This window comes from Phoenix dactylifera, chromosome 4 (genome assembly GCF_009389715.1).
Source record: "Phoenix dactylifera cultivar Barhee BC4 chromosome 4, palm_55x_up_171113_PBpolish2nd_filt_p, whole genome shotgun sequence".
NCBI lineage: Eukaryota > Viridiplantae > Streptophyta > Magnoliopsida > Arecales > Arecaceae > Phoenix > Phoenix dactylifera.
Genome location: NC_052395.1, coordinates 5,373,904 through 5,487,135, shown reverse-complemented (window position 1 = coordinate 5,487,135; position 113,232 = coordinate 5,373,904). Strand labels below are relative to the sequence as shown.

The 113,232-nt window shown below is 41.6% G+C and overlaps 5 protein-coding genes and 1 pseudogene across 9 annotated transcripts; 2 read left to right on the top strand and 4 right to left on the bottom strand.

Annotated features, from left to right (window-relative positions):
* Nucleotides 1-7,021: 7,021 nt before the first annotated feature.
* Nucleotides 7,022-19,028, bottom strand: LOC103721889 (lysM domain receptor-like kinase 3). Its single transcript, XM_008812265.4, has 11 exons — nucleotides 17,914-19,028; nucleotides 16,828-16,905; nucleotides 15,976-16,275; nucleotides 13,740-13,885; nucleotides 13,572-13,661; nucleotides 13,369-13,474; nucleotides 11,254-11,405; nucleotides 11,076-11,173; nucleotides 10,842-10,989; nucleotides 9,491-9,598; nucleotides 7,022-7,470 (listed from the first exon to the last, which is right to left on the bottom strand). Exons 1-11 carry the CDS (start codon nucleotides 18,503-18,505, stop codon nucleotides 7,306-7,308), a joined length of 1,983 nt encoding a protein of 660 aa, XP_008810487.1. The 5' UTR covers nucleotides 18,506-19,028; the 3' UTR covers nucleotides 7,022-7,305.
* A 19,032-nt stretch (nucleotides 19,029-38,060) lies between these two features.
* LOC103721888 (auxin-responsive protein IAA6-like) lies at nucleotides 38,061-42,389 on the top strand. 2 transcript variants are annotated; one of them, XM_026810340.2, is made up of 7 exons: nucleotides 38,061-38,499; nucleotides 38,835-39,166; nucleotides 39,271-39,469; nucleotides 40,325-40,593; nucleotides 40,936-41,083; nucleotides 41,900-41,963; nucleotides 42,123-42,389. In XM_026810340.2, the coding sequence occupies exons 2-7, from the start codon at nucleotides 38,881-38,883 to the stop codon at nucleotides 42,162-42,164; spliced, it is 1,008 nt and encodes a 335-aa protein (XP_026666141.2). In that variant the 5' UTR covers nucleotides 38,061-38,499; nucleotides 38,835-38,880; the 3' UTR covers nucleotides 42,165-42,389. The 2 variants fall into 2 exon arrangements, with proteins under 2 accessions (XP_026666141.2, XP_038981311.1); XM_039125383.1 differs by having other exon boundaries at nucleotides 38,064-38,499; nucleotides 40,331-40,593.
* On the bottom strand, nucleotides 42,251-51,168 carry LOC103721887 (rRNA methyltransferase 1, mitochondrial-like). 4 transcript variants are annotated; one of them, XR_005511388.1, is made up of 3 exons: nucleotides 49,288-51,168; nucleotides 48,425-48,480; nucleotides 42,251-43,345 (listed from the first exon to the last, which is right to left on the bottom strand). XR_005511388.1 is itself a non-coding variant. In XM_026810339.2 (2 exons), the coding sequence occupies exons 1-2, from the start codon at nucleotides 51,011-51,013 to the stop codon at nucleotides 48,476-48,478; spliced, it is 1,731 nt and encodes a 576-aa protein (XP_026666140.2). In that variant the 5' UTR covers nucleotides 51,014-51,168; the 3' UTR covers nucleotides 48,175-48,475. The 4 variants fall into 4 exon arrangements, 1 of the variants encoding a protein (XP_026666140.2); XR_003388484.2 differs by having other exon boundaries at nucleotides 42,251-42,936; XR_003388485.2 differs by lacking the exon at nucleotides 42,251-43,345 and adding an exon at nucleotides 45,852-46,108.
* Nucleotides 51,169-54,869: 3,701 nt separating this feature from the next.
* LOC103721886 (probable 3-hydroxyisobutyrate dehydrogenase-like 1, mitochondrial) lies at nucleotides 54,870-56,196 on the bottom strand. The gene has a single exon (XM_008812260.3). It carries the CDS (start codon nucleotides 56,177-56,179, stop codon nucleotides 55,169-55,171), a length of 1,011 nt encoding a protein of 336 aa, XP_008810482.2. The 5' UTR covers nucleotides 56,180-56,196; the 3' UTR covers nucleotides 54,870-55,168.
* A 12,562-nt stretch (nucleotides 56,197-68,758) lies between these two features.
* On the bottom strand, nucleotides 68,759-68,856 carry LOC113463725 (annotated as a pseudogene).
* A 17,779-nt stretch (nucleotides 68,857-86,635) lies between these two features.
* On the top strand, nucleotides 86,636-93,884 carry LOC103721885 (elongation factor 2). Its single transcript, XM_017846363.3, has 3 exons — nucleotides 86,636-86,758; nucleotides 89,837-89,971; nucleotides 91,239-93,884. Exons 2-3 carry the CDS (start codon nucleotides 89,881-89,883, stop codon nucleotides 93,677-93,679), a joined length of 2,532 nt encoding a protein of 843 aa, XP_017701852.2. The 5' UTR covers nucleotides 86,636-86,758; nucleotides 89,837-89,880; the 3' UTR covers nucleotides 93,680-93,884.
* Nucleotides 93,885-113,232: the final 19,348 nt, after the last annotated feature.

Genomic DNA, 113,232 nt, shown 5'->3' with positions numbered 1-113,232 from the left:
TAATGACCTGAGAAGTTGCATTAAATTTATTTTGATATCTTTTGTGCCGTACATTCTCCTTTTCAAAAATTTGCATCTTTTAACTCATGAAACTCTGTGGCATATCATATCATGTAAGTCAATCCAACTGATTAAAGAAAGTTTTGCATTAATTATGTAACAAGCTAGGACCTCACCCAAAATGACTAGCATGAAGATATTATTTGGGTTCCTTGATCCTGTATAAGTATTCAAGATTTACTCAGCGAATAACTGATGTGGGACTAAACACACGCCCGCACGGGTCCTCACATGCTCCCTCCATTCGAATCCTGACGTTTTCGTCAGACTAAGGGTTCAAATCCATTCGAATCTAAAAACAAACACTACGATCAGCCCGTGGTTAGCTCCAATAGATCCATGCTGCAGTGTCTACTAGTCCACATAGATTATGGGCCGGATCTGCTCTGATACCATTTGTAACAACGCAGGATCTCACCCAAAATGGCTAGCCGGAAGGTATTATTTGAGTTCCTTGATCCTGTATAAGTACCCAAGATCTACCCAGCGAATAATTGATGTGGGACTAAACACACGCCCGTACATGTCCTCACAAATTATCTTTCTCTTTTTTTTTTCTTTGAGAAGCAAGATAGGAGGAAACTTGGTGATTGTTGAATATGGAGTTAAGGCAGAGCCCAAACCCAGACAATTGGTAACGACTGCCGATGACTTTATCGGTTTATACACAACACTAGTGGCAACCTCTCCTTTTTTTTTTTTTTTTTTTTTTGATGATAAGGGGGCAACCTCTCATTTAAAAGTTGAATTACTTCCACTTACACCAGCTGGTACGTATGGGATTATCAAGTCCTCTAAGTTCAGGATGCTTATATTCTTCATTGGTCCTGGACCACCCAGATGGATGCCAATAAACTACTTGCAGATGCATATGACATGTTTATACTGTATGGTATTAACTATGATCATCTTGACAGAGAGTAATTTAACTCTTATTTTTTATTTAAAAAAGGGTATTGGCATAGCCCCAGGCCCCCAGCATGCTATTGTTAGCTCATAGACTTAATGATTCGAATGGTGAAGCTGATCACAATAATTACAAAATATTATGTCACGGTATCAACAGTTTGGATTAGTGATTTATGTTGTCACAGATAAACCTGGAACAATGCTCTGTTACCGATGTCTCTTGATCTCATATCTCAGAGAGCTATCAATTGTACTACAAAGTTGACATATGCTCTTATTTTTATGTTTTTTCTTTACTAAGTATTCCATGACTGTTGAAAACAAACATTGGACTAAGTTCAAAAAAATCATTAATTTATGGAGTTGTAACTTCTCTTAATTATCATCTCTCATCAAGATACCACATGCACTCCAGAACCGAGTACACGACCACAGTTGGGCAGACGAGTGAAAGAAAAGAATTCCAATCGTGACTGGTGCAAGCATTCCTGAACTTAAATATCCCCTTCACAATCTCACCAGTCCCTGAAGCAATTGCCTTCGCCAACACCCCATTATAATCTTCAAACCTTGGTGCATAATATCCTTCCAATAAACCTCTTCAGAAGGTGGACGTTTCATCGTGGAAGAAGCTAGCATCCATATATAGGTGCAGGAAAGCATGTGTTTTTCCTTAGGAAGCGTATCGAGAGAAGCCAAGCCCTCTTGTCTTCCATGAGGTGGACTGAAGCTCCTGGGATAAGGAGAAGTACTTCTTTCGCAGCTGTATGGAGCACCCCATGCTTTGCTTGGTTCCCAGTTGCTTCAGTTTTGCAGGTTCTGAAGGAGAAGTGCCTGTGAGAAAAATATAGAATTGGCTTGACATACAATGTTTCCACTAGAGTAATGATGCACCATCTGATTCAAGCTTGCAGATTAAAATCTAAGAGAAACTACGTTGTTTGAGGGATGAATGGAGGTTCTGGATGACTCCCTTTGCCATATGTCATGCTTCCCCTTTCTTTTCATGGCCGCCGCCGCTTACTTTATTGCATGCTCGAATGATGACGACGTTTCCAAGAGTACAACATCAGGCGACATCTTTATTAATTGCACCATGCATGTAATCCTGACATAGAGTGCGATATCAAATAATCTGAGATGAGGCCTTGTAATTAAGCTTATATTGATTGACGGCCAGCCATCAGCTTTGTTAGGTGATGCGGAAATTATACCTCGAAAATTAAGGAGTGGGATAAAGCTTTTTCAGACCTGAGAGTTTCTGGGTTCTGATTCCCACTGGCAAGCACTTGAAATATATTGCGCTCATGCTGCTGCTCCTTCTTTTCTATTTAACTCATTGGCTTCCTTTCTGCCAGCTAAAGTCATAGAATTCCGGCCAGAGTATATATCTATTCGTATGGCGGGCGTAAACACACTACAAGAAAATACACTTTCTGCGACCAACATCGGGTGACCCTGACTAATCATTTGGGAGGCCTCCTCCCACAAAATCCTCCTCTTCCTAAAATCAGTGCTAGCATACACAGCTGCAAGGACCCATGGAGTGCTACTACCTTCCGAGATTATCATAATCACCTCTTGAGTACAAACATTGAAAGGATCAATTCTGTACTTGCTCTGAGCCCAGGTAACAATAACACCTTCCGACAAGCCTTGAGACTCCACTGCATAGAAACCCCACGACCTCGGCACTGCCCTCCTCGCCTTCTGTAGGCTTCTCTCCGATAACCGAGTCTCCAATAAAACACAAATATCTAGGTTGTGCTGTTGCACCAACCTACGGAAAGCCGGTGCAAAGGAAGGCTTCCCTGCTCCTCGGCAATTCCATATGAGCACTTTCATGATGCACTCAACGAGGCGGCACGACCCACTTTCCCGGAACTGCTACCACAAGATACCTCCACACTCCTCTCCCCTTCATTCACCAAAACATTGTGATTTGCCCCCTTTGCAGAAGCCATCATATGGAGCAACAGTTGAAGATGTCTCCCTTTACTGTTTACCTGTGCCAATTGGCACGCCAAGTCTACAGGCCCCTTACCACAGCCCTCTAATCACCCTTGCTGCCCTCCAACAGGTGCTCCTCTTCCATCACAACCGAGCACATGGTCCTTCTTTGCTAAATCCCCCTGCACTGTGCCCTGTGCCAAATGGCACGCTATAGGGTCCGGGGGGTGTGATATAGGTTGGTCGGTCACCGTGGCTGTTGAGGAGGAATGAAGAAAGAGCCGCCGGGTGGAGCCTTCAGCACCGGTGCCAGCATCCCCAGGTTCGCCAACAACGCCACTATTTGGACGTGCCACCCGACACACCTCACCCAATGAAATCCTCTCCAATTCACCTGTGTCGTCCCCCATGGACGGCATTAAAAGTGTCCATTAGTCATCAAAACTTCAAATTTGTTGCAATATGGCCCATCCATCTATCCTAACCCTAACAAAGAAAATGGAAAAAAATACTCTTGATTTAGAGAGGAACTCCTTTATCATCCATCTACCTATATAGATCTTAAAACACTCTATTCTCCTTCATCCATTCTTTTTTTTTTTTGGTACAACGGCGGCTCACACCCTACAGATGTGGATGCGATCAACAAAATTAGAAAACAACAAAGCAGATAAAGAACCCGACACTGTGTCATGCTCCCTCCAAACGAAGCCTCTAGAATGGTAAGCCACATAGATCGGCTGCACCATTTGCTTCTCTGTAGACGTATGTGGCCTGATGGGCGCCACACTCCTACAGCAGTCCGCGAATTTCGAGGATAGAGCTGATCAAAACCCGCATCGGGCCGAGCTCGGGCCGGGCTCTACAGCAGAAATTAGGCCTGATGGCTATGCCCAAGCCCGACCCAGCCCGACTGTCGGGCTTAAATTTTTGTCCAGGACCGACCCGATTTTATAAATCTGGTCCCAGGCCCGACCCGATAAGCCCAATTTTTTCTTTGTTTGGAATCTGAAAATGGGACAGAATGGCCCAACAGCTTAATGAGCTCTCTAAAACTGAATGTATATATAAAACACGGGCCGGGCCGAGCCATTTTTAAAAGTTCTCAAGCCCAGCCTAATTTTTTGGTTGGGCCGCTTTTCCTGCCCAAACCCGACCCATGGGCCTTTTTTTTAATGCCCAAGCCGACAAAATTTCGGGCCGGGCTGGGCGGGCAAGAAGGCCCGTGATCAGCTCTAGTCGAGGAACATCGGCCTACTCTCGCCTGCACAACCTTGACCCCGGATCCAGTTGATCATCGCGCCCGAGTCGCCCTCGAGGATGAGCTGGTCCGCACTCAGTGTCCGTCGGGCAAAGAAAATGCCCTCCCATGCGGTTCTGAGCTCAGCACATACCACCGAGGAGTCGAAGATCCGCTGACCCCCCGCCACCACTAGTCTGAAATCATGATCTCTGATGACGAAGCCTACGCCTCCACCTCTCCCATTGTCGGCTATACTACTATCGAAATTTACCTTCAAGAAGCCAAAAGATGGGGACACCCACGATACGAACACATATCTGGATACTACAAGAGCAGAAAGGGGCCCCGATATCTCTAGCCAACCTGGTAGGTAAAACCTCAGTGGTACTAATGAACTCCACTGCGTGCAGTAGTGCTCTAGCTGCCACCACCCTCGGGGTGAGCTGCTACCCTCAAGGACTCGGGCGTTTCTTTCCAACCAAGAGTGGTAGGCTAGGTAGGCAGCATGAGTCCCTCTCTCCTCCAACCCAGACCCAAACATGGAGGCCTCCGGGAAGCGTAGGAACTCCTCAGTGGACGACTACCTCTGCCACTGATCATAATGGACCCCCACACAGCTCAGATCTAGCTAGCCTGCGGGCACTCGAAGAGCACATGGTAGTTGGACTCCTCCACCTCCGGGCATGCTCCACAAGCTATAGCAATCCTCACTCCCCGTCGTGCCAGGATGCTTCTAGTGGGGAAGCAGCCCCAAGCTACCTTCCACAAGAACAGTGCGACGCAGGGATAGACACGGAACCTTCAGATCCAACTACTGTTAATCTGCCGAGACACCGATCCCCCGGTCATCCTCAGTATGTCACGGGAGCTCACTATCGTCCGTCTAGTCAGGCTCCATACCCTTTTGTCCGCTGCCACCCCCATCGGGATCGGCAAAGATAGCACCTGCTTAGGAAGCTGCTCACCAAACACGTGCCTGAGTGTCCCACCTCCGCTCCCTCTGGACAAACAAGTCGCTAACTGTACAACCCTCCACCCATCCATGGTCAACTAGTGTGGGCCAGCCCTGCAGTGTGTCCTCTGATAGCCACCTATCCTTCAAGATGCTGATGGCTCGACCATCTCCAATCTCTCATCTGATCGCGGAAAGCACCCTCGGGACACGGACACATATCTCTCTCCAAATAAATGAGAAACCTCATCCAGCTTGAAAGGAGGGTCATTCGCACAGATCTCAAAGCACTCTATTATCGGTCATTTATCCACATGCACAAATCCTAAAGCACTCAATCCTTTGTGATTCATTTGCTAGTACAGATCTTAAAGTGCTTCAACCTTAATCATCTATCAGCATACACAAACTTTAAATAGCTCTATTCTTTATAATTCATCTGTCTGCACATATCTCAAAGCCCCCTCCTCTGTAATCCATTTGCCAGCATAGATTTTAAAGTACTTCGTTTTTTGTCATTCATCCACCTATATAGATCTCAAAACACTCAAAACATTCCAATTTTTATAATTCATCCGTTGGCATATATCTTAAAGCGCAACTTTTTTCCTCCTTTTCTTCAATTCTCGCGAGAACCAAAACCTGTTGAGTTATTTGAAATTTTATAAAAGATTAGTTATCATATGATCGTTAAATGCTAAGTGACAATATTTTGTAATGAAGATAAAGGGCTATATCATATTGCAATGAATTTTGATTTTTTTGGCAGCTAATTAATATTTTTAAAATTTTTAAGGTCTAAGTATAAACAGTTCTCTCTCTCCTCCGTTTTCTTTTAAGAATAGGAAGCATGCCTTGTCACTGTCCAAGTTTTCCGTGATAGCTCCAGAAGCTTGCCTCCTGAGGTAGTCTGATTTTTTTTTTTTTCGGTTGCCCGGGGTGGGTTTTGGGGAGGTGTAAGACAAGATACTCCGATTTGCCATCAATGTTCGGTTTAGTTCTGCTATACCCTTTTTTTTTTTTTTTCTGGTTACCATACTGATGATTATAGCCTTCCACAGGGCTACAGTATATCAAATAAGATCACAATCTCTTAGATTTTGGTGAAGGCTATCAGAACAGCCAGAATGGCCCATCACCCTGCATACTTTAGCAGCAACTCTGGAATCCGAATCACTAGTTTCACATGAAGCCTCCCCCAGCAAGCCTACGAATCCCTTCTGCGATGTCTTTGTAAGACGGAAGCGTCAAAATGTATTCCATTCTTAGACACAGCCTCAAAGATTATTACCCTCATCTTATCTGCATGTTTGTGCGAACTTGTCTTCCATCTTTTGTGAGTAGATTAAGCGTCAAAGATCTACCCAGTGTTAGTGGAAACAATGATCATGTTAATGCAAGGGCTGCGAATCTCCACCATCATGCAGCTTCTCTGTATGGTTCAAAGGCTGAGAGACGAAGAAGGCTCTTTTATTAGTTACCCCGTTTGGCATTTATGACTTCGGTCAGCTCATTCTTAGGAAGAGAATGGAATACCACCAAGATAATATCCAAGTGACGCTCAGGAGTGACCTTGTTCTTGAGTCTGGAGTCACCCAGTGAGGAAGTTCCATTTTCCAACCAAAATCACAAAATATGATAGCATCAAACTCATACGGTGAAATAATGCTACTTACCATGGCCGCTGGTAATATATAAAAAAGCAGCCTCGACACAATTTAGTAATAATTTGATTTCATAATCATGAGGTCCAGATAAGCAGCTAATGTAGGGTACATCATTTCGATGATGCATGTTTTTTTTTTTTTTGGTTTTATGGGGTGGGGTCTGTGCCTGATTTATGATTACAGATACCGATCGACAAGCACCTTGGCATAACTATACTTGCAATGCGAACAGATCAACTCTTTTGAAAAACGAATGGAATGAAATTATAAGACTACAATCGGAAGAAGCAATACCTGTCTGCACAAGCGATACATATCGTATTGTAACTACAGCTGGGAAAATCTATCTCATGCAGAAATACAAACATCAAAAGAATAGAAAGATGAAAGAATATACTCTTCAATGCCAATGCACCCCATTGGCACACTAAAGGATAGAAAATATAATAAACACGAGGATGCAGGGATGGAGAAAAACCCAATGCATTTGTTGGAGAAGAACAGGATTGACAATCATCAATCAATCATCTTCCTTGCACAAGGCCACTGAAAACTTGACTATTTCCAGCCAAAGCCGCTTCCCACTCCACGGATGAAAGCAGAATATGGGACACAGAAATCACCACTTGCTTCATGTCCGGCCTTAAAATTGGATCTTCATCCACACATTGCTTTGCCAGCATAGCCATCTTAACGGCAAAAGCAAACACAAGAATCAGGTACAGCCACCCTTAATTTTAAGAGAGGAAAAGAAGTGCCACACAGAATGACAAACAAAGTGGCATTTAGTAAGTAATATTCTATGTTGATTTGTAGGAAAAACTAGAATAACAGAAGATGGAACCTAATCCGGTAGTAAATGCAGATCTAATCTGCAAAATTCAGACAATCAAGGGCCAAGAATTCCACTGATGACATCCAATCGGGTCAGGTTACTTAAAAAGTAGTTAATAGAATAACAGCTATGTTCCTAACCAAGGAAGTACATATGTGATAATGGAGATTGCTCGTAGGATGATATCTACTTTAAGCTGTTACAGGCCAATTCTATGATAAATTAGCATAACTAGACCAAGAACTCATGACACCAACACTGAACTGTCCTAGATGATGCAATCCACAAAGGGGGAGATAATTGCTAAGGAATTGATAGCTTCAACTCCATAAAGAAACTTGCTTACTATGAATTCCAACACATAACCTGCAAAAACTTGTTGGAAAAATTTAAATGCGCACACGGCCCGCGACTCGACCACGTGCGCGTTTGAATTTCGCGAAATGCCCGCTGGGACGTTCGCGAAATCACCGCGGGTGCGTCCACAGAAGGCGTGGATGCGTCCGCAAAAAGACCAAAAGACCCCCGCTCAAATACCCCTATAAATACCCCCTATTTCATCCTATTCTGAACACGAAAATTTAGAGAAAAATATCAGAAAAATTCTAGAGAAAAGTTCTTCCTCTTAGCCACTTCTGATTTTTATTTTTGCAATTAATTTAGTTTATTTTATTCTTTTTATTTCGTTCTTCGCTGGATCTGCAAGTCCAATTGGGTTTGATTTAGCTTCTTCCAAGACGTACCGAAGAAGAAGTTTAGGATCGTCATATCTCTGAGGAGAATTGCCGGGAGACCCATACGTGGGGACAAATACTTCTTTGGGACAACGTCTACGCGCTTCGACCTGCCTTCAATCAGGCTATTTCCTCTTATTTTTGTTTTAAATTTAATATTAGTAGATATGTCGGATTTGCAATTTTATGATTTAAATTTATTAAATGAATAGATTTATTTTGTGCTAGAATAGATTTCTTTTGTGATAAAATAGATTTATTTTGATACCGAATAAAAAATATATATATTATTTCTTTTAAGAATTTCTATTAATTGTAATTATAGATTTATTTGCTTAGTTAGGTGATATATTGCTAACAAAACCTACTAAAAGAAAATGAAATAAAACAATTTAACGTCATCAAAGATATCATATTGGGTAAGCACCCCACTCAGCCCATTTCGAGTCCACTGGCAACCAAACCATCTCAGCTATTTTACTATTCATGCTTGTAGCATACAAATATTTCTTCTAGTTTCACTTCATATCTATCTTTGCATTACTGCTGAACTCATCTTATCCTCACGGATCTTACTCATCTCTGAAATTTGAAATCATAAAAAAACATTCTTATAGCTAAATTATCAATATTAACTTCAAGACTCAACAGTATAGGAAGTTTGAATGTTGCAGCCATCTATCTTTATTGTATCCACTCACTTTAAATTTATCGGGGGCATCCTTCTCTCTCTCTCTCTCTCTCAGATGCGAGATTTCAGATCTTCATGCAGATCAGTTTGGCGTCAAAGCCCTTGCATGGCTATGAGATCTGAAGGTTTCAATCCTTAATGTCATAATATGTTTTTATTTGAAGCGGCAACCAAAGCTTCAGGGTTGAAGGCATAAATGTGAGAACAACCACTACAGCATACAGCTATATATAACATATATTCAGCAAAATTTGCTCAGCCACAAAAAGATACTGTGCAAATAGAAACATCAAGTATAATAGAGTACCATAAAATTTTAATTATTTTTTACCATTCATGTAATTTGTAATTGAGCATTAGCTGTTTCTCTAGTATAGATGGTGCATGAGCATGAATAACTATTTAACCTTTCAATGCTTACAAAACATGGAATCTGTAAAATTACTCACCTTGTAGATGCAATCATGAGGATATAAATTCATGAAATTGGGATCAATGTAGTCTTTCAGGCTAGCCATGCTCATTGAATTTGGGGAATTCTTCAGAGCTCCTAGCATCTGAAAAGTTGCAACGCAAAATAATTCAGAGGCTCGAGAATCAGATGTGTTGGCATAATTGTCTCATACTTCTGGTAATACATGAGGATGATAACATGGTATAAATACATCAGCAAATCTATAAGACTTGAACACAAGACTAGGCAAAAGATATTAAATTTCAGATATCTGAATCAAACATGAAAAAGGTGGCAAATCTCTTGATCTACAACAATATGGAAGGCTGTAATGAGAATAAGTCCTGATACCACTAGGTCAGCAATCAGTTCCTTGTCCTATCGATACAAGTAGGTTAAATTTTTATGGTATGTATTCAATTTCTATTCCAATATATAGTCAAAATGTAAAATGAATTGTATAAACAGAAAATATGACTTGATGGCTTTGCATAATGATGTTGCTTCCTTGTCTCACTAGAGCATAATAATAGCTTATAAATTCCAGTGTGGACAACTGAGTCAAGAATGATAGCATAGGCATGGTCATGGTGCAATGCTAATGAAGAGGTGGCAGAAAATGACCACAAACTGCAAGGCTGGAATCATGGGAGAGAGTTTAACTTTGGTAGGAATAATTGAATAATGATGCATAAAGCAACCCCAAATATTTGGGATAAAGCTTGATGGTTATAGTTATGCATCTCTAAGCTCCTAGTGAGAATCAGACTTGGCAAGTTAAGCGACCTATAATTCAGAGACATCAAACCACGTTAAACACCACCAACAAACAAGGCCTGCAGAAACAAATGAACGTAAGCTGGGTAATACCCATCACCAAAAAAACCCTCTTCTCTTTTTTTTTGCCGTTTTGTTTTTGTTGACTCAAATGCAGTCTTCGAAACATGTACCTGAGAAAGCAAAGAATCATATTTGCAAAAGTAACTTGCATTAGTAATCATAAGTTGTTATGGAAACCATATATTGTTTCTTTTTCCTAATTTATATTGATGCATTATTTTGCATCCTTGAGTTTAGCAGCGATATATCAGCGATCGATGGTGGTTTTTTTAAGAAAAAAGTGTTAAATCATTTGACTCCTACAAGTTATAGACGTATAACTAAGAACTAAGATTCCAGCAACAGAATAATTGTATCATTGTCCCAAGAAAATAGTACAGTCAGGAAAAACAACCTAAGAGGATAAATTTAAATGTACCAAAAGACAGAATAAATTTATATGTTTCTTTTAGAGGTATCAAGTTGTTGAATGTAGACAGTTACAAATTCTCAAGAACAAAACTTACAATTGATGCCAAAGATCGCCTCTCAGAATTGTTTAAAACCATTGCTTCTGTTCTTGTTATTGCTTCTTTGCCTGATATTAGCTCAAAAAGGACAACCCCAAATGCATAAACATCACTTTTTGTGGTTGCCAGACCATCACGCAAGTATCTGTGCAAAATCGAAAAAAAAAATTGTCAAGAAAAGTTTCTGACGGAAGAAGTTTTCGTGAACCTAACGCTTAAAGATTTACTTACTCTGGAGCCAAATAACCAAAAGTACCAACAACTTTCGTGGCAGATGCTTCTCCATCACCAGTTTTCACAACAAGTTTTGCAAGTCCAAAATCAGATATCTACATGAAGTAAGAGTTAATATGTGCACCTTACAGTCATAGGAATATGTAAGTGAAAATAAATTTAAATCACCAAAAACCTTTGCTCTGAAAGAACTATCAAGCAAGATGTTGCTTGTTTTGATGTCTCGATGAACATAATGATCTTTTGTATGCTCGTGAATGTATTCCAGACCTCTAGCTGCATCAAGTGCAATTTGAACCCTAGAGATCCAAGATAATGATGTATGACCTGAAGATAAAATTAAAGATGAATTGCGCTCAGCATTTATTTTATATTGATATAAATAAGTGCACTCACCTAAGCAGCAAATCTAGTAATTTGTTGTGCCAGATGATTGAACTTGTTATAGAAAAGAAACATGGCTCAGATTTACATATCTATCATGATGTGAATAACTTCTAAATCTAAAGACAATTAAAAACTGACAGTTATCGCAGTGCTGAATTTTGAGTTTAAAATTGTGTAAGCTTCTTGAGGAACACATAATAAGTATCCATAAGGGAATTTGCAGTGCAGTGAAGCTTCTCCAATATTGATGCTTCACCATGCTAAAATTATGTAGGAAAAACTTAAATAAAGCTGGCAATCCTCAAATTAGCTTCAATACATCATATATTTTGCTCTTCCCAGTTTACTGTTTTGTACAAACTTCAATCTATCACTTTTATAACTTCAACCATTTAAATGAAAGCAATTATGCTTTTGAAATAGCAGAAACCTTACATTTATGCATTTGCCTTCCTGGGTAGCTTTGTATTGTTATACATTACCATAATGAATGTGAATATGAAAAACCTGAGCAACTGCTGCTTTGCTCATATTCAATAATACAAAATAATGCAAATGAACAAATGACATATGCAGGAAATAGGAATCAGCAGATAAAGTCATTAGGTACCAAAGAAATCTATAAACATCTTGGTTGTTTAGAACCTTCTTTTGTGCACCCAGGCATATTGCAATGAAAACATCAACTCTGCAGACAGGATCTGCTCAAATTAAGAGCCATAGGTTTAAGAACAATGAATATCCACAAAAATCAGATGGGTGTAAAAGAGAAGTTCATTTCCCCTATCATGGACCTTGAAGGGTTGCTAAAATGGATTAATGGTTAAGTGGTAGAGAAAACTATAGTGATATTAGTAGTACTTCTAAAGTTCTATTAGATAGATGACCTAATTAGAGAGGTTAGAGAGACTGGAGAAAGACATAAACTATATGCAACAGCAACAATGCTTGATACATGACTTTGGTATATATGAATTCTTGATTATCTAAATCAAGTAAAAGGATATAATGAAAGGAAAGTAAAAGATCCTGGAGAACCTGTTAAATACTGCAGAGTTTCTTTTTTCAAAAAAAGATGCTCCTTATAACAGTATAAAGAGTGTCTATAACTATTTCAGTACGCCCATAGTATTGAAGGGAGCCTGTGCTTTGTGAAGTCAACACAAACTATGCTTCCAATATAATTAAGTAGAGGTTGCTTAAAATATATAATTAATCAATGAAACAGGATCTTGGATAAGGAAGAAAAGCTGGCAAAGCAGTTGGTCCAGTTGCTAGGGATATTACCCACAGGGTGCATATGTGCTGGTTGTGGACTTCAAGATGTTGGCCTTCTGTTCTCTTGTGGTGCCTCAAACCCTAAATCAACCTTTTTGAAAATATTTATCTGGGAAAGGGCTTGAAGGCTTGCCCTTTTAAAAATCTATATTCAAGTTCTAAATCTGGTGCATTTCGTCTTGAAGAGGATTTGGGCCTTAAAATCACCTCCATCTCTTGTACCACCTTCACAAATAGTGAAATCCCACCCATACACACACACACACAGAGAGAGAGAGAGAGAGCATGTCTCCACCCTTATTCCCAAAAGTATCATCATAGTAATTCAAGCGTGCCATATAAGTATCTAAATCACTTTGCCAATTGAAAAATAGGATACTCAACATAAGAAGTATTCGGTGAGTATCACTATCCGATACATATCAGATATGAATGCAGCATGCAATTGAAAGAATACATGCTTCCAAGCAAAACCTGCCTAGGGTAGTGAAGAAATAAGATCTTAAATATGTGCTTATTACAGGAAAATTTCCTGAGAACTATGTTCTATCATCAATTTGTTTGCAAGTAGCACAAAATGGACTTTTGGGAGTCATTACTGTTTTAGTAGTTTATATGATCTTACCTTTATTTTGTGGATCATGTAAATGATTCTTAAGCGAACCCTTTTGAGCATACTCATAAATGAGGAAGAGCTCGTCATTGCTTGCTGCATAACCAATCAACTCTACCTTGACAAAATTTAGGTAAGTGAAGAAGGTTAATAATACAGAAGTCACTGAGAATAGGTTGAAGTCGTAAGCATTTTTAGCATGCTAGGACTTATACCAGACTTGCATGATGAACCTTGCAGAGAACTTTCACCTCCGCTATAAATTCCTTAGTTTTGGTAGCAGTCATTCTTTTTATTGCAACCTCCTAAAGGTCATGGTTATCATAGATGAGTCGTTAGCAGTCAAGGTATTTAATAACACATGACATATAGACACTACAAACCTGATCCCGAAGCACTCCATAATACACAGAACCATATGTCCCATGACCAAGTAGATTGGAATCAGAGAAGGCATCAGTTGAAGAAAGAATCTCTTCATGTGTGAAAACGATAGGCTTCTCCATGTCAAATGCATCAGCCACCATACCTGTAGAAAGGACAAGATCAAAAAGTAGTAAAATTAGTAATACATGAAGAAGGGGTTTGGGGGGGGGGGGGGGGGGTGCGTTGTGGTAGAGGGAACCAAGATTGGAGAAACAAGTTGGTAATGTAATCCAATGGCTAAAGGTTTAGACGGGCTGGACTTTCAACAGGTCTCAAAACAAACAGAATTATGCGCATGTAAGAATATCATATAGCAATGTTCAATAAGTAGAACCAATAAATGGTGATGCACATTTGACTCCTCAGTATAACCACAAAACACGTATTAGCTGCCAACAGAAGGATAACATTAAAATGTATTATTTTGGCATTTTGGAGTGACATGATAGGGCTAATGGTCAAGTATCATCAAACAAATGTGATAATGGGACCATGGTGGATCTAGGTTATTGTCTTTTCACCAAGTCAGGCAGGCTGCAAGGAACGAAAGGTGAGTCCTACTTAAAAAGAATATAACTTACTTTCAAGATATGCCACACTTAGGTTATTGTTATTCCTAATATATTGTTCAAAGGCTTGCTATAGCTACCAATGATGATATTTATACAAGCTCATACATTATTGATATCAATATTAATTAAATATTAATGCTTCTAAAGATTCACATGATAATACTGTAATTAATCTAAACTAATTCTTTTATTGGAAACTTGTATTTGTAAATTATTAGTAGTGTCATAGGTACTTGATTCAATCCTACTATCAATAGTAATACAACTGTATAACAATACATGTGAATCTAGTTCAAAAATTTTGCCACAAAAATGAAAGCAACTCTGTATATCAAATTTCATCTTCTTCCCTATTAGTATAGACCTTAAGTCTAGGGTAACCTGAAAGGATTTTTCCTTTCTTGTTTCATGATCTAAAACTGCAGGATAGTTCCAATAAGACAAATTCTCCTTCATGCCAGCTAGTTTTCCTGGCTCCACAAGCAAGCACCTCTCTTGCCCAACGTTGCTTTGACTAAAGGCAAACACAGCTCATAGAGTACTAATATCTGGTTAGCAAGGAGGAATACTAAGTTCTCAAAATATGATATCACTTAAACTAATAGGCCACCGGCATGCTTACTCTAAGCTAATGGCAAGAGCTCTCCACACAACTACTGTGCTAGGGTTCAGTCTAGGCGGAAAAGAGCTCAACCAATTTGCGGGCACTGGATAATCAGCCCAAAGCCACTCTTCGTCCACTAAGTCAGAGAACTGAATTCGAGATAATTATCTATATGATGCTGTGAAGACTGCAAGCTGTAATCTAACTCTCGATTGGTAGCCTTTCCTAAAGATCAATTATCCACTAGTTGCAGCAAGCTGCCATCCTACAGTCCAAAATATGTTCATTCATCTTTGGAATCATGATTCTCCTCTCTTTCCAATAGTTTCTATCGCCCCTTGTTGCTGGAGCTAAGAAGATCGACATTGAGATCAGTCCAAATCAACTCAGTTTTTACAGCCTTGGATTTTTTACAGAAATTAGCATTAGTGAGCTGTTGCAGAGATAATTTACTGCAATCATTCTTTCTCCCCCCAATAACCAATCCTTGAGTCAAGTTTGGACATGTACTGGACTAGAGAGCCGAGTCTGGTGCTCAAAGCATGACCCCCAATTCAGAGTGGTGTTTCATGGTAATCAATTAAATGGCTCCTCCCTAAGTGTGTTTAAGAGAGAAAAGTAGTCAAGACAAATATTAACCAAGGCTGTGAATAAGCATAACTGTCAATATATTTTTTAGACCCTGTAGCAGAGAAAGTTACAACCAACACAAGGTCTCTTTCCTATTGCTAAAAGCAAGGATCAATCCTACAGGCTCAAGGTTGCAAATACCCTTCTCAGGTAATTAAGTTATAAGCCCTTCTTTTCATATGCAAAACCAGGTCAGAAAATTACACTTATGCATACAACAACCAGTCTAATTATGTCTGATAGATTCAGGAAGGTCTTTGAGAAAGTCAGCAGCCAAATGCGAGGGACTAAATTATGATATAAACAAACGGCATATGTCGACATGATGGGCAAGGAAAGAGCAATGCTTGCATACAAAAGAAGATATGGAATAGATAGCTTACTGACCTCTGGGAATACTGACATGTTGATTGCCTGTTTCCCCGTTTGATGGCTTCAGATTTGCGGATTTGCAGCAGAGATACCTTCCTGAGGCATTAACAAAACTAGTGCTCTTGAGGATGTGGAATTTATGAGAGAGAGGCTGATCAGGATCTTTTGTGTGCCTTCTTCGATCTTGGGAGCAACAATCAAGTGATCTGAATGATACGCATGAAAGTAGAGTCACTACAATCAGCAAAAGAGCAGCTCCCAGACTCCCAAGAACCCATCCATATGGAAATCTGGCAGAATGTTGCTTTTGATTTTCTGAAAAAATAAAAATTTAAGCCACCAATCATCTCTTAATATTCAAACAGGAAGGAATTTAATATTTAAAAAAAAAGGGATTGACATGAAGTGGTTCCTAAGACACTAGCATTGTTGACACCATTTTAAGTCCTAAATCATGCATTTTAAGTTTTGGCTGTGCAAAAACTCTTTCTTTTAACTATCTGAGAATGAGAAAATAAGGAATAGCAGGTTTCAAAAATGAATGATCATATATGCATCGTATCCAGATTTAAGCGACTCATCAAAAAAAAAAAAAAAAAAAACAGATATCAGTGATGAGAAACAAGGAATTGGAAAATAAGTATATAAGTCACAGATTATTCTACATATATAACCTTTGATTTAAAACTTGTGAAGTCATGGAGGAAAAAGAGAACCATAAGATGTGTGCTTCCAGTAAAGGGCATAAAATATTGAGAGAAACCTGAAGGGAGTCCATAAATATGATGTGAATCCTTTGATCAAAAATTTTGAAAGCATTGTTCGTAACTGTACTAACCCACAGACTGAACATTTAACAACTCATACCTGAGAATGTATCAATGATTGGCGCAGGAGCAGGAGCAGGCGCAGGAGCGACTTCTGTGCGCACAGGCAGCCCAGGAACTGAAAGAAGAGGGAGGAGAAAAGTGTGACGGTGCATTTAATAATCAAGGCTGGTGACTTTTGTTAAGTAATACTTTAATCTTCAATATGTAAGCCACAGAGAAAAAAAAAGAAGAAGTAAAGAATCAAAATATACTGCAATATTAAATCAGAACTCCCTTTTTCAGAAAGATACAGCTTAAGTTCTTCAAGGAAATTAATATGGTATGGACATCGGCCATAAATTATGAAATATTTTCCCCTAGGTACCCACAGTGGAAAGTGAAAACTTATCAGACATCAAGAACGAGAATTTCCTATCAGCTGAATGTAAGATTCTATATCGTCATTTGAAACTTTCAATAGTGCCCTTCAACGAAAAGAGCAAATTAAGGGCATCTCACTGTTTTGAAATCTCTTGGTTATATTTTATGACCCCTGCCCCAGGCAAAAGGGAATCATATAAACTGATAATGTCAATTGGAGACAACTTATAAGCTACCAATATAAACAGGAACATGAATCACCACAAGAGAAGGCATGTCAAATGAACTGTTGAGTTTAAGACTTTGTTCCCATGGATCCACCTACCCATTTAAAGCTAACTCCTTCCATAAATATATGACCTTAAATTTCTTGCAAGATGGTCCATATATTAAAGATTATCACACCTTTAATTGTTAAATCTCCCACATGTAACATCATTATCTAATCGATTACAGCTATCTCAAGATGCACCCACCTGTTTGAACACCAGTTACTCAACCGAAGATATGGGAAACGACGCTACGATACAATCTCCTAAAAATTGGGGGAAAAGGATTCCTACTTCATAGCCAAATCTTTTCCTTGAGCAAACTACAAAAGCCAACAAACTTACATGACCAAATTCTCTGATCGGCAGCACTATTTCCATTGCAAGAAACCGAATCTAAAACTATGGCAGCACAGCAAAGTTTACATTTTTTTTTCTTTTAATCTGCACAAACCAATCCATGGAGCGTAGAGTAAGAATAGACGAACGGTTACCTGAATTCAACGGAATGTAATAAACATTGCCGACAACTGCATCATTAGGACCGAGCATACCATTCACCGTCTCAATGCTATCCATGCTGACCCCAAACCTGCTCGACAGGGACTCGACTGAGTCCCCCTCCTCCATCACGTAGCTCATCAGATAATTCCACAGCCCACTGGAGCACCCGCAAAGAAGGTGCAGCGAAACCACGGCTCCTAATCTTGCCCTCCGGGTCGAGTTGGGCAAGAACGCAAGCCCACCATAGGCTTCGGTGACCATGGGGTACACGAGGCCCTCCGCCTCCCTCATGGTAAAGGTGGTGTTGGTGAGGTACTTCTTGATGGAGGACAAGCAAGAACAGTTCTTGCTGATGAAGAGGTAGCCGGGGCTGCTGGCCTCGTCGGCGGTAATGTCATTGGGGAATACATCAAACATGCTCTGGATTTGGGGGAGGGTGGTGTTCGGATTCGTCTTGAAGGCGATGAAGGAAGTGCAGAGGCGGGTGGTGTCAGTACAATTCAGCGGTGTCGAAGACGCCAGGCAAGACGGTGGATTTAGGAACAAGAAAGAGACGAAAAGAGCGATCTTGATGAGCTCCATTGGAATTTAGCAGAGGAAGTATGAATTTAAAGAAGAAAAAAAAAATCAAGAAATATCAAGAAAATCTAACGATATCTACAAGAAACTCCAGACTCCATCAAGGACATCAGGAATCGAAGCCGAAGGATAAAACCAAGTGCGCTTTGAAACAAGAAAATTAGGAAAGAAGCATCAAGAGAAGAGGGGAATCCAAGAAACCCAGTCCAGAAAATTGCAACGGTGATAAAATCAAGGATAACGTTTTTCTTTGGAGGAAAACGAAGCTGGAGAACAAAATTTTGACGCGAAAATTAGGAAAGAAAGGAGAAAGGGATCAAGAAAGAGAGATCAGGGGAAGCTGACAGAGGCTGGAGAGAGAGAGATGGAACTGGAGATGGAGACCTGGGGGAATGGAGAGAGATGAGGTGGGTTGGCTTTTGAGGGGGTTTGAAGGACACGAGAAAGCTGAGGGACTGTGAACTCAGCAGCATCCCAACTCGCACTCTCTCTCTCTTCTCTCACTGTAAAGACAGTTAAGTGAGAGAGAAGACGAGAGCGTCAAAAAAAAAATAAACGCAGCTGAGCCGAGGCTTTTAGGGCGGGGAGATTATTTGGACTCAGGACACCCGACACCTGAAAATAACTTTGTTTTTTAAGATATTATAGAAATATCGAGAACTCGAGGGTGATTTGAGAAAGATTAGTTTAGTGGTTGACTAAATTAACCCCGATCTACCAACTTGGTAACGTGTGATTCCTCTGCTGTTCATGATTCTACCATGGGCACGGCAAATGCTAAAGATAGTAAAATTGTAAAGTCTAATGTACAATCTGAACCTTGCTATCAGTTTCTATCCAATTTTATTTATAATGATCAAAATAGTTTATATCGAATCTAAAAATTCTCCTAAATTAATATATTTTATGATGCAAATTTGATCATATATCTTGCTAATGTTTTGCAATATTTGATACTTTGTTTTGTAGAAAGAAATTTTGTAATTTGGGAAAGGCCGGAAGATGATCCCCTGCAAATGTTTGTTCGAACTTGATTTTGAGTTGCTGGATGTATGCTTAACCTAGAATCACCTACCAGACATGGGTTCGTTGAGTAGATACCATTAGTGTAAGGACAATTTGGTCGTGTTGTAAGTAGATGAGGAATTAGTTAATAATCATACGTACAGGGTTGTTGTGGGAATTTTAATTTATCTCCGAGAAAAGATGCGACAAGACGCGAGCGAGGACAGCTCAAATTGCGAGGCACCCTCAAAGCATAATCTATCGTTCCAAACAGTTGTGGAGGACGCGATAAACAGTGAAATGAAGCGATTGAAATGACGACTTTGGACGGGTCCTCACCAATTGATCGCCGATTTGGAGGGGAAATCATGACCCGGCCGAACCGACGAGCCTCTGTCGCATGTCGTATGCAATCAGACCCGGCCGCGTGACAGGTGGGTACAAGTCGGCGATGATGGAAGAGATTTGACGATGTTTTGACGAGCCGTGTGAGGCCCCCGCACGTGGGGTGTTGCAACCGTCGGATCTCGAGGGAGAGACGTAAGGACGACGTGGCAGAGCAAAACACATAGTTCCATCAAGTTCGCACGTACAAGTAAATGTCACGAGAGACGTCGGCTCTGAGAGATGCCCTCGGCCTTCCAGTGCTTCATTTGGAGGCACAGGAAGATCCTTTTCACCGAAATGGAACCGAGATCTTTTGTTGGGATGCATACGATTCCATGGGCCATCACGCATGCAGGCCATCCTGCTTTTGGAGGGTTGCAGATCCATCCAATTTCGTGCGTATATATATGATGCCCAGTGTATGATTGCAAGGGAAAATGCATGGAGAGCCATTGCCATTTCGATGGTCCCAAAAAAAAAAAGAAAAAAAGAGACCGTATGTTGTTTTTATGGTGGTACGTGAGATGCCTTCCACTCGCCAATAATGTGCGCTGAACTTAGAACCGCTTGAAAAGGTGTCTTTTATGTTAGGTAAATACTAGATACGGGTCACTTTTCCTCGAAGGAGATTCGACCACGGTGATTGAATGGATATGAAGTCAGAGATGTTCAGTCGAGAATCGGCCGTTGCTCCACGACATTCAAAAAGAATTGAAAGAATATAACTCCTACCAGGCCACACACGTGCTGCAGACTAAGTTGCTTCCTTCATGGCTCATCACTCTTGAAGTTTCACCTGAACAGACCACAGGGTTATGTCAATGCCTTTACGTAATATTTTGTTTTCTAATTTTGTTGATTTTATTTACATCCGTGGTGTGTGAGCTGCCGATATATCCAAAAAAAAAAAAGAAGAAAGGCATGGACAAAACCAATCCATAAATAGAAAATTGTAATATTGATACAAATTATTTTTTATTATATTAAATAGAAAATAATGTATATTTAATTTGTATAGTTAATCATTGCTATCGTTGCTAGTTGTCATTTCTCAATTTGGTTATCATTCAGTAAACATTTCACTAATAGATTTTAAATATTTCTATATCATCCGTCTAACCCAAAAACTTTAATTTTGTAAATGGTAAAAGCCACAAGGCCCCCAACCAACCCACTAAACTGGTCTCCAATCCAAACACACGACCGTTGATATCATTATTTGCTTGCTGCTTACTTCTACAAAGAATTATTAGATTTCTTCTTTAAGCATGTCCCTTTGGTAGATTAATTGTAAATTCCTATGCTCAGGGTGGCATTCTCATAACTTGTCAATGAACAGAGAACCCAATAAAAAAAAGGTAACATTAATAGTTAAGAACAAGGACGTAATTGGAGGGTCCCAGCCCTCATTCGGACTCATGTGGGCTGCGCGATACCCGGATATTGCGCAATTATTCAGAAGAACGGGGGTGGGGCGGACGAAGAGAGAGAGAGAGAGCAATCATGGAAGCAGGCGAGCAAGCAATCTTCCAGTCTGGAATTCTTCTTTAGAGTTCATGCCTTCTTTCCGCCTTTAATCTCTCTTCAAACTAGTGCTTAATTAATCAGTATAGTGTCGATGCCTTTTCCCTATGCATTCTTTTTTTTCTCTAAAAAAAAAGCTTCTTGTTTTCAGCACTGGGTCCAATAGATCCGGTGAAAGTATCAGCACTTTAAAACCTTACTGCTATGATCAAGATAACAAAGAGAGAGGATTAATGTTAGATTTGAGCACAGTGTGGGTTGGTATGAAGCATGTGGCAGGTCATCGCTTTTTGAGGACGAGCCATAACACAGCGGCGTGGTGGTAGATTCGGTCCTTCTTTATTTATTAGCTTTTGGAATAAACTGGAGGCGGGGGCATCGAAGGTGTGGACCTTGGGAGAGGCCTTTTTTATGCAACCATTCCTCCCAAAGGCGTAGATGCTGTCTGTTCTTCTTAGGGATGCCCACGGCTTATTAATGTGATTCTTGCAGTGCTTAATTTCCATGACGTATTGTTAAATTGAAAGGTGATACCTCCACAAGCAGCGGAAGTTTAGCTTGTAGAGCGTCGCAGTTTAGGTTGTTAGTATTAGAGGTAATTCTACAACTCTCTGTAACATTTTTATTACTGTACATCATCTGAAACTCTACTGTTCTAGGCTGATTCCGCGAGGTTTAAAATTGTATGCTTGAAAGTTTTGAAAATATAAAAAAAACAATGATTAGTGGTGAGATGGCACTGCAGATAAAATACGTGTATCGTGAGGCCAGCGGGGTAGTAGATTAGATAGCCTCTGTTTGGGGGAGCGAATTCTGGGATTTAGTCTCATACTGCTTGAGTAACGAAGAGGGTTGTGCCTTAAATGAGGGGTGACTCATTTCTCTTCAGAGGATTTTTTTGGACAAAATCGTGAGGATAGCGTATGACGCGCCCAAAGCGGACAATACCTCTGAGGAAAAATACGGTTACTTTTCGGTCTCAACAGTTAGCGTCGTCTGTGAGAAACCTCCTCGGCCCTGTAAAACTGGAAGGTAGAATGCTGCTTTGTGGGGGGAAGTGGATTTCGGGATTTAGTTCCATACTGCTTGAGTGACAAAGAGTGTTGTGCTTTAAATGGGGGATGACTCCTTTCTCTTCGAAGGGCTCGCACCACTCCAAAGATTTTCTCTGAATGTAACAGTTTTTTGTTCCTTTTACTTTGTATTGTTTACTTGATGCTGATGTAGCTGGCTGTGCTCATGCTAGGGTAGTGTGAGCAGTCATTCACCAAAAAAAAAGAAAGAAAGGTTCTTTTGGATAAAACCATGAGAGTAGCGCACGACGTGCCCAAGGGGCTAGTACCTATACGGATCCCAAAGATAGCGTACGACGCGTCCAAAGCGGACAATACCTTTAAGGAGAAACATAGCCACTTTTCGATCCCAACAGTCTCATATGCGACTAGCTATTCTAAGGAGATTCTTTATCTAGAGGGGAGAAAATTATTCGGTGCATTTCCACACTTATTATCTTTTTGATTTTTTTAAATATATTTGAATACATCAGCTTCGAAAAAAATAAAAAAACAAAAGCATCAATTTTTATTTTATTTTATTTTATTTGGGTACTGGGCGTAAGAGGATGAGGTGGTATAATGATATCGCTGACAGGAGTGGACATAGATTTTGGGGTCGACGGCACAATGAATGCACGTTCGTGGGGTAAAATAGTGATGGAGGACATTATGAGAAGCATGATGGTGGTAGTTGAGACACTACCTGTAACCAGCTGGCCTTGAGTAACTTGTACCTTTTTTTTTATTGTTATGCCGTAGAGGTGCAGCTTCAAAAAAAATATTTACTATTTCATCGAAAAAAAAAATATTTACTATGCTCGGTGATCCACTTGCATGGCGGAAAAGAAATTTATCATTCCTAGAAAGCTGGCTTGATTTATTTTTTGGAACTTCTTTTGTGGAAAAAGAAAAATATTGGTCTCATTAGTTCGTGGAAAAGTAATGACGACAATGATGGCGCATATGGTACATATTTTTCATTAATATGGCAAAACATACTTTCAAAAGAAAAAAAATTATCTTAAATATTAAAAAATGAACTAGATACCGACCACGTCTACTTCAAATATATTAGAATTAACCAATTTCATTTGAGTGGATGAAATATGTACCTTATATGCCATCTTTGTCACCATTATTGCCATTGTCTCCCGGCTCCCTGTCAAAAATAGGGCAGCTAATTGTGGATCATAGGTAAGTGTTGATGGGAGGCAAAACGGATCCTTCTACTCCGAGGCAGAGTTACCCAACGCCGATCGGGTAGACCTCAGAATCGAGCAAACCAAATTTCAGCCTGCCGATGATCGAGCCAACCTCAGCCAGAGATCAGACCGACCTTAAATCCCATCGAAGGCCGAGCCGACCTCGACTAGAGGCCAAGTTGACCTCGGACCCCACTGAAAGCTGAGCCAACCTCGGCCCTGTCAATTTTGATCTCGTCAAAGATCCTACGGATCCCATGCGCAGGCGGCCAAGCGAACAAATCGTGCCACGTGGCAAATCCAGAAGCTTCCTCAGCAGATTTTCCTGGATCGTGGTGTTAAAGGCCGGTCATTATGATGGCCGCCCAGGGGACAGAGCATTGATGACTGGCCCCTTGCATACCACCAGGTAACGCCTCGGAGTGAGTGCACACACAATGCATTAAAGAGCTCCCTCGACCACTTTCGCTTCGAACGACGTGGTGGATTCTTAGAACAAATTCGAAAAGATATCTCCCGAATTTTTCGTCCGCGGGATTGATCTTCATGTTGTACGCCGCCTCCAATTGATGGCTAGCTGGTCACGAATCGACCCAAAATTTCAGATAACGGACGAGACCCTTGCCCTATAAAAAGGAGGTAGGGAGAGGCCTTCGATAAACCATTATAAGCTGTTATAAGTACTCTAAGTCATAAGAGACCATCTAAGGCACTCAGAAACCTCTCCAAAAGCTCGGCTAACTTAGTCATTGGATGGCCTTCACTGGAATATCCGGCCAAAACTTTGTCCAGGTATTCAGGAACGCAGAAGGTGACCCTCTTTCTTCGTCTCGGCCGGCGTCTTCCCGTCTACTTCCGGCGTGGTCACCCTCAAGCCAAATTTCAACCACAACAAGTATCGTGTTAAAAAATAATATGGGATACATATCAATGTCCAATGCAGAATTTCTATGCAAGTTTTAAGGTGTAAACTTTATTGTCAAATGAGTACTACCGGAACTATCAAGTGTTCTCTAGTTTGTTAAGGTTATTCTTACAGCTTCTCGTTCACCGAGCATTTTTTTTATTGAAAACATTAAATCCCTATGAAATCACAAACTAAACTCAGGGGACAACGCAGGTGACTGCCCATTAGCCTCCTTTTTCCACACACGCGCGCATACACACACACACAGGAATATCATGCATGTAGTTCTTGGGCATTTTTCTCAGCTTTGCATTATTGGTAAATTTAATCTTGAGCAGAGACTTATGTACATACTCATTGTTAAGATTTTTTTTTAGATTGCAACGCAGTTAAAGTTAATTTTGGCAACAACTATTTTCCCATCCATGATGAACCTTGCCACTTTGAGCGTTAATGGCTTCACTCAGCAATCAGCATACTCCAAGATAGGTTTTCTTGCCATCCAGTGGTGCGTTTTCAGCTTCCAAATCCCAATTGATACAAGACTTACTTTATGACTTCCCTTGTCAGGAGGCCCATTGCGGCTTCCAACTGCTACCCAGAGTCTTCCTCAAAAGCTAGCAGCGGCCCTGGTAAGTCATAAGGTACGTCTAAATGGAGTTGGACTTGAATTGTAGTTGGGCGAATTTGTTGAGTTCTTAGGTTGGGCTAATTCAAGCTCTTTCACCTCATCCCTTGATTCACTTTATGGACAAGCTATCTCCTAAGCATAGAAATAAATTTCCATTCCAATCCTTTGTCTACCATACATCTTGGCCTTGCCAAGGAAGGGTTCACCTTCCTTCGCGCCAATCCGGATCACACAATGGTTGCTTTGAGATATCTGTGCATGGATTGATGGAAAAGTGTGGAGTGCTTGGAGAGCTATGCATAGTGTGATCTAATGGGCGACGCCATGAAAAAAGATCAATCATTCTTTCGGACGAAAGAGACGACCTCAGGCCAAAAAAAGTCTAGTTTTAAGCTTTGTATGTTTAGTCTGGCCTCTGACTGAGTTCAACCCTGAGGTCATGCCATCTTGGATATAAGTGAAATGGGTCCTGAACCTGGCCAGAGACAGCCCATTCTAAGCAACAGAAAGGGAAAATTGTCAGCCATGCCTTTCCACGGGCTGCGAGAAAGTGTCAAGCTGTCCATCTGGTGCAGAGAACAGATTCACTTTTTTTTTTTTTTTGCTTTGGGATTCACCTTTTCATTTCTAAATCACTCATTAGCCTGAAATATTCTGCCCCCAAAACTATTAATTTGTCGGTGTCGCAGAATGTTGGGGCGTGCGCTAATGAATATTCGCCGGATTGCTTACAAAATAAGCATCACAAGCAGATTTATGTTCAGGCCAGGAACTACAAGATTGCACCAAAACTGAAGGTTTATAACAGCTTTGGTCAAGGCCCAGACTGACCTAATTAGCTGATGTAATAGTGAGGATATGTGATGGTATGTGTTTAGTCTCATTTCAGCTGTGAACTGCGTACATCTTGAGTATTTATACATGACCAAAAAATTCGAATAATAACCTTCTATTAGCTTTCTTAGAAAAAGTCGTAAGTAGCTATGAATAATATCAAAGTGGACTCGACTTATGGCTTACATAGATCAATAGATACTATAGTATAAGTCCATTCGAGCGGACCACGACCTTATCTTGGTCTTTGCGATTGGATTTGCGGTACTTATGATTGGATTTGAGTAGATATGAATTCTTAGCATTGCAAGGATGACAAGACTAAAATGGGGGAAGTACATGTTGATCCGGGCTAGCATGTATTTAGTCCCACGTTAGCTATGATTTGGATGGATCTTAGTACTTATACATGAGCAAAAAATTCAAATAATACCTTCCGTTCCGGTGAGATCTAGATTTTGACAATTATACCCTGACATAATTGATGGGCTTTGAAATGAAGATCCACGGCACAGACCCAACTAATAGTTGGAAGATTAAATGAAATGTAATGCTATGCGGCTCGCATCATATATATATATACATGAATAATTCTCTTGCCCAGTGGCAAGTTAAGATTAGTGTAACTTATGAATTTGTGGGCAAACATAGCTTGTCGATTGATTATGCAGCCGCTAAATCAGCAATTATGGACCCAATGAACTTTTCATGTACAGATGCTTCGAAGCATTTTTCATAAAGGAAACAACTTAAAGTGACAGAATTTGTGGTACCAATGGTTTATATCATTACAAATGCGCCCTCTGTAGCAGCAGGTTGGAATGAGAAGAGTCTTCATACTGCAACATGATTATTTGCTGCCAAATTAAGGAGCTCAAACTTTCCATTTTGACAGACCCTGTTAGCTGTATAGCTTAGTTGTACAACAATTGTGTACAACTATATTGATTAGACTGTATAGCTGCGTATAGCCTCCCTCTGATTAGACTATACAGTTGTGTATAACCTCCCTCCCATCTATAAAATGGGAGTTATGGCGCCATTTGTAAAAAGACATGGAATAAAGATTGTATTGCCTTCTCTCTATGTTTTCGTATTCTATCAATTGCTGTTGTATGCTCGAGTCTTTGGCTTTCTCATTTGGGGCATGCTCCTCATGTTCAGTCTTTGGCCTCGAGTGGTCATTTGGGGCAAGTTAACTTTCAACCTTTTGATTGCGTCTCTTGTCAATTAGGAAAACAGAATGCTTTATCCTTTAGTAAAAGTGTTTCTTCCTCCACTGCACCCTTTAATTTGATACATTCTGATATTTGGGGACCTGCTCCTGTTACGACTAAGGGAGGATCACGATATTTTGTGATTTTTATTGATAACTACTCACATTATACATGGCTCTATCTTTTATGTGATCGCTCTGAGTTACTTAACATTTTTCGTGACTTTCAACAAATGGTCAAAACTCATTTTGGTCAGCCTATCAAAGTTTTTTGTTGTGACAATACCACGGAATATACCTCTACCTCATCTATGGAAACACTTAAACAAAATGGAATAGTATCCCATCGTTCTTGCCCTTATACCTCTTAGCAAAATGGTCGTGCCGAACGGAAGCATCAACACATCTTGGACACCGTCAGATCCCTCCTTCTGTCTGCTGACTTACCTGAGTCCTTCTAGGAGAGGCTGCTCTTACAACAGTCTATACCATCAATCAGGTACCTTCTCTCACGATCTCAAATAAATCACCTTATGAGGTTCTTTATAAGAAGGTCCCTGATTACTCTTTCTTAAAAGTTTTTGGTTGTGTTCGCTTTATTCTGCTTCCATCACATGAGCATACTAAACTTGAACCACGCTCACGTCTCTATTGTATTCTTAGTTATAGTATCGAACATAAAGGTTATCGTTGTTATGATCCTATAGCTAAGCGACTTCGTATATCCCGATATGTTCAATTTTGGGAACAAATATTTACTAGTGTCTCCCCATTTTTCATAAGTCCTCCTCGGTATTCTCCTATCTTCAATAATCCCACTGTTGATCTCTTCCCAGACTCCTTTTCGGTTGCAAGTAATGGGAGATTATCAGGCAATCTCTCAATGACCGACTCCACTGGGTCTGAACCGTCCACTGATCCGATCATCACAACCGGATCATTCGAGCCTCCCTTCAGTACTATCCTTCACCGCTTTAGTAGGGTAAGATCTACCCCATCTCATCTTAATGATTATCACTATTTTTTTGCTCTTGCTACGCTCTATGAGCCTCGCGATAATTGCGAGGCCAGTCCTAATCCTCTTTGACAGAAAGCCATGACTGATGAACTCCAAGCTCTTCAAGATACTCATACATGGGATATAACCGACTTGCCTCCTAGAAAGACTATAGTAGGATGCTAGTGGGTGTATAAGATCAAGACGCGAGCTGATGGTTCAGTGGAACACTACAAGGCCCGACTTGTGGCTGGGGGATTCACATAAGAGTATGGTATTGATTATAAGGAGACTTTTGCTCTAGTATCATGTCTTACATCATTTTGTTTCTTGCTTGCAGTAGCAGCCGTTAAGCGATGGAAAATATATTATATGGATGTTAAAAATGCCTTCCTCAGTGGTGATTTAGCTGAGAAAGTGTATCTACAACCTCCTCTAGATTTTGCTCATCCGCCTGGAAAGGTCTGTCGCCTTTGTAATGACCTCTATGGTCTTAAGCAGTCTCCTCGAGCTTGGTTTTCCAAGTTCAGCTTAGTCCTGACTCAGCAGGGTTTCACTCCTAGTGCATATAATTTTGCACTATTTCTTTGGGGATCTGAGACTGGTATTGTTCTTCTCTTGCTATATGTGGATGACATGGTTATTACTGTAGATGACATCTCAGGGATTCATGCACTATAGTGGTTTCTTGGACAATAGTTTGAGATGAAGGATTTAGGATCTCTCAATTACTTTCTTGGTCTTGAGGTGACATCCAACTCAAATGGCTACCATCTTTTCTAGGCTAAGTATGCCTCTAAGTTACTGTCTCGTGCTAGGTTGATAGACAGCAAGACTATGGATAGTCCTCTGAAAGTAAATATTAAGCTTCTTCCTACTGATGGTGAACCATTGACGGATGCGACTCTATAATTGGTTGGTTGTCTCATTTATCTGACCATTACACGTCCTGATATTTCTTATACTGTCATCATGGTTAGTTAATTTATGCATGCACCACGTTCTACACACTATGCAACAGTTCTATGTATCCTCCGGTACGTTAAGGGTATATTATTCCATGAACTTTATTTTTCAGCCCACTCCACTTTGGATCTTCAGGCATATTCCGATGCTGATTGACAGGTGACCTTATAGATCGTCGTTCTACCACTAGCTATTGTTTCTTACTTGGTTCTTCTCTTATCTCTTGGAAAAGCAAGAAGCAGACATTTGTCTCTCGCTCTAATACAGAAGCTTAGTATCGTGCACTAGCAGATACTACCTCTGAGTTCTTATGGCTTCGATGGCTACTGCATGACTTAGGTATTCCTTTGACCGGGAGTTCTTCTTTTTATTGTGATAATATGAGTATCATGCAGATTGCCCATAATGATGTGTTTCATGAGTGAACGAAATATATTGAGATAGATTGTCACTTTATTCAGCATCATATTAAGTAAGACACTCTTCAATTGATACATATTGCTTCTACAGATCAGCTTGCTGACATTTTTATGAAGGCACATCCACCGGGGTGTCAATGTGATCTGATTAGCAAACTCAAGTTGGCATCTTCGCTACCATCTCGAGTTTGAGGGAGAATGTTAGTTGTATAGCTTAGCTGTGCAACAGTTGTGTACAACTGTATTGATTAGACTATACAACTGTATATAGCCTCCTACTGATTAGACTATATAGCTATGTATAGCCTATGTATAGTCTCCCTCCCATCTATAAAATGAGAGATATGGCACCATTTGTAAAAAGACATGGAATATAGATTGTATTGCCTTCTCTCTACGTTTTCGTCTTCTTTCACAGACCCATCCATTCATCATATAGAAATTTGGTCTGTAAGAAGCTATGCCGTCATCCAATACTCGAACTTTGAAGAAAGAAGAGAATGAGAATTCTGTGATGCTACAAAGTAATCTTTTAGCAGCAATGGCTATGGGGATGGCGTTGAGTCTCTCTCCATAGAAATTGACTCGAGTCAAGGTAAGATTGGCCATCGTTAACTATCTTTAAGATTGTGATTTATGCATTCAAAAGGGACTGGGTGGAACAAAAAATTTTTTTGTTGGAACTCTGAAATCGCATGCGCTATAAAATGTTGCCACCCTCCTGCTGTCTATGGCATAGTTGATGGGCCCCATTTATCAGGCCGAAACAGAGCAACGAAAATAACGCAAATAAGTTCTTGAAGCCCGTGTAACATCATCACTCCGAAATGATCAAGGGACAGAAGAAGCTTTCATGGTTTTAACTCCTGGCTCTGTCTTCCCAAAAGCTTCGTCATCAACGATACCAACGAGCTTCATCAAGACCACTAAGCAACAGTGTCTTTCAAGAGCAGACAACAACCCTGGAGTATATCTGCAGCCTACCACCATCATTACAGTTAGCTTCACCTTCCAAGCTACAAGAAGACTTGAGCGTCTTGGTGCTTAAAAGGGAAGCCTATATATGTTCACCGTATCAATCCAAACACGTCGCCATCTACTTTGGTTCATGGAGCAACAAAGTTGGGCTCCGCAATAATTACTCTGTTTCCTAATCTTGCAGGGGATGCAGGGTCTATTTTGGGAGTAGAGCAGCACAACTCTTGCGATGATATGAAAAAAAAATCACCTTCCACCCACTCGGACCACCAACCACTGTGCCAATATAAGGGACAGAGTCGTCTGTCAGGAGGCCCATACATTAATTATAACACTACAAGAGTATCAATAAGTTCATATCCTGTTTCAGTGCTGCGGCCCTTTACGAGTCCCTTCCGCCGAGCAGCCAAAAATCGAGGTGGGCCTTAGCCAACGGAACATTTTTTTGGGGGAGAAAAAAAAGGGGGGGGCGGGGGGGGGGGGGGGGGGGGAATGCGAATCCTCTATTAGATTGTACAATAGTTGCTTCAAGATCTATGCAGGTGAATGAATCTTTGTGCTTTAAAAGCTATGCAGAGCATGATCTAAAGGTCAACGTCAAAAAAAAGATCATTCATTCTTTCGTGCAAAAGATACAACCCGAACTTTTATTCTTTGGAGTGCATGGAAGCTTCTAATTTGGGCAGTTGGTAAGATAATATCAAACTCTTGCTATCAACCATATGGTGGATATTAATGAACCCTGGCTGGTGGATCATGAGATTACTAATGCCTGCATGATTATTAACTAGCACTTTGAGTGAGGGTAGCAGCTGTAAATAACACAGCTTACTTGGCAGGAGCCTTTGGCATGTGTTGATGAGTTGGCTGTGGAAATTTTCATAAAGAGGGAATTGTTCATGCCAAGGGTACCCTATTTACATGATATCCAGATAGAGAAAATAATGTTACAGTGACTAACTACATTGAAGATGTGTTTGGTTAGGGATAGTTGGGCTCTAGAATGAGGATGGGAATGAGTGACTCCTTCTAGTCCAGAGAGGATGAGAATATCTTAATCCTCAAAAATCGAATTCTAGTTCTCTCTCCAATATTCAAATCCTATTTCACTAGGTTTATTTTTTAAAAAATTGATTTTTCAAAAATACCCCTTCATTTAATTGATTTTTTTAAAAAATATTTAAAAATATGTTAATTCTAATTCTATCACGAATCAAACGTGTTCGAAAAATATGAGCACTGTAATTTTGATTCCAATCATGAACCATATATGTTGGGGATTATGGTATTCAGATTCTTATCCCGATCTCGACTTAAGTTGCGAACCAAACACACCCTGAGCTTATGCTACTTGCCTTGCTTTATAAAATATGATAGCAAGAAAAGATCATCAAATTACTGGGTAATTTTTCGTTATATGAATTTTGCAAGGTATATTTGCTAGAATGACAATTAAACTTTTGTGACATAAACTTATTGGCCACCTAGATTAATTGTCTTGAGATGAGATGCATTTCATGATTTATATATTATTTTGCATGTGAATTCAGCTACCCCGTATCAAATTATGCACCTTGTCAAGTTGAAGGGGATTCCATGTTCCAACATTATGTGTGTTTTCCCAAGAATTGAAAGCAGAAATTCCACCATTAAGGTGGGATTTCACTCAATTTTCCTCCAGGTGGACGATGGGGAGGAAAATGATGTTTTTCGGAAGAATAAATTTGTTGCCAATAATCCATGTATCACATAGAAGTGATGCATAATCTGGCTAAACACTTAATATCAGGGTGACCCAATCAACACTCCTATTTGTTATTGCTTCTATCTTCATTATCTGAAGATATTAGTAGATCTAATCATAGAGACTCAAAACTTTTCACTTGATAGATGGTTTTGTTGGTAAGAATGTAGAGCGCCCGAAAATGATGATTGACTTGCCACCATGCAATATATGATAATGACAAAGATAAGATGCAAATAGGATTCTCTTTGGATAAAACAAAGATTCTAGAACGGTAAGACTCGCAAAAATTGTTATATTTATAGAAATTATCAACAATGAAAAAGAAGATAGAAAATTAGAAAGATTAATTTGCACCTATAGATGTTGAGGACTTGGCCTAAAAGATTCATCTAGCAATCAAAAATGCCCCAAGGCTGCAAATATCCCTTGAGTGTTAATCTACTCTCTATCATGTGATAATTTTTATCCACTCAAATCTAACCAGCCAAGGTCCATTCTGAAATTAATTGATAAAATTTAAAAATAGCCTAAGTCACTTTTTTTTTTTTTGATTGGATGAACGAGTTAGACTGACATAGTATAAATACATCCAACAAAATCAAAAAATAAAGTATTGCAGAAGGCAACCAGAGTGCTACTAAATTGGCTCATAACACTTTACCAAAATGCTCTACCACATAGGATGCTCCCAATTTGCAGCTCTTTTCGCCTTTCGGTAGATATACCTGCACAAAGACACTCACATTCCCTCATCATCCTCTAAATGTCCTGCAAAAGGAGGTGTGAAATTTGGCACCCCAGATAATCTCTGAATCCAGCTAATCACTATAGTTGAGTCATCCTCAATGTAAATGAGATCAATCCTCACGACTAGCTTCATGTAACTAATGCTTGCCCATGCTACCCTCAATTCCTCTCTAGGAATTGAGATATCAAAGATCCAACACCTACCAACAGTTACAAGCCTAGAATTCGAGCCTCTGGCTCCAAACTCAGCTTTGCCTTTATCACCACCACTAGTCATACTATCATCAAAGTTAACCTTGAGGAAGCTTAAAGGTGAGAGCTCCCAAATGATAAAAACCATCTGGGTCATTGCAAGAGCTGAAGAGAAGTCCCAAGTGTTCCAAGTGATTATAGGCTCCGCAACAAAAGATGGCTGAATGATCTCAGCAACCTCAATTTAGTGCCCTCTCCAATATAAATTCCAACGACTAACTGCTATCTTGAAAATTCGGACGTTTCTAGCTAACCAAATATGATGGACAATATATGCATCATTGATGCCCCATAGTTTGGAGAATATTTGGTTTATGCTCCTCCTCGGGTACTTAAGGAAGGTCTCAACCGGCATCACTGATTGAAGAATCGTTGAAGGAGTCCAGGGGAGCCTCCACACATGCACCGCCCTCTAGAAGAGGATTTGTGCAACTGACTCTTTCTCCATAGCACAACAGGAACAACTCGGAAAGATTTTCATCCTCCATCTATTCAAAACTTCCTTAGTTGGGCAGCGACTCTAAGCCACCTTTCAAATAAAGAATGCAACTATATAAATAAATCTATCTCATCCTATCAACTTAAGTTTTTGGGACAAATGGTGATTTTAAAAAAGATTATAAAGATCTCTGGCCTTCGTCTTCGAGTTGCAAGTGGATCTCCAAACTCTCATGTTAGGAATATCATATGAAAATCATGAGAGATAGGCCGCTTTTGGCTAGCCGATTTCCAAAAGATTGGACATTTCATCTACTTTCTAAGTTTCTTTCAAGCAAGGTTGACGACCTTAGTAGAACAGCTTCTTTTCTTCCAGCTTTCTTTTCTTCAGGAGGAAGGAGTTTCTGGACTTTTTCAATGTCGCCGGAGAATTTTGCTGCAGCCAGCAATGATGGTCGCGCCTACTTGAAAAAGGCATCTTGAAAGCATCTTGGATCGGCTGATAGGAAGCGGGCCCACAGGCCCACGAGCCGCCCACGCGAACTTGCCGTGGGCCCGCCCGAAAAAGGCCAAGATTAGCATCTATGAGCACCACGTTTGGGCATGCCATTGGATGAGAAGTAGCACGCGTCCTGCGGCGGTGCGGCTTGGGAGCCCGGTCACACCAATCACCACCCACCAAGTCGGTCGCGGTCCCGTCACCCGCTCACCGCGGTGGGCCTGACCCTGCCTCCAAAGGATAAGCGCGTGCGAGCAGGACCAGCCGTCCGCCACCTTCTTATGATTAAAGAAATCGGCAACACGATACTGGACGGCCATGATTGAAAAATCTTGGTGGGACAGTGCCTTGGATTTATTGGCTACGGGTTGATGATGTTACCCTCGTGCAAATACTATCTCAATCGGATACGGTACATCCGCTGTCGATACATGTCTGTCAAAAAGTAAATATTAATTAATAATTGTCAGTCTATAATTGAAGAAACATGTGTCATTATCGCAATTCAAAAAAAACGTCATGCATGGTAAATACCATTATAATGATGCCACGTGGAAAGAAATCTAAACATGCCGTTTTTACCCAAAAAAAAAAAAAAATCTAAACATTACCTTCTTCATCGAATCATAGGATATTAAATTTGGCAAGAGAAGAATGCAAAGGACTAGATCCAATATTTATTAGACTATTTGGATGCAATATAGACTTCAAATTTATTCAAGAAATAGAAGGATGTACGGTTTTGGACATTCTTACTTATATAGGCATGATTGTATGTATTTTCTTACGTACCTTGATGCTTGATTAAGGGTGTTGTTAGTATGATGATTATTGAACCCAATCGAGTATGTGAAGAGAAAAGCAAAGAATAATAGCCGAGTCATTTTCTCCATATCTACATGCATTCACACGTGGGCAAAGAGTATTATGATGATAATTGACCTGTTGATGAAGACATGCATGATTAACCATTCGTACAAATTTTCTCCTCCACATTCAGTTTTTCTAGGTCAAAGATGTTATCTTTTGTGCAAAAGAAGAATTCGCCTTCCATTGCACAAATCCATCACTTTGAGAGCCGTGCAAGTGGATGAATGGAGTTTGGATCACTCTAAGAGATGCACAATTGGTAATCCAACAGTAAATTCATACAAAAGAAAGTGAATTCTTCTTTCTCATAAAAGATACAACCCCGATCTCAATCCTCCCCCCATGCACAGTCATAATATTGTTTTTCTTGATCGAATATCTTTTATTATTCATTTTATTATTTAATGTATTAATGTACTGTCGACATTTATTAATTTAGCTAGTTAACGTCCCTCTTCCAGGCACTTATTTTTGGAGGTACAGGATTCATATCACTCAGAAAGCATATAAACATGTTGAGGTCTGTTTCCCTTATTCGGATTTGTGTACGAAATGTATCAACTATTTTATTCAAAAACCAACATTCCACCTACAGTATCATTCACATCTCCCTGAGAGACATGTCAGGGGGGATATCATACAAAAAAAAGAAGCATTAATTATTCGATTAAATTAATTTTTGACAAATCATGGACACTAATTTTTTACATGAGGCTATCGACAAAATAAATTTTGAACAATACATGGGAAACTTTAGTATGTTGGAAAAAAGCAATTCAATGAATTAGTAAAAATCCAGCTCATTTTTCCCATTACCTTATGTTTGTGTGGCATAAAGAGTAATAGGAGTTAAAATTAGCAGTTTATCAATTACATTTCAGATTTCCTCGGGCGGATTAAGGGCAAACTAATTATATACAAGTTGGTAACCTGGATGCAGCTTCAATGAGATAAATGGTAAATTAAAACAACCACACAAGTACACTTACTGAACTGGGTTATGTAGGAATCAATAAAATTGGCAAATCATAGATGAAGGTAAAGGGTTTTTTGGCGCAACCACTTCAAACTTATGTTTGGTTGGCAGCCAGATCATTATCATGTATATCACTTTAGAGGAAAGTTGATGTTTAAAGTCATCTAAAGTAGATATTTATTAAAATTTTATGATTATATTTTATGGAAAACATTTATTATCTTCCTTGGTACAGTAATATTATTACAAATATTGTATTCCATAGTTGATCCTACACTGTATCATGCAGTAATTCCATGGGAACCCTTTGACGCACGAAGCAAACCAACCAATCACATCATCTCCACCGGACTCACGTGAGCAACCCTATTTGCCTACACATCTATGGTTAGACCATACCCATCACCTTAGCTATCGTGACACATCTTGAATTCCATGCATGCATCCAAGCTCTTCAGACTTATCAATGTATATATCTATATATATATTGCTAAGACGAGTGAATCATATAAATGAGCACATCGATAAAAGTCTGAAAACAAAATATTCTACTTTACTGGGTGTATTTATACACGCACTATATGAAGCATCTACTTTAAGCACAAAAAAAAAAATAATAATCTAAAACAAAAGGTGGCAGAGTTTCGCACTCATTAGTTCTCCATCTATTTCTAGCTCTAGAACTGGTATATAGATAAATGTGAACATGGTGACTCCAACGGGCGTATTATAATTAAGGTCCCAAGGACCCAAACTATAAACCCATCACAGGCCTGCCCCTTGAACGATAGGCTTAGCTCATTCATGCAGTCATTCTCTGAGCTTCCTCTCAATTTGCCAGAAGGCTAGAAGAGGACCACTGATCTGAAAGGCTAAAATCTGACCTCAGCCTGGTAGATGCAGGGTAAAAATACTCTACAAGACCCATGGGATAAACCAAGCGTCTCCTATATAAAGTATTGATCCGTTTATAATTTATAATTATAGATCCACATTCCTATAATCCTATCATTCTTTTCCTTCCATAAAGTTTGTCAGACAGTCACATAGAGAGAGTGAGAGGAGCACTGTTCAAATAGTTGAAATTAGACAGCAGCCTGTTGCTGTGGTAATACTAGCTGGACCTCGTTATAAAAATATACTCACCCAAATACTGTTCCAGACCCAAAAGATAGATCAAACCAACTACTGTACAAGGTGTTGATATGTGCATATTATAGCTTCACGCAACAGACAAACACCTTTGTTGATGTCTAGAAGTGGACTATTGGTCAACTGCGGACTTCGTCATCAGAGGTCCGGACTCTAGAATGGTTGTTGCTGATAGATATCAGATTTTCGACATCTCTATTCCGGTGGTGGAGCTGAGAGAAGTTTGGGCTGGTGTGGGTCAAGCCCAGTGTGTTTTGCGGGTGTAGTCGTGCTCGACGTTGACTTGCCTACGATGATCGGCTGGATCCATGAGGCACTGGTGGCGCGGGAGGGTGCCACTCCTTGCTCTGAAATATTCAGACAATGGTTAGTGGAGACGTCGCTTTTTAGGTCAAGCATGCGTATAGAGAAGTCAATGAAGCTGTGGATTAGATGGCCTCGTATGTGGTTGACTATTCTAGAAATCTCTATAGGTCAGTAAGAGAAAGCTGCCTAAAGTACTTCGAAATTTTTATTTTTTAACTTTTTTTAATGCAAGAAAAAAAAACCAAAGAGTCTTGCAAGGGTGACAGCAACCTATCACGTAAAGCAGCCCACTACTATGTAATGTATTGATACGTGTACAGCAGTAACTTCACACCCTTCCATTATTTCCTTTCTACAAAGTTGTCAGAGAGAGAAATATAGAGACACAGCAATGCACACATCTCTGTCGTTGGCTGGTGTGGGTCTCTGTGATGTGGTCAAAGGAGCACGCCTCCCCTGGGGGCTGGGGCATCTCAGAGTCCAGCGCGCTTGCGTGAGTAACGTTCTAATTCCCTTTCCGGGTCCGTTTTCGAGCAATGGAATCTCTCACGGTTGCTCTGTTCCTCTGCCCTTTTTAAACCACAACCTCTGCCCCAAGAAAATGAAAGTAGCAAGAGAAGCAGAGCATAATAGAAAAGGTGGAAAAAACAGAGGTTTAAAGTAGAGCAGCCTTACTCATCTTCCTCTCTCCATGATTTCATTTTGAGGACCAGGATTGGTGGTATAGTCTCTCCCTCCCTTCTTGGTTCCACAGTTTAGCACAAGCTCGAGGATTTTGGGAGTTCGAGTAGCTTTGGTGGGAGGAACAAGAGAAAAGGAGACACTTTCCTCTGTTACGAAACAGAGCTCTGTTGTTTTGTCCCGTTATATCGAGTCGTCTTCTGAGAAGGTGAGCGGATGTTTCATCTCGCCGGTAATGAGTCCGGAAAAGGAGTTCTTTTGATGAAAAATTAGTCCTTTGTTCTGTTCTTCCTCTGGTACGGACAGCTGAGATGTTGTTTTTATGAGATTTTCTCAACGGGGTTTCGATTTTTTTTACATTTTGTGTTTGCTTAATATAATGCTTCTAACGTGCGGTTGTCATTTTAATTGTTCCGGGGATGGGGTTGTTTTGACTTGCATCTTGACATTTTCTCCTCTAGTTGAGTGTTGAAATAGATAAGATGGTTTTTTAGTCCTTTCCTTGTGGCCAAAGTCTAAGTATAACGTGGTCTTTGGATCCAGATTTCTTCCATTCCTTCTAATTTTAAGACTCCAGAGAAGAAGTCATATGGAAGAAGATTTGAAAAACAAGCCAGATGCCTCTCCTCAGCTACTTGATTTGATTCCAAATGAGAGAGACTGGATGGTGAGAGACTCTGGAGGCGGAGGAGGAGGTGGAAGTGGTTCAAGAGCTTCCGAGGAGAGCAAGCTAGAGCTGAGGCTTGGTCCTCCTGGAGGAGAAGAGGAGTCCTCTGTTCTATCTCTTGGTTACCTTTCGAAGGCCTCCAAGACTACCAATCCCTGTGCTGGAGCCAAAAGGGGATTTTTAGACACAGTTGAGTCCAAAACAGAAGGTATAGTGTGTATCCACTGGAAAAAGATGCTATTTTAATGGCTTTTCCTCCTCAAAACTCCGTCGTTTGTCTCCTATTTTGACCATGTCCTTCTCCTTTCTTAGGTCTCCAGCAGCAGCAGAGTGGGTTCTTTCAGCTACAGAGCAGAGGTGCCTTGGGACAGGAGTTATCACAGAGGACAAATGGCAACGCAGAGCAGCAGCCGCAGCAGCAGAGCCTTGAGAAGAAGGCCTGCAGTTCATTACCACCAGCGCATGCTGCTCCTGGGAGAAAAGCTGGACTGAACACCAACTCTCAGACAAGGTAGCAACAATAATCCTATGGTGTCATCAATTTAACCTTGAAATCTTTATGAAGCTTTCTCAAAGTTTCTTTATATTTGGCTCTTTTCATGATGGTGTCCCCTGTCTTGGTTTCTCCTTTTGCCTCCTCATTTATATTTTTTCTATTTCAGTTATATTGGTTCGTTAAATCTTTAAATACCAGCTTGTTCGCTTATTTTATTATCTGCTTGTGCCCCGGGAGTTTGGTGAAAATATTCCATGTGAGAGAAAATTTTGCTAGTGGGAGTTCTTATTTCCTCTCACTGCCCCCTACATAATTTGCACTATTTTGGCATTCCATGCTGTATCTCTTGCAATGCTTAAATTATTTATCACAGAAGGCAGTTTGTTTGTGATTAATTTGTGTTTATTTGTTTCTTTAGTGATTAATTTGTGTTTATTTGTTTCTTGAGTTTGTTGCTTGCTTCAATTTTTCTTAACTATTTTTTGCCATGCATTGTTCAGGGAAATTTTGGCAGATACATTATTTTTTAAATAATGTAAACGGATCAACTAAAAGAACTGTCATCTACTTCTAAGCAATTTGCCCCTACTTTGGAAGCTGTTAGTTTGTCTGGTTTCCAAATAATTTATATAATTTAATTGTGCTTTAACAGTGAACATTTCATTGATATATACATACATACATACATACATACATATATATGTATATATTCTGCACAAATTTGTTTTGATGATTTGAATTCAGCGTTTCTTACAAATTGCGACTACGATCGCGAAAAGAAAAAAAAAGATATTTCTTTAGAAGTTCTCTTGGATTGTTTCATTCTCTATCTCTCATTTGTTTTCCATTTCTTGCTCTTTGCAAAACAAGAAACAGAACTACCTCTCCGCCCGTGGTTGGTTGGCCTCCTATCCGTTCGTTCAGGAAAAATCTGGCAAGCAGCTCTTCTAAACCAACATTTCAATCACAGAGTGGGAACTCAGAGACTAGAGTAAAGCTTGAGAACTGCAGGAAGGGTTTATTTGTGAAGATTAACATGGATGGGATCCCCATAGGAAGAAAAATAGATTTGAAGGCCTATGACAGCTACGAGAAGCTCTCTTCGGCTGTGGAAGAGCTCTTCCAAGGCCTTCTTGCGGGTATTTGTGACCATTTTACTTGTTTGATTCATGCAGTAAAGGAAGCTGGAATCCTCTTACTATTGTTGTTTCACATTTCACTGTTTAAGTAAGACTCCAAAATTGATTTCAAGATTTAGCAATGCTCTAAAATATATTATGTTTTTTAGAACAAGCTATGTTGTCTTGTATTTGGAAGATAGAATGCTAAAATGGTCTCTCCTCTTGGGTCTCTTTACATGGATAGGATTTGCCTAGTCTAGGATTTTGTGACTTCTTGGTTAGCAACCATCACTTCTATATGCATCAAATATTTAAAAACTACGCATGATATTCACAATAATTTCATTCCTTATGGTGTAGCTCAAAGGGATCCTTCCACAGCTGAAACTCAGAAGGATGCAGAGGAAAGAAAAGCATTTACAGGCTTGTTAGATGGGACTGGTGAATATACCTTGGTTTATGAAGACAATGAAGGAGACAGAATGCTGGTTGGGGATGTTCCTTGGGAGTAAGCTTTTCTTTTCTTTGCCCTTGTATTAATAAAAAAAAATTATGTGAAAATATTGTTTATTTTAGCTCATAAATATATGCAAATATAACTTGTACCTAGCATTTACTAGATTTATCATGGATACTTTTTTTTTTAAACAAAAAAAACTCTATCTGTATTTGTCTTCTATATCATGAATGAATTGAATGAAAAGAAGGGTCAAGTTGTTTCTCTCATTACCTGACAATCCTTCATAATTTCAACCACTTCCAATGGTGTTCGCCAACTTACATCTGACAATAGAACAGTTCTGTATTTTGCACCATACTGATAAGTTGTGACATTCAATGCGAAGATAATTATTTGTGCATGCCACTGCATTTAGTAATTGAAAACTATATGGATCTTGAAATTCCTCAAATGAAGTTTATATGACATAAAGCAAATTCATGGTTAGTCTTTTATAAGTGGAGATTCCTTGCATGCCGAGTCCTGAGTTGATGAATAATTAATTTTTTTCCTATATTGAACATGAAAAGGATTATGCCAGTATTAAGAGATTCTGACACAAAAGGCAAACACATTTACCCTCTCCAAGTATATCAGCATTAAGAGATTTATATCTCCATTGAATTGTAAGACAATCAAAGCGTGGATAGGGAAGACACTAGCAATCTTTCATCAAGGATCAACATTGACATGGTCATGCTTATATATTTTCTGAAAAAAGGAATGCTGCATGTATCTTGTTCTATTTTAATGACAGCAGAATGCCAGATGATTTGCTTATCATAATCTTATATAGCTTAAAATACTTTCTGGTGACACTTGCAGCATGTTTGTCTCTTCTGTCAAGAGGCTGAGGGTGCTGAAGAGCTCCGATCTTTCTGTGCTATCTGTAAGCTCGCTGTTTTGTTATCTTTCATAAATTATGATCATTACCTTGGCTGATAGAGATAATTCATTAGTGTACATACTTGGTCAGAATTGTGCGCATGTTATTTATTTTTGATTACTTTTATGCCTGATTTTGTTCCATATCTTCACTGTTTTTCAGCTGGGAGCAGTCTGCCGGAAAAGAACTGCGACAGAGTGTTGAAGGAAAGAGGAGAGGGAATACATATTAGCGGCAATGGGATAGCAGGTCACATGTAAATCCATTCAGTGAGAAGCCAACGCCTGTTATTATTATTAGCCTTTTCCTGTTTAGGTGCTAAGATGATTGTCTAAAGCACGCAGCTCTTTTGTTCATGACAACCCCCTTTCTTCTTAGACTTTTAAAATAGACATTCTTAGCTATGAAGCTTGAATCTTCTTCAAGTTATGAAAGGTCCTTCAATGGTTTTGGTTGGTTGGTTGGTTGATCGAACTAGGCTAAATCTGATGCAAGCAGGGAAGCAACCATCTCCTAGCTAAAGCTATGCCTTAAAACTGCAACATAAAGTTGTTTACAGCCCACTGTATCATGTTTGGCTTCTTGAATTTGTAGCCACCATTTAAATTCAAAGGGAGACCACCCCCAAAAGTTACTGCAAGTTGCTTGGCCAAGCTTCATACAGCACTCTTGATGGAGCTCTCAATCATTGAATTAGCTGAAGCAGTCCCAAATACACTGAACATACCATGTGCTTGACCTTGCAACCTGGAATGGTGTACTTGTGCCAATGTATGGGGGTCGCTTTCTTCCACCACCTGCTTGTGCCTCCACAAAGAGCCAGGCCACCACCCCATTCTCGTCCCTTCCCTGCTTGATGGTCCCAGTTGCCAAACCAGGGGCCCACCTTTTAGACTACATTGTGTTCATGCCTGTGCATGACTTTTTTGAACTCGCTCGGAGGGCAGTAGACCTCACCGAACTGGAACAATACGTTCTTTCAAAGAAAAAAGAAATCATAAATCTGTGTAAATTAGGCTTATTTTGAAACAGCGACAAAGAAGCAAGCTAAGCTATCAGTTTTATCCCCATAACATTTATACTTGTTGCTGGTTTTACTCCTTGGCTTTGCAAGGTCTGAAAAGTCTTGAGATATCAGCTGGTGCTTAATAACTACAAAAAAAGCCGAAACAAAGGTACACTAAGAGAGAGAGACAAATATCTCTATCAATAATATGAATGTTGCATCAGAGCATCTCGGTTCATTTTAGCTAGTTGAATGATAGCTGATATTTCATATATCAAATCAATGAGATCCTGATTATACTTGCCTATTTCTTCGTCTAAGATGGAAAACGCGTAGATTTGAAGCCAAATTCAGCCTGCGCCGAAGCAAGCCAGCCAATCTGCACCCGGATTCCAACCATTTGTGATGTAATTTATCGATCATTCCAAGTATTATATTTCTAATTTAGTTACTCTAGAGAAAAGAAGTCTCTTGTACTAATAATTTTTCCTCTTTTTTGTGACAACCTCCATCCAATGACCTACATTGTATCCTACACCTAGTTTTTTGTTCTCCTAGAGTTTGGAGAACAGCTAATTAAGAAGAGAGCAGGTGCTATTAGGTGTGAAAGAAAGAAGAGCCTTGTTGGTGGATACATTCGCCAAGTGTTTATTTTTGTGTTGGAGACCAAAGGAAGGGTCCCTGTCATGGATCCACGCCTGAATTCCGGACAGCGAAAAAGAAGAGAGTTTGGATGGAATACGGAACGAATATGGCAGTTTTTTGTTTGCAATATACTTTATGGGACATCTTATCCCTATTGGTCTGCGTGCTCGTTTGCCACCTCCCACTCCTAACGCTATCCCACCTTCCACAAATGACCCTCCCTCCCCTTTTCCTTCGAGCCTAGTTCCTTCCCACCTAGAACGCTTGGGATTAGGTGAAAGTGTCTCAATTTAAGCAGGCCAAGCTTCAAAGTTAACATAATTTATTAGAGATTTTAGCATAACGACATGATCCAATGAACGATGCCGCCTAAGTTTGGAGTGTCACGTCGCTTTAGGGACCAGATTGGCACCCCTTTTTATGTGTTGACACTCCAATAGGACACATACCTTGAAAAAAAATAATAATTGGTTTCAGGTCTGGGGTTAGACTTTAGGGCTTAGGGACATAATAATTCTACCCACACGCTTTCATCAAAAGATAAATGTCACATCATGGTCAAAGTAAGACTGCATGAAGTCTAATCAACTATTTCAGTGGGTAGAGAGCAAAAGAATGCTCGTACAAGAAAGGAAAGTTTTAGAGGTTATGAGTAGCTAACTAATTATGACCGCATGAATTGGTAACATAAGCATTCTCGTTGTAATATAAAGAGTTTGCTAAATGCAGAATGGATGAACAAAAGAAAATATAAAGACCACATCGTCTAAATATTTCAAAAGTCTAAGGAAGCCAGCTCAATTCTTCTACAGCAGTTGAAATATAAAACCTCAACTGGAGCCTGCTAGTGGACAATTATAAACAGAGCTCATGAGCTTAAGAAGGCAATTTAAGATTTTTTCCCCCCCCCCTCCTTTTTCCTGAAAGAAAACAGTTCAAGATACAAGTGGATGCAAAGTCTCTGTTGATTTCTATTTGTTTGTGAGACATAAAACAGGAAGAACATCGAGCATGTACCTTGTTCGACATGATAATAACGGCATACAGAACATTCTTGGGATCTATTTGTTTGGTCTTTCTTCCTTCCCGGCATTGAAAGCAACCATAGGAGAAACTGGTTGCATGACCCAAGACATGTTCTTTTTCTATAATCTAAATATGATCTCATTGAGCAAGCACATGAAGAGTAGCATCGACACAAATTTCAAGCTAAGAGCTGTCTGAAGAGTATAATTTTGTCAGAATTTTTTGATATTTTTATGTGAAATATAATGGCGTTGCTAGCCTTCGATACGAGGCATATCTTAATGGTAGCCAATTTCCATGGCAAAAATGCTTGAGCAGACAAGATATACCACTTCTTGTAGGGATTCTACCCGGTACTGATATATATATATATATATATATATATATATATATATATATATATATATATATATATATATATATATATATATATATATATTCTTAATGTAGTAAGAGGCAACCTAAAATTGTCATATTTTTGTGAAGGATCAAACTGCAAACATCTCAAGGTTCATGGTGCTGTCTGGAGACACAAGGTAGAGCACTCTATTTTTTCAGTACAATACCAATCTAATGATAATTGGCGAACCTGATGTTTCCTATGATGTAGATAGCATAAAATATTTAGTATCCTTTTATCAGGGAAGTAGATCTGAATGATTGACTTCATAATTCTTCACTAGGCAAACTCTGAAAGGAACTGTGATTGTTTTCCAAGTTAAAAAGTGGGAGAGAAAATTGTAATAAATCCACCGAAAAAGTATTAGATGACTTCATAATTCTTCACTAGGCAAACTCTGCTGAGAGGCTGCAAAGGCCTATGATTGTAGGATTCTTTGCAAGTTAAAAAGTGGGAGAGAAAATTGTGATAAATCCACTGAATAAGTATTAGAAGAACAAAGGGAGCAAAAGCGTCCATTCCTTCTCTAGCTAAATGCCTGATCTTGTGTCCGACCTATGTCCATTTGTAGAAATCACCACTTTTCCTAAAAGCTTAAGCTAATAGAATGAGATAAATTTATTTATATATTTTATATTTTCTTACACTCCCCCTTATATGTGGGCCGGACCGAACTTTATTAATGAGCGAGCCCAACATGTGAAATTTTTTAAATAATGGGATTAAAGAGTGCGGAGACAGGATTCGAACTCAGGACCTCTGCTCTGATACCATGTTGAAATCACCACTTTTCTTAAAAGCTTAAGCTTTTAGGACAAGTGGTGATTTCAACACCATTACAGATCCAATGCAGTGTAAGTCTCATGGATTGATAAACGTGTTCACCATTTCCTGCACTGCCATCTGATGGGTCTATGTTCTACAAGGATATCCTGCACCACCAGATCCATCGAGCCTGCCTTTTTATAAGTCTGGAATGACTATATAAATGGCATCTGGAGGTACAGATTCAGCACAAGGATCACCAGGCTAAGAGTAGGAAGATCATGACTAGGCAATCTGTTCCACAGTCTAATGATATAAAGCCAAAGCAAAAGGGCCAGATCAACTTCAGAGAACCGAAACATATAATTATTTCATGTGAAGAAAAGGAAACTAAACAAGAATACCCACCTGTTGAACTATGAGAGAAGGCCATACAGAAATTAGTTATATAAAGTCCATCCACTTGCTGCTTTTTGTATGTTATTTAGGCACATTGGGCTGAATTGGGGAAGGCTCGCGCCTAGGGGCTTATCTATTATAGATTTCTTGAAGAAAATTTTGGCCATTTACATTTTTATCGATTTTTTTTTAAAAAAAAAAATCCCAAGGTTTCTTCTTATTGCCAGCCCCTGGTAAGGAGGAGACTAAGCCAAACAGAGCTGTGGAGAAGGCAAGTTGCAGCTCTGTGGCTGGCAAATCTTTAAGGATTTAAACTGGCAAAGGAATGCAATAAACGAAATGCCAGTAATGCAGATAGATGTACAACAGACCAAAGGTAATCCAAGAGATCATGTCTTTGGTGCATGAGTTGTTGGTTAGCGACAAGTAGCTAGCATCAGTTCTACATTCATAGCAGAATATTGTTCTTGTCTGGCTAGACAAATGGACCAATCTGACAGGCACCGATGAAGAGCACCGAACATCCATAATACTCACAAAAATAAGAAGAATAAGATGATAGTGATGAAGATGTGCTTAAGCCTGTATACCGGTGGTGTTTATAGGATGAAACAATGGAGGATCAATTGATTCATTGGTCTTATAAGGCCATGATCAAACAACACCTGATGAGCATGGTGCGACTTAAGAGGAGTGTAAGAAAGTGATGAGAAATGATTTAAAGCTGCCGTTTACCACCCAGGGATTACGAGGCCAAATAAATAACAGCTTGAGTAAACAATCTTAACGGCAGTAAGATAAGTCTTGCTGGAACATGATGAATTGGAAGTCTGCTCCAACCAGATATGTCCTTTTATTGGGTAGAGATCCGAACATGTCCATAATTAAACCACAAGGAGCATAAAATTTGGGTGGTGACAGATTTGATAAGATAAAATCCCAGGTAAAATATTTTCTGATTCCAGATCCCCAGCTAGAATAGGTAGTTTTGTAAAAGATAGCAGTCATCGGCAGCTAAATCTTAAGAACCATGAAAAGCAGGCAAAAGTGTAGCTTTTGGTGACATGAGTATTGACCTTATAGATTCTAAAAATAAAGGGAAACATAAGAATATTTAGGGCAATGAAGATTGAGCTAGACTCTTATGTGCTATCACTATATCGATTTAAGTTGCATTAAGTGGAAGTTATTTCAAGGCTACACATAAAACCCAGTGCTTATTTCCTTGAACATAAGAGGTACACCGTGAATGGGGGCACACACTGAAATCTGAAGAAGATACAAGCCCTAGTCTACCATGCTAACAACTAAATCACAACTATGAATCATAATCGTTAAAATATTATAGTCCACAATTCAGATCTTATAATCCACAATTCAGATCTTACAATCTGGACCAAAAGGCCCCAAAATAATGTGGATCTTATCGTTGGATTGGGAACAATTAGGAACATAGGATCTATATCCATATCATGGATCATACAATCGCTTGGACCATAAAGATCAACTTGATCATGTTATTTATACAAATAATGACTTGGAAGTCTATTTTCTGTAATTCATTTCAGTATATGGCTTTTATGATTACGTCTTATTACTAATATGCCTTGAGCACACAAAATAAACAAGCCTGTTGAGTTTTTTTTTTTTTGAATATTAACTTCTAAAGAGTAAAGAAAAGGATCTTCTGGAGTTCATGGAATTGAAACCAAGAGGCAAGTCTTCGTATTCTTTATAACTATCTATTAAAATCAAGCTAAAAGGATATTTGCATTCATATCTGTGAATTAATAGCACACAGCATATCTTAAATAAGTCCATGTGATGTTTTTTTCATTATAAACGCTACATATTGATTTATATGACTAGATAGACTTCTTATATGTGTACCTTTTCTGTTTTCCACTTGTCTACCTTACATATGATTCATTTTTCTTTTATTTTCATACTTTGTTATATTTCTAAATTTTTTGAAGGAAAGTGGGATCTAGCCCAATCTTAGCCCCTCTATGATTTATAAATAAATTACAATCATGTCAACATTTCTGGAATGGAATTGCTAGAAGTCAAGGTGATGATAGAAGTATCCAACAGTGAAATGTGTTTCTTTTTCCTTTTTTCCGTTTTTTGGTATAAAATGTGCTAGCTGTAGAAATGTAGCTGGTGTTGACATGTCGATAAACTCTCAGATGACTAAGAAATGGTGGCTTTGAGAGGACATACCTTAAATGCTTCTCCCCAAGTTCATAGTTCTTTGACCAGATTTTGAGTCTCCTAATCTGCAGAATATTACATAAAGTGAAGGAGAATTCACAAGAACGAAAGAAAGTTATTCAATTCATTTGTTGTGCTTTCATTGAACAAATACACATGTCTCCACCAGCGAAATCTTGATCAGTGAGCTGTGGCATTTGAACAGAAAAATGTCTGTACTATCGCTCGTCTGGTTATTGCCTTCCAGTTAAAGACAGATAAATATGCATGGTATATCTTAACATATCATTCCACCACTTTATTGCACAATGTGACATGTCAGTTTATAATGATCTTCTGGATTGCTAGGTAGCCACCCTACTTAGAGGGGCAAATCAGCACAAAACAAGACTCTCACATGCTGTAGATACATCAATGTGATGATTCAAGTTGTACTGAGCGACTATTTCAAGGCTACACAACTCTGGTGCTTAATTCTGCGTCTAAAATCTATGTGCACGGGAGATACAATGTGTATGGGTGTGCACATTGAAATCCTGAGAAGATACAACTCCCCACTCCCCTGACAGCTAAAACATAACTACGATAAGCAACTCTTGGAGGTTGCGAAATGGATGCCATTTTCTTGACATACTTGCATCTTGGTCAGTACATTCCATCAAATTAGGAAAAAGAAAACTTGCTAGTCCTGAGGGATCTATCTTTTGAAATATGGGTTACAATTGAAAAAAAAGAATCATGCAGAACCAGAAGCTTCGTATGTAGATGGTTAATTGGCAAAAATTGGCAAGAAATACAAATTAAGGTGCTTTTAATTAAAGGTGAACTAACAACTCGAACAGATTACATAAAAGAATCATTTGGCTTCTCACCTACAACATGACTATTATGCCCAATCAGATGGTATAGAAACACACCAGCTGCCACACTTACATTCAGGCTCTCTACAGCATGAAAGGACTTAAGATCTTGCCCAGAATTGATTTGAACCTTTTCCTGAGCATCCATTTCAGTTGTTCCAACCCATCCAGGCATGAATCCAGGAATTTTAATCAACTCCGTACACGTCCTCTCCACTAGAGCTCTCAACCCACTGCCTTCACTGCCCAACACAAGTATAGTGGGTACCCCAGCTTCAACCTCATTTAATGGGATGGCTCTTGAAGAAACTGACCCTCCAAGAACCCTCCAACCATTCTCAATTGATGATGACAAGAACTGCATCATGTTCTTACAGGACAGCAGCTCGATCAATTCAAGGGAGCCTGCACTGGCTTTGCTAACCACACCACTCAAAGGAGCTGAGTTCTTTGCACACAACACCACTCCTTCTGCTCCAAAAAAATATGCCGACCTTATAATAGCTCCTAAATTCTGAGGGTCCGTAACCTCGTCCAAAGCCACCCAGAGAGGAGCTTTTTGACCCTCCACTGATACAGGCTCTAGTTCCCTAATACTAACCATCTCTAATGGTGAAGCATCAAGCACCAGACCTTGATGAGGTCGGTTGTCAACCATCATATTCAGATCATGCTTAGAAGCTACTATAACCTTCAATCCTATCTTTTCAGCTATCTGCAAGACCTTCTCCACTGCTTTCTTGTCCTTCTTCTTCTTATTGTTTTTGCTCAAGTCCAACCCTTCCTGAACATAGAGAGCATAAAATTCCCTCCCTGCTGCTGTCAATGCTGCCAAAACTGGAGCAACCCCATAAACCCCTTGGCCTACCATTTTTGGAACTGATGATTCGGTGGCCTCTTTCCATGTCTTTCTTCCCCATTTCTCCTGCTTATTCCACCGACGAACTTCTGGTTTCTCAAAACGAGATTCTCGATCAACAAACCCCTTGTACACATTCTTGATCCTGTCCCATCTTGGATCGCCAATAGGCTCATTATCTTCTTCCTTCACATCCTCATACTTCTCTTCATTAGCAAAACCTCTGCTGCTTTTGATGCTCTCTTCGCTCCTATCTCTACCCTCACTGTTCCCTTTCATCAGCATTCCACTATTTCTCGAAAAATAAATCTCCGCAGACTGTTCCCACGAGGAGTTATTGCTTCTTAAGGAAGCCCTTTTCTCCACCACCTTTCGTTCTTTGTCTCCATCGGCTGCTAACCAAGGAAGTGACTTGCTATCCACATTATCCACAGCTCTCTCCTCGGGGTCACTGGAGAAGACCCTTGTTTGTATTCCGTGTATTCTTTCTAGGGATCTCAGGTGAAGTCCGTCCGAGAAACTCCTGGATTCCAGGGTTTTCAGACAAAATCCACTCGGAAATATCCGAGTTCTCGCGCAACCAATAATTTCCAGCGGCGGCAGATGAAACCCACGTGAAAAGCCTCTTGCCTTCTTTCCACGAGTGCTTTCCCAGGCCTTCTGAAGAAATCCTTCGCGTAAACATCGAGAGCTTCCACCCCTACCGCCTCCTAGGGTTTGGGAGTTCCGTCTGGTGCTGTTCTCGAGTGCTTCCAGGAGAAAGCTATCGGCAAAGGATCGCGAATTGAAGCTCCGAGCAGATTCCCAGCATTTAAGTCGTCTCGGGGGCCTTGAAAACAATGGGATGGCCGGGATCTTGATGAGGCTGCAGTGATACATGATATAACCTTATATGCCCGAAAGTAGTTCGACAAATTGCCTCACCGAGGATGGAGGGCCGCCATGACGCTTCCGGCGGCTGGGTTGATGGAGGACAATGGGAAGGTATCGGGTGCAACCGCGCGGGCTAGGAATAGGGGACGCTTATTAGAGGTGGCCCGCCCACCTGAGAGAATGGGCCTGTGCCGCATCCAGGCCGGTGAATGGTGCAGCCAACCAGATTACTGGTTCTGGCCCAACCCACGGATGGGTAGTTCCATAACTGATCTTGCCTTCTCCCCATGTTCCATCAATTCTTTTCTTGGTTCTGCAATTAGCAGTCCATTGAAAATTTTATGATATGCATACAAGTGCTTTTTAACGCTTAAAGGGTGATGAAATCTTTCGAATTTGGTACTCGAATTGCGAAAATTTCCCAGCCTACTTAATATGGCCAAGTGGTGGACTATTGAGCGGATGGATCGTATTAAAACTTGCTTGGAAACCTTCAAAAACAAAATTAGACGAAGGCACCACAAGAGTCTTCGGTGCATATGTTGGCTCATTGTTCTCGGCCCTTGCCGTAGAAATATTGTAGTACTTCGTTTACAAAAAAGATCTGGGGATAGATTCTAAGATGACCATGAGAACAGAGAAAAAAACTCGGAATCCGAGATGTTGGATTTCTTTTGCCAGCAGGGCGGAAGTATTGGATAAGTTTTGTAGCGGCCAAATCAGTATTCCCGCCTGTCAGTACATTTTGTAAAGGATCAGAGCGAAATCATTTTATTACTTCAAACAAATAAACTTAGGTTCGCCGACCAGTAAAGGCATTTCCATTTGTTTTTCAGAAACCTGCAAGTCCAAACAAAGAGTGGAAGAGATCGAGCATGCTCGGGTTAAAAGGCTGGATTGAAGTTTAGATTTCTTTGCGCTTTGCCTGGCCCTCCCTTTCTCCATATAACCTTCATGTCTGTGTCCATTGACAAGCCCGTAACCATATTTTGGCTTTTTCGGAACACAACTGCAAAAGTCTAAATTAGGCTTTCTCTGGTGATTACAAGTCTCGATATGGAATGCGAAGATAGCTTAAGTAGTCTAACAAGAGATAAAACAGAAGAAAAATATCAGAGCCATACAAGCAAAAGGTTACAAGTTAGAACTCAGTGTGCTCAGAAAAATCTTGCAAAATTCATTTAAGATTCATTAACTGAAGTCCATTCTTCTTCAGCGAGTCAGATTCATGAGACTACTATGACATAGCAATTGTACTCTAACATGGAGGCATTTTGAGCCTCAACCTCCAATATTGGCATACATTTTATTCAGCTAGAGAACGCATATAAAATCTTAGACAATTTTTAAGAATCACCATGAAGAACAATAGCCAACCTACAACTGCACATGCAACAGGACAACTTTCATCAGAGCAAGTTGCCCAACCTATAGAGCATGACTTCTGTTTCCAAGTAGTCACCCTATCCTGGGAACACTCAAATGTTTTTCTCTGTAATGGTACTTGGCCTGGGTACTGCTAGAGCTTCACACATCAAGATGAATGACAGACTCCACCGACCTGAATAAACTGACTTCCTAGAACAAATGGGGATATAAAATTGACTGCATGTTTAAACTGCCAATACTCAGTTGATAAAATTTTTGACCATCATTATCTTTAGTAAGGGATCTAGATATGAGGCCCACAATCTACAGTTTGCAACAACAAGATAAAGTAAAGCAAGCGAACATCGGAGTTATCCATCTTGAAGCACACAATCTGAGGCTTGCTCAGATTGTCTTTGTAGGCATTTTTTGATGCCAAGACTTCTTAGACTTCTTAGTGGAACTACTGTCATGCAAAAGTCCATTCAGCATGCTGGAACTAGGTGTGAATCCTGAATCTAGATGGTAGAAAGAATTTGATGCTAAGATTGAGAGCAAGACAGGTTTCATGCTAATTAACTATGGCTTCTGAAAATTGTGAGAGTTACTCCTGCTAGTCCTGAACAGACTTACGGAAGACAGCCCGAGATATGAAAATGTTTAGAAAACAAGACTTTTGGGTTTCATATGATCCTGTAAATTGATAAAGCATTTGTTGTTCACTGATAAGCAAACTGATTTGATTCGCAGATTGGATGTTAAAGACCTTTTAATTGAACAGGATATGGCATAGTTCACTGTTTTTAGAACTCATCATTGTATGAGAAAAGGTCAAAGATCCCACCAGCTTAGAATAATACAATTACACTATTAGGGAATACATAGCAATCTTAATGTGATCGGATAAATGACAGGATCCTCTAAATCCTTCATCAATCACAAGCATAATCAGGTAAATAAACATGATCATGTTACACAAACTTAAATGAATAAACATGATCAGATGATTTACAAATTTTATTTGTTTAACCCATTTTATAAAATTCGACAAAACAAACAACCCATCAGCTAGCAGGTGGACCATCACAATTTGCCAGAATGTTCATGTCTACTTTGATATAGAAAACACACTCCATCTTGCTAGGTTTCAGAGTTTATTTTCAATTAGTCTGAAAAGATGGAAAAAAGATTCTGCCATCCTTAGTACAATGCAGGAAATCGTTGCTAAGAATACGAAAGTTACAAAATATAATGCCAGCCAATTAGTAATTCAGCTGACTATTGAGACCTTGAGTTTGGTACTGTCTCCCTTAAATTACAGTAAATTAAAACAGAGTAACAAATCAAGGGGGAGTAACCTAACATGAAGAATGATCAATCTTCAAATTTCTTGTAACATTTTTCTCTATGTTAATTTCGAGTCAGCAGAGCAAGCACACCTCCTTGAAGAATCATATCCAAATTGGAACTTCACTATCAGGTCATTTTTGGCATGTGACTATCCATTCCTATTTCCTATTCCTGGAACAGTGTAAAAATAAAGCTAGCAGGTGAAAATTGTTTTTCGTGTTTAGAGAAAAAATTGGCCGAAGAACTCGGTTGAAGAATAACTGCCAGAAGCTGTGCATTAGCTAGCTCCCATGCTAAGATGCTCTCCCAAGAACCCATCCAAATGTGCAAGCGATCTTGGAAGGCATTGTTTATATGTCAGGAATAAACATCTACCTCATCTGATCCTTTACATTGATAGAATTGTTTGTTTATTTATATAGTAATAGCAGTAACACAGCTTGACATACAATGACCAGTAGCTCCACCTAGTAATAGTATAGAAAACTCTTGACTGCCGCTGTACATAGTTTTCCTCCCATCTCCTCCTCCTTTTTCCCCCTAATAAATCACTGTATAATGTGGTGAGTATTCTTGGATGACTTTATGGAAACATTCACCCAAAGATATGGTAAAATCATATAGATATGCTTGGTTTTATTTCACAACAAAACAAGAGATAGAAACCATGCTGAAACAATACACGACACTATACAGGAATAATGGGAAGCAGTCATGAAAGAACTGAAGTTGGATACAACATCAATGCCTATGTACATATGCATCCCCATGTTAATTTGAAGTTAAACCTCTTATAAGTCCGGGAATCATGCACTTGAGCAAGCCTCTTTGCTGCATGAAAATAAATTGTAGCTCCTGGTTGCATGGATTACAGTTCCATGATATTCTTCTCATATAACACTTGAGGAATCAGCTATCAAAATTCCTGTATGATTCACTTGAACATTTATGACAAGGTACTAAATCTAGTTGCTTGGAAGATATTAAAAAAAGAAATACGGTGCATCCATTGCAATTCATTGAAATTTGTTCTGAGAACAATCCTATGTGCTGAAATTACCGCAATGGCCATAAGAACCTCTCCAGATCAAGGAAAAAGATGATGGATGATAATCTCCAAAATATAGTTAAGCTATCACAAACCGAAATTGCCATTAATTGATACATTAGGCTCCTTGCGTTTCAAAAATCAACCATCTTTGACCAACTGATAAACGTATCCACATATGTATGAAAGAGGAAACAGGTAAAAACAATTGAAGAACAAAAGTAAGCACTCCGATTAGTATTTCACACGACAATACAGGAATCATGATTTTTTTATCAACACCATATAAAATTCCAGACCCATTTTAGCTTACAAACCCCAGTCCAACCAACATAAATTATTCAATATCAGAAAAGCAGGATTGACAGTACCAGAGCTCAACCAGACCCCGACCCTCACTTGAGGCAAGTATTGTTGAGCCTCTCGATGGCCAGAATCAACGCCTGTGTCCCCAAACTCCCCTCTCCATGGGCCATCAGCGATACGTAGAGCTGCTGCGCCAGTGCCAATCCCGGCAGCGCCAGACCCATGCTCTGGCATTCCTTCAAACAGATGCCGAGGTCTTTCACGAAGTGGTGCACGTAGAACCCCGCCTCCATGTCCCTCTCCAAAATCCTCTTCCCATAGAGCTCCAGCGACTTCGACCCCGCTGCCCCCGTTGATATCGCCTCCAGCCATTTGCCCACGTCGAGCCCGGCCTTGTGGGCGTACACCATCCCCTCCACCAATCCCATCATCGTCGACGCGATCGCTATCTGGTTCCCCAGCTTCGCCCGCTGCCCCGCACCCGGCCCTCCCATGTACCTCACCGTCCCCATACACCGAAACAGCGGCTCCATCCGCCGGACGACCGCCTCCTCCCCGCCGGCGAAGATCGAAAGCGTGCCCGCCCGGGCCCCGCGGTCGCCGCCCGAGACAGGGGCGTCGACGGCCGCGCCGCCGGCGGAGGCGGCCGCGGAGGCGATATCGGCGGCGAGGACGGGGTCGCTGGTGGTCATGTCGACAATGACGGAGCCCGGGGAGAGGCCCGGGAGGACGCCGGTGGCGGGGTCGAGGGCGACGCGGCGGACATCGGCGGGGTAGCCGACGATGAGGAAGACAACGTCGCTGGCGCGGGCGACGGCGAGGGGGGAGTCGGCGAGGCTGGCGCCACGGTCGACGAGGGGCTGGGCCTTGGAGGCGGTCCGGTTAAAGACGGTGAGGGAGTAGCCGGCCGAGAGGAGGTGAGAAGCCATGGACTGGCCCATAACGCCGGTCCCGATCCAGCCGACCCGGGTGGTCGCCGGGGTTACAGGCCAGTCCGAGGACTCGGTCGACATCGGGGAGAACGGGTGGACGGCGAGGCGGCGGCGAAGGAGATAAAGGTGTTGGGACCGGCGCAGGAGGGATGAGAGGCGAGAGAGCATCGGGAAGGTTAATAAACCTGGTGGTACATCGGTAATATGGTCAACAAACCTTATCTTATGCTTGGCACGTGAGATAAACGTGTTACGATTACATTTGTGGATGGTGGTGATTCCATCATCTATTCATCTTATTAAACATCAAGCTGTTAACATGGCAGGAAAAGCATACATGTGATTTCTTTTTGTTTCACTTTTTTTTTTTTTTTTTTTGAAATACAATATAGTAGTATAATAAATTATAGTAGATAAAAGACTTTAATGGACAATTTTTTTTTTTTTGCGCACTTGCAAAGAATAAAAACAAAAAAATTACATATTTTTCATCCCCAGATTTACAAAATATCTATGAAGTAAAAGAATGAGAAAAGGGCAAAATTATCACAAAAAATAAAGGATAAAATAAAAGCATGGGAGAAGTCTAAAAACTTGTTAATTTAAATAAAAATCTAAGATGGCAAAAGAAACTCACTAATGAAATACCAATTTGAAAATCAATTCAAAGTAGAAATCGAATACAATTTCTTTACGAAAGCAAATCAAAGTCAAGAAAAAAGAAAGATAAGCAAAGTTAAAAACAATCATTAAATCAAACACAAACCTAAAAATAATCTCAATGCAGGGAGGATTAATTTTGATACGACAAAAACCTCGTACATTGAAAAGACATATGTCCTCGAATTCCAGGCCAATCAAATATAATGGAGGAAAATATTATTAATCTGAAATTGAATTCAACAAGAGAAGGATTGTATTTGGTGTGTTGAACCAGATCTTGGATAGCGAGAATTGGAGTCATATGCTACAAGGATATAATTTCTCAAATTTCAACCCGATCAATCAGAATAATCAATAACTTCTAATTCCAAGCCAACCAGTGAAATTGATCAATATTTTATGTCATTAATAACAATATCAATATAAAAATTGGAGAACTTTGCATGAGCTAAACTTTCTTTGCTAGCTAATTAGAACAATCAATACTTTCTTATTATTAATACTGGATCCATATAGCAAACAGATAATGCTGCATAAACCGAGCTACTGTTATATATATGTATAAAATATTATTAATATGATGAGATCACAGCCATCGATGCTTTGCATCCACCGGAAATGTCGGGCTACAATATCTAGCAGATGAGGATGTCAGTAGTAGGCTTATGCTGCCGACTTTAGTCGAAGGCTAAATTGTGAAGCTGACTGCTCCTACCAACTTCATGCAGCCTCTCCTACTTTTCATAGATACACCAAATCAGAAGAAACACAAGGATTCTCTATTAGATGCACATCACATCCATTAGATTCCCATCACATGCACCACCATGTGTCCATAGCCTTTTATTATTATTATTATTATTATTATTATTTTCTAAAAATTTAAATTTGCGTGAATATCCTCTTCAAATTTATATTTATTTCTGTACCCTCATAAAACATTGTTTTTACGCAAATGTCCCTAATATAATGGTTCTTCTAACACCATTAATAAAAACTATATTTACTTTAATTAAAAATAAAATAAAATTTTGAAATTACTTTTTTGTCCTCCATTATGATTGTTTTATAAATGTGTCTTTTTGCACATCTACCCATTAAGGATATTTTAGTCATTTTAATTTAAAATCATTAATTTTTTAACGGTGTTAGATGGCATAGGTACATATACAAAAATGAGGATAAAAAAACAGTGGAATGGCAAAACAAATATTTTACGATGGTATACATGAAAATATGATAGGGACATCAGAGCCTTTCATTCAAATGATGGAGCCATCAGAGCAGTTTGACTTGGAGCCCCAAATTGGGCCCACTCGAGTCCACGTCTTCTCTACTTTATTGCATTATTAGTTGTTTTTATTATTGGTCGACTCAGTTTGATTAGTTGCTTTTGTTGTTGGTCGAGTCAGTTTGATTAGTTGCTTTTATTGTTGGTCGAGTCAGTTTGATTAGCTTTTGAGTCGTGTAATTGGGTCGAGTGATTGGATCGATTTTGATATGTAATCAATCGGTTGACTTAGTCAATGGATTGAGGTTCCAATTTTGGTATATCATCAATTGTTTGAGTCGATGTAAGGTCTATATAAAGGCCAGCCCTCTTATGTATTAGGAATTGAATGATTGAATAAAAATCCTAGCCTCCTTTCTTCTTCTTTTTCCTCTCTTCTTTCTCCTTCTCTTCTCTTCTTCCTGTGTCTCTATAACTTCTTTTTCTTCCTCCTCTTTCTCTCTTCTCCCTGCAGTGGTCCGCTATCAGCTTAGTATCGGAGCAAGAGCTTTGCCTTCGTCGCCAAAGCTCCTCGATCTTGCGGCCCTACAGTTCGCGTTGTACGCCAGTCGCCAAATCCTCGCCGCCTGCTGGGCTGTGCCCACGCACCCATCCCCGTCCTCGCCATCTTCCACCCTCTTTTCCCTTTCTCTTGCTTTCGTTTCCCCTCTTCGGTGTGTCCCGTTTGTGCGCCCTTTTTCTCTCCACCGAGATTGTCGCACAACGCCTATCTGGAGCCACACGAGAAGGAAAGGAGGAGAAAACCCTTGTTCTTTCCCTCCCTTCCGTGCCAACACCCCCACAGCCACCGAGCCCTTCCGCTTTTGCCTCGTTCCTCCCTCCACCCCTATTTTCACCTCACCACAGGCCAAAACTTTTTCGGCACCCCTTAGCCGATCCGTCGTCATCTCCTCCACCTTCGCCATCTCTCCCATGCTCTCCTCATCGGTTTTCCCTTCCCCGCCACCGCGTCCACACCCACCGCCGCCTCCGCCTCACAACGCTGCCATGCCTTTGGTGCACCGCTGGAGACCGTCACGCCCCATGGAAGCGCTGCCGTGCCCCGAGTTCCCCGCATCTGCTACTGACCGCCCTGTGACTGGTTGTCGGAAGAGATCAACGCCCACCGAGAATCCATGACCGATTGCCACCCGGCGTCACGGGCCACTGAGCCGCAGCCGAACCCTCCACCCCATCCTGCAACCGCCGCCGCAAAGACCGCGGTGTTCCGTCGAGCCCATCGAAGGTTGAAGATGGATAGCTCTACGGGTAAGGTCCAAACCCGTTAACCCGCCATCCATTAGACCGGATCCGTTCCGCGGAAAAAAAGAGGAGACACACGTGACTTGTACGTGCCAGACCCGTAACAAGTATCGGATCGGGTCAAACCCGTTAACCCGAATCCAACTGGATTTGAGTTGAAAAAAAAGGAAAAAAAAGGGAAAAGGGTCCCGCATGTGACCGCACATGCTCAACCCACGCGTGCTGAACGTGCTACCTGCACGTGACCGCACGTGTTACCTGCACGTGACCGCACGTGTGTGCGAAAAAAAAAACCTACCTGTTCATCTTTCCATCTTCTTTGCCGAGCGCCACCTCCTTCCTCGAGTGCGTCCTCCACCGAGATCCTCCTCCGGCTCCGAGCGCCGCCTCTCCGATCGCCTTCCTACCCGCAGCCGACCGCAGGGCCGCTGTCTCCGACTTGCCGCCCCGCATGCACCCGAGCCGTCGCAGCCCCTGCCCGAGCCGTTGGCACCCGCACAGACCGGATGAAATGCCACCCCGCCGCGCACCGCCGCCTCCGCGTCGCGCCTCCTCTACCTTGCAGCCGCCGTCGCCACCACCGCCTTTTCTTCTTTCATCGCCTTCCTCTCTTCTCCGACGTTTTTCTTTCTGTCGCGCCCCACACCCGCAGCTCCGCCTCCTTTTCTCACTGCCGACCACCGCTCATCTGCCTGCCCTTCGCCGCCTTTGTGCCACCCTCCACCATCGCCCGCCGCCCGAACCCTCTCTTCCTTCTTTTTCTGCTCTCCGCCCACATTCCTCCTCCCCTTCCCCCACCCCAACTGTCGCATACCCCCTCCAAAACCTCACCCGACACCACAACCCCTTGCAGTCCGCTCTTCATGTCACAAGCCAGGCCCACTATTGCCCAGGCCCATGCACCCAGAACCCTCCACCGGCCAAGCCCACGCGCCCTGATGCCTCCCCAGGCCCAAGCCGTCCCACAGGCCCACAACCTTCTCAGGCCCGCAGACCTATCAGGCTCACACCGTACAACGACCACATTGGCTTCATGTATGCGTTCACCTTCTTCGCCAACTTTGGTCCCAATGGCACCACCTTCATCGTGCCTGCAGAAATTTTTCCGGCCAGACCTACACTCGATGGGGTCGAGTTTTTTCTACCTGGAAGGAATTGATGGGGACATCAGAGCCCTTCATTTAGAGCCATCAGAGCAGTTTGAGTTGGACCCCAAAATTGGGCCCACTCGAGTCCGCATTTTTTCTAATTTATTGCATTATTAGTTATTTTTATTATTGGTCGAGTTAATTTGATTAGTTGCTTTTGTTATTAGTCGAGTCAGTTTGATTAGTTGATTTTATTTTAGTCAAGTCAATTGGGTTAGCTGTTGAGTCATGTAATTGGATCGAGTGATTGGATCGATTTTGGTATGTAATCAATCGGTTAATTCAGTCAACTGATTGAGGGTCCAATTTTGGTATATCGTCAATTATTTGAGTCGATGTAAGGTCAATATAAATGCTAGCCCTCTCATGTATTAGGAATTGAATGATTGAATAAAAACCCTAGCCTCTTTTCTCCTTCTTCTTCTTCTCTTCTTCTGGCGTATCTATAACTTGTTCTTCCTGCATCTCTATGACTTCTTCTTCATGTGTCTCTATAACTTCTTTTTCCTCTTTCTCTCTTCTTCCTACAGTGGTCCACCATCAAAATATTAATTTTGAAAGGGTATACATGCAAAATTCGATATTTAGAAGGGTATTCATGCAAAAAAAAATAATAAAGTTTTCTTCATTTGTTCACAAGCATGCACCCTTCTTGATTTTTGCACCTTTGACTCTATCTCTAAGATAGCCAAAAGTGACACAATGAAGAGGAGTGCATTTTACCACCGGGGTGGTAGCACGGTGGGAGCGGAGCTTTGATTCCACCGGAGTGGCCCGGGTTCGAAACGCGCGGGCGTCGATTAAATGCGGGATCGAATGCCTCTCGCCTGGTTTGCCTGATGGAGTCGCTATCTGATCTGCCGTTATTTAGGTGGTGCTAGTGTGACATACTTACACGGAGATAGGGCTGCTACGCTGGTGGAGCTCTACTACGGATGGAGAAGGTATGAGTAAAAAATATTCTACCCGCATCGAACACTCTCTAATGGAAAGGAGGCCAGTGGGGGTTGCTACGTGGGTGAGGTTCTCCTCACCCGTCTCTTCCATTTTGTTTTAGCAAAAAAAAAAGAAAAAAGAAAGAGGAGTGCACTTTCAGATATTGGAGTATCTCTTCTATAAACAAGTCGATAGAGCCTTTTGGGATCTAGCAATAGAACTAGGGCTGTAAACAGTTGGAACCATGCAGTATCTATATTCGAACTTTGCCAAGAAAAATCAAGTTCAAATTTGGATTGAATCCATAAAAATGAGTAAGTTCCATAATTCGTACCCAAACTTGATGAATAACCGGATATTTTTTTTTCTAAATTCAATATAACACATGATTTCAGTGGGCTAATTAATTGGGGATTGACAATTTTCAAAACTAAATGAGCTATTATCACAATAATTATGACATATTATAATACAATAGGAGTATGATATAGAAAGCAAACGATTGATCTTAAAAAAAATCTATAATTTTTTATTTATGCTTAAATCTATTAAATTATAAACAAAAATTAAGCATCAACTGGAATTTTGAAGCTAAAATAGCAGCAGATGAGAGCTGAGGAGAACGTGCTACAGAAATATAAACTTAAATATAAAAAAATAACACAAAACATATAATCAATTTTGTTATATTCCTATATTTACATATGCTATGTACATTATTTAGTTTTATTATTCGAGTTAATGAAGTTTTGTATTTAAATATAGTTAAATTTGAGTTAGATCCAATAAAAAAAATCCTATATAGGGAATCTAAATTCGACTCTACAATATATATTAAAAATTTAAATTTGGACGTTGTTGTGGTTCAAATCTGGCCCGAGGGTGACCATGCCGGAGGAGTCGGAGGAGCTGCCGGAGTGTGGAAGGAGAGGATGGGGGCCACCTCTTGTGCGGCGATGTACCTGCACAAAGCCACACCGGTAGGGTTCCGGTGAGGGCCTTCCGACGCTCAAGTTAGAGTATGGTATATTTTGTCCAGCCAAAAAAGTCCCTCAGGCATTATCTGGCGGGGCTATTTATAGTCCATGTAGGGGCATCCAGATGGCGGAGGTATGGCCCGTTTCCATCATGAGTGGGAATGGCGGGTGACCAGAGCTTGCTTGTGGTGCACGGTGCAGGCCGTTCTTATGAATGGTAAGACGTTGGTAGATATGACAGGGCATGCCTGAAAAAGCAGGGCATTATCTCTGGTTGATATGTTGTGGCGTGGCCAGCAAGCAAAGCATGGTGCTGCAAGACTGCTGCAGGTCATGGTCGCAACATGTGGACGATGAGGTTGGCCTTCTGAGGTCGGTCTTCTGGGGTTGGCCTTCTGAGCTCGGCCTTCTGAGGCTCGACTTTCTGAGCTCGGCTTTCTGAGGTCGGCCTCGGCCTTCTAGGCTCGGCCTTTTAGAATTAGGTGACTTCATGCCAAAAAATAGGACGATCCATTTTGCCCCCCATCATTGCCCCCCGACTTTCGAGTTCGAGTGATTTGTTGGCTCGAGCGAAGGAAATAACCGAGTCGTTGATCGTCCTGTTTATTTATTTATTTATTTATTTTTTCTTTTCTTTTCTTTTCTTTTTTTTCTTCTCTTTTTTTCTTTCCTTTTCTTCTTTTTTTTTCTTTTCTTTTTTCTTCTCTTCTTCTCCTTCCTTTCTCTCTTCCCTTCTTCTCCTTTCTTATCCTCCCGCGAGGCCGGCGATGCCGGAAGGGGGCCAGGTCGCAGCGGCCGCGGGAGGGGGCCCGGGAGGGGGCCTGGCTGTGGCCGTGACTCGCCATGGCCGGCGGCTGGCCGCGGTGCAGCGTAGCCCCACGACCAACATACATAGGGGCTTCGCTGCAGCTCGCCTCCCCGATCCCGCGGCTGGGACGCCGCAGTTCCGCGGATGGGATGCCGTGGTTCCGCAGATGGCGGAGGCCCGACCACCCCACGGCCGAGCCCGGTCGCTCCACAGGCCGGCCGCGCGCCACGAGTGGCGTCGCGACCACCTGCGGAGGGGTCGCCGGCCACGAGTGGTGGCCAGCGTGGTGGTTGCCACCGTGGGCAGCCACGAGCTTCCAAAACAAAAAAAAGAAAAGAAAAAGAAGAGGAAGAAGGAACAGAGGCGGCGGCGTTGAGAGGAAGAAGAAGATAGAGAGGGAGTGGGAGAGGGATGGGTCGCCGGCCATGGCCGGCGTGGTGGCTGCCACTGTTGGTTCACCAAGAAAAAAAAAGAAAACGGGCGGCGGCATTGAGAGGAAGGAGATAGAGAGGGAGAGAGAGGGAACAGTGAGGGAGAGGAAGAGGCGTGGGATGGAGAATTTTGGGAAGAAAAAAAGATTTTTAAATAGGAGTATTTTTGTCAAAAATATAGCTTTTCGATAAAGCTGACAACGGCATTTTCGAAAAGCTCCAAATTAGCGCTTCTCCCCAAAAGCTATTTTCAGTTTTCCGAAAAAGTTGAAACAGCTTTCCGAAAGTGCTTTTTGGCCCTCCAAAAGCTTCCCCAAACAGGGCCGTAGTATTTTAAGAATTCTCTCTCCTTCTGCTTGATGGCGAAGAGGAAGTCTGAGGTCCGGTGCTGACGCCAGCTAGCGGCAAAATGGGTGGCGAGCTGCCTGCCCAGCTACTCGAAGTAGAGAATCGAGCTGGGCTTTAGTCCGGAGAACCAAAAACAAGCTGCCTTGCGGAGAGTCGCTGGGAAGGCTCTGCAGAGTAGAGTGTTTGTGGCCCCTTGGAGTGTCATAAGGGCCTTGTAGCTCTCCAAATGATCCAGAGGATCGCATGAGCCATCATATGGCTCAATCTGTGGCATCTTGAACCTCTGGGGGATTGACTCATCCATGATCCATTGAGGGAATGGAGACTCTGTTGTAAAGTCGAGGTCGGCGTCTCGCTTCGGGGCTCAGTGATGGGGGCTCACGGTCCCAAGCCCCGCACCATGCCTTTGCTGTCGCTCCTCGGCGTCCGCCCTTGCGGTGGTGGATGGTTTGGACCGATTTATAAGTAACGCTCGTTGAATCACTCAATTACAAAGGCAATCAATAAAGCAAACTTAATGGATTCAACTCTCAAATTGAAGAGCAAGAACAAAGAACAAACAAAGAAAAGGAAAATCTAGTAGAGCATTCAAGGATCTCTACTAGCCCAATCAAATGAAGAATCATAAGGATCCCTCACTAGCCAACAATCTAGTAGGGATTGATGTATCCCATACTAGCCCAAATCTAAGGCCTAACCCCAAGACCGAAATCGGCACAATGCCGCCCAAGGGAAAACCCTTTACAGTGCTAAAAATATATGATCTAAAGAATATCTTGGAAGGGCCCTAATGGCTCCTTTATATAGGGTTAATGCTCATGTGCTGAAATCAGCTTATTGGCGGAAAGTAATTCAAATTTCAAATCTATTCCTAATCAGCCGCAAGGGGATCCATTTGAATCTGATTCCTTGCGGCCATGTTCTGAAATCGTTGGGCTTAATGAACGCCCGGGATGCATTGCACGGTTGGCTGGGGCGTGTGTCCCATGTAGGGGCTGCCATGTGTCCACGGTTGGCTGATTTGGCAACTTGCTGGATTGAGCTCTCGGGCTGGCTGGGACACGCGTCCTGGTTGGCCAGGACGCAAATCCTGGATCCTGGTTGGCCGAGACGTGGATCCAGCAATTGTTCTCCCGCGGATTGTTGACTTGTCCCTTTGCGCTCCCTTCATCTGGCGGCCTGCTGCATCCTGGCCGCCCATGCTCTTGCTCGCTAGATAGCTATAGAAGAGTCCGTGGACTCCTCCTTGCATTTTACATGTGCTCTTTCCTCCTTTGGCCCCTTGCTTGGATTTGTGCCATGTGGCTCGGCCTGCTGTCTTTGGCCGAGCACTGCCTTTGGGGGCTTTCCTTCCTTCTTTGCTAGTTGGGCGCACATGTGATGCATGCGCTGGTTAATGTGCTGCCCGTTGGTTTGTGCTTGATTTGCCAAGTGCCAATGTGGTCGGGCTTGGCTGAACATAGGCTGATTTGCATGGGTTCAGCCCGTGCACATGTTGCTGGGTTGCACGGCTGCTATGTTTGGCATGTGGGGGCTTTTGTGCTTGCTGGCGTGTGGCCCCTTGGATGGTATTTGGCTGAGGCGTGCCCTCTTGGATTGGACTCGATTGGATGCATGCTACTGCGGTTGGACTTAGCCCCTTAAGGATTGTTTTGATGTGGCTAAGTCTGGGTGCTATCCTTTGGCTCGGCTTCCTTGATTGGGCGTGATTCGCTGCTGGTGCATGCATGCCTTGCCTTTAGGTGCTGCTAGACCTCTCTCCCGTGCACGCGTACTCAGGTGTGCGCACATGGGTTGGTGCCACTTGTCGCCTCTCGTGGTTGTGCCCATCTTTGGCATGCTTGCAGCAACTTGTGGCGGTCGCATGTGTGTCCGGTGTTGGCACAACTTGGGTGGGCGCCTTGGCTGTGCATCAGCCCCTTCCATGCATGGTGAGGTCGCTCAGATGTGAGCCGGGGGCTGCTCAAGTGGGCGGGGGTCCACCATTGCTTGGATGTGCGCAGGCATTGCTAGGCTTGGCTCGCGAACATTGGGCTGCTGCTGCAGTAGCTCGGGCATGCGGTTGGCCGCGCGCTGAGGCTGTGGCCGTCGGTCGCGCGTAGGCGCTGGGCGCCAAGCGTACTTCGGCGAGGTTGGGCGCGTGCTGGCCGGTTGCCTTGCGCGCACATGCAATCGGGCATGGACGCCCGGATATGGCCGAGTGCGCACACTGGCTGGTGCGCACGCAGAGGGCTGCGCGTAGGCTGGTGGGGCGCGCGGAGGGCCGCGCACTGCTGGTGCGTGTGCAGAGGGCTGCGCGATAGCCGGTGCACACGCTGTTGGCCGTGCATAGATTGTGGGCCGTGCGGGCGCGCGGTTGGCCGCGCGCTGGTCGGTCGTGGCTGATGGCCCCGAACCTCGCATGGGCGCTGTGGAGGGCCTGTGCGGGGTTGGGCCGTAATGAGAGCACAAAAGTGCGATCTACACATCACTTAAAGTAGTATTATTGCTGACAAATAATGATAAAAGTGCTGTATTAATATTATATTTTTGTGGGGTGCAGGTGATCGCATATCAAAGCTAAAATGCGCAAAGGGCCTAGATTCATTATCTGGGAAGATCCAACGGTCCGTGGGGTTCATAGCAGCATGCCCATTATCTCCCAGCATCTCGTGCGTCCCAGCTCCCGTGCACAATCTCAGGCATCCATTTGAAGGAGCTTGCAATTCAGCATCCAATCCTCATCCGTCTGTGAGTCCGTGTGCGATTCGTCAGCATCCCGTGAAGCTTCCCAGCACCCGCATGGAAGGGATCGCGATCCATCCGTGCGTCTTCCGATTTTGTGATCGCCCCAGTCGTTCCGTTCATCCATCCAAGTCCCAGTCCAAGCTCATGCGTCTGCGCTTCATCTTCCGCATGCGATCCAGTCTCCTCCAGCCGTCTACGTTCCAGCTCTCAGCGTTGGATCCGCCCACGTGCATCTCCTAACATTTCGTATCTTCCCCAGCTGTCCACAAAGCATCCGAATCCTGCATCCTAGCAACATTCCCAGCACTCTCCGCGATGCATGCCAAGTAATCCGCGGCCAGCACCCTCGCCGCGTTCGTGAGCCAGCATTGGATCCTCCCCACGTCCAATTTTCAGTCGTCCGCGTGAGATCCAGCCATCTGTTCCAGATTCACGTCTCATCCCGAGAATTCATCTGTTGATCTCCATTGCGTGCGATCAGGGGGATCGAAGGCCAAGGGATATTTATCTCTCGGCTGGGGGAGAGGGTGGAGCTTATCTCTCATTTCGAAAAGAAAACAGGGGGCCTTTGCCATTGAAAAAAAGAAGGGAGAAATAGAGCATGCTCTGTTTTCGAAAAGAATAGAAGAAATATGGGGAGGCTAATGTCTTTTATGGAGGGTTGATATCTTAGGAAAGGTGATGGAGGAACCTTTGATGTATTGCTTTCTTTAAAGTAAATTCTAAACCTTTGCTCTTATTGATTTATATTTTGATGTGTTATGGATTCTTGCATAATTATTTTGTAGATAGTTCTTTAATGGTTTATGTTTACTGATGCATGGACTGCTTTAGTATTTGATTTGTCGTTGATGTAATAGGCACGATGAATGTTTAGAAATTGTGTTCATATGTTCATGAAACATATACCATGATTAGATCTATCCTACTGTTAATCTTTAATCAAGAACCATAGAGTTTATTTCTTGGATGCAATATCATCAAGGAGGATTCCAGATCCCTAACCATCTCTATTTCATTGAACTTTGTTAATTACTTATTCTTATCTACTTTTAATTTTGAAAACAATCTGAAATTACATCTGAAATTACGCTAATAATACTTATAACGTTCCCTTAGGATTCGATCTCGGACTTCCGAGTTTTACTAGTTGTGCGATTCTCCTGCACTTGGGAGAGCAGTTTTGCAAACGCATCAAGTTTTTGGTGTCGTTGCCGAGGAACGGCTGAGTTATTAGTATAATTCTAGATTTAATTAGTGCCTTAGTAGTTAGGTTGAACCTTATAGTAAAACTAAAACTGAAAAAAAAATCTTTACTGCTGTTTTTATTCCCTGCACAGTCTGCATCAAACTCTGATATCAGAGTAATTCGCCGTCTGATTGGAGTCAAATTTGGTCGGCTGGTGCAGGACGCATGTTTGATAATCTGAACAGTCTGATTGACATTCTGAAACTTTTAAGACCATTAGATTAATATGAAACCTTGCTGCTGTCTGTTTTGAATTTTCTGTGTTAAATTTTTTTTTTAGAATCAGAATTTTATTGTTATCATACCTTATTAACCCTTGTTGCTAATTGAAAATTGATAAAAACTTTAAGAAAAGATCAAGGGTGATCATTTAAAAAAAATCTATTAAAAATTAAATTTTGTATGCTAGGTTGGAATAGGGACAACACTGGGCGCCTGAATCGAAATACTTTTGACAATTCCTTAGATCATATTATTGAAACTCTTTCGCAAAATCTCAGATCTGGTGAGATAGCTGATGAAGATGTAGGAAGTCACCATGGTGATGAAGGTAGACCCCCAGTTATGACACTTCAACAATACTTACACCCTACTAGGACTAGTCAACCTTCATGCATGATTATTCCTGAAAACGTAGGACACTTTGAAATCAAACCAGGGGTAATTTAATTGCTACCCAAGTATCATGGGATGGAATCCGAGAACCCTTATCTCCACCTTAAGAAATTTGAGAAAATTAGCATCACATTTAGAGTGCCAAATGTATCGAAAGACGTCCTTAAATTGACCTTGTTTTCTTTTTCCTTAAAGGATAAAGCCAAAATATGGCTGAACTCCTTGAGACCTAGATCGCTAGGAACATGGCATGATATGCAAAGAGAATTTTTGAAAAAATTCTTTTCCGCACAAAGGACTAACTTTTTGAAAAGGCACATTAGTAATTTCCAACAAAAAGACCATGAAACATTTTATGAATGCTGGGAGAGATTTAAAGAGTTGCTTCTCTCTTGTCCTCATCATGGGTTTGAAACATGGAGAACCATTAGTTTCTTTTATTAAGGGTTGTCTCCACAGTTAAAACAATTTATAGAGACCATGTGCAATGGTCTATTTTTGGAAAAGCAACCCGATGAGGCATGGGACTATTTAGACTCTCTCGCAGAGATTACACAATTATGGGATATAGGGGATAGAGTGAATAAACCTTTGCCTAAGCCTACTAGCATAGGACACGAGGGCCTTTACAACCTTAGTACTCAAAATGATATTTAGGCTAAAATGGCAGCCCTTACTAGGAAGGTAGAGGAAATTGAACTTAGAAGGATTGAACCCGTCAAGACCGTAGAACATAACAGCGAGTGTTGTGGGATTTGTGAGATTCCTGGCCATCTCACCACTGATTGCCCCACAATATCCGCATTCAAGGAAGTCTTGCACGATTAGGCCAATGTTATGAATGCATATCAAAAATCTTTTAATAATCCTTTTTGGGGTACTTACAACCCTGGATGGAAGAACCATCCAAATTTTAGGTGAAGGAATGACCAACCTCAACTAGTATATTATCCAAATTTTGATGTGGGTATTATTTACCTGATTTCGGACAGCAAGTGGGTGAGTCCTACTCAAGTCGTGCCCAAGAAAGCAGGTCTGATGGCAGTCGAAAATGAGCAGGGTGAGTTAGTCCCGACTCGCGTTCCGACGAGTTGGCGCATGTGTGTTGACTACTAAAAATTGAATTTGGTCACTAGGAAAGATCACTTTCCTCTACCCTTCCTAGACCAAGTTTTGGAAAGAGTTGCAGGATACGATTTCTATTGTTTTCTCGATGGCTATTTCGGGTACTACCAAATCAAAATTTCACCAGAGGATCAAGAAAAAACTACTTTCACTTGTTCTTTTGGTACATTCTCTTTCTGACGAATGCCATTCGGGTTGTGTAATGCACCTGCAACATTCCAAAGGTGTATGCTTTGTATCTTTGAAGATATGAACGAGAAATTTTTGGCGATTTCTCTATTTTTGGCGATTCTTTTGATGATTGTTTATTACATTTACAAGCTGTCTTAGCTTGATGTATAGAAAAGAATCTGATACTGAATTGAAAGAAATGCCACTTCATGGTGCCAAAGAGAATTGTCCTAAGACATATTGTTTCATTGAAGGGCATGAAAGTTGATAGAGTTAAGATTGACTTAATCGCCAAGCTACCTGCACCCAAGACGGTTAGAGATGTTAGATCATTTTTGGGTCACGCCGAATTTTATAGGAGGTTCATCAAGGACTTTAGTGTCATAGCTCGACCATTATGTAACCTCCTATCCCTTGATACACCGTTTAATTGGACTGAAACCTGTCAGAAGGCATTCAAAAAGTTGAAGTCTATGCTTAGCACTGTACCTATCGTGCGGCTGATAAGTGCTAAATAATGCATAAATTAATATCTTATTCATAGCACTTATCATTATTTTAATTCACATATTTTGTAAATTCAACCAAAAAAAATGTATTACCTTCATGATTGCATTTTAATAAATTATCCAAGGTAATTCAAGTTTGAATTACTTATTAATTAAGCTTAATGCATGCAGGTCGAGTCGAGCTCAATTACGTAAGGCCTAAATAGACACTGCAGCATCCTCCAGAGTCGACTCCAAGAACTCTTCTCCAAAACCCAGTGCTTAATGACTCTTCACACGTTCACCTAAATTTCTTTCCACTCGTTCCAATTTTTTATGAGAGACATGATCCAATTCCCCTATTTTAATTTCAAAAATAATAAAATCCCTTCAATTATTTGTCTCCCAGATCTCAAAGCATACCATCATAGTTGCACAGATCCCAAAGCTCCATCCACTCCTCACATCTCGTTCAAACTCCCAGCATCCCACGGTCAGCCGTCCGCATTAAGATCCCAACATTCCATGTTATCCCTCCCTTCCGAATCCAAAGAACAGAGCCGTTGGCTCTTTCCAGTTGAATCAAATTCAAAACCCCTCAATCCTTATCCCAACTAAATTCCCAAGCTTTCCAGTCGTTCGTGATTCCTCCCAGGCTATCAGCCATGTCCACCGTTCACAGCTCCGAATCTAGCAACACCCTCCTGCACCCACGCTCTCATATCCAAACCTCCCTTTCTTCCGGATCGTTCTCACATTCATTCCGTTTATAACTTGATCCCATGGAATCCCCTGTTTCGGAAACAGAACACAGGCATCTTTCCACTCCGTGGATCACTCCCTTCCAAGTTCATCGCAGCGTCCGTGAGTATCTCCTAGAGTCTTCGGATCCAGCTCTAACTTCTACCGCGTCCGGATCTTCCGCGGCCATCAAATCCCATCTCCATCCAGCCGCTTTCATCCTTATCCCCTGCTTCAAAGATAGAATCCATCTTCCTCTCTCCCACTGCATCCAGCTCACGGTTCATCACTTCTTCCGGTTTCCTTCCATTCCGTGTTCATCTTCCACGTCACCTCCTCCCAGATTTCGTTTGCATCACCCAAAGATCTCTTCCCATTTCGAGAGCATCAAAGGATCTTGTTTCAGCCGATTCCCAGACTTCATCCAACCATTCCAAGCTTCACGGATTAGAACCGGATCCTAGCTTCTTCCGCATCCCGTGCCATATCCAGCCTCACGTCATGTTGATCCGGTCTTCATCTCGCCCGTCAAGCATCCCAACGTCCAAATGCATTCTCCCCTGCTTCAAAACTATCATCCTTATCTTCTCATCTCCTCCCGAGTATCCCGTTCATGATCCCCTCCACAGATAAACGCCCCAACTCCCCTTCTTCGGAACAGAGGATCATCCTTATCCTCTTCCGAATCAGGCCGAACTTCATCCAGATCATTTCACGGATTCTTCCCGAATGTCCCACGATGAATCCAACGTATCCCTGGATCCCAGCATTCGGATTGATCCCAGCTCACGGTTCAAAGCAACCGTATCAGATTTCCTCTTCCGAATCCATCAGCATCCTGAGCATCTCCTCTCAGCCGAGATCCCAACTTCTTTCCCCTGTTTCACGTTCAAACCCGTTCGCAAATCAAGCCAAACTCCCGAGCTTCACGGCACCTAAACAAAGCCTTCCTCCCAGCGTCCGAAATCTTCTCAGCCTCCATCCTTATCCCGCAGCCATGATCCTTATCTACACTCGGAACAGGGAGATGGGAAGTCTATTTAAAGGAGTCGGACGTGAAGACCAGGGCATTCATCTTCCCCCACCGGGGGCTGCTCCCATCATCTCTCGGAGGCCAAATCCCACGGGAAGAAGAAGAAGTAAAGGGAGAGATAATAGTTTGGGATATTCTGGGAATTACTTCCCACAAAAAAAAAAGAGAGAAAAGAAATGAAATGATAAGAGGGGAGTCGCCGAAAGAAGAGAAGGAAGAAATGGGAGCCCGCTGCTGTGCCACTGCTGCTGTCGCCCACGACTTCATGGAAGGCTGAGCTCTTCTCTAGGGCTGGATGCAGCCCTAACACAGGGACATGGGTTTTATATTTTATTTATATTCTTGGGGTTGTATGAACTTATTGTTTTTAATGGATATTTTCTTTTGAATCATATTTAATTTCTGTGATTTTAAGTATGATGTTCGTACAACTTATCTTCATGATCACTAGGTAAATATAAGATAGTCCATGCTTAGGGAAGATGCGATGTGCTGCCACCTTAGATTAGGGTAGACATTTCATGCCAACTGAAGATAGATTATGCCCAAATTATTTTTGTGAATTTTTATTTAAATGCTTATTAGGCTTGTAGCCAATTTGCATGTTAATCCAAGAATAAATTAAAATATAAATAACCCTTGTTCCGATGTTAGTGGTGAATTCCTTGCCCTAGGTTCTCTCAAATTGATATCATTTTAATTGCATTTTTTTTATTCAATTGCTTAGTTTAATAGTCTTCACAAATTCATCATTTTAAATATTTTTATTTTTAAGAAAAATAACTATACCCCAATCCCTGTGGATCGATACCCGTAATCACTATCCTACTAGATACGTGCTATTGCGTGGTCTTTAAAGTTGACTATCAGCGGCCACCCGATTGGTCATTACCTTTTGAGATCATGTGCGATGCTAGCGACTATACGATAGGAGCTGTCTTAGGACAACGCAAGGATAATAAGCCATATGTCATTTACTATGCAAGCAAAATCTTAAACGATGCTCAAATGAATTACACCACCACCGAGAAGGAATTGTTTGCAGTAGTATTTGCATTAGACAAATTTCGCTCGTGCTCCTATTGTTATCTTCATGGACTATGCAGCGCTAAAATATTTGCTGGATAAGAAAGAGGCCAAACCACGCTTAATACGATGGATACTTCTACTCCAAGAATTTGACATCACTATCAAAGATAAAAAGAGAGTAGAGAATGTGGTTGCTGACCATTTATCACGGCTAGTTTTTAATGATTCGGTGCCACAGTTTTCCATCAAGGACTCATTCCCCGAAGAGCAGTTGTTTGCATTTTCTACTATGCCATGGTATGCTGACATTGTAAACTTTCTTGTTATGAACTGGATGCCGGAGCATTGGGGATCGAATGATAAGAATAATTTCCTGCGTGAAGTAAGGAGTTATTATTATGATGCCCCCTATTTGTTCAAGTATTGCAATGATCAAATCTTTAGACGATGCATACCGGATCATGAGATGCAAAGTGTACTCTCTTTTTGTCATGCCAGTGCTTGCGGAGGATACTTTGCATCTAAGAAAACGGCAGCTAAGGTATTGCAATATGGTTTTTATTGGCCTATACTATTTAAAGATGCCCACGTATTCTGTAGGACATGTGACCCATGTCAACGTGTTGGGAGTCTAACTCGTAGGCAAATGATGCCTCTTCAGCCCATTACTGCTATTGAAATTTTTGACATGTGGGGCATTGATTTCATGGATCCGTTTTTGCCATCTTTTGGATACGAATACATATTAGTCAATGTTGAATATGTATCCAAATGGGTTGAAACGGTATCTTGTCGAACAAATGACCACAAACTAGTTTTAAAATTTCTTAAATAAAATATATTTTCTAGGTTTGGGATGCCCAAGTTTATAATTAGTGATGGGAAAAAATATTTCTGTAATAAGCCTTTTGAGATCCTATTACGAAAGTACGATATCACCCATAGAATTGCAACTCCTTATCACCCGCAGACTAGTGGCCAAGTAGAGTTAGCCAATCGGAAGATTAAACAAATTTTAGAGAAAACAGTGAATCCATCACGCAAAGACTGGTCTTTAAAACTTTCAGACGCATTGTGGGCTTACCGTACTGCTTATAAAATTATTCTTGGTATGTTCCCGTATCGGCTAGTCTATAGAAAAGCATGTCATCTACCTGTTGAAATAGAGCATAAATCGTATTGGGCTATTAAAAAATTAAACTTTAAATTGCAAGATGCTGGTTTAGCTAGAAAATTACAATTAAGTGAGTTGAATGAAATTCGTCGGGATGCGTATGACAATGCTAGACTTTGTAAAGAACGAATGAAAATTAGGCACGATAGATTAATTCTAAGAAAATCTTTTGAACCTTCACAAAAAGTTTTTTGTTATGACTCTCGCTTATATCTGTTTCCTGAAAAGTTACGATCAAGATGGATAGGTCCTTTTATTGTAAAAACTGTTTTTCCATACGGGACAGTTGAGATTGAGAATCCACAGGATGACAAAATTTTTAAGGTAAATGGACATAGATTAAAATATTTTCTTGAAAATTTTGCAGATGAAGAGGACTCATTTTTCTTGGGGGAGCCTTCTTATAATTGAGCATGACGGCAAAGGTATGTGTATATTAGTTAGAATTATTTTTTTCTTTATTTTTAGTTTTTTCTTATTTTGTAGGTCTTCTTTTTTGGATATCAACAACTCAAGGTATTCCTCTTCTCTCTAATATTATTTTCTCTATTGTCTCTCATATATAGTTTTCTTGCATCTTTTATATTCAGGACAATGCAATGTTTAAGTTGGGGGGAGAGAAATATTTTGCACCAAAAAAAAGAGAGAGATTTCGTTTTTGCATTTGATTTATTCTATTACTTTCTTTTCTAAGCAAATGCACATGTATTTTCATGTTGAGTTTGTTTAACTATTAAGGCAAGGAACACATGCATACGATGACTGATCAGAGACCTATTATTAGATCCCCGCACGTGTACCTAATGACAATAGGAAGGCCTCAAGAGTTCACATTTGTTAACTGCATTTTTGTTAGCCTTATCTATAAAAAAAGTATGAGTATCATTGTTCATACCATAAGGTTCATGATTTGATTTTCACATAAAGATAGAGGTTGAATATCCCGGCTTGATTACTTAGGTGTCTTATGATCCGACCTTGGTTGACCTATAGTCACGATGCAGTCACGTATATAATAAAAATATCTATATGGTTCAGCCTACCTTCTCTTTTCTTGCATAATTATTATTCAAAAAAAAAATTCTTATGATGACAAGTCTGGCCTCGTAGCATAGTCTGGTTCAAGTAATTAAGTCCGAGGGGTGTTTCACCAAATTTCTTGAGCCAACTGGGTCGGGGGTTATTGGCTGAAAACTCGCTACATGGACCTTACTAGAGCCTAATGGGGTTGGACAGCTGTAGTCGTCATATGTGTTGAAAAAAAAAGAAATAAAAATAAGCATGAATGAGTTGGTCAGGCTAAACCCAGTGACATGTGGTAATGGCTGGTTTGACTCCATTGTATTGGACCATTGTGTACCCGGGTTGTTTAGTTGGGATTGAAAACTTTTTCTTTATATGCGAACCATTCTTGGCAAATTCAGACAACATGTGATATTCTGAAAATTTGGTGGATCAGGGTCTAACAAATTATAGAAAACACTTGAAAACTTGAGTAGTGCACCTAAAACTCGGGCGGTGCCCTGTTGTAGTGGAGGTATTAGTACTCTGAGAAAGTCATACTATTTTATGCACACTGCACTTTTATATTTTTCTTGCTTTGATAGTTGCCATGCTTGAAAATATTTATTAATTAATTACATGTGTATTAGCTTAGAATTTATTTCACATTTTTTTAGGTTCTCATGTCATGTCATATCATTCATGATGTTTGTGGGTAACATTTCTACAAACTCTCACGAGACAACACTCGTCCACTAGGGTAACCTAGGGGTTTAACGGCTTGTTGCACGTGCTAAGTGCAATCGTGATGCCCTACGAAAGCGGGTACATATCTTAGTTTTATGTCTTTAGCTTCAATAAAAAGTCATAGGTTAAACTACACCTTTTGCACTCTCATTTTATTATTTGCTTGTTAATTGCTAGAGACTAGTAATAAGCTAGTTGGGGGGTGTGATGAGAGCACAAAAGTGCAATCTACACATCACTTAAATTAGTATTATTACTGACAAATAATGATAAAAGTGCTGCATTAATATTATATTTTTGTGGGGTGCAGGTGATCACAAATCAAAGCTAAAATGCACAAAGGGCCTAGATTCATTATCCAGGAGGATCCAACGGTCCGTGGTGTTCATAGCAGCATGCCCATTATCTCCCAGCATCTCGTGCGTCCCAGCTCCCGTGCACAATCTCAGGCATCCATTTGAAGGAGCTTGCAATTCAACATCCAAACCTCATCTGTCCGTGAGCCCGTGTGCAATTCGTCAGCATCCCGTGAAGCTTCCCAGCGCCCAAGTGGAAGGGATCGCGATCCATCCGCGCATCTTCCGGATTCGTGATCGCCCCAGTCATTCCGTTCATCCATCCAAGTCCCAGTCCAAGCTCCTGCATCCGTGCTTCATCTTCCGCATGCGATCCAGTCTCCTCCAGCCGTCCACGTTCCAGCTCTCAGCGTTGGATCCGCCTGTGTGCATCTCCTAGCATTTCGTATCTTCCCCAGCTATCCACAAAGCATCCGGATCCTGCATCCCAGCAACATTCCCAGCACTCTCCGTGATGCATGCCAAGTAATCCGCGGCATGCACCCTCTCCACGCCCGTGAGCCAGCGTTGGATCCTCCCCATGTCCGATTTTCAGTCGTCCGCGTTCGATCCAGCCATCCATTCCAGATTCACGTCTCATCCCGAGCATTCATCCATTGATCTCCACCGCATGCGATCAGGGGGATCGAAGGCCAAGGGATATTTATCTCTCAGTTGGGGGAGAGGGTGGAGCTTATCTCTCATTTCGAAAAGAAAACAGGGGGCCTTTGCCATTGAAAAAAAAAAGGGAGAAACAGAGCATCTGTTTCCGAAAAGAATTGAAAAAATATGGGGAGGCTAATGTCTTTTATGGAGGGCTGATATCTTAGGAAGGGTGATGGAGGAACCTTTGATGTATTGCTTTCTTTAAAGTAAATTCTAAACCTTTGCTCTTATTGATTTATATTTTGATGTGTTATGGATTCTTGCATAATTATTTTGTAGATAGTTCTTTAATGGTTTATGTTTACTGATACATGGACTGCTTTAGTATTTGATTTATCGTTGATGTAATAGGCACAATGAATGCTTAAAAATTGAGTTTATATATTCATGAAACATATACCATGATTAGATCTATCCTACCGTTAATCTTTAATCAAGAACCATAAAATTTATTTATTGGATGCAATATCATCAAGTGAGATTCTAGATCCCTAACCATCTCTATTTTATTGAACTTTATTAATTACTTATTCTTCTCTATTTTTAATTCTGAAAACAATCTGAAATTACATCTGAAATTATGCTAATAATACTTATAACGTTTTCTGAGGATTCGATCTCGAACTCCCGAGTTTTACTACTTGTGCGATTCTCCTGCATTTAGGAGAGCAGTTTTGCAAACGCATCAGGCCAGCTGCTGCCATGCTTGGCCAAAGCTCGGCCAAGCCTCCAAGCAATGGAGTTGGCCCGAGTCTTGGCTTTGGGCGAGGTTGGCCTCGCTTGTTCCGGCTGAATTTGACTTAGCGGAGCGGGGTTCGCAACATTCCCCCTCCCTTGGAGAACATCCTTGCCCTCAAGGATGATGTTGGAGTGCTCATGTGCCGCCACATTGTTGTCATCCTTGCGGTAGTGGAAGTAGCCAAGCATGTTCCATGTGTAATTTGGGATGATCGGTACAAGAACATACCTCCAATAGAACAATCCTCCTTGCAACGGGTGATGCGCAAGTCCATCAGCCGCTGCAGCAATTTCGTTGCAGAATTCTGGTGCTTGCAGTCTTTGATCTTCTGCATCAGCGAGCTCGTTTTGATGGGTTGTTTCGCCACGGCTGGCTGCTGCAGGTTTTGTCTTCACATCAGGTTCCGCTCCAGCATCTTCTACCGTGCAGGGGTTGGTTTCAGCAGCATCTCTTTTGCTGCAATTAGTTTCAGCAACCTGCAGAATTGGATTTCTTGGTTCGGTGGCTTCAAGTTGCTGGGATTCGATGCTGCTGCGATCTGAAATTGCAGCGACACCTTTGGCTTTCAGTTTGCTGCAATCGTCCAGCAAAAGGGCCTGGCCGGAGTTGCAACGGTGGTTCTTTGTCCATTTGGTGCCACACTTGAAGCACAACCCCTTGTTGATGAAGTCCTGCAGTTCATCATGAGTAAGTTTCTTTACCTCCTTCACTTGCGGTCTGTTGGTGATTGCAGCTGTCTCCTTGCTTATGGATGACGCCTGAAATTGCAGAGGCTTGCTGCCTTTGCTGCAGGTTGTTTCTACTGCTGCAGCACCGGTTGATTGGTTCTTTCCTTCGCTCTCTGCTACATAATTTTTAGCACCCTTTGATTGCTGACTTTGGCCCAAGTTTGCTGCTAAAGTTTCTGCTGCAGCCACAAGGTCTGCTGCAGCCGATTTCGACATGCCACGGCTGAGTTTAGCCGCCTCAATATTGCTGCATAATTTTTCAGCAGCCCCTTTCTTATTGCAGACTATTGGGTGGTCAAGTTTGGGACTCCTTGGCCTCTGCCTTTGAAGCTGTGATCCCCTAACAACATTCTTACCATAGTCAGCCATCGGCTTCCTCCACCTATCAATGTGATCTCTTCAGCCATGAGGCTCTTGAGCACGGAATGGTTCCTCTTCGGAATCCGTCTCACTATCATAGTACCCTTTCCTCTAATCCATGTGCCCTCTCCGGTCTTCAAGCCTTCGAGCATGGAAAGGCTCGTCTTCAGACTCCGTTTCATCATCATAGTACCTCCTATGCTTCTCACCATATCGGTCTCCTTCTAACACAACTCTTCGGCCCTCTATTCTTCCTTCTCGACAAATGTTTTTCCACATATTTTTTTTATGTTTTGCCCCGAGCCATAACCCTTACGGCCGGTTGCCCCAATACTAGAATCACTCTTGCTTTCATCCCATACCCAGTCCTGCCGTGAGGCATGCGACCTTGACACTTCTCCATGAGTTCTTCTACGCTCCCACTCTCTCCACATGGTTACAACTCCAAATACAAACCCCGAAATCCCTGCTCAATGTTGGTTAAAACCAACTTACACCCAACGCAGAAAATTTTACCTACAACTCTCGAAATCATCAACTATTCCCTACCTAAGTTGCTGTCTAAACCCTTCACATTCAACACAAATAAACAGGAGTTTTCTATAGATGGCAGAAAATCAAAATACTGCCACAATCAAATCGTTGCAGAAAATCTGGTGTAACAGCAAGTATATGCTGCAGAAAATTTTCAACCAATTGCAGAAGTCAGATCTGAAATTTTCTGTGTTCTGAACGTTACCTCCTTGAAGAAGACTTATCCCAACGATGGTGAGACTCTCTCAATGAAAGCACCAGTTGATGGGGGCTCACGGTCCCAAGCCCCACACCATGCCTTTGCCGTCGCTCCTCAGCGTCCGCCTTTGCGGTGGTGGATGGTTTGGACCGATTTATAGGTAACGCTCGTTGAATCACTCAATTACAAAGGCAATCAATAAAGCAAACTTAATGGATTCAACTCTCAAATTGAAGAACAAGAACAAAGAACAAACAAAGAAAAGGAAAATCTAATAAAGCATTCAAGGATCTCTACTAGCCCAATCAAATGAAGAATCGTAAGGATCCCTCACTAGCCAACAATCTAGTAGGGATTAATGTATCCCATACTAGCCCAAATCTAAGGCTTAACCCCTAGACTGAAATCGGCACAATGCCGCCCAAGGAAAAACCTTTTACAATGCTGAAAATATATGATCCAAAGAATATCTTGGAAGGGCCCTAATGGCTCCTTTATATAGGCGTAATGCCCATGTGCTGAAATCAGCTTATTGGCGGAAAGCAATTCAAATTTCAAATCTATTCCTAATCAGCTGCAAGGGGATTCATTTGAATCTGATTCCTTGCGGCTATGTGCTGAAATCGTTGGGCTTGATGAACGCCCGGGAGGCCGGGATGCATTGCACGGTTGGCTGGGGCGTGTGTCCCGTGTAGGGGCTGCTATGTGTCCATGGTTGGCTGATTTGGCAACTTGCTGGATTGAGCTCCCGGGCTGGCTGGGACGCGCGTCTTGGTTGGCTGGGATGCGGATCCTGGTTGGCCGGAACGCGGATCCAGCAATTGTTCTCCCGCAGATTGTTAACTTGTCCCTTTGCGCTTTCTTCATCTGGCAGCCTACTGCATCTTGGTCGCCCATGCTCTTACTCGCCAGATAGCTATGGAAGAGTCCGCAGACTCCTCCTCGCATTTTATATGTGCTCTTTCCTCCTTTGGCCCCTTGCTTGGATTTCTGCCATGTGGCTCGGCTTGCTGTCTTTGGCCGAGCGTTGCCTTTGGGGGCTTTCCTTCCTTCTTTGCTGGTTGGGCGCACATGTGATGCATGCGCTGGTTGATGTGCTGCCCGTTGGTTTGTGCTTGATTTGGCCGAACATAGGCTGATTTGCATGGGTTCAGCCCGTGCGCATGTTGTTGGGTTGCATGGCTGCTATGTTTGGCATGTGGGGGCTTTTGTGCTTGCTGGCATGTGGCCCCTTGGATGGCATTTGGCTGAGGTGTGCCCTCTTTCTTGGATTGGACTTGATTGGATGCACACTGCTGCGGTTGAACTTAGACTTTTAAGGACTGTTTTGATGTGTCTAAGTCTAGGCGCTATCCTTTGGCTCGGCTGCCTTGATTGGGCATGATTCGCTGCTGGTGCAGCCTTGCCTTGCCTTTAGGTGCTGCTAGACCTCTCCCCCGTGCACGCGTACTCCGGTGTGCGCGCATGGGTTGGTGCCACTTATCGCCTCTCGTGGTTGTGCCCATCTTTGGCGTGCTTACAGCAACTTGTGGCGGCCGCATGTGTGCCGGGTGTTGGCACAACTCGGGTGGGCGCCTTGGCTGTGCATCAGCCCCTTTCATGTATGGTGAGGTCGCTTGGATGTGCGCCGGGGGCTGCTCAAGTGGGCGGGGGTCCGCCCTTGCTTGGATGTGCGCGGGCGTTGCTAGGCTTGGCTCGCGCACATTGGGCTGCTGCTGCAGTGGCTTGGGCGTGCGGTTGGCCGCGCGCTCAGACTGTGGCCGTCGGTCGCCTGCAGGCGCTGGGCGCCAAGCATACTTCGGCGAGGTTGGGCGCGCGCTGGTGGGTTGCCTTGCGCGCGCATGCTGCTGCAGTCGGGCGCGGATGCCTGGATATGGCCGTGTGCACGCGGATGGCCGCGCGCTGCTGGTGCGCGTGTGGTCGGGTGCGTGCTGGCTGGTGCGCACGCAAAGGGCTGCGCGCGGTAGAGATGGGCACTGGGCCGGGCCGCCCATGGCCCGGCACGGCACGGCACGAAGCGGGCCGTGCCTGGCACGGCCCGCCAGCTACAGTGTCGGGCCGTGCCTGGCACGGCCCCTTTGAGAGGGCCGTGCTGGGCTAGAGGGTCCTGGCCAGCGGGCCGTGCCTGGCACGGCCCGCTTCGGGCCTGGGCCGGCACGGCCCGGTCGAGGCCCGCGGGCCAAGCACGGCACGGCCCGCGGGCCAGCACGGCACGGCCCATAAGGGCCTGGGCCGGGCTAGCACGCGGGCCTGGCACGGTCCGGGCCTGGGCCCGGCTCGGCCCGATAAAAATTAATGCTTCATAAATTTTTTTAATAAATTAATAAATATTGAACACTAAGAATTTATGATTTATGAATATAAAGCCACCTTAATGGTGGGGGGTTTGGCATAGACCCCTACCAGTTTATTAATTTAAATCAAAATGGTACATGAAGGGAGGTTTGGACCTTGGTCTGACCTCTAGAATACAATAAGAAACTAAGAAAGGGCCGAGGTTTGGACCTTGGTCTGACCTCCAGAATACAATAAAAATGTACAATTATAAAAAATTAAGAAATCTTACTAATCATCAGTGATTCAGTGAATCAGTATTCACTCTTCAGTCTTCAGTCTTCAGTCTTCAGTAGTGTTTGTATCATCATCATCAGAGGATGTTGTATTATGTCCACCTTTATCTTGAAGTCTTGCCTCAGCATCCAGCCAATCCTTGAAGCAGAGAAGCATCTCCACCGTTTCGCCCGTCATCCTACTTCTCTTTTCGTCAAGAACACACCGACCTGCACTAAAAGCGGATTCCGATGCTACCGTGGACATCGGCACAGCTAAAATATCGCGTGCAATTGCAGACATAACAGGATATTGATTTCTAACACTCTTCCACCAAGATAATACATCTAGATTCTCTATTTGATTTTCATCATATGCAGAATGAAGATCATTTCGTAAATAAAATTCTAGTTCACTACTTAAAGATGAAGAAGATGAAGAGGAACTTGAAGCATGTGTGTGTCTTCTCTGTGCAATGAATGAAAAAATAGATGACGAACGAGAACTACTAAAAGGAGAAATAGAGGTTTGTATTTGTGTTCTAGATCCACGAATTTTTTCATCATATATAGCATAAATATCATAAAGAAGTTTTTTTACCTCATCTTTAGCAGATTCAGCATCTTGATTCATATTTTCAGAGTATGCATCAAGTAAAATTAGCACGCCATTTAATTTAACTCTAGGATCAAATACAACAGCTAAGTTATGCATAGGACATATCCTGTCCCAATACTCATTCCATTTAGATTCCATTAGGTCAATAATAGGCATTAAAACATCATCATATCTATGTTCTGCAAATTTTTGACTAATTATATATGCTTGTTGTAAAAATGAACATGAAGTAGGGTAATAAATACCAGAAAGAACATTGGTAGCATTATAAAAACTAAGCAAAAAATCTTCCAAAATTTTTCCTTTATTCCAATCAGTTTCAGTCAATGTAAATCCTAATCCACGATCATTAATATATGCACTTAATAAATTTTTATATGGGTATGCATCATGTATCATGCTATATGTGGAGTTCCAACGAGTAATTACATCAAGTTTAAATTTTTTAAAACGTTTACCATGATTTATGCATAATTCCTTAAATTCTTGAAGTCTTGATCTAGAAGCATGAATAAAAGAAACTGTATTTCTAATTTTTGAAATCACATCTTGAATCATGCCCATGCCAGCTTGAACAGAAAGATTTAAGATATGACATGCACATCTAATATGCAGTAAATTTCCATCTAATATGGGATGCAATGAGTCTTTTAATAATACAACAGCAGAATTATTATTAGATGCATTATCAAAAGTAATAGACATAATTTTATCATTAATATTATATGAACATGCAGTTTGATAAATTATATTTGAAATTTGTTGCCCAGAATGTGGAAAATCAAAAGCACGAAAAGCAAGAATACGTTTATTTAATTGCCAATCATTATCAATATAATGAGCAGTAATGGCAATAAAACAATTACTACCTACAGATGCTGACCAAATATCAGAAGTTAATAAAATTTTTACATTTAAAGTAGAAAGTGTTTCAATTAAATTTTGTTTCATTGCTAAAAAATTGGTCATAGCTACTCTTCTAAATGTACGCCTACTAGTTCTTTTGTAAGCAGGTTGTAGGTTTAATTGAACATATTCTTCAAAATTAAAAGATTCACATAAACTAAAAGGTAATTCATCCTTAACTATCCATTTTACAAGTGCTTTTCTTTGATTTTCATGATTATATGCAAAATTACCTACAAGTAATCCCCCTTGTATATTAAGGTTACTTTGAGTTTGAGCATGAGAATCATGCATCCTATGACTCTCTTGATGTCTTTTTAAATGCCCTGTTCCCCCACTACTACTACAACTATAAAGTTTGGCACATTTTTTACATTTAGCTTTCCAGACTCCCTCAACCATAACTCTATCAAATTCATTCCATACAGTACTAGTCCTCTTACGAGAAGAGGTTTGACCTTCACTCGGTTCACCAGTTCTAGAGGAACTAGGAACAGGGGGTTGGGGATTAGTTTCTTCTCCCTCAGAAACAGGAATGCCAAACTGACTTTCCTCAAAAGATGACATATCTATGATTAATTCAAAAAATAAAAACTAACCGCAAGGAGGAATTAAGTAGAGGGTCGGAGGGCAGAGGCAGAGCCGAGATTCCGAGCTTCCTCTTGTGCTCTCAACAGAAACGACCTTCTCTTCTCAACAGGAACCTCCTCTTGTGTAGCACTTGAACAAACTAAAAATTAAATTGCTAGAAGAGCACTTTAGAAGAGAGAAATAATAGCAGTAGAGAAGGAGAGAATGAGAGGTTTGGTGTGGTGAGAATGAGGGAGGAATGGGCTATTTATAGAAGCCCAAAATTTTTTTTTCCCAAAATACCCCTCAATTCAGCCGTTATTGGACTGTTGGGAGGGGTAAAAGGGTCATTTTCACGAAAATAGCCGTTGGAAACAGCTATTTTCCTCCCCCTTCTCCAGACGGGCCGTGCCTGGCACGGCCCGTCTGGAGCCGTTGCGGGCCGTGCCAGGCACGGCCCGTTTGGAGACGTTGCGGGCCGTGCTTGGCACGGCCCGTTTGCGCCCGTTACGGGCCGTGCCTGGCACGGCCCGTGGCGTGCCGTGCCCGGCCCGGCCCACCAATAGAGGGGCCTGGGGCCGGGCCGGGCTGGCCTTCCGTGCTGGACGGGCCGTGCCAGGCACGGCCCGTTTAGTTTTTGGGCCCGGGGGGCCTGGGCCGGGCCGGCCCGGCACGGCCCGTTGCCCACCTCTAGCGCGCGGGCTGGTGGGCCGCGCAGAGGGCCGCGCATTGCCGGTGCACGCACGGAGGGCCTTGTGCCAGCTGGTGCGCGCGCGGTTGGTCACGTGCAGGTTGTGGCCGTGCGGGCGCGTGGTTGGCCGCACGCCGGTGTGGTCATGGCTGATGGCCCCGAACCTCGCATAGGCGCTGTGGAGGGCCTGTGCGGGGTTGGGCCGGCTGCTGCCATGCTTGGCCAAAGCTCGACCAAGCCTCCAAGCAATGGAGTTGGACCGAGTCTTGGCTTTGGGCGAGGTTGGCCTCGTTTGTTCCAGTTGAAATTTGACTTGGCGGAGCCGGGTTTGCAACACTCAGTCTCGAAGCATCTGTATTTGCCGCTCCAAGTTCTCGACTTTTCTGCCGAGCTCGGGTGGGGCTCCTGTTGCAGCTCGGTATGGGGCAGACCCCGCCTCAGATGGGTAATCCCGTGCTCGAGGTGTTTGGCTTCGACGCGAGCTCTCAGGATAATATATGCGCGACAAGCCCTCCCGTCTTGGGGCTCGAGCTCGGTGGGAGCTTCAATGGTGGCAACGCTCTACAGAAAAATGACGTCGCGAGCGGCGTCCTGAGGACTCATGCTCATGAGGAGGAAGTACAGGCTGGTCTTATACTTGCTGCAGGCCTTGAACGGCTGCAGTGAGTGCTTGGACATGTTGGACAAGCAGGTTGAACTACTCCGGCTAGACTTGAAAAATTTGGTTTGCCGGTTCTGAAAGGGGTGGACTTCGGAGCGAGTTGCCGAGAGCTAGTGCTTGGCTCCTCGATGCATTTGAAGCTCTTTGACCCCTCAACTTCATGATCACGACTCAGTCCCTTTTTCTAGCGCCAAATATGTTGTGGTTCAAATCTAGCCCAAGGCTGACCACGTCGGAGGAGTTGGAGGAGCTGCTGGAGTGTGGAATGAGAGGACTGGGCCACCTCCTGTGCGGTGATGTACCTGCACAAAGCCTCATTGGTGGGGTTTTGGTGAGGGCCCTCCGACGCTCAAGTTAGAGTGATGTATATTTTATCCAGTTAAAAAAGTCTCTTAGGCGTTATGTGACGGGGCTATTTATAGTCTCTGTAGGGGCGTTTAGGTGGCGGAGGTATGGCCCGTTCCCATCATGAGTAGGGATGACGTGCAGCCAGAGCTTGCTTGTGGCGTACGGTGTATGCCGTTCTTATGAACAATAAGACGTTGGTAGATATGACAGAGCATGGCTGGGAAAGCAGGGCATGGTCTCTGGTTGATATGTCGTGGCGTGGCCAGCAAGCAAAGCATGGTGCGGTGAGGCTGCTGCAGGGCATGGCCGCAGCAGGTGGACGACGACGTAGGCTTTCTGAGGCCGGCTCGGCCTTCTGAGGTCGGCCTTCTGGGGTTGACCTTCTGAGCTCGGCCTTCTGGGCTCGGCCTTTCAGAATTGGGTGACTTCGTACTAAAAAATAGGACGATCCATTTTGCCCCCCCTCAGACGTACATCCAATTATTATGAAACAATGAGGTTAAGTTTTCGGGTTTTTATATACCATCTACATTCATCTGTATAATAGTTAGAATATTATTAATTTCTCAAATGCCTATGTGGTGAGATATTAAATAAGGAGAACGTAAGGTAAGAAATCCACCGCCCAGATTAATCCACGTTTAAAGACCACGAATCAGACGGACAAAAATATCTGCTTGCATCTGAACGCATAAAGATCGAAGGGCCGACCGATGTACTAGTTTACGCAAAACGTGTTCCGCGGTTCATCCGAACAGGTAGAGAATATTTTTTTCTAAAGCCAAGTGGAGCTCTCGTGGTCCGAGCTCGAGACCTATATATATTCTCCAGCGTGAGAGAACGAGGGTTTTAGGGCCATCGCTTCTGAGTCTGCGGCTGCTCTTTCTTGGTCCGGTGGTAAAACCCTAGCCATCCCTCCCTTGATTTCCACTCGGCGTTTGCATTTTATTTCAGATTGTTTTTAAAGTCATTTGCTTTGTGATCTGGATTCAATTTTTCGTGTTTTCAGCGGTTTTTTGGGATTTTTTTTGGTTCATTGGTGATAAATCAAGATCGATCTATATGGATTGCTTGTATAGGATTTATGTGCGGCTGTAAGCTGTTTTCTTTGGCTATAGTAAGCCTTTTGATGTATTGATGGATTGGAAATTTAACATGTAGCTGTAGATCTGGATTTGGTTTTGTTGCTGTTAGATCCATGACTTTATTGCATAAAGTTCAACTAATTAGCTACTCTATTTGTACGTTTAGATTGCTTGGATTTATTTGTTTTACGTCTTCTGGATCTGTGTTCTTTACTTAACTATGGTTATATTTGTTATTAAATTATTATAGGTAAATTTGTTATGTAAGTGGGGGTTTTGGGATGCGAGGGTTTATTTGGATCTGTGGCGAGTTCTAATACTAAGAGGGTGAGCCTTGGCAACGGTAAAGTTGCTCCGACCTGGAGGTCCCATTTTTGAAACATGGAAACAACCACTCTGGGGGTAAGGCTGTATACATCTGGCTCTCCCCAGACCCTGCAGTGGTAGGAGCCTAGTGCACTGGCTGCCTTTTTTGTGAGTTCTAATACTAGGTTGGATTAGGTTTGTATTACCATCTGATGAAAGGAAACAGGAAACTAGATGAGATCTTTTTGATTTCATGTACCTATGTTTTTAAGAGTATATGGCATAGTTTTGGCAGCTGACCATTAAGTTTAACTATTAAGTTGTATTTGGTCCATTTCTAATTATTTTATCATTAATGCTAGTTGCAGTTTTTTGAGAAAAGTTGCCAGCTTTGTAGGTTAATTGTTTGAAATCTGAAGGTTCCTATTCAAAGATAAAATGCTGTAGAAGCTTCTGTATTGATCACGTTATTGTAGCATCCATGCTTTTCTTGCTTCAGATCTCTCCCTACCTGTTCGCACTGCTGTAAAGAGCATTGGATTCTGGTTCAATCCCAACTCATGTTGCTTCTTACTTGTTTTAACAATTCTCCTCAAAGCTTTTTCCTAACATTTCCCACATAGAGCTTGGGCAAAAAATTCATTGTTAAATAACCTTGATGTGCTAGGGATGTATTAAATTCATGACCACAAGATCTGCATTTGCAATACTTGTATTTTATATGTGATTACAAGTACTTGCCATCCGTCAAAGTTTTGGCTATATATGTGATATATGGGCACATGTGAAATGTTATTGAATTTGTTATATCGTTATTTGGTTTGGTTTAATTGGGTCTAAATTTTTTGCAATGAGATTTATGCATGGAAATTTCTAATGATTGCTGTCATATAAAAGGTCACAGTTATTGTTAAGTGTTCTACCTGTTTTTATCCATAGAGTGACTTCTGCCTGTTCAAACAGGTAGTTAACTTCCTCACAGATTCTCTTGATAGTGCTGTAAACATCACATGACTTTGTTGTAACGAGTATTATCTGTTTCTATTCTGTCTGATGACCTACAGTTCGCTTCCTGGCATCTTAGTTGATAACTGTTTTTTGTGTCCTTTGAAATTCTACAACAAATTTCCAGGGTGAAAAAATACTCTTTGCTGCTTCAATTTGTTTAGCATAAGAAAGATTTAGACAAAGGATGACCATAGTTGAAAAAATGACATAACTCTTTGACCTGTTTGTCTATGCGCCAAGCTACCTCTTTCTTCTATTTGGTTTGGTATTGCTGATGTCTGTTAGGTGGTTATATTACATGCATCAGTACTTGTGTTATTAAAACTGTACTCTCCCCTCCTTCTATTTAGCAGTTACCAATTCACCATCTCAAACATGGTATTCCTGCCTGCTCCTGACTACTTGTTTTGTACTAGTTTAACAAGTAAAGGGTTGAAGATTGGCCTGATTTGCTTCTTTCTTGATAGAGTCTGGAAGGGGTTCTCTTGCTGTTTTTTGCTTTATTTACTTGTCATTATCTTGATTTGTTATTCTCTTACGGTCTGCTTGTGTCCAATATAACATCCGTTAAATTAATGAGATTTGAAGGATTTTATAACTATCATACTGCAGATTTTGTTTGGGAGAAACCCACGAATCTCATTCCATCCAAGTGTTCCAGAGATCATTGAGTGGTAAGCAGGTGGCTGGAGGGGTTCTTAGAACTTAGGCATTGTTTATATAACACCTAGAAATTGTTAATCACTTATTTCTTCTTCCCCTTGTTATTCATCTGCTTTGCTTAATTTTTTTTCTCCTTCTCTTTTTCTCTTCCTTGTTTCTTGTCCTTCTCCTGTTTTCCTCTCTTCTTTGTTTGAACTGTAGAAGCTGAGACTGTGGTTACCCTTTGCTTGCACCAGCACTTGTCAAAGTCTTTTGCTTTATCTTCCTCTTTGCTTGAATGTGAGTACAAGAGAGAATTCATGCCCCCTATGTATTCTAAACCAAACTTTCTTCTAAATGATTTATTAGTGCTCCAATATTTGGTTAAGTGACCAAGGCACCCACTTACATACTTGCATATATAGGTTAGGCATCTGCCATATGTGTGGAGTGTCTTATCAGGCTGCCTAGGCCTTAGGCAGGTGCCTGGGAGCTTCCTGGATGTAGAAAGAGTAAATAGAACCTAGCTTTGCTTTTTTATGGTCTACTGCTGTTACATTGTTCAAGAATAAAGAATGGTAGAATTTTTTGAGTTTCTTTTTCTGGTGGCTTTTATGATGACTGGGCACTATAGATTTTGTTATAATTAAGATGGCAATATTCTTTAGAGCAGTTCATAAAGTCATCTAATACATGGTTTGGTGAACAAGATAGTTTGAAACATTTTGCATATGTCTTGATAAATGAATGTTTTTTCCTGTAATTTTGAAGTTGGAATTCTGAACAGCTGCTCAGAAAAGATTATATTGCCATCGTTTTCTATTTCTTACAAATTTGATACTGTTTTTATTATATCGGTGTTTTGAAGAGTTGATCATGTTATAATTTTTGCTAATATGGCTCTGTTTTTTTTTGAAAAACAAATGATTCACAGGTACATACTTGAGCATCTTTTGTTGAATCTTCAGAGCAGGCAAGATGGTGAAGTTCACAGCTGAAGAGCTCCGCAGGATTATGGACATGAAGCATAACATCCGTAACATGTCTGTCATAGCACATGTTGATCATGGTATGAATCATCAATGGCTTTCTCTTTTATTTGACTCTTTGTGTACTGAAAATTGTGGTTGTCTCACCCCATTATTATTACCCCCTCCTTTTTCTAGTCTTCAACATTCTATGATTAAGACACAATAGACATTTCTTTAAGCTGTTCAATTGAAAGACAATGAAGAGATATTGTGAACTCGTAGAGATTCAGATCTATTGTTTTTCCCTTAACCAGTAAGCTTGTTGGCATCCCTGGTTCTTGCCTACTGAATTTATTCGAGTTTCTCACCATTATGACATCACGTAGGTGGTGTGGGGCTGCCAAATAACTCACTTTTGTTTGGAAAAAATGTTTTTTTTTGTTCTCATAACAGCAACCGGAGAGGAAAAAACTCTTCTTGACCTGTGCTTCTCCATTGATTGCAACTGTAGACAAACAGCTAGCCTCTAAAAGAAACTAAAACGGAGATGATACCTATTCTTTGCATTAATTTAGTTTAATTTTAAACATAATAGGCTCGAGGATTTATATGCTGGAAAGGATTGACCATGCATACTGTAGTTTTTGCTTCTTTCCGCTTCTTGTGGTTTTTCTCCTCTGTAACATTTTTATTTCTTATCTTATACAATTGACAACCATAATGCTTAAAGGAAAATGCATATTCACGGTTTGCATTATATTCTATGAAAAATATAAATCATTAGATGGCAAGATTTTTTTGCAATCAACAAATGTTATTTTATTGTTAAAAATTCAAATTGGTCTTATGTGAAGGATGATCAATTGGTGTTACTTAAAGGCACAGAGTGTTTTTTAGCTTTACTATGAGCATCTATTTATGCCTTTTTAGTTTAATTTTACGTAACTATAGAGTAACATTATAATTTAATGCGAATATTATGTGAAAAGCCAAAATACTGTTACAATTTGGTGATCTTTATTCTCTATTATTAATTTTTTCTTGCATTTGCACAAGTCTAATGACATTGTGCAACTTTATGCTGGTATGGATTGAAATTTTGTTTGGTTAAGTAGATTCTTTTTCCTTTTGTCAATGCTGCTTTAAAGTAGTATGTTTCAGTATCATGCTAATTGCTTGATGTTCAACAATATATATGATAATTTACACAATAAATGCTTTTTATTTCCAAGATTCTGTATGGGTGCTTTTTTAAATGATGTTCAAATTTGGTGTAAGTTAGAGAATTCATATTTTGGACCATCCAATTATATATTTTTATTCATGGTTAAAAAATAAAGCTTTTCCTTGCGTGTGGTTCTGCAGGCAAGTCTACTCTCACTGATTCTCTTGTGGCGGCTGCTGGAATCATCGCCCAGGAAGTTGCTGGAGATGTCAGGATGACTGATACCCGCCAGGATGAAGCAGAACGTGGTATCACGATCAAATCTACAGGGATCTCTCTGTACTACGAGATGTCTGATGAGTCTTTGAAGAACTATAAGGGTGAGAGAAATGGAAATGAGTATCTCATCAACCTCATTGATTCACCCGGGCATGTTGACTTCTCTTCTGAGGTCACCGCTGCTCTCCGTATTACTGATGGTGCATTAGTCGTCGTTGACTGTGTGGAGGGTGTTTGTGTCCAGACTGAAACTGTTCTTCGACAAGCACTTGGAGAAAGAATCAGACCTGTCTTGACTGTTAACAAGATGGATAGATGTTTCTTAGAGCTTCAGGTTGATGGGGAGGAAGCCTATCAGACCTTTCAACGTGTCATTGAGAATGCAAATGTTATTATGGCAACCTATGAGGATCCACTTCTTGGTGATGTCCAAGTCTATCCAGAGAAAGGGACTGTTGCTTTCTCGGCTGGGTTGCACGGTTGGGCTTTCACTCTCACCAACTTTGCCAAAATGTATGCTGCCAAATTTGGAGTTGATGAGGCCAAGATGATGGAAAGACTTTGGGGTGAGAATTACTTTGACCCAGCAACCAAGAAGTGGACCAGCAAGAACACAGGTTCTCCTACTTGTAAGCGTGGCTTTGTACAATTTTGTTATGAACCAATCAAACAAATTATCAGTACTTGCATGAATGATCAGAAAGACAAATTATGGCCGATGCTGCAGAAACTTGGTGTTACCATGAAATCTGAGGAGAAGGAACTTATGGGCAAGGCTTTGATGAAGCGTGTCATGCAGACTTGGCTGCCTGCAAGCAGTGCCCTCCTTGAAATGATGATCTTCCACCTTCCATCTCCTTCCAAGGCCCAGAAGTACCGTGTGGAGAACTTATATGAGGGCCCACTAGATGATATATATGCAAATGCTATCAGAATTTGTGACCCAGAAGGCCCTCTTATGCTATATGTTTCTAAGATGATTCCTGCTTCTGATAAGGGTAGATTCTTTGCATTTGGTCGGGTTTTCTCTGGAAGGGTCTCTACAGGTACGAAGGTTCGAATCATGGGACCAAACTATGTCCCAGGTCAGAAAAAAGACTTGTATGTGAAAAGTGTGCAAAGAACTGTTATCTGGATGGGTAAGAAACAAGAATCTGTGGAGGATGTGCCTTGTGGGAACACGGTTGCCTTGGTTGGGTTAGATCAATATATCACCAAGAATGCAACTCTGACAAATGAGAAGGAAGTCGACGCCCATCCGATAAGAGCTATGAAATTTTCTGTCTCTCCTGTCGTACGTGTAGCGGTTCAATGCAAGACTGCATCTGACCTTCCCAAGCTTGTGGAAGGTTTAAAACGTCTGGCCAAATCGGATCCTATGGTGGTCTGTACAATAGAAGAATCTGGTGAGCACATCATTGCAGGAGCTGGGGAGCTCCACCTTGAGATTTGTTTGAAAGATCTGCAGGAGGATTTTATGGGTGGTGCAGAGATTGTAGTTTCTGACCCCGTGGTCTCTTTCCGTGAAACCGTCCTTGAGAAATCTTGCCGGACTGTGATGAGCAAGTCACCGAACAAGCACAATCGTCTCTACATGGAAGCACGACCCTTGGAAGATGGGCTTGCCGAGGCCATCGATGAAGGGCGCATTGGCCCACGTGATGATCCAAAAGTACGTGCAAAGATTCTGTCTGAGGAGTTTGGTTGGGACAAGGATCTTGCTAAGAAGATCTGGTGCTTTGGGCCTGAGACCACCGGCCCTAACATGGTTGTTGATATGTGTAAGGGAGTTCAGTACCTTAATGAAATTAAGGACTCTGTTGTGGCTGGGTTCCAGTGGGCATCAAAGGAAGGAGCAATGGCTGAAGAAAACATGCGTGGGATATGCTTTGAAGTTTGCGATGTGGTTCTGCATGCTGATGCTATTCACAGAGGTGGTGGCCAGATCATTCCAACTGCTAGAAGGGTCATATATGCATCTCAGTTGACAGCCAAACCGAGGCTGTTGGAACCAGTTTACCTGGTAGAGATTCAGGCTCCTGAGCAGGCACTTGGAGGCATTTATGGTGTTCTTAACCAGAAGCGAGGCCATGTCTTTGAAGAGCTACAAAGGCCAGGTACTCCCCTTTACAACATCAAGGCTTACCTCCCAGTTGTCGAGTCTTTTGGGTTCTCGAGCACTCTGAGGGCTGCGACATCTGGTCAGGCTTTCCCCCAGTGCGTGTTTGACCACTGGGATATGATGTCTTCGGACCCATTGGAGCCTGGTACACAAGCAGCACAGCTTGTGAGCGAGATCCGCAAGAGGAAAGGCTTGAAGGATCAGATGACCCCATTATCTGAGTTTGAAGACAAGCTCTAAGTTATTGCGAGTTATGCATCTAGTCTTTATTTCGTTTCCATCCCATCTGCCAGAGTCTCTTTGCAGGAAGTTCCTGCAATCGGTTTCTTTCTTGTTTCCATGTACTTGGATACTTTCATTTCTGATGTGTTATCTGAACAATTCCTAATGTCAAAGTATGCTGTCAAGATGCTTTATACATCTTTGCTGGCCAAGTTTCCGTCAAGATATTAAGACCAAGTTTGCAGGTAAGATAATTTATCCATCAATGCTGCTTGAAGATGAAAACTGAGTTGCATCAAGCTTGCAACAGCCATATTATCTGTGAATTGGTTAGTTTGCTGTCACACGTTTTTGTGGCAGAATATGGTGCGATATGCACTATGATTTTTCCGTTGGAGGATTTTCCAGTCATTCTTAAATGCTACGGCATTATGATGTCCGCGCCATGGGAACTGTTGCACCTAGGCTGGAACGGAAGTTATCTTCCACTTCAAACATGCAATTGAGGTTTCTCTCCTTCGCAGTCGAATTACTTAAATGGGCTTTCTTCATCCTGCCAATGTTAATTCTTGTCTGATTAGTTTGCCAAAATGCTAGGGAGATCTTTTATGCAAAATAATATGAATTGTCTGCCCAGTTTATTCTTATTTCTTTTAGCGACAATCGTAAATTTTCAATCCTATCGTATATATAGACAGATTCTGTGTCATAATATTTTATTTGAGATTTGAATGAAACATTTGTGAGGTTTGTTTGTTTTATGTCCGTAGCTGTTCATGATCGGGGACACGTATCCAACCAGCTGTTTGATTTGAGGCCATCCGGGTTCGAATATGTCATTGGCCTTGTCCTAGGGGTCACATGTGTAACAATCAAGAAAATTGGCCATCAAACTTTTTTTTATCCTGGAAAAGAGTTATTTCTCAAATTGTTTTCTGCAATATCAACTTTAAAAAAGAATATTATGACTTTCCTGTGTGCCAAGAGAAAGTATTATATTATATTTGAATAGTATCTGCCGCACAGTAAGCTGTCTCAGCAAATGGCCAGGTAGGTAATCATCGAGTTCAGTTATTTGTATTGCAGTTGAAGAAATGATAGGAAAAGTTTTTCTTATTTCGTTCTAGCCTGTCGACTCCCTTGCATGTACCGGAAAAAGGAAATGATGGGATAAATCTACGGCCACGGCATGAGTTTGTTATGTGCTTTCACTGGTAGAGGTGCAACAAAAAAGTTCGTTCTTGCTACTAAGGTGGTAGCCTAGTGAAAACGTGGCTTACTTCTAACCAAGTGGTTCCGAATTTGAAACGTACAGATATCGATTAAATTGTAGAGATCGGATGCTTTCTACTCGAACATGGAATCTGGAAGGATGTATCGCTCTGCTGGTAGCCTCGGTGGAGCTAAATGTGACGTACTTATACATGGTATTCGTGCCGGAGCCTAGAGAGGTAATCGAGCCGACCCACGGATGGGGAGGATATGAGTAAAATCGGCCGGAGTGCCAACACACGGTCATTTCTGCCCGCATCAAACATTCTCCTGGCAGAATAAGGCCCAGTAGAGGTTGCTATGCGGGGTGGGCTTATCCCTTCCTCCCCCTTTTCCCTTTTCCTAAGCGGAAAAAAAAAAAAAAAAAAAAAAAAAAAAAAAAAAAAAAAAAAAAAAAAAAAAAAAAAAAAAAAAAAAGAGAGTTCAACTTCAGAACTTCGTTTCCTCGTTGTGGAAAAATGTTTCTTCGCGCCGCCCTAGGTCGCCTCAAAACGTGGGGTGATGCTATCTTCTGGACCGAACGTTGGACCGGTAGCCTTTCTTCGGGTGAGAGTTCCCGGTTCTCTATAGCAACGCATGGAACTGTGTGACGGGACGTCAAATAGCTTTATTGGCAGATAATAGATATGAGAAGGGGCTTCTATTGGCAGCCCTATTTTAGGGAAATCCTGGAATAGGGAGAGTTGATTCGGTATGGCCAATTAATACCAGCGTTCAACAGGGGAAGCATCTTGCAGATAGGCCTGCGCCGCTCCAGTCTCCAGTGGTGTGTTCTTGCGGCAATTCTTATAGCTCTAACTTTCCCAAATGTTTATAGAAAGGTAAAGCCCCTTTTGAACGATCCTCACAGTGGAGAACCTTCGAAAGAGAGGGGAGACGGAGGTGGTTACGACCGTATTCTTTTCAACAGGCACCTTGAGTTACCAACCACTCGTTCCTCCATGATGGCAGCAGTTTCACAAGATCCACATTCAAACATAGGTTCAGAATTCGGGTCACTATCCCTGTAGACCTCTCGGAGGGAGAAGAGGGTGCCTAAGACTAGAGCTGACTGATATCTGATGACGACCGCATGTCGGGCGAATTTGGCTGGAAAGGAATACGCACATCATCTCTCAAAGGCATCATCACTTGCCGAGCCGATTTTCCTTGTGCAAGAAATTGTATCAGATCGGTGCGGAATGATTACTGCTCAAGGTGCGTAAGGAAGCAGCCAGGGTAAAGAGTGCCACTATCAGCTCAGAGGGCTCCATGGCCTCAGGATGACAAATGTTGACCTCTGGTCCCAGCAATGGCAGAGCCGAGGTGGGGTTGGATATTGTGAAGGACGGGCTACCGAGATTAGTTGCTAGGGTGTACCAGAGTGGGTGTCGGGGGTGCTTACCTTGATCTTTTCTCTTCGCTTGGTAGCTTTCCTGGAGCTGGTCCAGTATTGTAATGATGCAGTCCTTTGCTGTTGTGGGCGAGAGAGAGAGCATGCGATGCATCTCCCGGGTCCTCTGTTACTTCATTTCTTTTTTTATTCCACTTCATTAACTAATAAAATGCGAGATGGTTTACTATACCAAAAAAAACCAGTGCATCTCTGCTACCATTTTGCATTTTTTTCCACACACAAAAAAAAAAATCCTCATCCGCTTCGCTAAGGATGTTTCTCCCTTTTTTCCTCTCTCTATAAAGAAGAAGATGATTTATAGCATCAGCCTAGAAGAAGGAAAAGATAAAATTATTCAAACGCGCTTCCTAGATCAGATGAAAGGAAAATTGTTTCTCCTTATTGGAATATCCATATCCAATTTTATCTTAAGATTAGCACAATGAACTTCAGCCTTAGAACATTTCCGAATCCTCCACGAAATGCCATGATCGACATTTGAGGTAACAGACATACCATAAGGTCCACAAGTATTAACCATGACACAGGATATACGGTACGGACTCAAAAGACAAGGCAAAATCCAATTAAAAAGAAGACGATCGATAGATAAAAATAAGACACCATGTAGCTATTTAAACAGTTCAAGGAGAGCGAAGAACTGAAATATTTTAGAAGGATCTCTAGCAAATTGTGCTCCTCTGATAAATTCAACAGACAGTACAAACATAAATAAAAAGAAAAATACAAAACGTGCATCATATTCAGCAATCTAACAAAAAGAGAACCAAATAAAATAGTGACCATGGCTGCTGAAAAATAGATACAGCATAGCGAATCTGGAATTTATTTAAAATTACTTTACACCCATACACAGTTAAATGTAAAAGAATTGATTTTGAGTGATGGGCAATTTATTGTGATGGTTGATATAACTCATAGAACATAAAATCAAACAATCAGGAATTACTTTGCCAAGCATGGTTGCATTAATAATTTTAAATTATCCCAGGTTAAACAGTACATTTTTTGTTAGATGCTCTCAGGCAAGTTAAAGAGAAATCCGAAGTCTGAGATACAACTGACCGTAAGAAACTAAAGCAACTGCACCTTCAAACAAACAGGCATCAGGAGGGACTGGGCTAGGCCTCTATCGCAAAAGACCGTCGCAGTCCTTCATGCACACACAACAGCCTGATCACACTTTGAAATGTCTGATCATGCACGATCAGGAGTGTTCATACGTCTCAAAGTGTTTCCAAGACCAGGATGGTCTTTCCTTCCCTGTTCCATCAAGAGGAACCCATAATAGTTTGGCTTCCCTGCTTACAAACTCGTTGCACCATGCTCAAATCATAGGTGCACCGAATTCAAGCAAGCAAAAACCTCATCACACCCCTAAAGCCTGTTCCGGACATCCAAATATGTCCAGCAGCCAATTTAAGGACGCACCATATGGCCCATGCCTCTCTCTGTGGATTTAATTAAGTGCACAAGCTAGCAGCAGCTCATATAATTGCCAACTATTATATGACCCATGAAGGGCATCCGTCCAATGGCAGAAAATAGAATTTCCATAACAAGTTCCAACAGCAGGACTAGGTTCCAAACTAGCGTAGTTGAAAGTTCAAATACTCCAATTTGGTTGCAGGGTGACACGTCGCAGAAGAACCACAATTTATTTTGATCCACCTAGCTTAAATATAGTTATAAAATATAAATCTATTTATGATCTCATTATTCAAACAGGAAAAGCTAACCAGTGACATTGTGAAGAACCAACATGGAAAAAGCTTTAAGAGCAATTTCAGAGATGATTTTCTATTTGCTGTTTTCTTACTAGTGAAGTGGAAAGGTTGGTTGTAGAAATTGAGGGTTGATGATTGCACAAGAGAAATATACTTAGAACAACTATAACTAAGGCAGATTCATTGGCAGCACCCCATATCAGCATAGCTTAAATAGATACCATTTTGAAAGGAAGAATGCAAGTGTAAAGCGATAGGGCCATATGAAATACTAAAAGAATAACAAATCATAGGAGAAATTGACTTAATTTGGTTGCCTATCATGTTGAATGAGATGATGCAAAAGTCAAATGAATAGAGATGTATCATGGAGCTAAATTATAAGAATTATGATGTATAAAATTATATAAAATTATACATTTGCTTGAGAAGATCTTGTAAAAGAAGTCGTCAGAAATATATGAGAGCTAATCATGCTTATACCAGAAGGGTCAATAATGGAGGTTATTCATGCTTAGGCAACCGTTAGAAACATTTAAAGAAGAATACTGTGTATGTATGACACACATAGTTCCATTGACTTAAAAAGTATTACATAGTAGAATAGCATGAGGAATGTAATAGGCATTACCCAACAAGATGTATCAAAGAGTACATTAAGATTATTAAAAAGGACATCAAAAGAAAAAAAAATAGCCAGTCTTATGAGAGCAGTGACATGAATGAATTGCCACTTCAGATGGGACTATATTAAGTGTCAACCTTGAGTCCTTTCCTCTGTGCATTTACCAAAAATGGACTGACTATTAATATTCAGGAGCATCTGCATAAACTTTGTGTTATTTATGAATGATATAGTGAACAAATAGGACAAAGATTAGGTTGCACGCTAAATAAGAATCGAGGAGAATAAGCAATCTCTGCAAAGCCATAAACCTTGATGACCAAAACATACACCAGTGAGATCATTTCCGCTAACACAAATTGGCTGGAGAAGGATAATGAGATAGATGAAGGTGTAAATAGCAGAATCAGAGCAGATAGTTGAATGGCAGACAATTGTGACTGTCACACGACTTTGACATTTTTAGAAAATTACAAGATTGGCAATGCTCAATATATCAAAATGAAGGACAGCGAAGATGGTGCCAGCACTTTTGAACTGGTGATACCAAAGTGGTCACATCTTTCATCGAATTAAAGGAGATCCAGGTTCGATTCTTGGGAGGTTTGTCCACAATATTTGGACCTAGGTAATTTAATTCAGGCAGATCATTCATCCCCCTCTCCGGCTCTCCCCTCAGGGGAAGTCTAAGCACATAAGATTAGCAGTAGAAAGAGAAAAGGGTGAGGAAGATGTGTGGTGACATTAGGGAGGCTATGGCCAGGACAGAGTACAAGTGAATCGTAGAAGATAGAAGATAGCTGTTAGAAAGAAAGAATGGGCATGATAGAATTTGAATTACCAAGTAGTTTTGAAAAGGCCAAGATTGAAAGAAGAGAGTAAATGGGTGACATAAAAGAGAGATATAGAAGGGGCCACAGAGAAATCGCCCCAGACAGAAATCGAAAAACGAAGAACATGAATAAAGGCAAGAATGCAGAGGAAGGAAATACCCCAGATGCGGAACATAGAGGCACCAGGAGCCTCAGTAAGAGCAATTCCAGAAACCATGAGAAACCAAAAGACCATGAAACAAGATGCAGCAGAACCCTCAACCCTCACATACAAAAGGAGGTGCCACAGACATCAACAAGCAAAAGAGTAAACCATGATGTTCCAAAGAACTCATAAAATATGTCCTCACTTAAGTTGTGGTAAGTTGAAATGATCTAATTTAATGCTCTTTCCAGATTTGAATTGGTAAGAATCAAATATGATTTAGTCATCTATGTCCATGCAAAGTTGGGACAGACACTACTCCACATTATTCTTCTAAATTATAAGCCTTATGTAATTGTCAGGTGCTTGATGCCAACAAGTTGTGGTGATCACCATGGTGAAGAGATAAGGATTTGAAAGCTTATTACTTATGATGAAAATCTAAATATATCTTCTTACACCAATGTAAGTATAAACAAGAGAAACTATATTTAGAGTTTAGAACAGAGCAACTCAGTTGCATAACCATAAGTTTCTGATGAAAAGGCACAAGGAACATATCTCCTCATTATCACTTGACAATACAGTTTTTCTTTTACCCAAAAGCTAGTAGCAATGCCCAATATCATGATTCAAGCACCTTCCTGTCATCAAGAAGCTTGCAAAATTTTCTCAAACTTGATACACTAGTAATTGACATTAAATTGAAACAAATGCACCTATAAGACATGGACGAAGAGGAGTCAGAATGAGTGGAATGTTGTTTAACCTATGTAGCCAAGTATATGTTGACAAAAGTAATGACGAGCAAATGAGAAGTGCTGGACCTATCTAGATTTCCTTATAAAACTTTGGTAGAAATTAGTCAACTTTATCAAGAAAACCATAAATTGCCACCAACTAGTTAAAATGGTAAAAGATATATAAAATTAAATAGTTATATATTATTATTTTATTATCAACTAGGTTCACCCTAATTCAGCCAATTGGTATGAATTTGAAAGTGGAAAAACCTACAAAGGCCTTGTGTGAAACCAAAAGCACATTGCACCAACACAACAGTGAAAATCAGTAAAATACAATGGAGAAATGTCACTGGGTAAAAAGGGGAGGGAAAAAATAGTAAAACAACATGAAATGTTTCATCCTATCTTAAAAGACAAAGTCATAATGAAAAGGGCAACTAAGAAAAAGGCTACCTTTTTTCTCTTTCCTACCTTTTTGTTTCAGGACAATGGTAACTGAAACCAAAATGCTACAACAAATGAGCAACAAGAAAAACAAATGCACTTTTATTTTGAGAAAATAGGAGGAACAAAAGCCCCACCCAGACTTTTTATTAAGCAAACAAAAAGCTGTAAGATAAATATAACAAAAGCAGATGTTTCCTTGATACAAAAGGAACTCAGCAGACACAAAACGCAACATTTCAATTCATAGGATTCAACAGAAATACTATTTTCATCCAAGGGATTTAACAAAGAAATTGTACAGTGGCAGCATCATTACAAGAAATGACAAACTAACACAGCGAAATTCCCAATACATTGCAGACCTATAAATCAAATGCATCTCATGTTCAACGATTATCCAAAATAAAGAAATAAAGATAATGGTAGCTCAAATCCTTAACCCAGCTTCACCAACATGGCTGCATTGCCGACAACACATGTCAAAATTCAAAACTAAATCTATCAACTTTTAACATACTGTCAAACATCCAAAACCGAAACCCTGAATCACTGAATAGAATAGCTGACAGTGAGATAGTTTATTCTAGACTTTCAGCTTCATCAATCAGCCAAGATAACCATAAACATTCTAAAACTCTCTCATTGTTCAAATAAATAATATCGCACAGTTTTCAGGAAAATAGGCCACAAACACTAGATGGTTCAAAATAAACTTAACCTACCATTAAAAAAAAAGCACAAGCAATAAGCATAACTACTTGAACCTTTTAATCATTTCCAAGTAACCATAGTAAAAGCAACCTAAATAAAATGATCCACACGCACACACACACAAAAAAAGAAAAAACATGTGATGACCAATAAAAGACAAAAATCTCATGTAGGTCATTACCATGTGAAGAACATTTAACAACTCCCACCAGGCAATCAAGAATTTCGATATAATCTAAAACAGAATCTTAATGCGTACTTATCGGATAAATTTATGAAATTAAACAAGATTCATACGAGTGATATTAACAAAGAAAATTTCCTTCATGAAGAGCGAATAAATCTAAGGTATAAAAATTATAATATGAATGCATTGAGGAATAAACCCAAAAGAATCGTGTGTGTTAGCAATCGATCGATGCCTTCCGTTGCCTGGCTTCACCCTGTCTGCCGTCTATGTACACCACATTCGAGAGGCGAGGAGATCCCGTGGGTTCGCCTCAAGAATCTACGGAGAGAAAGGAGGGATATGCGGGGGCCACGGAGGGGCGCCGCCGCCGCTGGATCGGCTGAGTCCGGCGGAGATCGGGAGGGGGCTTAGCGGGTCCAAGACGAAACCCTCGGCCGCCATGGGGAAAGAGAGAGAGGATGGAGAAGGTTTGGGGAGGGGAAAAAGGGACCGGATGTTTTTTTTTCTGGGCCTTTTCTGATGCTGGTTTTTTTATGGTGGGTGTTCCCGCCCTGCGAAGAGGGGAGGCGCGTGATTGTTCTTCGACCCTGATCTTTGTTATATTTACGAAAAAGTTCTTTTTCATTTTTAAAATTATTCTTTTTTCCGACTAGAGACAAGGACATTGCTTCTCCAATCGTACCTAGGATTTAGTTTAGTTTCAAATCTATATTTTTAATAAACCGTAGAAGTTGTGGTCACATGGAAGGAGATATTTGGTTGTGATCTTTGTTTGCCAAATATAATCTTATTATTAACTGGTGCTCCTTTTAATTTCTCTTTCTTTAGTAGAAGCTACATGAGCGTTGAATTTGTTTCAAGGACAGTAGAAATTTAGCACAAAAGGAGGCTATAGAAGCCACCAAGGTTGTAGCCTGGTGGTAAGGGGGCGATAATTCCGCCCAAGTTGCCCGGGTTCGAAAGCACGGGCGTCGATTAAATTAGGGGACCGGATGCCCCACGCTCGGCTGGCTTGTTGGCGGTTATGCTTTCCTTCCACTTGTACCAAGGTGGCACTGGGGTGACGTACCCACACGTGAGGCGGTGAACCTAGTGGGGTGAGCCCACGGGTCGGAAAAGGCACGCGAAACCTGCGACCTGTATCGAACATTCCCTAGTGGAAGGGGGGCTCAGTAATGGGGCTGCTACGCGGGTGGGCTGGTCCCTCCCCCTCCCCTCTTTTTTTTTTTTTTTTTTACCAAAAAAAAAAAAAAGGAGGCTATAGAAAGCCCAAGTATTATAGAAATGTGACTGATTGTACTCATCTATTAGATTGCTAGATTACTTTAGAAGGGGAAGCAAAAGAAACCGTGGGAGAAAATTGATTTAAGCTGATCTGATTCATTATTTTTACATAACTTAGAGGGAGTCAAGTTATTTCTTTTTGGTTGGAGTTATTTACTAGAATTAAAGTTTGATTTAAGGCTATCCTGCACAATTTAGATAAAACATCTTAGAGCTTGTTTGGCATCACATTAATTTCATATTTTCTATTTTCAAAAAATAAAAACATAAAAATTGAGAAAAAAATAAATTTGATGCTATTGTTTCTATTTTCTAAAAAAAATGAAAGTTAGAAATTTTTATTTTTGATATTTTCAAAAATAAAATTCATTTTTTCGATACCACTTCCATCATTATTAGCTTTGCATAACCATCATTGTTATCACTTTTTCTGCCACTATGATCGTTGTCTTTGCACCGATGTTACGGTCGCCATTGTCAACATCACCATCTTAACCACCCTTCCATCGCTATTTTCTTTATCTCTACCATATCTTCATCACTATTGTCATTGCTTCGTCATCATTATCATCTCTGTCATCCAGTCTCCATATCTACCGCCAACAAAACTAATGCCACCACCATTTTCGTCGCTAAAATTATCTCTTTCTTCACCATACCACCATAATCCTCCGCCACGAACATTGCTAATGTTGTCAAATATCCATATCCATAACTACTGTTGCGACCACCATCATAATTATATTTTTTAAATAATTAATTATATAAAATATATTTATATTTTAAACATTAAAAGATATAGGTAGAATACTTATTTTTTATTTTTGAAATAAAAAAATAATGCCAACCGATATCTCAGTTAACCAACCTAATTTTTAGTAGTCTCGGTAACATAAAAGGGCCCAGGCTAACTCAGTCAAGAAGACATTCCACTTGCCGCGGTGTTTGAGTATTTTAATCCAATTGGTTTTTCCAATTCAAAATATGATCGAGTTGCTAACTTGCTATCCATATTTCCATATACTTTTTAATATTATTTACGGCACCACTAAATTTCAAGGATATAAATTTACAATAATCATTAAATACCTATCAACACAAGACATACAAATACAATGATATGAATGATATATTTATAAAATTATGCACATCAGATTTTTTTTCAACCTTGTTTAAAGTACTTTTTTGTTTAAATAATTGTTTAATGTATTCGTCTTATGTGACAACCAGAAATACGAATGGCTATGGTCCCAGTCAACCTGAAGTCGAGTCAGCCCAATCAAGAACTGGCTCAAATATGTTAGACCTGATACAAGGCATGCATGGTCGCAATTCTGTGTCCGGGGCCTGCCCTGCGCAAGCTTAGGCTCCAACTTTTTATGCGCGAGCCCGATGGAAGGGTCCAATTTCTTAGCCCAATCCAGATTCTATCGATCCGGGTCTTAGCCTAAAACGGCAAAGAAATGATGCGTGCGTTGTTTCACTCATCAAAGTTCGTTTTCTTTTGTCTTACACTGAGAAAAGAAAAGGTTGTCCTCATCGTTTTAATTTTCTTTCCTTGTTTTGTTTTTGTTCCTGTTAAAACTTTCAACGAGAATCTTCGGTTCAAAAACAAGTTGGGCAACCATGCTTGTAGGCCCACAGCTTGTGGGATCTCGTTTACTTTTTTTTTGTTTAAGTTTCTTATCGGAACATACATGTCTATAGAAAGATGAATAGTACTGCTAACTAGGTTGTTTTCTTCGCGGCTTACTGCGCTTTACTCCTGTATTTTCTTCTTTTTTCTGATTTTATTGGCTGCACCGACATCTGTTGCATGTGAGCAGTCAGAAAAAAAAACCCCGCAGACAAACTAGCTCTTCCACCATCATGGAGTCCTTAATTCCTTGTTGCTGTTCGTCCCTCATTTTTTTTGCATGTTCTACTAATATGTTCATTGGCGCTTGGAACCTTGGCTAGTGCTTTGGTTGCCCTAGCACCATATCTACATGATTTCTTTCACGGGGAAGGCTCCGGAGAGAGTTCTTCTTGCTGGCTTTAGAATTGTCCGAGTCCTTGAGCTTCAAAAATCGATCCTGGGAGCTTGCAGGGATGCTTTGGAAAACACTTCATAATAAAATGTCATGAAAAGTGACATCAATAATCGGGCTTGGCAGCGTCCCTATTTTTATAACAAGATGAGCCGTCAGGATTGCATAACAATTTCTAATGGTACGTAGTGTGACGCAGGACCATAGTGAAACCCAGCATGGAGCCTTAATTAACTGATTTTTTTTGTTTTAGAATTCTGGTTTGGTTGAGTCTAATTGAGTCCTTGTTTAATCAAGTTGATTTCTAATTTAAGCTTGTTTAGGGTCTGAGTTAAGTTGAATTAGGAGTCTGTTTGATTAGTATTGTGATTAGAGATTTAGGGGAGTTGTGGTTATGTATAAAGGTTGTAAAGGAGCGCCGCCTCCTTCTTATTCATTGCTTTCCCGTGAAAAGAAAACCCAGAAAAGCTCTGTTCTTGAGCCCAAAACTCCCCGGTTCCCTCCTCTGTTTTGGTTGTTGAATCAGCCGCAGGATAACAGGTTTTCCTCTCCCACGCTCACCGCATCATTTGGTATCAGAGCGAGGATTTCCCTGGTTCGATGGCAGATGACGGTGTGGCGGGTGCTCCTCCCGGTGATGATGATCATGGGATGTCGGCGTTGTGGGCGGCCGTCCGTGGCTTGGAAGGAGTCGTCCGTGACATCCAACAAGCCCTCCAAGGCATGCGCATCGACCTTAACCGGGAGCGTTTGCAAGCCCGTGAGGATCTCCCTCACAGTCCACCGATGCTGGCACGGGATCCACCCCACCGGCGTCAGCAACAGGTTCTTCCGGAGTCGTTCGACGAGGAAGAAGAGGAAGCGGTCTACGGGGCGTTTGGTGGACCGCGACTGCATCCAGGTGACTATGGTTTCGATGGGGGCGAACGGGCCGGAGGATCCTTCGAGCGATGCTTTCCTGACGGAGGAGCGGCTGACGACGGCGGCGGGGGGGCAGCGTCCATGGAGGAACCAGCCTGAGGCATTCGACCGTGGGCTTCACGTCGGAGGCGCAGCTTTTGGTCGGCGAGTCCCTGAGGGAGACGGGGTACTCGAGGAAGCCAATGAATTCAGGGGGCGGTGTCCATGGAGGAATCAAGACCGTGCGGGCCACAAGCTCCGTGGACTCAACCGAAGACCCCCTGTTGGAGATATAGTTTTTGACGGCTGGCCCCTTGATGAAGAGGTGGTCGTTGACGAAGCTTATGAGCCACGTCCACGAATGAACAGAGTGCATCCAAGGGGGAGGAATACTGGACCCATGGGAAATAGGGTCCCTTGGGGCACGCGCGACAGGGGCTCTCCTGATTTCAGGCTGAAGGTGGACCTTCTTGCATTTAACGGTAATCTCCATGTTGAAGGATTTTTGGATTGGTTGGCCGAAGTAGAAATTTTTTTTGATTACATGGAGGTCCCAGATCAGAAGAAGGTGAAGTTGTTCGCATATAAATTGAAGGGTGGAGCATCAGCATGGTGGGATCAACTGCAACATAACCGTCTACGGTAAGAAAAGATGCAGATCACCACCCGGCGCAAGATGAAGCAACATCTGCGTGGCCGTTTCCTCCCGCCTGACTACGAGCAGGCGCTCTACCATCAGTACCAGAACTGCCGACAAGGCCCTCAGATGGTGACCGAATATACTGATGAATTCAACCGCCTCAATGCCCGCAACAACTTGTTGGAAACATAAAATCAGCAAGTGGCGAGGTACATTGGTGGATTGAAGCCGGCCATCCGAGATCAGATGGATTTATATCCGGTGTGGAGCCTGTTGGAAGCTACAAGTTTGGCCTTAAAACTTTAGGCGCAGGCGACACAAAAGGCACACCAATTTCAGTCCATGAATAGAGCATCGTCCTCGCGCTCCACCATAGCAAAGCAGAAGACTGTTGAAGGGGCGGCCACCTCGAGTCAACCACCATCGACATCCACGTCGAGAGGAGCCGGAAATTTCAGCAAGTAGCAGGCAACTCCAAAAGGTAGTGGCAACCCCTACGAGAGACCAATGCCTATAAAATATTACAGATGTCAGGAGGTTGGGCATCGGTCTAACGAGTGTCCGAGGCGACGGCCAGTCAATATAGTCGAAGCTGAGGATGAAGAAGCAATGCCGCATGAGGAGAAGGATCATGAAGAGGGGCAGACCAACGATGAAGACGTCGAGGTGACGGCGCCGGATCAGGGAGTTCCGGCCTCCTTCGTAGTTCAGCGAATTTTATTTGCCCCGAGGAATGAAGAGAAATCGCAACGCCACAGCATCTTCAAAACTTGCTGTACTATCAACAAAACTGTGTGCAATGTAATTATTGACAGCGGCAGCAGCGAAAACATTGTTTTCTCCGCGTTGGTTCGTGCGATGGGATTGAAGACAGAAAGGCACCCGTCTCCTTATAAGATTGGATGGATTAAGAAAGAAGCTAAAACGAGAGTAGAACATGTATGCAGAGTGCCATTGTCCATCAGGAGGTACTACAAGGATGAAGTGGTGTGCGATGTGGTGGATATGGATGCATGTCATGTTCTACTCGGGCGTCCATAGCAGCATGACACAGATGTTACATTCAGGGGCTGAGACAACACATACTTGTTCCGATGGTAGGGTAGGAAAATTCTGTTGGTGCCTATGAAAGAGAAGCCTACCCACAAAACTTCTCAAGTGGAGGGGAAGTCTTTCCTTGCAGTTTCTGGTGCGCAGTTCATGGCGGAACTCAAGGGGGCTGAAGAGGTTATGGTGTTGGTTGTTAAGGGGTTGGAGATGCCTATCCTGCAGCAGGTGCCCGAGGAGTTCAAAGAATTGCTGACAGAGTTCAAAGACATTACCCCTGCAGAATTACCGAATGGACTGCCTCCCATGCGAGATATTCAGCACCATATTGATTTGGTGCCTGGTGCAAGTCTCCCCAATCTGCCTCATTACCGTATGAGTCCTAAGGAGAGCAAAATTCTGCAGCAACAAGTTGAAGATTTGATCAAGAAGGGGCTGATCCGGGAGAGCATGAGTCCGTGCGCGGTGCCTGCACTTTTGACGCCGAAGAAGGATGGGAGTTGGCGTATGTGTGTGGACAGTCGTGCGATCAACAGGATAACAATAAAATACCAGTTTCCCATACCCCGTTTGAATGATATGCTCGACATGTGTTGCCCAGAGATGGTCACCCAAGAGGGGGGTGAATTGGGTGTTTTAAAACTTTTTGACTATTTAAAAAATAAAACACACAGATGTATGAACTAAAGTAAAGATGGAGGGATGAGAACAGTCAATCGCAAATACGAGGTTTTATAGTGGTTCGGAGCTTCCACTGCTCCTACATCCACTTCCCAAAGCACCTTTGGGAATTTCCACTATAATCCAAGATTACAGTCCGGTAGTTTTGCGAGTGCACTACCCAACTCGTTGTTTTACACCGGGCTAACAACGAACCCTATAACCCCCAATTTAACCTAGGCTTGGGACGCCTTTCCCTTGTTCCAAGTCCCTTGACTGGAACAAGCACAATATTGAAAAAGTTTTACAAGGATTTAAAAGCTCTAAATAAGCAAATATAACAATGATAAGCAATAGAACCCGGAAGAACCCTTTTAGCTGTTGGAAGCGTGGGAGATGATGGTTCTTTCGATGTGGATCGCGTTGGCTTGAGTGTGAGCTTTGAATCCCGAGCGGAAGAGAGTAGTTGAGCTTGAAATCAGTTGGGAAGCTTGAAGGCACTTGATTTCTTCACTTGAATGCACTAACTCTCTTGAACCTCTCTCTCTTGCTTCTCTCTTGAATAATCTTGTGTTGGGTTGGTGAGATGTTGTTGAGAAGCACTTAAGAGGTCCCTTTTATAGCCCAAAAAGCAAATATAGCCGTTAGAGATAAAGTTAAAGAGATTTGAAATTCAAAACATCCTGCAACAAGGTGTCAGTCGCGTCCCAGGCTCTCCGGAGACGTCTCCGCTTCAACGCGAGACGTCTCGGCTGTAAGATTTTATTTTTGACGTTGTTTGGGGTCGACTCGGCGCTTTATGGGGACGTCTCGGCTTGTTTGCGCTTTTTGCATGGGGACGACTCCGCTGCTTCGGGGTCGACTCCGCTGTTATATCTCCGAAAAACATGTCTTCTGGAATTCTCTGAGAGAGTCGACTCCGCTCTTTCAGGGGACGTCTCCGCTGCCTTAACACCGAAAAAGACATCCTCTGGAAAACCCTGAGAGAGCCGACTCCGCTACCTCGGGGACGACTCGGGAGGTTTACTTTTTACTTGCGGGGACGCCTCCGCTTACTGTGGAGACGACTCGCGCATATCACTTGAAATCGGCCTTTCTGCCGCCTCTGAGAGAGTCGACTCTGCTACTGAGAGAGTCGCCTCCGCTATCGCGGGGACGACTCGGCAGGTGCCGGGGACGTCTCCAGTCGTGCCAGTTCTTCCTGTTTGTGCCAGAGACGTCTCTGAGACAACCCGGAGACGTCTCGGCTGTCCCTGATCTGTTTTCTTCAGCTCAAAAATTCTTCAATAAATTCATAAAATTATGGGAACTTGCCTAGACATTTCTTAACAATATTCATAATTAAACACATGAAATTCTCAAGTAAATTGTTAAGATAAATGGAATTATACTCTAGTGTTTTGTATTCATCAAAATCCATTAGGGGGTCAACAATCTCTCCCTTTTTGATGATGACAAAACACTGAGTATATGCAAAATTCGAAATTTAAGCATATACACAGTATTTGATCAGATGTACAAGTATAATATTTTGATAGAGCTAGATACAGTGTGCATAATTCAAAATAGTCAACTTTCATTTCTATCCTTATGCATAAGATTGATCTTAATAGCTCTTAAGCAATTTTAGCATATCAACTGAATTTGAATCAAGTTAAAATGAAATATTGATGTTCAAGATAATTGAAAGCTAAGTTCTTTTTGACTCCCCCTTTCTTTTCCAGAAGGGCAATTATCTTAAAGCCAATATTCTTCAATTTTATCTCTTCTAATTCTTCAATTTTGCATTCCACCATAAATTTTGCATTCCAATATATCCAATATCCATATTGGTTCTACTCCCCCTTTTTGTCATCAACAATGAAGGGGACAAATTATCCTTAGGTACTTAAAACTCAAGTTCTAGTAAAATTCAGCATATTGCCATGAACCACTCAAGGATATTCAAGTTATTTCTATTAATGAATTCTGCATTCATTTTACTCCCCCTTTGTTTTGGAATTCATTTCAGACTCCTCTTTTCTCCCCCTGTTTTATATGCATTGATAAATTATGTCAAATTTGAACATTTAAGGTATGTTATGAGATTTTTATGGCACATCACAGAATCACATACACAATCACAGAATCACATACACAGAGTTAGCAACAATGTACACAAGGTTTCAAAAGAAATTGTATGTCATTCATGTATCATTGTAAACCTTTGAAGTCATTACAAAGTTAAAAGAGGAAATCATTACAAGTATTGATTTCTAATACAAAAAGTGTTTCAAAATGAGCCTAGGGTTTACAAAAAGAAGAACCCTAGTTGTCTACAAGGTGTCCCTCATCGGCGACGTTGCTCATAAACTCTGGCAGCTGCATCTATAAAAGCATTGATGGAATCTAGCAGTGTTCTGAATTGATCTCCCTGTGACTGATGAAAGGCTGCCACTAGTGCTTCAAATTCAATGCTTGCCCTATCAATTCTTCCTCTAAGTTGGGCAACCAAAGTGCCCACATTGCCTCCAGGGCTTGTCAATTCTTGAAGGCTATTTGAAATGGTCCTCAAGCTGTCTTGTAGCTCAATTGATCTGAAGGTTTGGGTGGCATTCACACTAACTAGTTCTTGCGCTGTAGCTTCTATCTGAGCTCTAATTTCCTTCAGCTCTTGTAGAATCCCTTCATGTGAGGCTCTGATGGGGGCCAACTCAGTAGAGATCATCGATCTCATCTCCTCCCTCATCTGCTGGCAAATTACAGATGCTAAAGTGCGCATCTGGTCTTCTGATAGGGAGTAGGGCCCACTGACTGGAGGAGGTGGTGGCATGGATGTGGAAGGTCCTGCTGAGCTGGAGGGTACATCAGGAAAGTCCATGTGGCTATGTGGAGGAGAGTGGTGGTCAGGCTCCTGAAGTGGGATCTCAGGCTCTAGGGTTTGAGCTTTTCTCTTTGGTACCTTGACCCATGACCCATCTACCTTGTGAAACTCCATTCTACGCATTGTGCTCTCATTATAATAGTCGGTGTTTCTCAAGGGTTTTGCAGGCTCATTTTCTGGAATGGGTACTTTGAAATGTTTGAAGAGTAGGGTAAGGATCATCCCATAAGGTATGCTAAACCTAGAATACCTATGACATGTAGCAATATAGTTCAACATAAGTCTAGGGAGGTTTAGGAGAATCCCTAGTAGGATGTGGTGCATGATAACTAGGTCTCGCTCCGAAACAAAATCGAAGCGGCCGGTTTTAGGGAATAAGACTCGGTTGACAATACTCAAAAGGAGTCTCATCTCGGCATTTAGGTCTTGGGAGTTAACCACATCGAGAGGGCCGCAGTCCTCTCGTCCTAAAAGCAAGTTTAGGGCTATTTCCCTTTGGGGATGTGAGGTCGGAGCCTCACCGTCCTTAGGGATTTGCAAGACGCTAGATAGGACATCTTCATTAACTTCTACCAACGTCCCCCGAACATATGCAGTGTACCCTAAGTCCCCTAAGGCCATATTGCTAAATAGTTCTCTAACTAGGCCGGGGTAGGTTGAAGTATTGAGTGTACAAAGATATTCCCACCCTTGGGCACGGAGTCTCTCTCCAATAGAGAACCCCTCACTATCTAGAAAATGGAAATCTATGTACCTCCCAGTGGTTACTGTGCGATTCGCACAGGAAATGGTCATGGTTGGCGGAGCAACCGGAGGAGACGGCGCGGAAGGCTCTTCCCTCCGTTCCTCACCGTCGGTCGCTGCCCTAGAACGCCTCCCACCAGTCCTCCTAGCTCTTTTAGGTGCCATTGAATGGAAATCCTAGGGAAATGAGGAGAAAGAGTTTGTGTTGGAGAGAAAATGGAGGCTAGGGTTTTTGTTTTTGTCGGGGATGAAAGGTATAGCTCGGGTCGGCTCGAGCTGTTTCGACTTATTTAAAAAAACCTCGTTCGGTCCCCGAGACGTCTCCGCGACTAATGCGAGACGTCTCGCTGGGGGGGACGTCTCTGCGATTTGCCAGAGACGTCTCCGGCACTGAAAAATTTCAGACTGATTTTTATCTTTTTCCAATTTGTTTCATTTAATCAATTTAATCAACATGATTTCTTTTTGTGAATACAGAGTGAGTTTGTTTGTGATCCTCCCCCTTAATAATACATCCTACAAAAGTTCGATAATGATTTTTGAATCATTAATATTGAAATGAGGAATGTTTGACCAAATTTCGAATACCTATGAAATAGGCTCTGAAAATATCTCCACGAAGAGTCCAAGGGAGGGTAACCATCCTCCGGAAAGTCAAACAGTTCATCATTTAGCTTAGATGGATTCATGCTTTCACTTATGTTGACCTTGAGGTGGATTACTAGCTTGAGTAGCAAAGTATTGCAATACAAGTTGAATTTATTTGCTAGGATCATACAAGCTCAAGGCATTCCTTAAGAAGTTGAACCTATCTTTACAAAGGGGTTTTGTAAAGATATCGGCCAATTGATTTTCAGTACATACATATTCAATCATCACATCATTTTTCAGCACATGATCCCTAATAAAGTGATGCCTAATCTCTATATGTTTTGATTTTGAGTGTTGGACAGGATTTTTCGTTAAATTAATTGCGCTTGTGTTATCACATCTAATTGGTATATTGTCCATTTTGATACCAAAGTCTTCAAGTTGTTGCTTAATCCAAAGAACTTGGGCACAACAGCTTCCAGCTGCAATGTACTCAGCCTCAGCTGTGGACAAGGCAACTGAATTTTGTTTCTTGCTAAACCAAGAAACCAAATTAGCACCCAAGAATTGACATGTGCCACTTGTGCTTTTTCTGTCGAGTTTGCACCCGGCAAAATCAGCATCGGAGTAAGCAATTAAATTTATGTCAGATTGTTTAGAATACCATAAGCCTACATTAGGTGTCCCTACTAGATATCTGAAAATTCTTTTAACAGCTTG

What these genes read in the sequence shown, in the direction of transcription:
- LOC103721885 (XM_017846363.3), top strand. Translation starts at nt 89,881, where the DNA reads ATGGTGAAGTTCACAGCTGAAGAGCTCCGCAGGATTATGGACATGAAG. An exon ending in CATAGCACATGTTGATCATG is followed by an intron (nt 89,972 to 91,238) that starts GTATGAATCATC and finishes GTGGTTCTGCAG; the next exon opens with GCAAGTCTACTCTCACTGAT.
- LOC103721889 (XM_008812265.4), bottom strand. Translation starts at nt 18,505, where the DNA reads ATGGAGCTCATCAAGATCGCTCTTTTCGTCTCTTTCTTGTTCCTAAAT. An exon ending in TTACATTCCGTTGAATTCAG is followed by an intron (nt 16,906 to 17,913) that starts GTAACCGTTCGT and finishes CTCTTCTTTCAG; the next exon opens with TTCCTGGGCTGCCTGTGCGC. An exon ending in GGCGATCTTTGGCATCAATT is followed by an intron (nt 9,599 to 10,841) that starts GTAAGTTTTGTT and finishes GCAACTTTTCAG; the next exon opens with ATGCTAGGAGCTCTGAAGAA.
- LOC103721888 (XM_026810340.2), top strand. Translation starts at nt 38,881, where the DNA reads ATGGAAGAAGATTTGAAAAACAAGCCAGATGCCTCTCCTCAGCTACTT. An exon ending in CTTCCAAGGCCTTCTTGCGG is followed by an intron (nt 40,594 to 40,935) that starts GTATTTGTGACC and finishes CTTATGGTGTAG; the next exon opens with CTCAAAGGGATCCTTCCACA. An exon ending in CCGATCTTTCTGTGCTATCT is followed by an intron (nt 41,964 to 42,122) that starts GTAAGCTCGCTG and finishes ACTGTTTTTCAG; the next exon opens with CTGGGAGCAGTCTGCCGGAA.
- LOC103721886 (XM_008812260.3), bottom strand. Translation starts at nt 56,179, where the DNA reads ATGCTCTCTCGCCTCTCATCCCTCCTGCGCCGGTCCCAACACCTTTAT.
- LOC103721887 (XM_026810339.2), bottom strand. Translation starts at nt 51,013, where the DNA reads ATGTATCACTGCAGCCTCATCAAGATCCCGGCCATCCCATTGTTTTCA.